This window comes from Staurois parvus, unplaced genomic scaffold (genome assembly GCF_062004578.1).
Source record: "Staurois parvus isolate SC_StPar_1 unplaced genomic scaffold, SC_StPar_1.0 ptg001861l, whole genome shotgun sequence".
NCBI lineage: Eukaryota > Metazoa > Chordata > Amphibia > Anura > Ranidae > Staurois > Staurois parvus.
Window position 1 is genome coordinate 152384 of NW_028319657.1, and position 144179 is coordinate 296562.

At 45.7% G+C, this 144179-nt stretch overlaps 1 protein-coding gene and 1 pseudogene across 4 annotated transcripts; both read right to left on the reverse strand.

Moving 5' to 3' along the window:
* Nucleotides 1–25346: 25346 nt before the first annotated feature.
* On the reverse strand, nt 25347–83735 carry LOC149434012 (alanine aminotransferase 2-like). 4 transcript variants are annotated; one of them, XM_089664228.1, is made up of 12 exons: nt 83614–83735; nt 63636–63763; nt 61845–61934; nt 58275–58383; nt 54771–54904; nt 50462–50705; nt 46296–46375; nt 40491–40627; nt 34255–34426; nt 32405–32560; nt 27976–28088; nt 25347–25574 (listed from the first exon to the last, which is right to left on the reverse strand). In XM_089664228.1, the coding sequence occupies exons 1-12, from the start codon at nt 83702–83704 to the stop codon at nt 25484–25486; spliced, it is 1545 nt and encodes a 514-aa protein (XP_089520354.1). In that variant the 5' UTR covers nt 83705–83735; the 3' UTR covers nt 25347–25483. The 4 variants fall into 4 exon arrangements, with proteins under 4 accessions (XP_089520354.1, XP_089520355.1, XP_089520356.1 ...); XM_089664229.1 differs by lacking the exon at nt 83614–83735 and adding an exon at nt 65907–65999; XM_089664230.1 differs by lacking the exon at nt 83614–83735 and adding an exon at nt 65839–65918.
* Nucleotides 50059–50268, reverse strand: LOC149434013 (U2 spliceosomal RNA; annotated as a pseudogene).
* Nucleotides 83736–144179: the final 60444 nt, after the last annotated feature.

The window sequence follows — 144179 nt, forward strand, 5'->3', positions numbered from 1 at the left end:
TTAACAAGTGGGAGGCACATATGCAAACTGTTGTAATTCCTACACCGTTCACCTGATATGGATGCAAATACCCTCAAATTAAAGCTGACAGTCTGCAGTTAAAGCACATCTTGTTCGTTTCATTTCAAATCCATTGTGGTGGTGTATAGAGCCAAAAATGTTAGAATTGTGTCCATGTCCCAATATTTATGGACCTGACTGTATATAGTGTGTATATATATATATATATATATATATATATATATATATATATATATTTTATTTATTTTTTTTAAATATATTCTTCAGATTTTTTTTAACATATAAAATAGTCATTGTAACATATATTTTTACATATACAGTGGGGAAAAAAAGTATTTAGTCCTCCACCAATTGTGCAAGTTCTCCCACTTACAAAGATGAGAGAGGCCTGTAATTGGCATCATAGGGAGACCTCAACTATGAGAGACAAAATGAGAAAAAAAATCCAGACAATCACATTGGCTGTTTTGGAAAGAATACATTTGCAAATTATGGTGGAAAATAAGTATTTGGTGAATATGAAAAGTTCATGTCAATACTTTGTTATATATCCTTTGTTGGCAATGACAGGTCAGACGTTTCCTGGAAGTCTTCACAAGGTTGGCACACGCTGTTGCTGGTATGTTGGCCCATCCTCCATGCAGATCTCCTCTAGAGCAGTGATGTTTTGGGGCTGTCGCTGGGCAACACGGACTTTCAACTCCCTCCAAAGGTTTTCTATGGGGTTGAGATCTGGAGACTGGCTAGGCCACTCCATGACCTTGAAATGCTTCTTATGAAGCCACTCCTTCGTTGCCCGGGCGGTATGTTTGGGATCATTGTCATGTTGGAAGACCCAGCCACGTTTCATCTTCAATGCCCTTGCTGATGGAAGGAGGTTTGCACTCAAAATCTCACGATATGTGGCCCCATTCATTCTGTCCTGTACATGGATCAGTCCTCCTGGTCCCTTTGTGGAGAAACAGCCCCAAAGCATGATGTTGCCACCCCCATGCTTCACAGTAGGTATGGTGTTCTTTGAATGCAACTCAGCATTCTCTCTCCTCCAAACACGACGAGTTGTGTTTCTACCAAACAGTTCTATTTTGGTTTCATCTGACCATATGACATTCTCCCAATCCTCTTCTGGATCATCCAAATGCTCTCTAGCAAACTTCAGACGGGCCCCGGACATGTACTGGCTTAAGCAGGGGGACACGTCTGGCACCGCAGGATCTGAGTCCCTGGCGGCGTAGTGTGTTACTGATGGTAGCCTTTGTTACGTTGGTCCCAGCTCTCTGCAGGTCATTCACTAGGTCCCCCCGTGTGGTCCTGGGATTTTTGCTCACCGTTCTTGTGATCATTTTGACCTCATGGGGTGAGATCTTGCGTGGAGCCCCAGATCGAGGGAGATTATCAGTGGTCTTGTATGTCTTCCATTTTCTAATTATTGCTCCCACAGTTGATTTGTTCACACCAAGCTGCTTGCCTATTGCAGATTCAGTCTTCCCAGCCTGGTGCAGGTCTACAATTTTGTTTCTGGTGTCCATTGACAGCTCTTTGGTCTTCACCATAGTGGAGTTTGGAGTGTGACTGTTTGAGGTTGTGGACAGGTGTCTTTTATACTGATAACAAGTTCAAACAGGTGCCATTGATACAGGTAATGAGTGCAGGACAGAGGAGCCTCTTAAAGAAGAAGGTCCAGGTCTGTGAGAGCCAGAAATCTTGCTTGTTTGTAGGTGACCAAATACTTATTTTCCACCATAATTTGCAAATAAATTCTTTCCAGATTGTCTGGATTTGTTTTCTCATTTTGTCTCTCATAGTTGAGGTCTACCTATGATGCCAATTACAGGCCTCTCTCTTCTTTGTAAGTGGGAGAACTTGCACAATTGGTGGCTGACTAAATACTTTTTTGCCCCACTGTATTTGTAAATGCATTCCAAAAACGTAGATTTGTATTGTTAAAGACATACAGTATATTTGTAATGTATTTTTAAAAATATTTTTCATATCTTTTGTAATAAAAACAAGTTTCAACATGCAGTATATATATATATATATATATTTATTTATTTATTTATTGCAATATATTGAATATGGCCAAAATTGTAGCATTTCAAATGTATGTCAATATACATGGAAAGAATATTTTTAAAATACATTTCAAATATATTTTTCCTCATAATGGGAAAGGAGGGTACTCACATATTTAAAAATCAAAGACAGGCATATAAAGAAAGCCGCACCGCTCTGAGACAAGCGGATGTGAAGATGTCACCTCTAGCTCCGACCTACGCGTTTTGTCACAGTGGAAATCTTCAAGGACCTCCCAAATGTCAACTTTGCAATACGAACATTGATACATAAGTTGGCGATGTGTTCAGTGTGAATGCCCAATTCTCTACTAGAAAACTGTCCCTGTTGGGTTTTGAGTGAGAACACAGGTCCACCTTAGTTACTAACATTCACTTTGCAAAGTGTACATACACCACCTTCACCTCTGGAATATGGGAGATCGTGTAACTACTTCCCCGGTGCGCAGACCCTGAGATGAAATATTCCGCATGTACACACTCTGCTGCTTAGATAGGCTGGAATGTGAACACCTTTCCAGGCTCGGTTACTGAGTAGAGGATGACCCCTCCCGAAGTTCCTTCTATCGCCCCATGTTTATTACACAGTTTGTCAAATGTTACTTAGTTAATATTTACTTAAAAATACATATTCAGAGGATGAGAATAATAACAGAGAAGATAAAATTTACAGTATAGCCGGCTTGTCTTGGATATCTATGACAATCCTGGAAGTCAGGTGCAAAAGCACAATTCTTGGGGCAAAATGTAGATGAGGTACACCCAGCAATGTCACACCATGATCCTGGTCATCCGAGATCCCACAGAATCTCCCCAATGGGGCCCCTTTCCACCCTCAGGCCCCATAGCAGTCACCTTGGCTGCTATGGCTTTAGATATGCCATAACTGGAAGTGAAGGGATCCCTGGGGATAGGTCTCCCCTGAAGTTGAGTCTTGACATCTGGGGATCTGTGGTGTACAATATCTCTACTGATTGGAAGATCCAGAGGATCAGACTGATCACTGGAAGCAGCTGCACTCACCCCTCTTTTCCTTTGGATGACCTCACAGTTGGGCACCCAACTGGCTTCCCATATGGAAGAGAAATATATTTTCAATATATTTAGAAAAAAAAATTATACATGCGACATATATTTCCAATATATTGGCCTACATGAATATATTTTAACATGTATTTCAAAAATGTAAATTAAAATATATTTTCCAAAGGCATGTATTTAAAAATATGTTTTTCAAAATATATTTTCCAGATATTTTTGAACATCTAAAAAAAATGCATTTAAACATGGATTTTTAAATATACTTGTAAATGCATTCCAAATTACACTTTGATATACAGTGGGGCAAACAAGTATTTAGTCCGCCACCAATTGTGCAAGTTCTCCCACTTACAAAGATGAGAGAGGCCTGTAATTGGCATCATAGGGAGACCTCAACTATGAGAGACAAAATGAGAAAACAAATCCAGACAATCACATTGGCTGATCTGGAAAGAATTTATTTGCAAATTATGGTGGAAAATAAGTATTTGGTCACCTACAAGCAAGCAAGATTTCTGGCTCTCACAGACCTGGACCTTCTTCTTTAAGAGGCTCCTCTGTCCTGCACTCATTACCTGTATCAATGGCACCTGTTTGAACTTGTTATCAGTATAAAAGACACCTGTCCACAACCTCAAACAGTCACACTCCAAACTCCACTATGGTGAAGACCAAAGAGCTGTCGAAGGACACCAGAAACAAAATTGTAGACCTGCACCAGGCTGGGAAGACTGAATCTGCAATAGGCAAGCAGCTTGGTGTGAACACATCAACTGTGGGAGCAATAATTAGAAAATGGAAGACGTACAAGACCACTGATAATCTCCCTCGATCTGGGGCTCCACGCAAGATCTCACCCCGTGGAGTCAAAATGATCACAAGAACGGTGAGCAAAAATCCCAGGACCACACGGGGGGACCTAGTGAATGACCTGCAGAGAGCTGGGACCAACGTAACAAAGGCTACCATCAGTAACACACTACGCCGCCAGGGACTCAGATCCTGCAGTGCCAGACGTGTCCCCCTGCTTAAGCCAGTACATGTCTGGGCCCGTCTGAAGTTTGCTAGAGAGCATTTGGATGATCCAGAAGAGGATTGGGAGAATGTCATATGGTCAGATGAAACCAAAATAGAACTGTTTGGTAGAAACACAACTCGTCGTGTTTGGAGGAGAGAGAATGCTGAGTTGCATTCAAAGAACACCATACCTACTGTGAAGCATGGGGGTGGCAACATCATGCTTTGGGGCTGTTTCTCCACAAAGGGACCAGGAGGACTGATCCATGTACAGGACAGAATGAATGGGGCCACATATCGTGAGATTTTGAGTGCAAACCTCCTTCCATCAGCAAGGGCATTGAAGATGAAACGTGGCTGGGTCTTCCAACATGACAATGATCCTAAACATACCGCCCGGGCAATGAAGGAGTGGCTTCGTAAGAAGCATTTCAAGGTCCTGGAGTGGCCTAGCCAGTCTCCAGATCTCAACCCCATAGAAAACCTTTGGAGGGAGTTGAAAGTCCGTGTTGCCCAGCGACAGCCCCAAAACATCACTGCTCTAGAGGAGATCTGCATGGAGGATGGGCCAACATACCAGCAACAGTGTGTGCCAACCTTGTGAGGACTTCCAGGAAACGTCTGACCTCTGTCATTGCCAACAAAGGATATATAACAAAGTATTGAGATGAACTTTTCATATTGACCAAATACTTATTTTCCACCATAATTTGGAAATAAATTCTTTCCAAATCAGCCAATGTGATTGTCTGGATTTGTTTTCTCATTTTGTCTCTCATAGTTGAGGTCTCCCTATGATGCCAATTACAGGCCTCTCTCATCTTTGTAAGTGGGAGAACTTGCACAATTGGTGGCGGACTAAATACTTTTTTGCCCCACTGTATACTGCAGCGTATGTTCTGAATATATTTTTAATAATATATTCACAAAGATATTGAATCTTGGGTGAGAACCTTCTTCCCTCGGCCAGGGCATTGAAAATGGGTCGTGGATGGGTGTTCCAGCATGACAATGACCCAAAACACACGGCCAAGGCAACAAAGGAGTGGTTCCAGAAGAAGCACATTAAGGTCCTGGAGTGGCCTAGCCAGTCTCCAGCCCTTCATCCGATTGAAAATCTGTGGAGGAGCTAAAAGTTCGAGTTGCCAAACGTCAGCCACCAAACCTTAATGACTTGGAGAGGATCTGCCAAGAAGAGTGGGCCAAAATCCCTCCTGAGATGTGTGCAAACGCGGTTTCCCATAGGAATGCATTGCAAACCAATTAATCCATTCCAGAGGTCAGAAAAATGTCGAAAAAAAGTCTTTTATCTGTTCAAAACTCTTTATAAATTGCACTTTAAAGGAGTAAATACTGTACAGGGACATGATTAAAAATGAATTCGTAAATGCATTGAAAACCAATGAATTAGTTCTGGAGGTCAGATAAAAGTTAAAAAAAGTACACGGACATGATTAAAAAAAATATTTGTAAATGCATTGAAAACCAATTAATCCATTCCAGAGGCCAGAAAAAAGTTAAAAAAAAGTCTTATCTGTTCAAAACTCTTTATAAAGTGCACTTTAAAGGCATAAATACTGTACAGGGACATGATTAAAAAAAAATTCGTAAATGCATTGAAAACCAATTAGTCTGTTCGTATTGCAAAAAAAATTAGTAAACCGAGGCATTATTTTCAATGGATTTTCATTCGTAAACCGAAAATTACGTTAACCGAGGCATTCGTAAACCGAGGTACGCCTGTACTGTATGGAGACAGATTTGGGGCCCATCAGTGGTATGGGGACCTCGGTACATTCCGGTTAACATGGAGTTAACTCGGAATAGGTAAAATGGTGGTCACTGCGGATAAGTAGGGTTATCACAGAGCTTGTGTGTTGCGGCTGGGGATAAGTAGGATTGTCCCCAAGCCGGTGGGTTGCGGCTGGGGATAAGTAGGATTGTCCCCGAGCTGGTGGGTTGTGTCTGGGGATAAGTAGGATTGTCCCCGAGCCGGTGGGTTGCCGCTGGGAATAGATAGGATTGTCCCAGAGACGGTGCTTTGCGACTGGGGATAAGTAGGATTGTCCCTGAGCTGGTGGGTTGCGACTGGGGATAAGTTGGATTGTCCCCGAGCTGGTGGGTTGCGACTGGGGATAAGTAGAATTGTCCCCGAGTCGGTGGATTGCCACTGGGAATAGATAGGATTGTCCCTGAGCCGGTGGGTTGGTGCTCGGAATAAGTCATATTGTCCCGAGATGGTGGGTTGCGTCTGTGGATAAGTAGGGTTATCCCCGAGCTGGTGTGTTGCGGCTGAGGATAAATAGGACCTCAGGAAGTCCAGTGGGGAAAGTTGGAAGAAGAAGAGTTTCCTACCCTCCCTCTCCTTTGTGCTTTGGATTGGAGTAGGACCTCAGGAAGTCCAGTGGGGAAAGTTGGAAGAAGAAGAAGCTTCCTGCCCTCCCTCTCCTTCGTACTTTGGATTGGGTTGTCACTGCAGCCTTGGCGATGGTTGGTCTTTGGAGGAGGAAAGAATTCTGTATGGAGACAGATTCGGGACCCATCAGTGGTATAGGGACCTCGGTACATTCCGGTTAACAAGGGGTCTGTCAGGGATCCCCTCGATCCCCGCCGCGATGGTCCCGGCGCAGGCGCACTGCACCGCCCTGTGTGGGGACACGGGCACTAGTTCCGGGCCGGCCGCGGCGTTCGAGTTCGCGCATGCGCAGTAGAAGCCGCGGCCGCCCGCTGGGCACCAATGACAGCGCAGGGCGGGATATTTAAATGTCCCTGTGCTGTCATTTCAGTGCCTTCTGGTCCTACCTGTATCCTGCGAATCTGAACCTGTGCCTTGTAAGTTATTTGACCCGGATTGTTCTTGACCTGCTGATTTCTCCTGCCCAGACCCTTGCTTTGCCTGACCTCTCTTCCTGAATGCCCCTCATTAGATCTGACCTACTGTTGCTGACCTGGCGTGTGACCCGACAATTCTCTGCCTGCTCCCTTGTACCTTACCGCCCTCTACGTTACCAACTCGGCCTGTCTGACTTCGCACTTGCTCAGCCATCCATCCATCCCATCGGGGTCACCCGACCTCCTTACATTTGGCTCTCCCTGGTTGGAGCCCCTGGCGAACACCCCTACCACTGACAGGTGTGCTCAGTAGTGGCGACCTGGTCCCGGGGTACTACAAGTCCATCCCCACCATCAGGGGCCCTGGTGAACAAGTACCCTGGGGCTTAGACTCCGCGCTCTGGGCGCGCCTGACCAGTGGAGTGCTAGTGGTGCCGTCCGGCGGTCCCTCACAGGGTAAACTTGGAATATGTAAAATGGTGGTCACTGTGGATAAGTAGGGTTGTTCCCGAGCCAGTGGTTTGCGGCAGGGGATAAGTAGGATTGTCCCCGAGCCGGTGGGTTTCAGCTGGAGATAATAAGGGTTGTCCCCGAGCCGGTGTGTTGCTCTGCGGATAAGTAGGATTGTCCCCAAGCTGGTGGGTTGCAGCTGGGGATAAGTAGGATTGTCCCCGAGTCGGTGGGTTGGGGCTGGGGGCCTAAGTTGAAGGAATGTTTTCCGCAAAAGTGAACTTGGGTTTATGGCCCTCAAATGACCACCACATTTTTCCTCTGTTTCTAATTTAACAAAAGGCTGCTATGGCCATTTTGACTCCAAAAACTTGGTTTGTGTACAGTGGAGGGTATGGCCTGGCAGGCTTGGTTAGTTTGGAAGGTGCATATTCTACCCTTGTCAAGAAGAATCCAAACAAAATAGCCTTTTACTTAATGTTGCATCCCATGTAAAGGGATGTGAGTAGTCCTACTAGGCCTGTACCCAGGGGTGTATTTAACACAAGGCAAAGAAGGCGCTTGCCTAGGGCGACATTTATCAGGGGGGCAGCACCTCCCCCCAGAAGAAGGGATGAAAGAAGGGACATGCGCGCCATGAGAACCAGATGGGATCTGAGAGAGGCTGTGGGCTGCTTGATGGTGTATGTAGAGCCTGACTCTTGTTCCAGGTGATGTCCGGAGCTGTGAAGATGAGTGTCCTTCTCTCTGTCGCTGGGGGGGTAGTGGAAGGCTCTCCCAGGTTGGGGGCAGGGGTGTTGGTCGGTGTCCATTGAGGCAGACGATTTTTGTGTTGCCTAGGGCAACACAAAACCTAAATACACCACTGCCTGTACCTCTCCTCCCTGCTGCTCCCCTAAGGGGAAGATCCCAGAGCTAGAGCCTTCAAGATTCCATCTTTCCTCTGGCCTACTAAAGGAATGACAGAATGGAATGCCCATAGACTTTCACAGGGCGGTGGAATGCCCATAGACTATAATGTAACAGAATGGAATGTCCATAGACTTTCACAGGGCGGTGGATTGCCCATAGACTATAATGTAACAGAACGGAATGTCCATAGACTTTCACAGGGCGGTGGAATGCCCATAGACTATAATGTAACAGAATGGAATGTCCATAGACTTTCACAGGGCGGTGGATTGCCCATAGACTATAATGTAACAGAATGGAATGTCCATAGGGAAAAATGAAAACCAAATATTTCAGTTAGCGACAGGACCATTAGACGTATCAAATACATCTTCAGCCAACATACTCTCCGACATCAGTGGCATTGTTCAATATTGGGATTAGGTGGGATTATCATTTTTTTTCAATGGAATGACGAGTGTGAATGACGGAAGGGAATGCCCATAGAACATTATAAAAAGCAAAATGTAAACTCACTTGCAGGCAAATCTGAGAAACTTAACACTTTACCATTTCCCACAGGTGATCCCCAAATTGAAGTAGCAAATTGTAAAATTGAGATTATTTGGGATTATGGTTGTTTTCTCTGTTTCCTTAACCCCTTCACGCCTCAGGGTAGTACAAATCTTAATGCCTAAGCACAATTTGGCAACTTTGACATGTGTTAGTAAAACCGTCCGTATCATCGCACCTACTTTGTGCATCCAGGTGGATTATGTTTTTTCAGGACAAATTGGGTTTTCATTTGGTGGTAAATGGTAATGGATATCTCCTGATATTTTTTTATTATCAAAGGAAAACTGGCCCAAAATATTAAAAAAAAATATTTTTTTTTATTTAGCTCTGTGTTTCTTGTTACTACCATAACCTTCCACCGAAGAACAACCCAAAATCAATTTTCCAGCTCTTGACCATCACAGCGATACCATATATGTGTGTGTTATTTGTTGTCTGTACCCGGAGTACAGCCCAGAAACAATAGTCCGCATTTTGCTTTTGTCTTTTTTTTTACCTAAAACACACTGACACTGATACCAATTTTGTTTTTTTAAATCTTGACCTTTGACCCTGATCTTTTCACCTTGACCTTTGACCCTGACCTTGACCCAAACACTTACCCTGCAACTGAACTAGATCAAACCTTTATCTGGGTATTTTCTCTTTATTTTTTATTTTCTTTATCTTTTTTTTTTACAAAAATGTTTTTCTCTATGCCAGGAGTTAGAGAGATACAATGTATAATAGGATGTATATAATGATACAATGTATAATAGGATGTATATAATGATACAATGTATATTGGGATGTATATAATGATACAATGTATAATAGGATGTATATAATGATACAATGTATAATAGAATGTATATAACGATACAATGTATAACAGGATGTATATAATGATACAATGTATAACAGGATGTATATAATGATACAATGTATAATGGAATGTATATAATGATACAATGTATAATGGAATGTATATAATGATACAATGTATAATAGGATGTATATAATGATACAATGTATAATGGAATGTATATAATGATACAATGTATAATAGGATGTATATAATGATACAATGTATAATGGGATGTATGTAATGATACAATGTATAATGGAATGTATATAATGATACAGTGTATAATGGGATGTATATAATGATACAATGTATAATAGGATGTATATAATGATACAATGTATAATAGGATGTATATAATGATACAATGTATAATGGGATGTATGTAATGATACAATGTATAATGGAATGTATATAATGATACAGTGTATAATGGGATGTATATAATGATACAATGTATAATAGGATGTATATAATGATACAATGTATAATAGGATGTATATAATGATACAATGTATAATAGGATGTATATAATGATACAATGTTTAATATAATGTATATATAGATACAATGTATCTATCTCCTCCATTCATCGATAAAAAATAAACAAGGGGGGCGGGCTAAACAGTGACTGATCACTGTGATAGCCAATCAGAGGCTATCACAGTGGTCATGTGACCCAGAATCAGGAGTCTTGGGTCCCGATAGTTAGAATGGGACCCTGGGCTCTCAGTGACACCCCAGTCTTTGTGCTGGGAGTGCGCAGTGTGGCGCGATCCCAGCACATAGACAGGTACGCAAACATGTGGCCCCACGTAAAAAAGCCCAGTTCTGTGAGGCTGCGTATTTGTGTGACGCTGGCATGAAGGGGTTTAATGACAGGTGAATGACACAAAATAACGCCTTCAAGGTACAATAGGAGGCAAGATGTGACTTAATATCAGAACCATTCAACATACCAAATAATATTTAGAAGCAGCGACGTCGTTATGGGGGTGTGGGGGGGTGCGGACCGCTGCACCTGGGTGACACCCTGGGCCGACCCCAGCATAAGATGGCAGGGTGCTAGGCCAGGGGGGGATCCCTGTCTGTTCCCTAACGCTGCGAACTCTTCCCTACCGCAGCGTGAAACATGGGGGGGGTGGCGGTCTCCCTGTCCAGCATGTGGCTGTCCTGGGATGAAGAGTGGAGGGTACACAGGGGGATTCCTTCTGGCAGGATGTGTGCTGAGGTAGGGGTGAGGGCTGTATGTAGGGAGGGGGTCTGATTGAACAGTTGGTTTCTCTGGATGGGATGGGGAGGACGAGAGCGTCAGGAAAGTTTGCTGTGAAGGAGGAAAGATGGCACAGGACAGAAATTAAACTCCTCTGGACACTACAGGGGAAGATGGCAAATGAGGAAGTTACGCAAAAACGTGTTGGAAAAAAATAAATCTTCCATGGAATCAATATTCCTCTCAGCTGATAGCTTAAGGTGTCTAATTTCCAAAAATGGGTAATTTGGGGGTATGTGGTGCTATCCTGGCATTTCAGAGCCTCCAAAACTGTGATAGGAAGTCAGGAAGTGAAATGAGGAAGTTCCGCACCTTCAGGCTTTCAAAGTGGTCATTGGATTTCAGGCTCCTGTACGTGGCTAGGCTCCCAAAAAGTCTCACACATTTGGTATCCTCATACTCGGTAGAAGTAGCAGAATGTATTTTGGGGTGTAATTCCACATATACCCATGGCTTGTGTGAGAAATATATCATTTAAATGACAACTTTGTGTAAAAGATATAAAAAATGTTTTTGTCATTTTCCAAAAACTTGTGAAAAAAAATAAATCTTCCATGGACTCAATATTCCTCTCAGCAGATAGCTTAGGGTGTCTACATTCCAAAAAGGGGTCATTGGGGGGGTGCTATCCTGATATTTCAGAGCCTCCAAAACTGTGATAGGTAGTCAGGAAGTGAAATGAGGAAGTTACGCACCTTCAGGCTTTCAAAGTGGTCACTGGATTTTAATCTCCTGTATGTGGCTAGGCTCCCAAAAAGTCTCCCACATGTGGTATCCCCATACTCGGTAGAAGTAGCAGAATGTATTTTGGAGTGTAATTCCACATATACCCATGGCTTGTGTGAGAAATAAATCATTTAAATGTCAACTTCGTGTAAAAAAAATTAAAACAATGTTTTTTGTAATTTCCAAAACGTTGTGGAAAAAAATAAATCTTCCATGGACTCAATATGCCTCTCAGCAGATATCTTAGTGTGTCTACTTTCTGAAAAGCGATCATTTGGGGTTGCTTCTTCTGTCCAGGTATCTTAGCATCTCAAGAAATGTGATGGGCAGTCAGAAAGTAAAAGCTGTGTAAATTGCAGTATCTATACCATAGTTTGTAGACGCTATAACTTTCACACAAAGCAATAAATATACACTTATTGGGATTATTTTTACCAAAAACATGCAGCAGAATACATTTTGGCCTAAATTTATGACGAAATTTTAGTTTTTTTGGATATTTTTTATGACAGAAATGAGAAAATATTGTTTTTTTCACAAAAAATGTTTTTCTCAAAATTTTTTCGGTATTTTTTTGTTTATAGCGCCAAAAATAAAAAGTGCACAAGTAATCAAATACCACCAAAAAAACCTCTATTTGTGTGAAAAAAAAGACATAAATTTCATTTATGTACCATATTGCATGACGCGCAATTGTCAGTTAAACTAGCGCAGCGCTGTATAGCAAAAAAATGCCGTAAATTGCAGTATCTATACCATAGTTTGTAAATGGTATAACTTTCACACAAAGCAATCAATATACATTTTTTTTTACGAAAAACATGTAGCAGAATACATTTTGACCTACATTTATGCCTAAATATGAGTTTTTTGGATTTTTTTATTAGATGAGAAAATATTGTTTACCCAGTCTTAGTCCATATGGTTTTTAAAATTTTTTTATTTTTTTTTAATTTTTGTTTATAGTGCCAAAAATAAAAGCACACAAGTGATCAAATACCACCAAAAGAAAGCTCTATTTGTGTGAAAAAAGGCCGTAAATTTCATTAATGTACCGTATTGCATGACCGCGCAAATGAGAAAATATCTGGATTTTTTCAAAAAAAATTTTTTTCAAAAATTTTTGTTTATAGCGTCAAAAATAAATGTAGCAGAATACATTTTGGCCTAAATTTATGCTGAAATTTTAGTTTTTTAGATATTTTTTTTATGACAGAAATGAGAAAATATCTTTTCTTTTTCAAAATTCTTTTTCCAAATTTTTTTTTTTCAAAAATTTTTGTTTATAGTGCCAAAAATAAATGTAGATTTTAATAGATTTTGCACCTTTCTAAGTCAGCCAAGTATGTTTTGTGTGCCAAATTTTGCCCAAAGAATAAAGTGTTCTGTGATCCTTCAAGAAGGCCGGGCGGTGAGAGCCGCTTGGCTTTGGCCCCCTGGAAAGGTTGAGGTCTGTCTTCGGGGGTAGAGCACGTAGGTTGTAAACATTTTATTAAGCCAATATATTGTAGATCTTGATCATTAATAGTATTATGTGGAGGTTGGGCTTCTGCCGCTTATAGATGGTACTTCACTGGGAAATTCTAAGCCATGGAGGAGATCCTCGATACGGTTACTATGTGCCTACAATATTTTATCTCAAGGACTGATGGTCACATGTCCACCATGTAACCTCCCATGGATTATGCAGATGTCACCTTCATTTTATGCACGGATGGCTCCTACTTCAAATCTTAGTTTCAAGTGGTGTGTGTGCGTCTCCACCCATATACCCTGATCAAGTGCCATTCCCAGAAGACGGTTCCCCTGAGTGGAGAGATGCTCTCTGTATCACGCTGCTGAAACTGTAAATTTCACTGGATGCTGCTGCTATGCAAACTACAATGAACTGAAATCTCCACTCCACACCATCACTGGCGGATGCCATCTTTTTAAAGGGCATTATTTATAAGCTTCGCCAGCCTACCAGATCCATAGCTGCCCTCCTTATATTGCCTTATTGTAAGGTGACCCCATGGTATGGTGACCCCCTGGGGGGGCAGGTGAGGTTTTCAGTCGACCCCTGCTTTTAAGCTCCTTAAATCTTAAGGGTCATTTTTATGTAAAGTCCAGTTTGATGAGAGAGATTTACAAATATGTGAAAAGGGCTCGTATAACGGTGTCTTAAATTTAACCAATAAAGATTGTATTAAAGTTTAAAGACTGGTTATCTTTCATGGTCTGATGTTACAATATACACTCGATTATATCATAAATATATATATATCCTGGTGATGTTGATATCACACCCAGGGGTGGACTGGCAACTCATGGGGCTCCCGGGCAATAGGAAATCATGAGGCCCCTGTGTCCTTGCCCACACTCAAACCACACCCAAAAGAAGCCTATGAAAGGTACCAGGGACATCTCATGGGGCCCCCTACTGACCCCGGGCAGTGCCCGAGTGGCTAAATGGTCAGTCCCCTCCTTATCGCACCTACTCAAAAATTCAATTTGTAGGGACATGACTATTTGAAGGCCTTTGGTAGTCCACTCGGTCCCTGAATTCTGTCTGGACTCTGACATCATTTTGAGAACATCCCATGAAATATTATTATTATTATACAGTATTTATATAGCGCCAAAGGGTTTGCTCAGCGCTGTACAGTAGCAAGGGGACAGAACATGAGACAAGACAGTAACAGTACAATACACGAGGGGTTCGAGGGCCCTGCTCTTTCAAGCTTACAATCTAGGAGGGAGGGGAGGGTGGCACAGGAGGAGATGGCTGTGGGGGATGGAATGGTGGGTGGAATGAAGGAGGTTGGTTGTGAGGTGAGGTCGGGTGTTAGGAGAGGTTGGTGTAGGCTTCCCTGAAGAGGAGGGTTTTCAGGGTGCGCCTGAAGGTGGTGAGGGTAGGTGACATTCTGATGGATTGGGGTAGGAAGTTCCAGAGGATGGGGGAAGTCCTAGAGAAGTCCTGCAATCAGGCGTGGGAGGAGGAGACCAGGGAGCTAGAGAGCAGGAGGTCCTGTGAGGAGCGGAGGGCACGGGTAGGGTAGTATTTGGGTATCAGGTCAGTTATGTAGTTCGGGGCGGCATTGTGAATGGCTTTGTAGGTCAGGGTTAGCAGCTTGAACTTGATGCGTTGGGCAATTGGGAGCCAGTGAAGGGAGTGGCAGAGGGGGGATAAATACTTGATGTTATGGGGGGGCATGTGTGTGTATTTATAAAATCAACCGCCATTTTGCAGCAGTTGTAAAATGCACAGCGGCAACAAATGGTATCGGCCAACCTTGTTTTTGGCCTGCTGCCATCTAATATGGTACAAAGCATGGTTTCATGGTAAAACTTTGAAAATGTTCAAAATATTTATAACGAACACCCACCTATATGAGCTGCTGAATTTTTAACCACTTCAAGTACGGAAACTTTCACCCCCTTCCAGTCCAGGCCAATTTTCAGCTTTCAGTGCTATCACACTTTGAATGACAATTGCAACTTTGTACCCATATGAATTTTTTAGCATTTTTTTTGAGACAGATAAAACTTTATTTTGGTGGTATTTATTTACCGCTGGGATTTTTTTATGCTATATAAATGAAAGTCCACAAATTTTGGAAAAAAGTGTTTTTCTTTTAAAATTTTGCAAATAGATAATCTTTCTTCATACATCTTGGCCAAAATGTATTCAGCTATCTTTTTAGTTAAAAAAAAATAACCTAAATTAGTTGATAACCAAAAATTTTATAATTTTTCAAAATTTCTTTACAGTTTTATTTTTTTATTCATGGGTTTTTGTTTTTTTCATACTGTCACCCTAGCAGTACAGTGTCACCATAGTGACGCTGTACTACTTGTGGGGGGGGGGGGGGGGGGTGATGATTTTTTTTTCTTTCACTGATTGCTTTTACACCCATAAAGGCTGTAAAAGCAATAATTTCTCCTCTCTGGCTGCATTCCTGCAGCCATTGAGAAATACTGTGTGAGCTGTGATTTGGTCACAGCTTGTCACATGGTACAAGGCTGTTGTGAATGGCCCTGTACCATGTGATCTCTGTGATCATTCACAGATTTCACACGTAGTAAGCAATGATGTCAGGAAGTCACATCTTGTTTACTATGCATGTGATCACTGATTGGCCAACCAGTACTCACATGATCGGGACCTCACACAGAGGTCCCGTACAACGACTGGTGTTCCACTGTGTCCAGAGGACACAGAGGGCACCTGATCGCTGTGCTGCGTACTCCCAGGGAGCACGCACAAACAGGGAGCGGGGAGGCCGTTTATAAACGGCCACTTGCCTCTACATTGCTCCCGTCGGGCCGTTTTATATACATGGGCCGGACGGAAAGTGGTGGATTCTCCTTCCTTCCTAAAGATGACCTGCCCTGTAGCTGCACCCAGACACTCACCAGAAAAAAAAAAGGCATGAAAAATCCCCTCCGCACAGAAGTCTTCTAAGGGAACTATTTAGGGCAAGATGGGCTACTTTCTTCCAGTACATTTTGCCCTCTGCCATAGCTTAGCTGTAGGATTCTTTATGCCTTTTGCCAGAGGATAGAGAAGATTCTGTAGGCCCAGGTAGGTGGCTACCTTTCAGTTTCATTGGCCTCTGTCACAAGCTAGTATAGATTCTATAGGCCCAGGTAGATGGCTATAGTGTCAAAACCACTCCTTCTCAGTTATCTAAATCCCAATGACTCGGTGTAACGCCTTCCACCCCAGAAAGGCAAGTATAAACCGTGATAATGAGCCACATAAATATTAATTTAAAAAATAAGTAAATTATGCGTGCAAAAACCCAAATTGTGATCTGAAAATTAAACTTCTAAATAAATCCAAAAGGTCACTAAAAATCATCCAGTGTCCAAAAAATATTTTTCTTATGTAGTGAACTGAAGATATGCAGATGGTACCTTCTTCGACCTTTGGCCCTACAGAATCTACACAAACCGGTAGCAGAGGCCAAAGAAACTGAAAGGTAGCCACTTGTCTGCCCTCTGCTACAGGTTTGTGTAGATTCTAGACAAATGGCTACCTTTCAGTTTCTTTGGCCTCTGCTACGGGTTTGTCTAGATTCTGTAGGCCCAGACAGGTGGCTACCTTTCAGTTTCTTTGGCCTCTGCTACAGGTTTGTGTCGATACTGTAGACCCAAAGAAACTGAAAGGTAGCCCACCTGTCTGCTACAGGTTTGTGTAGATTCTGTAGGCCCAGACAGGTGGTTACCTTTTTAGTTTCTTCGGCCTCTGGGCCTACAGAATCTACACAAACTCGTAGCAGAGGCCTAAGAAACTAAAAAGGTAGCCACCTGTCTGCTACAGGTTTGTGTAGATTCTGTAGGCCCAGACAGGTGGTTACCTTTTTAGTTTCTTCGGCCTCTGGGCCTACAGAATCTACACAAACTCATAGCAGAGGCCTAAGAAACTAAAAAGGTAGCCACCTGTCTGCTACAGGTTTGTGTAGATTCTGTAGGCCCAGACAGGTGGCTACCTTTCAGTTTCTTTGGGTCTACAGTATCTACACAAACCTGTAGCAGAGGCCAAAGAAACTGAAAGGTAGCCACCTGTCTGGGCCTACAGAATCTAGACAAACCTGTAGCAGAGGCCAAAGAAACTGAAAGGTAGCCACCTGTCTGCTACGAGTTAGTGTAGGTTCTGTAGGCCCAGACAGGTGGCTACCTTTCAGTTTCTTCAACCTCTGGGCCTACAGAATCTACACAAACCCGTAGCAGAGGTTGAAGAAACTGAAAAGGTAGCCACCTGTCTGCTACAGGTTGGTGTAGATTCTATAGGCCCAGAGTGCAAAGAAACTGAAAGGTAGCCACCTGTCTGCTACGGGTTTGTTTAGATTCTGTAGGCCCAGACAGGTGACTACCTTTCAGTTTCTTTGGCCTCTGCTACGGGTTTGTCTAGGTTCTGTAGGCCCAGACAGGTGGCTACCTTTCAGTTTCTTTGCCCTCTTCTACAGGTTTGTGTAGATACTGTAGACCCAAAGAAACTGAAAGGTAGCCCACCTGTCTGCTACAGGTTTGTGCAGATTCTGTAGGCCCAGACAGGTGGCTACCTTTTTAGTTTCTTTGGCTTCTGCTACGAGTTTGTGTAGATTCTGTAGGCCCAGGCAGGTGCCGACCTTTCAGTTTCTTCAACATCTGGGCCTACAGAATCTACACAAACCCGTAGCAGAGGTTGAAGAAACTGAAAGGTAGCCACCTGTCTGCCCTCTGCTACAGATTTGTGTAGATTCTATAGGCCCAGACAGGTGGCTACCTTTCAGTTTCTTCAACCTCTGCTACGGGTTTGTGTAGATTCTGTAGGCCAAGAGGTTGAAGAAACTGAAAGGTAGCCACCTGTCTGGGCCTATAGAATCTACACAAACCTGTAGCAGAGGCCAAAGAAACTGAAAAAGGTAGCCACCTGTCTGCTATGGGTTTGTTTAGATTCTGTAGGCCCAGACAGGTGGCTACCTTTCAGTTTCTTTGACCTCTGGGCCTACAGAATCTACACAAACCTGTAGCAGACAGGTGCCTACCTTTTTCAGTTTCTTTGGCCTCTGCTACGGGTTTGTGTAGATTCTATAGGCCCAGACAGGTGACTACCTTTTCAGTTTCTTTGGCCTCTGCTACAGGTTTGTGTAGATTCTATAGGCCCAGACAGGTGGCTACCTTTCAGTTTCTTCGACCTCTAGGTCCAGATGGGCAGCTTGAAAAACACCCTTGATTTTAGCTTCCTCCAGGCAAAGGGCCTGGGAAACAATGACCCCCTCAGATAGCACCCTGGTGGAAGGGACCTTCTACCTTGATATCCTCCCTAAGCAAAGCTGAGGAGAAAAAGACCCTTCTAGAAGGTATCTCAAAATATTTATTTATCCTCTTTCCTAGTCCATATCACTGACATAAACCCCTCAGTGATTGGCAAAAGAAGATGAAATATTCATAACCCAATACGTTGTACGAGGGTTGATCAAGTCAAACCGGGACTTTTGAGTTTGTATAATAAAAGAACAAATTTCAAAGAGTGGAAACTGCATTTATTTTTCAACATCCCAGCGTTTAACTAATGCCTGGAACGCTTTGGCATACAAAGATTTGTCAGTACGCCTGAACCATCCTAGGACAGCCGGCTTCACTTCGTCATGTGTTTACCGTTTCCACAGAAAGATCCGTGTCTTGTGCAATTTCATGACAGGGTATGTGTCGATTATCCAGGATTAGGCGGTCCACGCGCTGAATGTTCACAGGAATTACAAAAATGAACAGCATGGTAAGATGTCCCACCGGTTTTAAACTGTTTTTTTGCCAACATCCCAATTTTTGTAGACCAAAGAAGACTAGAAATGTTCCCTTGGGACTTTGTATGACAAAAAACAATCCATATACAGTGAAGGAAATGCGTATTTGCTCCCCGGCTGATTTTGAATGTTTACCCCCTCACAAAGAAATGATCGGTCTAAAAATCGAATGTTCGGTGTATTGTAACACTGAGAGACAGAATAGCAACAAAAAATTCAGCAGAAATGCATCTAACAAATGATGACTGATCTGCATGTTCATGAGGGAAAGAAGGATTTGATCCCCTTCACAAAACGACTTAGTACTTGGTGGCAAATCCCTTGTTGGCAATCACAGAGGTCAGACGTTTCCTGTAGTTGGCCCCCAGGTTTGCACACATCTCAGGAGGGATTTTGGCCCACTCCTCTTGGCAGATCCTCTCCAAGTCATTACGGTTTGGTGGCTGACGTTTGGCAACTCGAACTTTCAGCTCCCTCCACAGAATTTCAATCGGATGAAGGTGTGGAGACTGGCTAGGCCACTCCAGGACCTTAATGTGCTTCTTCTTGAACCACTCCTTTGTTGCCTTGGTCATTGTCATGCTAGTTGATGCCAGTTGATGTAATACAGATGTCCATCAACTGGAAAGTCGGTTCAAAGCCCAAAAGGGTTTGTACAGTGCTGTTCAGACAAGCCAACGCGTTTTGGAATTCTTATTTCCTTCTTCAGGGACTAAATATGTCGGGTCTAAAACATAACCTCATATTGGGTGAGTAAACAATGTAGGATATAATATTTTTAAGGGAAACCTATATGCAACAGAGCTAATTACTCCAACACTTCCAGGTTCCACCACAATGAATGATCGATAACAGATAATATTGGAAAATTAACCAAGGATGTTCCAAATGACACATCAGGGAGAGGCCAATCATGGGAAGCCTCCCACCAGCAAGGACCACCTTGCAGCAACCACTGAGGAGATCTGACAAATGCAATAGAAGCCAAAGGTAACAGGAGTATAGAAAAATATATAGTATTTATTATGGCACATAGGAGAGTGTGTGGCTAAAAAGAGCTGGTTGTCCATATCGAGGTAAAAAACATATGTTAATATATAATAAAGTAGCAAAACAGGTACAACCCAAGAAAAAATAACACCAAATACATATACTGTATGGTCCCATCTAAGGACAAACCAGGTTCCCCATACAAGAGGAGGGCGTAAAGAAACATTAATAAAAAAAGCTGGGACCATGAAGATATCCCAAATGACATCACACCCCTCCCCCGTGCTAGTTTTATCTAACTGTATGTAGCCATTCTACAACCCTAAAAAAAAAAAAAAAAAAAAAAAGCGTAGACGTGAAAAATTATAAAATTAATTTATTTTCAGTTTATTTAAATAGGTTTTTTTTCGTAAATTTGTTTTTCGTTTTTGAATTCGATTTGATTCCATTTGAATTCAATTCAACCAAATTTGGAAAAATCAAATCGGCATTCGAAATAGATTTGATTCTATTCTATTCTAATTCTATTTTATTCTATTTCATTTTTTTAATATTCTCTTGTTTTCAATTTTTTTCTAATCTATTCAAATTGGAATGTATTATATTAGAATATAACCATCTTCCGAAATTCAAATAGAATCAATTTAAATAGAATAGAAAAAAATACAATAGCATAGAACTCAATAGAACAGAATAAAATAGAATATAACCATCTTCCGAAATTCATTCTATTTTATTCTGTTCTATTAAGTTCTATGCTATTGGTTTTTTTTTCTATTCTATTCAAATTTATTCTATTTGAAATTTGATTTTGGAAGACTGTTATACTCTTTCTATTTTATTCTATTCTAATCTATTCTTTTCTATTGTATTCAAATTCATGCTATTCGAAATGCAAATTTTGGAAGACGTTATATTCTTTCTATTCTGTATTCAGTTTTCTATTTTAATCTATTCTATTCATTTCTTTTCTATTCTTTTGTGTTCTATTCCATTTTTTTCGTAGTAGAATTTGATTCAATTGCGACTGAAATCGCATTTCGGCCACATTTCATTTTTTCTAATTCGTTACTATTGTAATTCTGAAATTCAGAGACACACGAATGTCTGAATAATGAAAAATTTGTCCAAATTTGAATTTGGAACGAAACAAACCGTACATATCTACTATAGTGCTCACCGACCTCTAATAACCGACTGTGCACGCAGAAATGATATGCATGACCAGGCCACTGAGCTGGTCTAAAACAGGAAAAGATGGTTTCCATGAGGCAGTGGGGTCTTTCCAGGGGTGGACTGACAACTCATGGGGCCCCTGGGCAATAGGGGATCATGGGGCCCCTGTGTCCTTTCCCAAACTCAAAAAAGCCTATGAAAAAGGTACCAGGGGCATCTCATGGGGCCCCCTACTGACCCCGGGCCCTCGGGCAGTGCCCGAGTTTCCAAATGGTCAGTCCGCCCCTGGGTCTTTCTATACCCTGGTCCTGAAGCACCTTCAGCACATAATATGCAAGGGTGTCTGGTGTCTACTATCCTTAGCAGCTCCTCTCCTCCTAAAACAATAAAGGACTTAGAAGGTTCCAAATGATGATTTAAGCATCTTCTTGCGTTCTATTAATGGGCTGATTTCCGGTTTGGGTGGGTTCCTCCTTTCAGTCCATGATTTGGATGTTTTATGCCCAGGCTGTGTCATTGTATAACCTTGTGAAAAGAACAGCAATATTCACTTTGCATGATTATGTTGGAAGTATAATTACCTATGATCTGTATTTATATTACAGCAGATCTGTACCCATCATCTTTATATCAGTCTCCTCCTCCACTTCCTTCGGAATTGGCGAAATAACCTTTTTTGGGAACTCCTCCTCACATCTCCTTATTTCTGGTCTAGGCCAGAATGATATGTACTGTGCCTGCTGCTTCCTGGGATGTCCATGTCATGGGTCCCAGGAGGCCATAGGGTACTCTATGGCACATGCGGTAAGCTGCGTCACTGGAGGGGCTGGTTCATGCTTTTTGTAGCCACTCCTCTGATGACACACATGCCATCATAGGGCCACATGTACTACCTGGAACACACAGCTGGCACCCCCTGCTATTGTCAGAAGAAGATGGCAGTGTGAGACTGGGTGTGCTTACATACACAGGTATATATCAAGGGAAGACAGCTGGATCACCAGGTGAGTATGCATTTTTCTTTTTTTGCCCCACCAAGAGCAGAGGGGAAAGAAGTATAGTTGAGGGGATTAAGTTCCTCCTTAACTTCTCAGATACCACAAATCAGGCTGACAATGAGAAAGCCAATATGTACAAAGAGCTATCATCCTACCACGTATCAGGATCAGAGATGGACCTTCAACTCCAACTTGACAAACTCTCCACCCAAATACGATACTGAGTTATAGGTGGAGTCTGGTGGCCTAAAGATCCTTATATCTTTTGGAGACATCAATGGTAAGGCCTCTAGTTCTTCTTGTTCTATTATTTATAACAAATGAAATATTAGGGATGGTGGGAGGTCCACCATCTTTGGAGTCTCTGTATGTAACTGCAAACATTCAACTGACACAAGCACACCAGAAATTCCTACCTTCCTTTAAATACTTTCATAGCAGCAGTGAGCTCTGCCCTGGCACAAGTCACATGATGTCTGAGAACCTTCCTCGTTGGAGTTGGAAGATGGTCATTGTGGTCGGCCACTCTCTCTGGATGGCATTGTGGGGGTCACCAACATAAGAGAGTGGCCATTGTCACTGACCATCTTATAATTACGAAAAAGGCCCATGCTGCAGGAGGGTGCATGAAAGGGGTTTGGAATTCACAAGTCACGTGATGTCTGAGAACCTTCTTCGTTGGAATTAGAAGATGGTCATTGTGGTCGGCCACTCTCTCTGGATGGCATTGTGGGGGTCACCAACATAAGAGAGTGGCCATTGTCACTGACCATCTTATAATTACGAAAAAGGCCCATGCTGCAGGAGGGTGCATCAAGGGGTTTGGAATTCACAAGTCACGTGATGTCTGAGAACCTTCTTCGTTGGAGTTAGAAGATGGTCATTGTGGTCGGCCACTCTCTGTGGATGGCATTGTGGGGTCACCAACATAAGAGAGTGGCCAATGTCACTGACCATCTTAGAAAATACGAAAAAGGCCCATGCTGCAGGAGGGTGCGTCAAAGTGGTTTGGAATTCAGAATCGGGAGGAGGGTGAATATGGTACCACCAGACTGCATGGAGGATAAACCGAGAAGATTTTGTGTTGGATCAATAGTAAACTCGGTTTGAAGGGAATATGAGGCTAACTCCATAATGAAAATGCAACCTGCTCCATGGTCTTCAATACTTTGAGTCACTGACCTGGAACAAATACACAGGTCAAAGAAAGAACTCCTTACCTGCCTCTTTGTTCCAGGCCAGTGACTTTGTTCCAGGCCAGTGACTTGGTATGGAAGTCGAAGGTTCAGCATGACATCTGGCTAGTGGCTTGTTTTAGGACAGCAATGGGCAAACTACGGCCCGGCGGACCTTTTAATCCGGCCCGTGGAGCATGATACTGTCAGGATGGCTGTCAGGATGTGTGTAGGCGGGGCAGCATGACGAACGTGAGGGGAGATAGGCTCCTCTCACAGTCCGCCCTGAAGACCGGAACGGAGCGGGAACAAAGCGAGAGGAACGCGCGGAGCAAAGGTAAGTAAATTGACACAGGGGGGACTTGGGGACTTAATATGGGGGATGAATTACTATAGGGGGGGTGAATTACTATAGGGGGGATGAATTACTATATGGGGGATGAATTACTATATGGGGGATGAACTACTATATGGGGGATGAATTACTATATGGGGGATTAATTACTATGGGGGATGAATTACTATGGGGGATGAATTACTATAGGGGGGATGAATTACTATGGGGGATGAATTACTATGGGGGATGAATTACTATATGGGGGATTAATTAATATGGGGGATGAATTACTATATGGGGGATTAATTACTATGGGGGATGAATTACTATATGGTGGATGAATTACTATATGGGGAATGAATTACTATATGGGGGATGAACTACTATATGGGGGATGAATTACTATATGGGGGATTAATTACTATGGGGGATGAATTACAATATGGGGGATGAATTACTATAGGGGGGATGAATTACTATGGGGGATTAATTACTATATGGGGGATTAATTACTATGGGGGATGAATTACTATATGGGGGATGAATTACTATAGGGGGGATGAATTACTATGGGGGATTAATTACTATATGGGGGATGAATTACTATGGGGGATTAATTACTATATGGGGGATTAATTACTATATGGGGGATTAATTACTATGGGGGATGAATTACTATATGGGGGATGAATTACTATGGGGGATGAATTACTATGGGGGATGAATTACTATGGGGGATGAATTACTATATGGGGGATTAATTACTATATGGGGGATGAATTACTATTGGGGATGAATTACTATGGGGGATGAATTACTATATGGGGGATGAATTACTATAATGGGGGATGAATTACTATAGGGGGGATGAATTACTATATGGGGGATGAATTACTATGGGGGATGAATTACTATATGGGGGATTAATTACTATATGGGGGATTAATTACTATATGGGGGATGAATTACTATATGGGGGATTAATTACTATATGGGGGATGAATTACTATATGGGGGATTAATTACTATGCTTACTATGGGGGAATATTACTATACTTACTATGGATGACACATACACATCATTCATCTACTCTTGGTCCGGCCCCCGGGTCCAATATATGAACCCATTGCGACCCTCAAGTCAAAAAGTTTGCCCACCCCTGTTTTAGGAGGACAGCCAATCATATCAGATTTCCTTTGAGTTTAGTAGTTATCTACAGTTTATGGACTATCCACATAGGTGAGGTGCTGCAACCCAATGTACTCTCTCCCGGGCTGTGGTATGGTACTTCACGGTGTCCATCTGTTTCCCAATAGATACTTATGAACAAAAGTCGGCAACAAAATGAAAAGCGAATTGGCTTGGCTATGAATAAAGCCTTTTCTGGACTGAAACGTGTTAGCGTGGGTCTTGCTATGGAATATTTCACTCCTCGTTTTCAATAAAGATTTTTTTTTTTTTCATTTTTGCCTTGTTGCCAACATTTGTTCACAAATTCCGTTGGACATTTTGCAAAACCTAATGATAGTTCTTTAATTTCCGGAAGCTTCCACTCTGGTTCAGTTTTGGGTGGACAGACCATTTTCCTAGTTCTCACCACCTCATTTTTCTGTATGATAGCATTGTACATAAGAGTGGTATACAACACATTGTAGAAGATATGCCATAATTTCCATTTATTGTGGAGTGCACACTGATTTGTGGGTGGAGTGCAGGTAAAGTGTCATCATTTAGTACTGGGACTTTCCATGTGATGTGATTCTGGGGGGGGGGGGGGGAGAGCGACTCAGGAATATTCCCGGAGAAATCGTCCATGGAATTCTACAATCTTTTCCAGGATGGATTTCAGTTCCTCCATAGGGTGGAGCAGAGATATCCTGAAATACACAACGAATGTGAGATGGACGACACCAAATACCAAACTGTCAAATACAGTATTTCACCCTATTTATTTATCCTAGGACACCCACACACTATAATGCTGGGAAAGGAGGATGGGGTGCAGATGGGGAGGCTCCTAGGGGGCCTCTGTGACATGTAGAACACCATCATCTCCAGGCTATATTGCCCTCTGGGGGCGGGGTCTCTATAACATCTAGAACACAGTGACTACCCCCATTTCCAGCCAATATTACTCGGGTGACCTACAGAACACAGTGACATCCCACATCACCAATTTATATTACCCCAGGAGGAAAGAGGGGGGGCTCTCTCCCATACAGAACACAATGAAACCCCCCATCCTTAGCCTATATATCCTAGGAGGGGGGCTGTATTTTATATAGGACACAGTGACACACCCATCTCCAACCTAAATTACATCAGGGGGTACTTACATATTGAACACAGTGACACCCCCAACCCTCAGCAGAAGGTAGGTTTTGCCGCATATAGAATACAGTGACACCCCATTTTCAACCTTTATTACCCCAGGGACTCTGTCACATATAAAACATAGTGAACCCACCCCCCACCCCCCATCCGTAGGCTATATTACTGACTGGGTGGTTCTGTCAGTTATAGAACACAGTGACATCCCCCATCCCCAGGTTATATCACCCAGGGTGGGAGGGGGGTTCTGTCACATATAGAACACAGTGACATCCCCCATCCCCAGGCTATATCACCCAGGGTGGGAGGGGGGTTCTGTCACATATAGAACACAGTGATACCCCCCATCCCCAGGCTATATCACCCTGGGTGGGAGGGGGGTTCTGTCACATATAGAACACAGTGACACCCCCATCCCCAGGCTATATTACCCTGGGTGGGAGGGGGGTTCTGTCACATATAGAGCACAGTGACACCCCCATCCCCAGGCTCTATCACCCCAGGTGGGAGAGGGGTTCTGTAACATATAGAACACAGTGACACCCCCCATTCCCAGACTATATCACCCAGGGTGGGAGGGGGGTTCTGTCACAAATAGAACACAGTGACAACCCCATCCCCAGGCTCTATCACCCTGGGTGGGAGGTGCATTCTGTTTCTAATAGAACACAGTGACACCCCCCATCCCCAGACTATATCACCCGGGGTGGGAGGGGGGTTCTGTCACATATAGAACACAGTGACACTCCCCATCCCCATGCTATATCACCCAGGGTGGGAGGGGGGTTCTGTCACATATAGAACACAGTGACACCCCCCATCCCTAGACTATATCACCCCGGGTGGGAAGGTGGTTCTGTCAGTTATAGAACACAGTGACACCCCCCATCCCTAGACTATATCACCCCGGGTGGGAGGGGGGTTCTGTAACATATAGAACACAGTGACACCCCCCATCCCTAGACTATATCACCCCGGGTGGGAGGGGGGTTCTGTAACATATAGAACACAGTGACACCCCCCATCCCCAGGCTATATTACCCCGGGTGGGAGGGGGGTTCTGTCACATATCGAACACAGTGACACCCCCCATCCCCAGGCTATATCACCCCGGGTGGGAGGGGGGTTCTGCCACATATAGAACACAGTGACACCCCCCATCCCCAGGCTATATCTCCCTGGGTGGGAGGGGGCATTCTGTCACATATAGAACACAGTGACACCCCCCATCCCCAGGCTATATCACCCTGGGTGGGAGGGGGCATTCTGTCACATATAGAACACAGTGACACCCCCCATCCCCAGGCTATATCACCCCGGGTGGGAGGGGGGTTCTGTAACATATAGAACACAGTGACACCCCCTATCCCCAGACTATATCACCCCGGGTGGGAGGGGGGTTCTGTAACATATAGGGCATAGTGACACCCCCATCCCCAGACTATATCACCCCGGGTGGGAGGGGGGTTCTGTCACATATCGAACACAGTGATACCCCCATCTCTAGCCTCTATTACCCCGAAGGGTAGAGGTGGGAAGGAAGCCCCACAGAGACAGTCTCAGTGCTTCTGAAAACAATAACAATTGGGATCTATTTGGTCCCCTGACAGTATTTATTGCAGGCTGTTGTACTCTGTTCTGTAGACTTTGGATTGTCACAAGACCTGAACTAAAAAGAACGCACAGGGAGACTGTCCTCTAACATCAAGGGGCACCTCCACCAATGTATATAGGGTTTCACTTGGTTTTTTTCATTTTGTTGTCATCCACAGATAAATGGAGGAGGTCAACCTTTTGTTCTGCTCTTGCTGAGAGTGTGATCTCGGATTTTCCATGTGTTCAGGTTCAATGACCAATTGGCAGCAAACGATTACATTGTATCCGATATACTGCATATTATTTATTCATATTTATTTTTATCACATTTTATAGGAAGTAAACACTCACCTAAAGTGGTATGTCCCCTTTGCTTGGCCAAAACCGGTCCCGTCCACCAAGACAATGCCGGTCTCCTCCAGGAGAAGATGACAGAAGAATTCGTCCGGTGCCTGTCCCCGTTCCTGGGAATGAACACAGCCGTCACCAGGAGCAGACTGACAACTCATGGGGCCCCTAAGCAATAGGAAATCATGAGGCCCCTGTGTCCACGCCCACACTCAAACCACACCCAAAAAGCCTATGAAAGGTACCAAGGGCATCTCATGGGGCCCCCTACTGACCCTGGGCCCTTGGGCAGTGCCCGAGTGACTAATGGTCAGTCCGCCCCTGGCCCTCACTCGTACTGCCCTGATCATGTCACTAAATCTGCTGTACCGATAATGAGACGATAGACACACCAGGTCATCCAGAGAGGCAAATTTTCAGGATAAAAGATGCCCACCTACATAAAAACGACTACTTTAAAAACCTGTGTATTATCTGCACTTGGCATAGAGTCCGATCTGCTCATCAGGCCCCTTGTCGGCAATAAAATTAAAAGGAAAAATATTTTTAAAAATTGGAAATAAAAAAATTAAAAAGAAAAACAAAAAAGTTTAAAAGCCCCCCACCCCCGTTTACACGCACATACAAACTCAACCATATGTTAGAACAGTATGCGCATAAAAACAATGGCTGCACTTTTTTTTTATCAGGTATCACCGTGCGCACAGAGAGCAATCATTCTAGGACACTGATGATCTGTAGAGGGCCACCTATAGACCATTCTGGGTAACATTTTTTTGCCATTTCATGAGCACATGCAATTTTCAGGCGTGACATGGTTACATAGTTAGTCTGGCTGAAAAAAGACAAAAGTCCATCCAGTTCAACCATTAAAAAATAAGATATCCTACACCCACAGTTGATCCAGAGGAAGGCAAAAAAACCCAGCAAAGCATGATACAGTTTGCACCTGCAGGGAAAAAATTCCTTCCTGATCCCCCGAGAGGCAATCGGATACCCACAGGTAATCTGAGAGATTCCTGAGGGGTTCATGACAGTCTTGGGGGGGTTCTAGGAGTGCTCTGAGGGTTTCAGGAGAGCCCTTTAGGATTCCAGGAGAGTCCTGGGGGGGGGGGGGGGGAAACAGTCCCTTTGGATTCCATTAGAATCCTGGGAGTTCCAGAAGAGTTTTGAAGTAATCCAGGAGACTCCCAGGGGATTCTAAAATAGATGGATTACAGGAGGGTTCTAAGGGGTTAGATGAGAGTCCCTGGGATTCCGGGCAAATTCTAGGGGGTCCCAGGAAAATTTTGAGGGATTCAGGAGAGTCCCTGGGACTCCAGGAGTTTCCTGTGGGTTTCAGGACAGTTCTAAGAGATTCAGGATATTCCTGGGAGATTCTAGGAAAGTTCTGAGGGATTTCAGGAGAGTCTTGGGGATGACAAGAGAGTTCTGTGGCATTCCAGGGTAGACCTGGGGGATTCCAGAAGATACATGAGGATTGTAAGAGAGCTCTGAGGGATTTAGGAGAATCCTGGGAGGTTTCAGGAAAGTTCTAAGGGATTTAGGAGATTCCTGGGGGATTCTAGGAGAATCCTCGGGGTTCCAAGAGTTACATAGTTGCATAGTTAGTCTGGCTGAAAAAAAGACAAAAGTCCATCCAGTTCAACCATACAAAAAAAAAAACACGTTATAATCCTACACCCACAGTTGATCCAGAGGAAGGCAAAAAAAAAAAACCCAGCAAAGCACGATCCAATTTGCTCCTGCAGGGAAAAAAATTCCTTCCTGATCCCCCGAGAGGCAATCGGATACCCACAGTTGATCTGAGAGATTCTTGAGGGGTTCATGACAGTCTTGGGGGGGTTCTAGGAGTGTTCTGAGGGTTTCAGGAGAGCCCTTTGGGATTCCAGGAGAGTCCTGGGGGGGGGTCCAAAACAGTCCCTTTGGATTCCAGGAGAATCCTGGGAGTTCCAGAAGAGTTTTGAAGTAATCCAGGAGACTCCCAGGGGATTCTAAAATAGATGGATTACAGGAGAGTTCTAAGGGGTTAGATGAGCGTCCCTGGGATTCCGGGCAAGTTCTAGGGGGTCCCAGGAGAATTTTGAGGGATTCAGGAGAGTCCCTGGGACTCCAGGAGTTTCCTGTGGGTTTCAGGAAAGTTCTAGGAGATTCAGGATATTCCTGGGAGATTCTAGGAAAGTTCTGAGGGATTTCAGGAGAGTCTTAGGGATGACAAGAGAGTTCTGTGGCATTCCAGGGTAGTTCTGGGGGATTCCAGAAGATACATGAGGATTGTAAGAGAGCTCTGAGGGATTTAGGAGAATTCTGGGGGGTGTCAGGAAAGTTCTAAGGGATTTAGGAGATTCCTGGGAGATTCTAGGAGAATCCTCGGGGTTCCAGGAGTTACATAGTTGCATAGTTAATCTGGCTGAAAAAAGACAAAAGTCCATCCAGTTCAACCATACAAAAAAAAGTTATGATCCTACACCCACAGTTGATCCAGAGGAAGGCAAAAAAAAACCCAGCAAAGCACGATCCAACTTGCTCCTGCAGGGAAAAAAATTCCTTCCTGATCCCCCGAGAGGCAATCGGATACCCACAGTTGATCTGAGAGATTCTTGAGGGGTTCATGACAGTCTTGGGGGGTTCTAGGAGTGTTCTGAGGGTTTCAGGAGATCCCTTTGGGATTCCAGGAGAGTCCTGGGGGGGGGGTCCAAAACAGTCCCTTTGGATTCCAGGAGAATCCTGGCAGTTCCAGAAAATTTTTTAAGTAATCCAGGAGACTCCCAGGGGATTCTAAAATAGATGGATTACAGGAGAGTTCTAAGGGGTTAGATGAGAGTCCCTGGGATTCCGGGCAAGTTCTAGGGGGTCCCAGGAGAATTTGGAGGGATTCAGGAGAGTCCCTGGGACTCCAGGAGGTTCCTGGGGGTTTCAGGAAAGTTCTGAGAGATTCAGGATATTCCTGGGAGATTCTAGGAAAGTTCTGAGTGATTTCAGGAGAGTCTTAGGGATGACAAGAGAGTTCTGTGGCATTCCAGGGTAGTTCTGGGGGATTCCAGAAGATACATGAGGATTGTAAGAGAGCTCTGAAGGATTTAGGAGAATCCTGGGGGTTTCAGGAAAGTTCTAAGGGATTTAGGAGATTCCTGGGGGATTCTAGGAGAATCCTCGGGGTTCCAAGAGTTACATAGTTGCATAGTTAGTTTGGCTGAAAAAAGACAAAAGTCCATCCAGTTCAACCATACAAAAAAAAAGTTATAATCCTACACCCACAGTTGATCCAGAGGAAGGCAAAAAAAAACCCAGCAAAGCACGATCCAATTTGCTCCTGCAGGGGAAAAAATTCCTTCCTGACCCCCCTGAGAGGCAATCGGATATTCCCTGGATCAACTTTCCCTATAAATGTTATATCCAGTTATATTCTGTGTATCCAAGAAAGAATCCAGGACTTTTTTTTAAAGGTATCTACTTATGGGATCTTTTATATTTTACCAGAAATCTGGGATTTTGCATGCGCTAAGATTAATTTAGGTGCTTTATTGCTTAAAATTTTGAATTGGGAGTGCAACTTTATGAATAAATATAAAAAAATTTAATTGGCGTCATTCTATTTTCTGCTTTCAGAAAATATATAGGGGTGTATTACTCATGAAACCTCACATAGGTGTTTGTCTATTGACACTGCGCATAAATTAATTCATCTGAATTTGGGTAAAATCGAGTGTTCTCAGGTTATAGTGTCTGCAGATCAAATGTCTTATTAAAAAAAAAAAAATTTAAATGGTGAAAATACCACATTATCGCCCCTAGATGGAGCTGAGGAGCATATTTATTTCCCATGATACTTAGTGCCATCTAGTGGTTGTAATGTGACATTTTCCCCCTTCACACTGTTTCTTTTTTTCAGTTTTTAACATTTGATTAGCAGAATCTCAATAGGACATTTGATTTTATTTTTTCTATATGCAGTTTCAAAGGATGAACAGCTAAGTGATTTTTTATTTATTTATTTCAGGTACTTATATAGCGCCGTCAATTTACCTATATATTGTACATTCACATCAGTCCCTAACCCTGAAGGGGCGTACAATCTTTTTTATAAATGCATCCCATAATGCTTTGGGTTTTTAGGTGCATTTTCATGGGGAAAAAAAAGCACATTTTAGTATGAGTTCTCAAAATGTAGGGGGATTTTCCCAATGTGAACACAAAAAACAAAAATAATCAGAGAATTGAACAATTCTTGACTCCATCCAATGACTTGTTTGGGCGAGGGCTCCACCCTTCACGTATCACATGACTCAGCAGATCCCCAGCGTGGAGTGCATATACTCGATAAGGAGAGGTTCTCCTTGCTGGGACTAATATTCGACCCTGGGGTGATTTTTTTTTTGGGGGGGGGGGTTGGTTAGGTTACGGACTGCCAATGTATATCACTGTGTGGTACCTTTGCCAGGCTGATGGCTCTCTCCGGGATCTCAATACGGGGAAAGGCATACAGGGCCCCCTGGATGGGGTTACAGTGGATTCCTGGGGCCCTGTTTAGTATTTCTCCTGTCAGTTGGGCCTTCTCCAGCTGAGTGCTCAGCAGATTCTGTGTCTCCTGCAGAATAAGATGGAGAAGGGAGGTAAGTAGCCTAATACGCAGCTCCCACTCACCTTCAGATCAGCTGACTTTCATGCTTTTCCCATCATTCTAGTGACCTCATTTATAAAGACTGATGAAATCTTTTGTTTTGATATATTTTATCCTATTGGCCATGTCCAATACCAACACCTAGAGGCCCTTCTTCACCTTCCCCCCATAGAAAGTGATGGATTACACCCAATTTAGGGTGGTGTTCATTATTACTGACATCACAAGGAGCCCGTTCTCCACCTTTCCTCCACAGTAAGTGATGGATTACACCCAATTTAGGGTGGTGTTCATTATCACTGACATCACCTGGAGCCTCTTCTCCAGCTTCCTCCCAAAGAAAGTGTCAGGCTCCACCCAACGGGATCTCTAGTGGTCCACGGCACGGGGTTTCCCAGGGCGCGGAGTCTAAGTCCCAGTCTGCCTTTTCACCAGGGCCCCTGATGGTGGGGATGGACTTGGTGCAAGACTGAAACCAGGTCGCGTTCCTGGGCACCCCCGGCGGCGGCAGAGGGGTCCCGCTGGGGATATGTGCCCGGGTTGAGCCTGCTGTGAAGGGGATGACAGATCCTGATCTGAGCGGGATGGATGGGATGACAGATCCCGATCCGAGCGGGATGGATGGGCAACTGTCAGGAGTGGACGAGGTCAGACTAGCCGGGTCGGAATTGTGCGGGCAGCGTGGTACAGGGGGAGTAAGCGGAGAATAGTCGGGGTCACAAGCCAGGTTCAACAGGTAGCGGGCAACGAGGTACCGAGGGTCAGGCAGGAGGATGGTCAGGGACGAGCCGGGGTCAGAGCAGGAGAAGGTAAGCATAAGTCAGAACAGGCAGAGTTTGGCAACTAGGAAGCGTACTTACAGGACTGGAACAAGACCTTGCGGCAACTTGGAGATGCACAGGCAGCTTTAAATAGGGCGCCCTGCTCTCCCATTGGTGCGGCCGCGATCGCTACTGCGCATGTGCGGCCGCCGCGATCGCCGAGGATTCTGCGCTCGCCGGCTGGGACGGATCGGCGGTCTGCGCATGCGCGCGCCGCCGAGGACCCGGGATCCCTGACAGAAAGTGATGGATTACACCCAATTTAGGTGCTGTCCATTATCACTGACATCACCTGGAGCCCATTCTCCACCTTCCCCCATAGAAAGTGATGGATTACACCCAATTTAGGGTGGTGTTCATTATCACTGACATCACTTGGAGCCTCTTCTCCACCTTCCCCCATAGAAAGTGATGGATTACACCCAATTTAGGGTGGTGTGCATTATCACTGAAGGAAGATGGTTGGACATCCATTTTTCTGGATTCTGTTTCCCAAAATGAACAACAGCAGCTCTACAAGACTTCCAGAATGGATGGAATAAATTTTTGACATGAAAATAGAAATCCCTATCATGGCCTTCATAAGTCACGTGACACATTTTCCCGACACATTTTAGAAGTTTGTTACATTAGTGCCACCTTTCAGCTACTGTAAATGCTCATTTGCAGACCCATCATTTCAGAAGTGCGGGGGCGGATGGCAGAGTCAAGCACCGCCCACTAGGAGCCTTCTGTCTTGGTGCAGTAGTGTGATCAAGGTCTCCTCTATTCCCTATACTGAGGATGTCAGCCACCAAATATTCTATATTTTATATTACATGTCCTGCTTGTGACACTCACCGCTTGGAAATTCTCATAGGAGGGGTCTCCAGGTCGCGGGGGGTCCACTAGAACCTCCAGGGAAAGCACAGCAATGACAGAAGGGATATCAAAGGATTTCAGGATATCGAAGTACCTAAACACGGCCCGCTCCACATTAACAAACTCAATGTAGCCGGTTCGGAGGCCGCACCTCGGGGGAGAGGAGAATAAGCACATATCTCAGTTGATTTGATATCAGGAACACTATATAAACATCTAATAATAACTGTCACTAGCTGTATATAAACATCTAATTATAACTGTCACTATTTGTATATAAACATCTAATAATAACTGTCACTAGCTGTATATAAACATCTAAAAATAACTGTCACTATCTGTATATAAACATCTAAGAATAACTGTCACTATCTGTATATAAACATCTAATAATAACTGTCACTATCTGTATATAAACATCTAATAATAACTGTCACTATTTGTATATAAACATCTAAAAATAACTGTCACTATCTGTATATAAACATCTAATAATAACTGTCACTATTTGTATATAAACATCTAATAATAACCGTCACTATCTGTATATAAACATCTAAGAATAACTGTCACTATCTGTATATAAACATAGAATAATAACTGTCACTATCTGTATATATACATCTAATAATAACTGTCACTATCTGCTAATAATTTTGATGCTAAAATATTAATAATAATATTTCTGATGAAAAACAGGTTTAATTCACAGAAATTCAGCAAAAAAGATATAGAGCTTTATATCAGGCAGTTCAATGTCATTGTCAAACCTCATTGGAGCAGAGCATGGGTCATTTCAAGTCACATCTGTTTTTAAAAATTATTTATTCATTTGTATGATTTGCCCCAAAGAAAATTCTTACTCCAGCACTTTCAATGCTGCTGGCTCCTGCTTATTCAGTGCTGCTTCCCTGAATGTCTGGGCTTCACAGGAAAGGGTTAACAGTCGACAGTGTAGTCTCCAGTCAGTCTGGTAGCTTGGAGAAGGGAGGGGGGGAGGAGCAGCAGGGGAGTGTCCTGCCACCCTAAGCTATATGGGGCTGTGTGTTTCTATTGATGCCTGTAGTGTAGGGAGAAACAACTGAAGTCCCAGCATGCAAAGGGTGGCTCCATAGGACACTACAAGAAAAAGGAGCCTTCCTGAAATAGGAAACCTCGGGCAGCAGCTCAATACTGAGGGTTTAATATCGCTTTATTGATCATTTTTGTAGTGTTTCTGGTCCCTCAAACACACATACAACTTGCTTTTATTGGATATATATATGTGTGTGTGTGTATGTGTGTGTGTGTGTGTATATATATATATATATATATATATACACACACACACACACTGTATGTTGAAATTATTTTTTATTAAAAATACAGGTGAAACTCAAAAAATGAGAATATGGTGCAAAAGTTCATTTATTTCAGTGCAGCAACTTGAAAGGTGAAACTAATATATGAGACTCATTACATGCAAAGCAAGATAGTTCAAGCCGTGATTTGTCATCATTGTGATGATTATGGCTTACAGCTCATGAAAACCCCAAATCCACAATCTCAGAAAATGAGAATATTGTGAAAAGGTGGAATAATCTCGGCTCAAAGTGTCCCACTCTAATCAGATCATTCAGCCATAACACCTGCAAAGGGTTCCTGAGCCTTTAAATGGTCTCTCAGTCTGGTTCAGTAGGAATCACAATCATGGGAAAGACTGCTGACCTGACACCATCACTGACACCCTCAATAAGGAGGGAAAGCCTCAAAAGGTAATTGCAAAAGAAGTTGGATGTTCCCAAAGTGCTGTATCAAAGCACATTAATAGAAAGTTATGTGGAAGGGAAAAGTGTGGAAGAAAAAGGTGCACAAGCAGCAGGGATGACCGCAGCCTGGAGAGGATTGTCAGGAAAAGGCCATTCAGAAGTGTTGGGGACTTTCACAAGGAGTGGACTGAGGCTGGAGTCAGTGCATCAAGAGCCACCACACACAGACGAATCCTGGACATGGGCTTAAAATGTCATATTCCTCTTGTCAAGAAGCTCCTGAACAACAAACAATGTCAGATGCATCTTACCTGGGCTAAAGAAAAACAGACCTGGTCTGTTGCTCAGTGGTCCAAAGTCCTCTTTTCTGATGAGAGCAACTTTTGCATCTCATTTGGAAACCAAGTACCCCGAGTATGGAGGAAGAATGGAGAGGCCCAAGGACTCCATGTATGGAGGAAGAATGGAGAGACCCAAGGACCCCGAGTATGGAGGAAGAATGGAGAGGCCCAAGGACCCCAAGTATGGAGGGAGAATGGAGAGGCCCAAGGACCCCAAGTATGGCGGAAGAATGAAGAGGCCCAAGGACCCCGAGTATGAAGGAAGAATGGAGAGGCCCAAGGACCCCGAGTATGGAGGAAGAATGAAGAGGCCCAAGGACCCCGAGTATGGAGGAAGAATGGAGAGGCCCAAGGACCCCGAGTATGGAGGAAGAATGGAGAGGCCCAAGGACCCCGAGTATGGAGGAAGAATGGAGAGGCCCAAGGACCCAGAGTATGGAGGAAGAATGGAGAGGCCCAAGGACCCCGAGTATGGCGGAAGAATGGAGAGGCCCAAGGACCCCGAGTATGGAGGAAGAATGGAGAGGCCCAAGGACCCCGAGTATGGAGGAAGAATGGAGAGGCCCAAGGACCCCGAGTATGGAGGAAGAATGGAGAGGCCCAAGGACCCCGAGTATGGAGGAAGAATGGAGAGGCCCAAGGGCCCCGAGTATGGAGGAAGAATGGAGAGGCACAAAGACCCCGAGTATGGAGGAAGAATGGAGAGGCCCAAGGACCCCGAGTATGGAGGAAGAATGGAGAGGCACACACTGCAAGATGCTTGAAGTCCAGTGTGAAGTTTCCACAGTCTGTGTTGATTTGGGGAGCCATGTCATCTGCTGGTGTTGGTCCACTGTGCTTCATTAAGTCCAGGGTCACCGCAGCCGTCTACCAGGAGATTTTGGAGCACTTCATGCTTCCTTCCGCAGACGAGCTTTATGGGGATACTGACTTAATTTTCCAGCAGGACTTGGCTCCGCCCACACTGCCAAAAGCACCAAAACCTGGTTCAATGACCGTGGGATTACTGTGCTTGATTGGCCAGCAAACTAGCCTGACCTGAACCCCATAGAGAATCTATGGGGCATTGCCAAGAGAAAGATGAGACATGAGACCGAACAATGCAGAAGAGCTGAAGGCCGCTATTGAAGCATCCTGGTCTTCCATAACACCTCAGCAGTGCCACAGGCTGATAGCTTCCATGCCACGCCGCATTGAGGCAGTAATTGCTGCAAAAGGGGCCCAAACCAAGTACTGAGTACATATGCAGCTTCTACTTTTCAGAGGTCCGATATTGTTCTGTACAATCCGTGTTTTATTGATTGCATGGAATATTCTCATTTTCTGAGATTGTGGATTTGGGGTTTTCATGAGCTGTAAGCCATAATCATCACAATGATGACAAATCACGGCTTGAACTATCTTGCTTTGCATGTAATGAGTCTCATATATTAGTTTCACCTTTTAAGTTGCTGCACTGAAATAAATGAACTTTTGCACCATATTCTAATTTTTCGAGTTTCTCCTGTATATGAAAAATATTTTTAAAAATAAATTTTCAAATATACTGTATGTCTTTAAAAATACAAATCTACATTTTTGGAATGCACTTACAAATGTATGTAAAAATATATGTTAAAAATACTTTTTTATATGTTAAAAAAAACTGAAGAACATATTTTAAAAAAATATGTATTTGTAAAAATATTTTTCATATATTTTGTAATATATAAAAAAATGCATTTCAACATGCAGTGTGTATGTTACTGAAATATATTTTGAGATATATTGAATATGGCCAAAATTGTAGTATTTCAAATATATGTCAATATGGGAATGTTTGTTTGGCTGCCAATCGGGGAATTTCCTTTGTGTTATACCTGAAGATTTATAGTGGAATTTAAAATGAATTAATAACAGAAATTTCATCAATGAAGATGATTGTCTTTATTGATTGTCTTCAACTACCACCTCTATGCCGACGACACACAAATCTATCTCTCTACCCCCCACCTCACCCCCTCAGTCTCCGCCCGAATCACACACCTACTGAGCGACATATCAGATTGGATGTCGCTCCACTTCCTTAAACTGAACCTCTCCAAAACCGAGTTTCTTGTCTTCCCCCCAGCCCGGACACCACCCCCTACTGACTTCTCCATCACATCCAACAGCGCCACCATCAAATCCGCCCCGCAGGCCAGAGTACTTGGTGTCATTCTGGATTCCAACCGATCCTTCCAGCCCCAAGTCCAATCTTTAACTAACTCGTGCAGACTCCACCTCCACAACATGCAGACTCCACCTCCGCAACATCGCCAAAATCCGCACGTTCCTAACCCCAGAAACCACTAAACAGCTCATCCTCTCTCTCATCATATCACGACTCGACTACTGCAACTCCCTCCTCACTGGCCTGCCTCGCTGCTGGCTATCCCCACTTCAGTCCATCCTGAATACGGCTGCCAGACTCATTCACCTTTCCAACCGCTCCATCTCCACCACCCCCCTCTGCCAATCCCTCCACTGGCCTCCATTCAGTGTCCTCCACCCCCCTCTGCCAATCCCTCCACTGGCCTCCACTCAGTGTCCTCCACCCCCCACTGCCAATCCCTCCACTGGTCTCCACTCAGTGTCCTCCACCCCCCTCTGCCAATCCCTCCACTGGCCTCCACTCAGTGTCCTCCACCCCCCACTGCCAATCCCTCCACTGGCCTCCACTCAGTGTCCCCCACCCCTCTCTGCCAATCCTTCCACTGGCCTCCACTCAATGTCCTCCACCCCCCTCTGCCAATCCCTCCACTGGCCTCCACTCAGTGTCCTCCACCCCTCTCTGCCAATCCCTCCACTGGCTTCCGATTGCGCAACGGATCAAATTCAAAATGCTAACACTGACGTACAAAGCTGTCCACCATACTACCCCGAACTACATCACTGATCTGATATCCAAGTACCGCCCAACACATACTCTTTGCTCCTCACAAGACCTCCTACTCTCCAGTTCCCTGGTCTCCTCCTCCCATGCCCGCCACCAGGACTTCTCCAGGGCATCGCCCATCCTCTGGAACTCCCTACCCCAATCCATCAGACTATCACCTACTCTCCTCTCCTTTAGGCGCACCCTGAAAACCCATCTCTTCAGGGAAGCCTACCCCGCCCTCTTCTAATTGCCAATCTCCTCCGCTCTTCCTACCACCCCATCCCCCACAGCTATCTCCTCCTGTGCCACCATCCCCTCCCTCCTAGATTGTAAGCTCCAAGGAGCAGGGCCCTCGAACCCCTCGTGTATTGCATTGTATTGTTATTGTACTGTCCCATGTATTGTCTCCCATTGTAATGTACAGCGCTGAGCCAACTATTGGCGCTTTATAAATACTGTATAATAATAATAATAATGCCAAAGCGTTTCTCTACAGAATATAAAATTATATGAAAAATATTTTTAAAAATACATTTTCAAACATACTGTTTTTTAAAAATACAAATCTATATTTTTGGAATGCATTGACAAATATTTGTAAAAATATATGTTTTTTTTGTAATATATAAAACATGCATTTCAACATGCAGTATATATATATATATATATATATATATATATTTATTTATTTACTGAAATATTTTAAAAAAATTTATTGAATACGACCCAAATTGGAGCATTTCAAATATATATATCAATATATTTGGGAAGAATATTGTAAAAATATATTTCAAATATATTTTTCCTCCATTTGGGAATGTTTGTTTAGCCACCAATAGGGGAATTTCCTTATACCTGAAGATTTATAGTGGAATTTAAAATGAATTAATAGCAGAAATGTTATCAATGAAGATGATTGTGACAAAAAGTTTCTCTACAGAATATAACATTAGAGGGGTTTCTTCGCTTACATTTGATTGCTAAACTTATAGAGTATTATAGGAATTTTCTAATCTAAGGTCCTCTTTTTTGGGGGGGTTCAGGAGGAATCCCCCCTACCAATCCTCAGTAAGTGACAATTGACCATAGTTGCCCCAGGGAAGAGCTTCTTTGTTGCACTGGACCAAGTTCTGCACTAATCCCCCTTCTGGAGGGATGTATGGGGAACCCCATGCCAATCTTTTTTTTAAAATGCTATAGAATCCCCCCGAAATCCATGACACTCACTCTCCGCTGATCCCCTTGGAAATGGAGTAAACGGACACCAGCTGAACCCGCTCAGAATACTCCGGACCCATTTCAAATAGAACTTTCTTAAGGGAATGAAAAGCGGCTTCCGGGGCGAAGACATTCTCCTGATATACCTGGGGGAGAGGACAGAGACAGGAGGGTGACCTACGAAAGAGAGAGAACAGCAATAAAATGCTCCAAATTAAATCCATTTATAGGTGCGCTGTCCCTTTAAGAATAATCACAGCTAGACATCCATAAATGAATATAAAAGTGATAAAGACTCCAATTCGTCCACAATTCACATAAACGCATAACAATTCCTAATGAGCAATTCATAAGAAATCAATGCAAAAATTAAAATATAAATAAAACATAAATTAAATAAAACATAAATAAAGTGAAAAGTTCAATTCATCATAAAAAAATACAGGCGTACCTCGGTTTACAAATTTAATGCGTTCTCCGGGACCTTTTGTATTGCAAAAAATTCGGAAACCAAAACGCGGTTTCCCATAGGAATGCGTTGAAAACCAATTAATCCGTTCCGTAGATCAGAAAAAAAGTTACAAAAAAGTCTTTTATCTGTTCAAAACTCTTTATAAAGTGCACTTTAAAGGCATAAATACTGTACAGGGACGTGATTAAAAAACAATTCATAAATGCATTGAAAACCAATTAATCCGTTCTGGAGGTCAGAAAAAAGTCAAAAAAAGTATTTTATCTTTTCAAAACTCTTTATAAAGTGCACTTTAACCAATTCAATACCGGGCAATTTTCTCCCTTCCTGCCCCCAGGCCATTTTTCACGTTTCAGCGCTCTCACACTTTGAATGACAATTGCGCGGTCATACAACATTGTACCCAAACTAAAATTTTATAATTTTCTTCACACAACTAGAGCTTTCTTTTGGTGGTATTTAATCACCGCTGGGGTTTTTATTTTTTGCTAAATTAACAAAAAAAGACCAAAATTTTGAAAAAAAACACGTTTTTCTTTGTTTCTGTCATAAAAGTTTACAAATAAATAATTGTTCTTCATAAATTTAGGCCGAGATGTATTCTGCTCCATGTCTTTGGTGAAAATAACCCAAATTAGGATGTATTATTTAGTTTGTAGGAAAGTTATAGAGTTCACAAACTATGGTATAGATCTGAATATTGATCAATCCTGAAGTACTGACAGCCAATCTAATTTCTTGAGGTCCAAGAATGTCAGAACAGTACAGATATCCCCCAAATGTCAGGACGGTACAGATATCCCCCAAATGTCAGGACGGTACAGATATCCCCCAAATGTCAGGACGGTACAGATACCCCCCAAACATCAGGACGGTACAGATATCCCCCAAACGTCAGGACAGTACAGATATCCCCCAAATGTCAGGACAGTACAGATATCCCCCAAATGTCAGGACAGTACAGATATCCCCCAAATAACCCCTTTTTGCAGAGTAGACAGTCCAACGTACTTCATAAGAGGCATGGCGAGTTTTTTGAAGTTGTATTTTTTTTGTCATAATTTTTCGGAAAGTTAAAAAATTAAAAAAATTATTTTCACTATTTTTTTTTTTACATACTGTCACCAGTGCAGTACAGCGTCATCATATTACTGGCATGGCGGTGAACAGGGACACTGACTGGTGACAGTATGAAAAAAATATATATATATATTTTTTTTTATTATTTTAAATTTTTTATTACATTTTTTTTTAAGATTGTTTTTTCATATTTTATTATGACCAAAGTAGTACAATGTTACCATAGTAACATTGTACTACTTTGGGGAAGTGATCAGTATTTTTTTTTTTTTTTACACAATTTGCTTATAGCAAAGAATTATTTTGCTATAAGCAAGCATTTACCTGAATGAAATCGATTCATTCAGGTTTTTTTTTTTTTTTTTTTTTGTGCTTAGCTATGATTTGGTCACAGCTAATCACATGACATGTGCATGTGACCTGCTGTGACCATTCACAGCTAGGCACTAGTATACAATGGATGGCATGAATGAAGCCATCCATTGTATACAACTGTCATGTGACCTGCTGTGATTGGTCACAGCAGGTCACATGGTACCAGCAACGGGGGTCGGTACTCAGATCTGTCATCGGCTGTGTCCGAGGTACACGGCCGGTGACAGATCACACCGCTGCGCGGCTCTCTCTGCAAATGGCGTGCACCTGGAATGCCAAAGCACTTTTAAAGCCGCCAAACGGCCATTGGCCGGGAGGCTAATGGTTAAAGGCATAAATACTGTACAGGGACATGATGAAAAAATAATTTGTAAATGCATTGAAAACCAATTAATCCGTTCCGGAGGTCAGAAAAAATCAAAAAAAGTATTTTATCTGTTCAAAACTCTTTATAAAGTGCACTTTAAAGGCATAAATACTGTACAGGGACATTAAAAAAAAAAATTGGAAATGCATTGAAAACCAATTAATCCGTTCATATTGCGAAAAAAATTTGTAAACCGAGGCGCTATTTTCAATGGATTTTCATTCGTAAACCGAAATTTACGTTAACCGAGGTACGCCTGTAGATAAAAATCCACAATTCCTAAATGAATCTCCAATACGTGTAAAGATCACCTTAGTGACGCAATGAGGAGAGGGCCTTTTCATGCAACTTTTAGGACAACTTTGAAAATACACAAATTCCTCAAATGCCTCAAAGCTATAAGTGGCATTATGGACCAGGGGTGGACTGACCATTTGGAAACACGGGCACTGCCCGAGGGCCAGGGGTCAGTAGGGGGCCCCATGAGATGCCCCTGGTACCTTTTTCATAGGCTTTTTTGAGTTTGGGCAAGGACAAAGGGGCCCCATGATCCCCTATTGCCCGGGGGCCCCATGAGTTGTCGGTCCGCCCCTGTTATGGAACAATTTTCATGGACAGCCTGAGACAGCGAACTCTTGTTCTCGTACAGAAGGCTAGACGTACATTCAGCAGCAACACCTCGTTATGATTTATTTCAGTTTAGAAAAATAATTATTGCAGGTAGTTTTTAGCGGTGAAACTTCCATTTTTCATCGTGTTGCTTGGCCCAGTTTGGCCGGCAGTTGTATCAACTAAAACAGGTTACAGCCATAGCAGGTACAGTATAGCTTGCTAAAAATTGTTCAGCAGCCAGTTTCATGGTATTTTTTTTTCTGGGCTTTGAATTGTTCTTAAGTTCTTGTGATACAATAGCAAAGTTTTGTGGCCAAACATTTGCAAATTGTGAACCCAGGGGACTTGCCTCAAACCATGGTAGCAACCAGGGGCGGACTGACAACTCATGGGGCCCCCGGGCAATAGGGGATCATGGGGCCCCTGTGTCCTCACCCACACTCAAACCACACCCAAAACAGCCTATGAAAGGTACCAGGGACATCTCACGGGGCCCCCTACTGACCCAGGGCCCTCGGGCAGTGCCCGAGTTCCCCAATGGTCAGTCCGCCCCTGGTAGCAACAAACCCAAACCTAATTTCTAGTGAGGGCAAAACATCTTACATTGCACAGCAGAGCTGCAGCATACCAGGTGAGTCATGGGGATCCCAGGAGAGTTTTGGGGGTCCAGAAGATTCCCTGGGATTCTGGTCGAGTCCTGGGGGGTTTAGGAGAATCCACAAGGATTTCGGTAGAGTTCTGTGGGGTTTGAGGAGGCTCCCTGGCAGGGGCGGACTGACAACTCATGGGGCCCCCAGACAATAAGGGATCATGGGGCCCCCGTGTCCTTGCCCAAACTTAAAAAAGCCTATGAAAAAGGTACCAGGGGCATCTCATGGGGCCCCCTACTGACCCCGGGCCCTCGGGCAGTGCCAGAGTTTCTAAATGGTTAGTCCGCCCCTGAGTCCGACATATTTTTATGCAGAGTTTACATTCACCATTCTATGTGAACACTCTCTGTTCTTTTAGGTAAATATTCCCCATGGCACCTTATTTACAGACCTGACACAGCAGAACGATATCACATGTGAAGGAGTCAGGGTGGCCATACCCGGAATTTATGATGTTTCCTGATATCATGAGACAATCTTCCTGACTCCGCAGGGACTATGAACAAATCCTGGAGATTTCCAGGGAAGTACTAAGGGATTCCAGGAGAGTCCTAGGGGATTCTGAGGGATTCCCGAGGGGTTCATGACAGTCTTGGGGGGGTTCTATGAGTGTTCTGAGGGTTTCAGGAGAGCCCTTTGGGATTCCAGGAGAGTCCTGGGGGGTCCAGAAGAGTTTTGAAGTATTCTGGGAGACTCCAAGGGGATTCTAAAATGGATGGATTCCAGGAGAGTTCTAAGGGGTTAGAGGAGAGTCCCTGGGATTCCAGGCAAGTTCTAAGGGGTCCCAGGAGAATTTTGAGGGGTTCAGGAGAGTCCCTGGGACTCCAGGAGTTTCCTGTGGGTTTCAGGAAAGTTCTGAGAGATTCAGGATATTCCTGGGAGATTATAGGAAAGTTCTGAGAGATTTCAGGAGAGTCTTGGGGATGACAAGAGAGTTCTGAGAAATTCCATTGTAGTTCTGGGGGATTCCAGGAGAGACACGGGGATTGCAAGAGAGTTCTGAGGGATTTAGGAGAGTCCAGGGGGGTTTCACGAAAGTTCTAAGGGATTTAGGAGATTCCTGGGGGATTCTAGGAGAATCCTAGGGGTTCCAGGAGTTACATAGTTAGTCTGGCTGAAAAAAGACAAAAGTCCATCCAGTTCAACCATACAAAAAAAAAAAGTTCTAATCCTACACCCACAGTTGATCCAGAGAAAGGCAAAAAAAACTCAGCAAAGCACGATCCAATTTGCTCCTGCAGGGAAAAAAATTCCTTCCTGATCCCCCGAGAGGCAATCTGATATTCCCTGGATCAACTTCACCTATAAATGTTTAAGGAAAGTTCTAAGGGATTTAGGAGATTCTTGGGGGATTCTAGGAGAATACTAGGGGTTCCAGGAGAGTCAAGGTGATTGCAGGAAAGGTCTGAGGGTTTCCTGCAGAATCCTAAGGGGTTGGAGGAGAGCCCCTGAGATTCCAGGCAAGTTCTAGGCGGTTCCAGGAGAATTCTGAGGGATTCAGGAGAGTCTCTGGAATTCCAGGAGTTTCCTGATGTTTTCAGAAAAGTTCTGAGGGATTCAGAAGATTCCTGTGGGATTCTAGGGAAGTCCTTGGGGGGTTCCGGGAGAGTCATGGGGATTATATGAAAGTTCTGAGGGATTCCAGGAGAGTCCTGGGGGATTCCAGGAGTGTCACGGGGATCGCAGGAGAGTTCTGAGGGATTTAGGAGAGTCTCTGGGGATTTCAGGAGAATCAAGGCGATGACAACATAGTCCTGAAGGATTCCAGGAGAGCCCAGGGAGGTTTCAGGAGCCAGTAATCCTCTTCCTCAATAACAATATAAAGACAACTTGACAAATTGCCTCTTCCAGCAGATATTTGAAGCCGAACTCCAGTTGGTTTTGGATGTAGTGGGAGGAAAGGTTACATGTTCTGTTAGATTTTTTATTGCTCTCTCTGTGTTCTTATCTCATCATTGCTTGTCTATGTGTCACAAGAATTAAAGAGAGCAAGGGGACATTATGAGGGACTCCGCTGATCCCTGCTGGATTTGCATTTGTTTTATATTATGTGAAGAGGAACAGGTAGGAACACATAGAGGTTGGTGGGGACACATACATCTTCAATTTGGGTGGGAAAAGTGACAATAACCACAGCAATAACGGCACTAGGTGACGCTAATCTTCTCCTATAACTGAAATGTTACTTTTAGGTGGAAAGTCTCTTTAATAATATCAATAATATTTGAATTTTTTTTTTGTATTATTAATCACATTACCTCATCTGCGAAAAGCAGCAGATTCTCTTCAGCGGCCAGTCTTATGATCTCTTCAATGTTGCCTCTGCTCAATACATGTCCTGTGAACAGATGGGAGAAAGGACATTTGTCATACAAGAGATATCTTCTCATTGGCACAGGGAGGTGATCCTGTCCTGATATCAGCCTACTGTCATCCCTGCCCTGAAACACTTAGAGGAGGAGGAGCCAAGCTCTTACTTTCTGCGGTACTGTTGGCCAAACATGTGAAAGAAGAGGAGCACCGGGATGACCTTGTTAGTGTGTTTCTGCTCAATCAGTAATTAAGGGGTGTGTCCTTGACCAAGCTATGTTGCTTGACCTCAATGGGTAAAAGTGAGGTCCACGATCTGGCTGCACAGAATCACAAATTCTTTGGCTGAGTTATGGAGTGTATCAGCCTGAAGTAAACCTTCACAGTGGAGATGTTCTCTTTGAATCGGTTGGCTGGATAGTCAATGAAGCTAGCGTCGGAGGATGATTTTTTTCTCCCTTCATTTTTAAACCCGCAGTGTGGTGCACAAAAACTAACACCAAAGTGAACCTAAAAAGGGCATGCTAACACAAAAAAAGTGCACAAGGGTTATATGGTTTCCTCCCAAAGAGGATGGACCTTTTCCTGGGCGCAAGACACCTCATGGGGGCAAGGCTCTCTGGTCCACCTAGCTAGCAGCCAAAGTTGTCCACCGAGTACCAGGTTAAGGGATCTCCTGAATAGAGACCCCCCAAGGCAGGGGAGGAACCTAAGGGCCACATGACCTCTCCCTAGACTTTTCAGTAGGCCCAAAGACTCACACCCTACCATCCTTGTGGAGTAAAAAAAAAATAGTGCAGTGACAAGCATGAAAGAAAAATAAAACGTGCTTGACAGTGGCTAGACTTTGCAGTCTGGTAACAAAAATTGCCACAGTCTCAGCCAAAACGACTAGCCCATGAGGTGAGGTTCAACAAAAAGAGGGTGGTGTCGAGGCCTAGTGCTCACAGTAGGGTCTCAAACCCATTGTGATATTCAGAACACCTGGGTTGCCACTTCCAGGAAGCACTTGATGCCAGGGGCTCGCTGCCTTCCCCACCCTCATCCAGACCAGGTAGCACCGCTCAAATCAGGAGGCAGTGGACCTCTCAGTATCAGGGGTGGACTGACAACTCATGGGGCCCCCGGGCAATAGTAGATCATGGGGCCCCTGTGTCCTTGCCCAAACTCAAGAAAGACTATGAAAAAGGTACCAGGGGCATCTCATGGGGCCCCCTACTGACCCTGGGTGCTCAGGCAGTATCCGTGTTTCCAAATGGACAGTCCACCCCTGCTCAGAATCTTTCACACTAGGGCCATACTCCTGACCTCCACCTCACCCAGTTGGGTCTTAATTCAGTTTATTCAGGACCCCCATCAAAACAGAAGATATACTCACTGGCCACTTTATTAGGTCCACCTTGCTAGTAATGGGTTGGACAACCCTTTGCCTTCAGAACTGCCTTCATTCTTGGTGGCATAGATTCAACAAGGTGTTGGAAAGATTCCTCAGAGATTTTGCTCCACATTGACCTGATAGCATCATGCAGTTGCTGCAGATTTGTTGGCCGCACATCCATGAACCGGGGATACAAGGCAGGATGGATCCTTCCTTTCATGTTGTTTATGCCAAATTCTGACCCTACCATCTGAATGTCGCAGCTGAAATTGAGACTCATCAGACCAGGCAACGTTCTTCCAATCTTCTATTGTCCAATTTTGGTGAGCCTGTGCGAATTGTAGCCTCCGTCTCCTGTTCTTAGCTGACAGGAGTGGCACCCAGTGTGGTCTTGAGCTGCTGTAGCCCATCTGCTTCAAGGGTCGACGTGTTGTTTCAGAGATGGTATTCTGCATACCTTGGTTACAGGGGTGTATCTATGTTTCGTGCTGCCCTAGGCAACACAAAAATTGTCCCCCTCCCCACGGAGAGACCATGACACCGACCAACACCCCCCTCCCCCACGAAGAGAGTCTGACATTGACCAACAACACCCCAGCCCCCACCCGAGAGAGCCTTCCACTACCACCTCCCCCCATACACTGGCAACCCCCGCCCTCCACCACCACTCACCTTCACAGGCTCTGCAAACCCCATCAAGCAGCCCGTAGGCTCTCTCAGATCCCACCTGGTCACCATGCTCCGTGTGTCTTCTTTCATCCTAAAAAATGCCACTGTCCCCCTGACAAAATGCCGCCCTAGGCAAATGCCTTGTTTGCCTTGTGGTAAATACTCCCCTGCTTGGTTGCAGGGCTGCTATTAGAAACCACGGGGTCCATACAGACAACCTGAAAGGGCCCGTCAGGAAAGGCCTGCCCCTAGCACAAATATGCCTATGCGCAGAACTATGACACACCGGGCAGATGTGCGGGTGCTCGGGCATAGGTTTGCGTGCGCATGCGCACTCACACATCAAGGCGCGCGCCTGTCACTACAGCCAGTTTAAATAGCCCGTTTGGTGCCAGCATTAGTGACAGACGCGCGACTGGATGCGCAAGTGCACATGCGTACGCGCCTATGCCCAACCACCCGCACATCTGCCCGCTTCGCCATAGTTCTGTGCATCCGCATATTTGTGCGCTGCGGATCTTCGCCTGCACTAAGGGCAGGCCTTTCCTGACAAGGCCCCCCCAAAAACACACAGTTTACAATGCTTCTGTTATGAATTAACACAGTGAGTGATCGGTAACAATCACTTGTATTCATTCAGGAAAGGAAGAGGCTGCTAAATGTGACATATTTACTGGACCCTTCCTCCACTCTCCATCCTAAAGGAGCCTATTGAATGCTTCCAGAGCAAGTCGGAAGCACTGTGGGAGTGGGGTCACACTGGGGGAAAACATGGTGCACAGGAGGCAATTTCTGGAACCCATTCCCTGTATGGCGTTCCCTGCAGCAGCTGGAAGCTGGTGGGAGGGAGAGAAGAAGCCAGCTTTCAGCTGCCGCAGAGAGCCACACAGAGGATCGGTTCTAGTAATTGCCCAGCCACCATGCCGATCAACCCCCCATGCCCACATCCGATTCATCGAGCTGCCAGGGCCCCCCTGCTGACCTGGGCCCCGTACAGGAGGACCGGTGGTACCTCCTATTTACTGGACCCTTCCTCCACTCTCCATCCTAAAGGATCCTATTGAATGCTTCCAGAGGAAGCTGGAAGCACTGTGGGAGTGGGGTCACACTGGGGGAAAATATGGTGCACAGGAGGCAATTTCTGGAACCCATTCCCTGTATGGCGTTCCCTGCAGCAGCTGAAAGCCGGTGGGAGGGAGAGAAGAAGCCAGCTTTCAGCTGCCGCAGAGAGCCACACAGGGGATTGGTTCTAGTAATTGCCCAGCCACCATGCCGATCACCCCCCCATGCCCACATCCAATTCACCCAGCTTCCAGGGCCCCCCTGCTGACCTGGGCCCCGTACAGGAGGACCTCCTTGTCCACAGCCCTACTTGGTTGTAACGAGTGGTTATCTGAGTTGCCTTTCTATCATCTGGAACCAGTCTGCCCATTTTCCTCTGGCATCAACAAGGGATTTTCCTCCATACAACTGCCACTCACTGGATATTTTCGGACCATTCTATGTAAACTCTAGAGATGGTTGTGCATGAAAATCTCAGTAAATCAGCAGTTTTTGAAATACTCAGACCAGCCCGTCAGGCGCCAATAACCACGCCACGTTCAAAGTCACTTAAATCCCCTTTCTGATGCTCGGCTTGAACTTCAGCAAGTCGTCTTCGCTACGTCTAGATGCCTAACTGCATTGAATTGCTGCCATGTGATTGGCTGATTAGCAATTTGTGTTACCAAGCAATTGAACAAGTGGACCTAATAAAGTGGCCGGCCAGTGTCTATAGCCGGCCATCAAGGCCAGAATGGCGGTGGAGCGCCCCTACTGGACACTGTTAAGAATAGATACTACACTTGATCTTAGCCAAAAGGCTGAGAAGTCATCGGAGGACGAATGTGGCATTCAAATGATTGCTACCATTCTACCTACAACAGTTTAGGTGGTCAGTGGTCACCTACAGAGCCGCCCCATATCTGTCAGACTTGCTAGAGGAGCTTTGGGCGGAACAGTCGGCATGTGCACTGGAAAGGGGACTGCCAAGACTGGCAAATCACTACAGTCCTGGTGGGTCTGTACCGGTGGGATTCCCAGGATTGAGGACAAACAAGACTTTTGGGTCGCAGTGTTTCCGGGCAGTGCTGAGCGATTCCCGAATATGGTCCACATTCACCGCCCATCCATGCTCTTCATCTAGAATGTACTCCACCTTCGTGGCACCAAACAGCGCAATGGCATCTGAATAGAGCGGATAGTGTGGCATGGGGACCACGATGCCCGTCTTCAGTGGCTCCTCTTCATTCACCACCAGTGCCAGCACATTCTGCGGAGAAAACAGAAGATGAGTGACATCAAAAGCCCTTCCGGAATAGAATCCTATAAAAATGACCATATAAAATGACCTGCATGCTGGAAAATGCATCTATTAACAGCCTGTGGCCAATTGTATTGTTCATGAAAATACTGTAGAAAGGCTTGCCTGGATTTTGTGAATCCTGCAAGTGATGGGAATCCTCTGATTGGCTGATCATATGACTATTCAGCCAATAGCGAACAGGGCATTCTGACACTTGGGGGGGACTGACTTGGTGTCACTGATATCCCCAGTGACACCAATACAGTGATCAGTGCTAAAAAAAAAAAAAAAGCACTGACACTGTACTAATGGCACTGGGCAGGAAGGGGTTAACATGAGGGGCGATGGAAGGGTTAACTATGTTCAGGGAGTGTTTTATTGGGAGGTGGAGGGGGTGTTGGTGCTTCACTGTAAGCACACTGCTCTGGATGGCTGTGCTCAGGGCTGCTATTAGAAACCACGGGGCCCCATACAGCCAACCTGAGCCCCCCTCCCCCAAAAAAAAGTTTACTATGCTTCAGTTATGAATGAACACAGTGAGTGTTCGGTACCCATCACTCATTGTGTTCGTTCAGGAAAGGAAGGGGCTGGTAAATGTGATATATTTAGAGGACGCTTTCCCAACTCTCCACCCTGAAGGATCGTATTGTGTGCTTGCAGCTGTTTTTGGGAAGGAGAGGGGGGAAGCTGGCAGCACTGCGGGGGCACACTAGGGGGCCAGGGCAGCAGGGGGAAATGTATCGAGCACAGGGAAGATGATGGGTTCAGCAGGAAGCAAATTCTGGAACCAATCCCCTGTATGGCTCTCTCTGCAGCAGCTGAAAGCCAGTGGGAGGGAGAGGAGAAGAAGCTGGCTTTCAGCTGCTGCAGAGAGAGTACTACAGGGGATCGGTTCCAGTATTAGACCCCCCCCCCCCCGAGCCGGGCCGATCATCCTCTCTGCCCACATCCCCAGCTGCCTGGACCTACAGGAGGACAGGTGGAACCCCCCCTGTGTATGCACCTTACCCTCGTTTAGAGATCTGTAAAATATCCATCACCCAAATATAATGAAACGTATCTGCATAGACCGTCAGTAATCTGCTCCAATCCAGGTTTCAGTTGGGGTGCTACTAAGAATTAATAGCACACGCATGCATCTGCAAGTGACAGCAGATTTTTGTGCGGTACAGGAAAACACACAAAAATGCCAGCAGTCCCGCACCACACCTGGAGTGAACACGCCCTTAGTATCTACCCACATGGAAGAAAAATATATTTGAAATATATTTTAAAAATATTCTTCCCTAATATATTGACATATAATTGAAGTTTTGGCCGTATTCAATATATTTCAATAAAAAAAAAAAAAAAAAAAAATATATATATATATATATATATATATATATATATATATATATATTGCATGTTGAAATGCGTTTTTTTATTACAAAATATATGAAAAATATTTTTAAAAATACATTTCAAATATACTGTATGTCCTTAAAGCGGAGTTCCACTCGACCTATCAAAAAATAAAAGTCAGCAGCTACAAAAACTGTAGCTGCTGACTTTTAAAAAACAGCCACTTACCTGTCCCTCGGTCCCGTGGTGTGTCCCCCGCAGCCCGTTTCACCGGCCGTCCTGGATTCCAGGAGGCCGGCATCTTCAGTGTGGGCACCCGACTGTGATAGCTTGCGGCTTCACAGCCGGGTGTCTACTGCACATGCGCGAGAAGCGCTGCGCTTCGTGAATGGTCCTGTAGTTTTCTGGGACCTGTCACGTGTCCCAAAAGACTACAGAGAGGGAGGACACGTTCCGTTTACGATCGCCTAGGGGGAATTCGGTACCCGCTCCCCCCCCCCCCGCTTCCCAAAGGTGCCAATCCTTAATGGGGAGCGGGGGAGCAGTCCTTAAAGCGGAACTTCCCCTTTTGGGTGGAGCTCCGCTTTAAAAATACAAATCTACATTTTTGGAATGCATTTATAAATATATGTTAAAAAAAATTGGAAGAATATATTTAAAAAAATATATATTTTTAAAAATATACATTTTTTAAATATATTCTTCAGATTTTTTTCAACATATTCAAAAAGTCATTTTAACATATATTTGTAAATGCATTCCAAAAATGTAGATTTGTATTTTTAAAGATATACAGTATATTTGAAATGTATTTTTAAAATATTTTTCATATATTTTGTAATAAAAACGCATTTCAACATGCAGTGTATGAGTGTGTGTACAGTTGCAAGAAAAAGTGTGTGAACCCCTTGGGATTACGGGGAGTTTTGCATGAATTGGGCATAAAATGTGCTCTGAACGTCATCTAAGTCACAACAATAGAAGAACACAGTCTGCTGAACATAATACTACACAAACATTAGATGTTGCCATGGTTTAATTGCACATAACATGTAAACATTCACAGTGCAGGGAGGAAAAAGTATGTGAACCTTTGGACTTAATAACTGGTTGACCCTCCTTTGGCAGCAATAACCTCAACCAAACGTTTCCTGTAGTTGCAGATCAGACCTGCACAACGATCTGGAGTCATTTTGGACCACTCCTCTTCACAAAACTGTTTCAGTGTAGCAATATTCTTGGGATGTCTGGTGTGAATCGCTCTCTTAAGGTCATGCCACAGCATTTCAATGGGGTTGAGGTCAGGACTCTGGCTGGGCCACTCCAGAAGGCGTATTCTGTGCTGTTGCAGCCATTGTTTTGTTGAATGACTTGTATACTTTGGGTCATTGTCCTGTTGCATCACCCATCCTCTGCGGAGCTTCAGTTGGTGGACAGATGGTCGTACGTTTTCCTGCAAAATGTCTTGATAAACTCTGGAATTCATTTTCCCATCAATGACAACAATCTGTCCAGGCCCTGAGGCAGCAAAGCAGCCCCAAACCATGATGCTCCCTCCTCCATGTTTCACAGTGGGGATGAGGTTTTGATGTTGGTGTGCTGTGCCTTTTTTTCTCCACACACAGTGTTGTGTGTTCTTCCCAAACAACTCAATCTTGGTTTCATCTGTCCACAGTATATTTTGCCAGTAGTGCTGTGGAACATCCAGGTGCTCTTTTGCAAACTTCAAACGTGCTGCAATCTTCTTTTTGTACAGCAATGGCTTCCTCCGTGGTGTCCTCCCATGTACTCCATTCTTGTTTAATGTTTTCCTTATTGTAGATGTGTCAACAAAAATGTTAGCATGTGCCAGAGATTTCTGTAGGTCTTTAGCTGACACTCTGGGATTCTTCTTTACCTCATGCAGCATTCTGCGCTGTGCTCTTGCAGTCATTTTTACAGGACGACCACGCCTAGGGAGAGTAGCAACAGTGCTAAACTTTCTCCATTTGTAGACAGTCTGTCTTACCGTGGACACATGAACATCAAGGCTTTTGGAGATACTTTTGTAACCCTTTCCAGCTTCATGCAAGTCAACAATTCTTGATCGTAGGTCTTCTGAGAGCTCTTTTCTGCGAGGCATGGTTCACATCAGACAGTGCTTCTGGAAACCAGTAAACCCAAAACAGGTGTGTGTTTTTTAAGGGCAGGACAGCTGTCAGCAACACATCCAATATCATCACACTGATTGGAGTCAAGGTTGGCTCACTCCTGGCTCCAATTAGCTCTGGGAGAAGTCATTAAGCTAGGGCCTCACATACTTTTTCCTCCCTGCACTGTGAATGTTTACATGTTATGTGCAATTAAACCATGGCAACATCTAATGTTTGTGTAGTATTATGTTCAGCAGACTGTGTTCTTCTATTGTTGTGACTTAGATGACGTTCAGAGCACATTTTATGCCCAATTCATGCAAAACTCCATGTAATCCCAAGGGGTTCACATACTTTTTCTTGCAACTGTATATGTATGTATATGTATGTGTATATATATATATATATATATATTTTTTTTTTTTTTTAAGTATATTGAATATGGTTAAATGTTTTCAAATATATTTTCAAATATATTTTTCTTCCATGTGGGTAGTGCCACCAATGGAGTTCATAGGTCAGCAGTGACTCCATCTTATCCCACTCTCAGACGCACCAGAATGGCCTTTGATATACCACCAGTCACAACAATATCCCTGGGGTCACTGGGGACTCCGCCGTCTCTCTGTTCGATGAATTTGGCGATCTTGGGGGGCATAACCCGAGCGATGTAAACTGGATTGTAGCTGCCTGTGAAAACACAAAAATAACTTTTAGGCTTCAACTTTCAACCAATACTGCATGTCACTGTGGATATTTTGTATTTTTATTTTCAGCCAGCAGGTGGAGTTCTTGCCTCTTTTTTCATGCTCTTCTTATCTGCTTTGCTAAAAAAGAAAAAAACCCCAGCTGTTTACAGAGCCCAATTGCTCAAGCTGGAATTTATACACACTCAGCAGTGAGCACCCCTTCCCTCCTTTCCCTTTCCAGCCATTCCTGTTCAGGAAGCTGAGTTAGAAAATAATCAGCTCCTTCCCTGCTTCTTTTTAGCTGACTCGTAGGGGTTGATTTACTAGATTGTGCACTTTGCAAGTGCAGTTGCTCCAGAGATTAGCAAATCAGGTAAAGTTTCACTTTGCAAAGAATAGCCAATCACGTGCAAGGAGAATTAAAAAATGGCATTTTTGCTTGCATGTGATTGGATGATGGAAGCCAGCAGAGGTTCCCCTCATTTACTGAGCTCTGGAGCAACTGTACTTGCAAAGTGCACAGAACATTTGCTTTAGTAAATCAACCCCATAGTGCTCTAGCAATTCTTTATCATTATAATAATCATTGCACAGCATCCACTGGGGTATCAAGTAATCTGCTTTTCTTGATGCCAAAAAAACTTCAGTATATTTTAAATTAGAACTATAGGGAAAACTTTTTTTTTTTCATTTTCGATAGGCCATCTGTGTTCCACAGGAAGTGAAAGGAATTTCCTGCGATTTAAAGGGAATTCCTTGGGGACCCCCATGTCCCCAGAACTAGTGTCCCCATTGGAAGAATTCCTTCTACTACTGTTCTGGGGGAAAAAAAACTGGATTTTATTTTACTTTCACTCTCAGTGATAATGGTGTACAGGAGAAAGAGAGATTGTGGATTTCCTTAATGGGGGCACAGACCACAATAAAAACATGGCAGGGGTTCTAACCCTCGATCCTTTCTGTCCTTTTTGTTACACTTTAAACAAATAGCAAATTAAACTGCTACCCTATGTGAACTTATAGGTTTAATGAAATAAGATTGGGTATAAGGAAGTGTTATTTGTGTGCTGTCACTTTAAATGTTTGGTTTTACTTTGTCCGCCATCTGTTTTTTTTTCTGTTCTCAAAAAACAACAACAAAATAAATAAATATATATATAGAGAGAGAGTGAGAGAGAGTGTGGAGAGATGGGTGGGGGGAGGGCAGAGGAGAGAGTGAGTAGAGAGAAGAGTGAGAGGTTGGGGAGAGAGGGAGAGAGAGAGGGAGAGGGGGGGGGGGGAGAAGAGATAGGAGAGAGAATGAGGAGAGGGGAGAGAAAAAAAGGGAGAAAGGAGGAGAGAGGGTGGGGGTGTGAGGAAGTAGAGAGAGAGAGAGGAGAGAGGAGAGGGGGGGGGGAGAGGAGAGAGGGGGGAGAGAGAGAGAAAAGGGGGGAGTGAGAGAGGAGGGGGGAGAGAGAGGAGAGGGGAGTGAGAGAGAAGAGGGGGGGAGAGGGGAGAGAAGGGGGGAAGGGAGAGAGAGGTGAGAGAAAGGGGGGAGGGGAAAGAGAAAGAGGGGGGGAGAGGGGAGAGGGGAGAGAAAGAAGGGAGGGGAAAGAGAAAGAGAGAGAGGGGGGAGAGGGGGGAGAGGAGGGGGGAGAGAAAGAGAGAGCGAGAGAGAGAGAGATGGGGGTGGAGAGAGAGAGGGGGAGAGGGGGAGAGAGAAAGGAGAGGGGGGGGAGACAAAGAGGGAGGAGGACAGAGAGAGGGTAGGGGGGAGAGAAAGAGAGAAGAGGGGGAGAGAGTGAGGAGAGAGAAGAGAGGAGAGAGAGGAGAGGGGGGGAGAAAGAGAGAGAAAGGAGGGGAGTGGGGAGAAAGAAAGGGGGGAGAGGAGAGAGAGAGGAGGGGAGGGAGAGAAAGGGGGAGAGAAAGGGGGGAGGTGAGAGAGAGGGGGGAGAGAGAGGGGGGAAAAGAGAGAGAGAGAGATGGATTGCTCCACATAAAAGAGCTTTGAATGTTGAAAAATCACCATACAAAAGAGTGATCAAAAATGGACAAAGCCGTATATAATAGTGTTCAACTTATATTATATATTAACTATATGAAGAAGCGTTGCTGAACACTATTATATACGGCTTTGTCCATTTTTGATCACTCTTTTGTATGGTGATTTTTCAACATTAAAAGCTCTTTTATGTCTTGTATACACATACTGTACAGTATTATAGATAGATGGATAGATAGATAGATAGATAGATAGATAGATAGATAGATAGATAGATAGATAGATAATAGATAGATAGATAGATAGATATATAGATAATAGATAGATAGATAATAGATAGATAGATAGATAGATAGATAGATAGATAGATAGATAGATAGATAGATAGATAGATAGATAGATAATAGATAGATAATAGATAGATAGATAATAGATAGATAGATAATAGATAGATAGATAGATAGATATATAGATAATAGATAGATAGATAATAGATAGATAGATAGATAGATAGATAGATAGATAGATAGATAGATAATAGATAGATAGATAGATAGATAGATAGATAGATAGATAGATAGATAATAGATAGATAGATAATAGATAGATAGATAGATAGATAGATAGATAGATAGATAATAGATAGATAGATAGATAGATAGATAGATAGATAGATAGATAGATATGAGATAGATAGATAATAGATAGATAGATAGATAGATAGATAGATAGATAGATAGATAGATACATAGATAGATAGATAGATAGATAGATAGATAGATAATAGATAGATAGATAATAGATAGATAGATAGATAGATAGATAATAGATAGATAGATAGATAGATAGATAGATAATAGATAATAGATAGATAGATAATAGATAATAGATAGATAGATAGATAGAGAGATAGATGATAGATAAAGGAAATAACAACCACAAGTAAAATTAGAGAGAATTTACAGTACTTATTTTATCTTCTTTATTTTGTTATTTGATGGTGAAAAAGTAAAATAAAACTTGATAGGAATTCCGGACTGTTACTTGTAATTGTTTTAAACTAAAAATTTTTAATTCTAATGCATATAATTTTTTGTCTGCTGTCTTTTTGCTTCAGGTGTAAAACATAATTTATACAGTAAAAAGTTATATGAATTACAATTAAAAAAGTAAATATTTTCAGAACTGATTTTCCCGTTCCCACTGACTCCAGTGCAATATGTATAATGCAGAAAGGTAACACAAAGTGCAGTGCGCACAGCAACATAGAATTTGAATAACTTCACCATGCACTATGTTTAATCGGGTTTAAATGCTGCATCAACGCATCTAAAAAGTGCCCGTGTAGTTGACGCCTTTCTGGCATTTTTCACAGAGGCTCCAGACTCACCCACTGAGTCGTTAGCTAATGTCTTCAAGATCTCCCGGGCCCGACGCTTAGCATCCTCTGCAAAGTGATCGGTGTCCAGCAGGTCAGGGTAGGTACACAGAGCGGCCACCTACAGAGAGAGAGAAGTGACACCGCTCTAAGCAGGTAGTGACATGATAAGTACTATAAATACATAAAAGTAATTTTCAAAACTAATCACAAAATTAAATGTCTTGCATGCTGGGGGGGGGGGGGTGGCCTGCTTAGCTGCCATGTGCCAACATGTGAAAGTAAGAGGAATGCCTTGGAAGGATCAAGAGAACACATGGGCGCATGGCGTTTAATAAAGTGGGTAGTGTGGGAGTAAAACAAGCACAACCACTTGTGTCAATGGCTACAAAGATCCCCCATTCATTGGTGGTAGTGGTATTAATGTGGCACCCCCTAGGTAATCTAGATAGGCTTTATTGATTTTTTTTAGACAGAGGCTGGGTAGCAGCCTGGTATGAGTCAGCCTGGCAGTGAGGTAGAAAGTTCACCTCAGGACAGGCTTGGAGGCTCTACAGGTCAGGACTTCTGGAGCCTTGCCACCCTTCCAGAAACGTAATGAACTTTTTATAAGAGGAGCGGAGGAGGTGGGGAGGCCCAGATCTGCATGGTTAGGGGCCTTGGCCAATCCCAGGCAGGAGGCCAGGCATGATGACCAAGGACAACCCCTAAATGTGGAAGAGCCAATGCAGCAGGGAGAGTTTCTAGAGTCGGGTGGAAGATGGACTGAAGGAAGGTGCTGGAGTGTGGAGCCTGGGAGAGGACCCCAGTAAGGGGAACCTACTTACAGGCTGGTTGCTGGACAGGAGGATCTTCACTGTTCCACTCTCTTGGGGAGGACATCTTGAACAGCAGGGAAGGAGCCAGCCCAGCGAAAGGCCTGAAAGCAGCTACCAGCCCACCTCGCTGACAGGACAGGATAGTGTGAGTACTTCTACATCCCCTGGGCCAGATAAAGGGAGAGGGCGGTCAGGTGCAAGACCTAACTAGTTCTAATCCAAGAATACTTCACTATTGGATTTTGGAATCCCTTGCCCAGGGATACCCTCAGTGCAGCTGGGTGAAGAGATGAATTCATCTGGAGTCTGAGGAAGTACCCCAAGAGGACTTCAGTGCTCCTTAACAGAGACAGTTGCTATTTTTGATCCACAAAAAAACAGCTCAAGGACTGTTTACTGACTCTGAATGTGCAAGTGTGGAAAATGCATGTTGCCTGGCTGTGCAGAGCTTAAGGGGACCCAAAACAAGTCCAATGGCCCTTGAGAAGATAGCGCTACATTAACATTAAACCCCCAGTATTGGTGGTCATTGGTAGACTTGAGGCTGTAGTAATAACTCTCTTCTCCAACACTGTTGGTCAGTGGTATGCTTGGGCAACAATAGAAAGACCCTCCCCCCAGCAATGATGGTCATTGGCAGGCTTAGACTGTAATAAGAAACACCCACCCCCCCAACATCAGTGGTCAGTGGTAGGCTTAGGTTGTGTTAGGAACCCTCTTTCCCAGCACTGATGGTCATAGATAGACTTAGGCTGTAATGAGAACCCTCTTCTCCAGCACTGGTGGTCAGCAGTAGGCTTGGGCAACAATAAAAAGACCCTCCAACCAACAATGATGGTCGTTCGTAGGCTTAGACTATAATAGGAAACACCTCCCCCCCCAACATCAGTGGTCATAGGTAGACATAGGCTGTGTTAGGAACCCTCTTCCCCAGCACTGGTGGTCATAGGTAGGCTTAGACTGTAATGAGAACCCTCTTCTCCAGCACTGGTGGTCATAGGTAGGCTTAGACTGTAATAGGAACCCTGTTTCCCAGCACTGGTGGTCAGTGGTAGGCTTGCAGCAATAGAAAGGTCCTTCCCCAAACAATGATGGTTGTTGGTAGGTTTAGCCTGCAATAAGAACCCTCTCCCCCAGCACTGGTGGTCAGTGGTAGGCTTAGGCTGTGAAAAGAACCCTCTCCCCCCTGCACTGGTGGTCAGTGGTAGGCTTAGGCTGTGAAAAGAACCCTCTCCCCCCTGCACTGATGGTTTGTGGCAGGCCCAGGCTGTAAAAATTGGTGATGGACTGAGAGCGTTGCAAAGGTGTCCCCTACCCAGGGAATTTGTGAGGAATGAGCCATCTACAGTGCATAGATCAATAATGGACCCGCGTTGGGGCAGGTTGGCGATAAAAGGTGTCCCCACCCTGAAAACTAAGGCAGAATAAGCCATATTTAATGTTGGACTGGGAGTTTAGCAAGTTGGTGATAAAAGGTGTCCCTCACCCCTCAGAAAGTTGGTAGCAATGAGCCATGTACAGTGTATTAATCAGACCGGGAGCTTGGTGGGTTAATGATAAAAGGTGTCCCCCACCATGTGAAGATGGAGAGAATGAATTATGCTTAGCGCGTTAATTGGTGTTGAAGCGGGAGATAGCTGCTTGCAAATAAAAGGTGTCCCTCACCCTGGAAATTCAGCAGGAATGAGCTGTGTCCATTGCATTGATCAGTGATGGGTCAGAGAGTGACAGAATGGAGATAAAAATTGTCTCTCACCCCTGGAAAGTTGGAAGGAATGAGCTGTGTACAGTGCATTGACCAGTGATGGACCAGGAGTTGGGCAGGTTGGTGAATGTCTTCTCTGCTCTTCCCAAGACCTGCTCCTCTCTGGCTTCCTTGTCTCCTCCTCTCGTGCTCGTCTCCAGGACTTCCCCAGAGCCTCTCCCATCCTCTGGAACTCCCTACCCCAAACTGTCCGACTATTGCCTGCTCTGTCCACTTTCAGGTATTCCCTGAAAACCTATCTCTTCAGGGAAGCCTATCCTGCCTTCAGCTAATAACCTAATCTTCTCTTTCTCCCATCAGTTCATCCCCAACATTACCTTTTGTTCCAACAGCCCCTCCCTGTTAGATTGTCAGCTCCTAAGAGCAGGGCCCTCCTAACCCTTTTGTATTGAACTGTATTGTTGCTGTATTGTCTCCCGTTATATTGTAAAGCGCTGAGCAAACTGTTGGCGCTATATAAATGAGCTGTGTACAGGGCAGTGATCAGTGATGGACTGGGAATTTGGCAGGTTGGTGCTTAAAGTTGTCCCTCACCCTGGGAAGATGGGAAAAAAGCCACATGCAGTGAGGAGCAGTGAGGAGCAAGGAATTTGGCAGGATGGTGGTGTCCCCCACTCTGGGAATTTGGGAGGAATGACCATGTACAAATAATTAAAGGTGTCCCATATCCCAGGAAATCAGGAGAAATGAGCTGTCTACAGGACAGTGATCAGTGATGGACTGGGAATTTGGCAGGTTGGTGCTTAAAGGTGTCCCTCACCCTGGGAAGATGAGAAAAAAGAGCCACATGCAGTGAGGAGCAGTGAGGAGCAAGGAATTTGGCAGGATGGTGGTGTCCCCCACTCTGGGAATTTGGGAGGAATGACCATGTACATTACATTGATTGGTGACAGACCAAAAACATGGCAAAATTGATGACAAAAGATGTTCCTCATGCCCCGCGAATTGATCTGCGACATCATTGGCAGATGTTGATGAGTTCCAGCGCCAACCCCTCACCTGTCTCAGGAAGGTGCGTGGTTTGTGTCCCATGGCCTGCAGGTCTCCAAAATGGCATTTTATGACCTTACCAAATGGCTTGATAATCCCCTGAGGAAGAAAAAAGAATATTTAGACATGACAGAAACTCTTCTCCTGAATGATCTCCATGTACATTCCCTGGGAAGGGTCCTCCACTTCCACTCAGACACACTGTCCTCACTTCTCCATTATGTTTGAAGGAATGGACAGTAGTGGGGTAATGGGTGTTGTGTGCGCTCACATTTTCTGATGCTGACACCAGCCAGGGGGTGTCCTTTTCACTGCTACATGATGTAGGGTCAGTCCACCCAAAAGTAATATGTCAGCTTTAGATCGAACCTGGGAGGTATGTGTGACCTGATTATTTTTTGGTGATTCCTTTAGGGAAATCTCCCTGCCATAATTCCTGGCTCGGTTTTTGTCCATCTGACGTTTTTGCTGTTCCTGTCAACCTATCTGGCACATCAGGTGTGTAAAACCAGAAACGTAATACAGGGATGGTGGGAATCCCTCATAATCAGTACAACAGACTCGAGAAGTCAGTGCTGGGTTGGTGGAGTTCCTTGGCACATTAGGTGTGCAGGGATGGTGAGAACCCCTCCTAATGGGTACAGCAGATGTGCAGAACCGATAACCCAGTGCTGGGATGGTGGGAAGCCCTCAAAAGTGGTGCAGCAGATTTACAGACCTGGGTACTCAGAGTGGGGATGGTGGGAACGTGCATTTGAGTGCTTTGGCCTGTTTGATCACCTTTAAAATTGAAAGATGGTGGAAAGTGGCTGAAATTACTAGAACATTGCCCCATGTCTGGCCAGCTATAGCATACATACCAACTGTACTGGGTATACAGGATAAACACTCATAGGAGGAGCGTTTATGATGGGTCGAACCAGGGGCAGACTGACCATTTGGAAACTCGGGCACTGCCTGAGGGCCCAGGGTCAGTAGGAGGCCCCATGAGATGCCCCTGGTACCTTTTTCATAGGCTTTTTTGAGTTTGGGCAAGGACACTAGGGCCCCATGATCCCTTATTGCCCAGGGGGCCCCATGAGTTGTCAGTCCGCCCCTGGGTGGAACCATTACAAAGAATGTACAGAATAAATTCTCATAGGTGGAGCTGTTACCGAACCTATGCAGGATAAATCCTCAGAGGAGGAGCCTTAATGTTAGGTTGAACCAATACTAAACCTGTACAGACTAACTTGTCATAGGAGGAACCTTAATGTTGGGTGAAGCCATTACTGAGCCTGTAAAGGATAAGTCCTCATAGGAAGAACCTTTTTTGTTGGCTGGAGCTATTACTCAACCTGTGCACAATAAATCCTCATAGGAGGCGTCTTTATGTTGAATGGAGCCTCCATTGAGCCTTTACAGGGTAAATCCCCATATGAGGAACCATTACTGAGCCTGTGCAGGATACATTCTTATATGAGGAGCCTTTATGTTGGTTGGGGCCTTTACTGAGACTGTACAGGATAATTCCTCATGGGAGAACCATTATGTAGGGGAGATCCATTACTATTACAGTATAATTCCTCATGGGAGGAGCCTCTATGTTGGGTTAAGCCATTACTGAACCTGTACATGAGTGCTCTATACTATTTACGTTTCCCAGAATATCTGGACACATTGGGCATTCAGCACAGAATAAGAAACGTTTGCAGTGAGTAAATCTTTCCCTGGCACCTCCTGGGTGTGTCCAGAAATGCAGCAATTCAATGCATTTTCCACCCGTACCCCAGCCAATAGCTCACCCTCCCGTTCTCACACCTGATTGATCTCCTGCTGCATCTTCACTGCTCGGGCTGACACTGACCCCAGAATTGGGACTCTCACATCCCGGACCGCTTGGTTCATGGTCTCCAGGTTAAGAAGTCGCTTCCTGGACCCCATCTTCCCTGTGGTCAAAAAAAAAAATGGAGATGAGACATGAGAAAGTATTAATGTACAAAGAGGAACCCTTTGGTGTGTCGGGGCCCCTCACACAGGATGTTCATAGATGGGCAGATACAACATCTGCTGATCTTTTGTGTGCCAGCTGCCCAGCATACTGAAGCAGCACATGAGCTGCAGGGAAGAGTTGTACTCATCATAGAGAGACCTTCCAGTTGAACCCCATCCTGGTGTGATATTCCCCAACCACCGTTTGAAGCCCGGCAGCCAGAAGTAAGAGAATAGGTGCAGTCTGAGGATCTATCCACTGTGTGGTGTCTCCTTCTTTCCATCCTTCCTCAACCTCCATCCTTCCTTCCTTCCTTCCTTCCTTCATCTCCTTCCTTCCATCTTCCTCAATCTCTCTCCATCCTTCATCTCCTTCCTTCATATTCTTCCTTCAATTCTTCTTCAATCTCCTTCCTTCCATCCTTTCTTCATATCCTTCCTTCCATCCTTCATTCCATCCTTCCTTCATCTCCTTCCTTCCTTCTTCAATCTCCTTTCTTCCATCCTCCCTTCATCTCCTTCCTTTCTTCCATCATTCCTTCATCTTCTGCCTTCCTTTCTTCCATCATTCCTTCATCTCCTTCCTTCATCTTCTTACTCCCTTCCATCCTTCCTTCATCTCCTTCCTTTCTTCCATCCGTCCTTCATCTTCTTCCTTCCTTCCATCCTTCCATCATCTCCTTCCTTCATCTTCTTCCTTCCTTCCATCCATCCTTCCTTCATCTCCTTCAATGACCTTCCTCTCCCTTCATTTCACTCTTTTTATGACTGTACATGTAGTTCAGCAGTCACCCCGCTATGACTGTACATGTAGTTCAGTCGTCGGTCCCGTATGATCTCACCTGTAGGTCAGCAGTCACCCCGCTTTGACTGTACATGTAGTTCAGCAGTCGGTCCGGTATAATCTCACCTGTAGTTCAGCCGTCACCCTGCTATGACTGTACATGTAGTTCAGTTGTCGGTCCGGTATGATCTCACCTGTAGTTCAGCAGTCACCTTGCTATGACTGTACATGTAGTTCAGCAGTCAGTCCAGTATAATCTCACCTGTAGTTCAGCAGTCACCCCGCTATGGCTTTACATGTAGTTCAGCAATCAGTCCGGTATGATCTCACCTGTAGTTCAGCCGTCACTCCTCAATGACTGTACATGTAGTTCAGCCGTCGGCCCTGTGTGATCTCACCTGTAGTTCAGCCGTCACCCTTCTATGACTGTACATGTAGTTCAGCAGTCAGTCCGGTATGATCTCACCTGTAGTTCAGCCGTCACCCCTCTGAGACTGTACATGTAGTTCAGCCGTTGGCCCCGTGTGATCAAACCTGTAGTTCAGCAGTCACCCCTCTATGACTGTACATGTAGTTCAGCAGTCGGTCCGGTATGATCTCACCTGTAGTTCAGCAGTCACCCTGCTATGACTGTACATGTAGTTCAGCAGTCAGTCCGGTATGATATCACCTGTAGTTCAGCAGTCACCCCGCTATGACTGTACATGTAGTTCAGCAGTCAGTCCGGTATGATCTCACCTGTAGTTCAGCCGTCACCCCGCTATGACTGTACATGTAGTTCAGCAGTCACCCCGCTATGACTGTACATGTAGTTCAGCCGTCGGCCCCGTGTGATCTCACCCGTAGTTCAGCAGTCACCCCGCTATGACTGTACATGTAGTTCAGCTGTCGGCCCCGTGTGATCTCACCTGTAGTTCAGCCGTCACCCCTCTATGACTGTACATGTAGTTCAGTTGTCGGTCCTGTATGATCTCACCTGTAGTTCAGCAGTCACCCTTCTATGACTGTACATGTAGTTCAGCAGTCAGTCCGGTATAATCTCACCTGTAGTTCAGCAGTCACCCCGCTATGACTGTACATGTAGTTCAGCAGTCAGCCAGGTATGATCTCACCTGTAGTTCAGCAGTCACCCTGCTATGACTGTACATGTAGTTCAGCAGTCGGTCCGGTATGATCTCACCTGTAGTTCAGCCGTCACCCTGCTATGACTGTACATGTAGTTCAGCAGTCGGTCCGGTATGATCTCACCTGTAGTTCAGCCGTCACCCCGCTATGACTGTACATGTAGTTCAGCCGTCGGCCCCGTGTGATCTCACCTGTAGTTCAGCCGTCACCTTGCTATGACTCTACATACAGTTTGGTATTGCAGATTCAGTGAAATATTAAATGAAATAATGGGTCTGTCTGTGTCTGGCGGGTTATTGTATAATCTGCGGACAGAACATTTATTAACTGCGCAGTCAGGAAGATTGTCTCACGATATCAGGAAACATCATAAATTCCAGGTATGGCCACCCTGACTCCTTCACATGTGATATCGTTCTGCTGTGTCAGGTCTGTAAATCAGGTGCCATGGGGAGTATTTACTAAAAGAACAGAGCGTGTTCACATAGAATGGTGAATGTGAACTCTCCCTTTCATTCAATTGATAAAAAAATCAAACAAAAAGATTCATCCAAATACATGAAAAACAAGTGAATACATAAGCGCAAAAACGCAAAGTCTATTCTTTTAAAAATTCTCCACTCTCTAAATATTCTATATGGTAGAGAAGATGTGAGTCCAATAAAGTTCACGGTATACCAATCCGCAGATCCGATCCATCCTGCGGGGATCGTCGGCTTTCATTACAACTTACCTTTTCATGGAGCGGGTCCGGTGTCACCCCGTATAGGTTGCATGCCAATGGCAGATTGAGCATAATGGATCGGAGTCCAATCCATTATGCTCCCCAATCTGCAGATCCGATCCATCCTGCAGAGATTGTCGGTTCTCTTTACAACTTACCTTTTAATGGAGCGGGTCCGATGTCACCCCGTATAGGTTGTATGCCGACGATTCCCGCAGGATGGATCGAATCTGCGGATTGAGCATAATGTATCTGAGTCCGATCCATTATGCTCCCCAATCCGCAGATCCGATCCATCCTGCGGGGATCGTCGGCTGGCTTTAGAACTTACCTTTTTACATGGAGCGGGTCTTGTGTCACCCCGTGTGGTAGGTGTCACCCAGGACCCCACTGCCTGGTGGCAAGGAGCGATCTCTCCAACCCAGTGGAGATATACTCAATGGTATCCAGCACATAAAGAATAGAGAAGGAACTCCATACTGTAACCAGTAAGTTACCACATCCATTGAAGGAACTCACATGGAAGAAAAATATGTTTGAAATATATTTTTAAAATATTCTTCCCAAATATATTGACATATATTTGAAATGCTACAATTTTGGCCATACTGAATATATTTCAATAAATTATATATATATACATATATATATATATACACACACACACATATATATATACATACATTATATATATACATACATATATATATACACATATACATATATATATATTTTTTATATATAAAAAACACATTTCAACATGCAGTATATATGTGTGTGTATATATATATATATATATATATATATATATATATACACACACACATATATATATATATATACATATATACTGCATGGTGAAATGCATTTTTTATATATTACAAAATATTTGTAAAAATATATGTTTTTTAAATATATTCTTCAGATTTTTTTAACATATAAAAAAGTCATTTTCACATATATTTTTACATATATTTGTAAATGCATTCCAAAAATGTAGATTTGTATTTCTAAAGACATACAGTATATTAGAAATGTATTTTTAAAAATATTTTTTATATATTTTGTAATAAAAACGCATTTCAACATGCAGTATGTATATATATTTATATATGCATATGGGCGACACAGTGGCTTGGCAGTCCTAGGGTCGTTGGTTCGAATCCCAACCACAGCACCACCTGCCTGGAGTTTGCATGTTCTCCCTGTGCCTGTGTGGGTTTACTCCTGTTTCCTCCCACACTCCAAAGACTTGCAGGTAGGTTAATTGGATCCTGTCTAAATTGTCTATAGTATATGTATGAATGTGAGTTAGGGACCTTAGATTGTACACCCCTTGAGGGTTAGGGCTGATATGAATGTACAATATATATATATGTATAGCACTGCGTACCATAAATAAATATGTGTGTATATATATAAAAATTTATTTATTGCAATATATTTTTAAATATATTGAATATGGCCAACATTGTAGCATTTCAAATATATTTCAATATATCTGGAAATAATTTTTTTAAAATACATTTAAAATATATTTTTCTTCCATATGGGAAAGGAGGGTACTCACATAATTAAAAATCAAAGACAGGCATGTAAAAAAAGCCGCACCGCTCTGAGACAAGCAGATGTGAAGATGTCAACTCTAGCTCCGACCTACGCGTTTTGTCAGAGGGGGATCTTCAAGGACCTCCCAAATGTCAACTTTGCAATACGAACATTGATACATAAGGTGGCGATGTGTTCAGTGTGAATGCCCAATTCTCTACTAGAAAACTGTCCTGTTGAATTTTGAGTGAGAACACAGGTCCACCTTAGTTACTAACATTCACTTTGCAAAGTGTACATACACCATCTTCACCTCTGGAATATGGGAGATCGTGTAACTACTTCCCCGGTGCGCAGACCCTGAGATGAAATATTCCGCATGTACACACTCTGCTGCTTAGATAGGCTGGAATGTGAACACCTTTCCAGGCTCGGTTACTGAGTAGAGGATGACCCCTCCTGAAGTTCCCTCTATCGCCCCATGTTTATTACACAGTTTGTCAAATGTTACTTAGTTAATATTTACTTAAAAATCCATATTCAGAGGGTGAGAATAATATCAGAGCAGATAAAATTTACAGAATAGCCGGCTGGTCTTGGATGTCTATGACAATCCTGGAAGTCTGGTGCAAAAGCACAATTCTTGGGGCAAAATGTGGATGAGGTACACCCAGCAATGTCACACCATGATCTTGGTCATCCGAGATGTCAGAGAATCTCCCCAATGGGTCCCCTTTCCACCCTCAGGCCCCATTGCAGTCACCTTGGCTGCTATGGCTTTAGATATGCCATAACTGGAAGTGAAGGGATCCCTGGGGATAGGTCTCCCCTGAAGTTGAGTCTTGACATCTGGGGATCCATGTTGTACAATATCTCTACTGATTGGAAGATCCAGAGGATCAGACTGTTGACTGGAAGCAGCTGCACTCACCCCTCTTTTCCTTTGGATGACCTCACAGTTGGGCACCCAACTGGCTTCCCATATGGAAGAGAAATATATTTTCAATATATTTAGAAAAAAAAATTATACATGCGACATATATTTCCAATATATTGTCCTACATGAATATATTTTAACATGTATTCCGAAAAATGTAAATTAAATTATATTTTCCAAAGGCATATATTTAAAAATATATTTTTCAAAATATATTTTCCAGATATTTTTGAACATCTAAAAAAAATGCATTTAAACATGGATTTTTAAATATACTTGTAAATGCATTCCAAATTACACTTTGATATATACTGCAGCGTATGTTCTGAATATATTTTTAATAATATATTCACAAAGATATTGAATCTTGGGTGAGGACCTTCTTACCTCAGCCAGGGCATTGCAAATGGGTCGTGGATGGGTGTTCCAGCATGACAATGACCCAAAACACACAGCCAAGGCAACAAAGGAGCGGCTAAAGAAGAAGCACATTAAGGTCCTGGAGTGGCCTAGCCAGTCTCCAGACCTTCATCCGATTGAAAATCTGTGGAGGGAGCTGAAAGTTCGAGTTGCCAAACGTCAGCCACCAAACCTTAATGACTTGGAGAGGATCTGCCAAGAAGAGTGGGCCAAAATCCCTCCTGAGATGTGTGCGAACGCGGTTTCCCATAGGAATGCATTGCAAACCAATTAATCCATTCCAGAGGTCAGAAAAATGTCAAAAAAAGTATTTTATCTGTTCAAAACTCTTTATAAAGTGCACTTTAAAGGAGTAAATACTGTACAGGGACATGATTAACAATGAATTTGTAAATGCATTGAAAACCAATGAATTAGTTCTGGAGCTCAGAAAAAAGTTAAAAAAAGTACAGGGACATGATTAAAAAAAATATTTGTAAATGCATTGAAAACCAATTAATCCGTTCCGGAGGTCAGAAAAAAGTAAAAAAAAAAGTCTTATCTGTTCAAAACTCTTTATAAAGTGCACTTTAAAGGCATAAATACTGTACATGAACATGATTAAAAAAAATTTGTAAATGCATTGAAAACCAATTAGTCTGTTCGTATTGCAAAAAAAATTAGTAAACCGAGGCCTTATTTTCAATGGATTTTCATTTGTAAACCGAAAATTACGTTAACCGAGGCGTTCGTAAACCGAGGTACGCGTGTACTGTATGGAGACAGATTCGGGGCCCATCAGTGGTATGGGGACCTCGGTACATTCCGGTTAACAAGGAGTTAACTCGGAATAGGTAAAATGGTGGTCACTGCGGATAAGTAGGGTTAACCCAGAGCTTGTGGGTTGCGGCTGGGGATAAGTAGGATTGTCCCCGAGCTGGTGGGTTGCGGCTGGGGATAAGTAGGATTGTTCCCGAGCCGGTGGGTTGCGGCTGCGGATAAGTAGGATTGTCCCCGAGCCGGTGGGTTGCAGCTGGGGATAAGTAGGATTGTCCCCGAGATGGTGGGTTGCGTCTGCGGATAAGTAGGATTGTCCCCGAGCCGGTGGGTTGCGTCTGGGGATAAGTAGGATTGTCCCCAAGCCGGTGGTTTGTGGCTGGGGATAAGTAGGTTTGTCCCCGAGATGGTGGGTTGAGGCTGGGGATAAGTAGGGTTATCCCCGAGCCGGTGTGTTGCGGCTGGGGATAAGTGGGATTGTTCCCGAGTCGGTGGGTTGCAGCTGGGGATAAGTAGGATTGTTCCCGAGCCGGTGGGTTGCGGCTGGGGATAAGTAGGATTGTCCCCGAGTCGGTGGGTTGCAGCTGGGGATAAGTAGGATTGTCCCCGGGATGGTGGGTTGCGTCTGCGGATAAGTAGGATTGTCCCCGAGCCGGTGGGTTGCGTCTGGGGATAAGTAGGATTGTCCCCAAGCCGGTGGTTTGTGGCTGGGGATAAGTAGGTTTGTCCCCGAGCTGGTGAGTTGTAGCTAGGGATAAATAGGGTTGTCCCTGAGCCGGTGGGTTCGGCTGGGGATAAGTAGGATCTTAGGAAGTCCAGTGGGGAAAGTTGGAAGAAGAATAAGCTTCCTACCCTCCCTCTCCTTCGTGCTTTGGATTGGAGTAGGACCTCGGGAAGTCCAGTGGGGAAAGTTGGAAGAAGAAGAAGTAGACTCCCACCCTCCCTCTCCTTCGTGCTTTGGATTGGATTGTCACGGAAGCCTTGGCGGTGTTTGACCTTTGGAGGAGTAAAGAATTCTGTATGGAGACAGATTCAGGATCCATCAGTGGTATGGGGACCTTGGTACATTCCGGTTAACAAGGGGTCAACTCGGAATAGGTAAAATGGTGGTCACTGTGGATAAGTAGGGTTGTCTCCGAGCCTATGTGTTATGGCTGGGGATAAGTAGGATTGTCCCTGAGCCGGTGAGTTGTAGCTAGGGATAAATAGGGTTGTCCCCAAACCAGTGGGTTGCGGCTGGGGATAAGTAGGACCTCAGAAAGTCCAGTGGGGAAAGTTGGAAGAAGAAGAAGCTTCCTACCCTCCCTCTCCTTCGTGCTTTGGATTGGAGTAGGACCTCAGGAAGTCCAGTGGGGAAAGTTGGAAGAAGAAGAGTTTCCTACCCTCCCTCTCCTTCGTGCTTTGGCTTGGATTATCACGGCAGCCTTGGTGGTGGTTGGTCTTTGGAGGAGGAAAGAATTCTGTATGGAGACATATTTGGGGCCCATCAGTGGTATGGGGACATCGGTACTTTCTGGTTAACAAGGGGTCAACTTGGAATAGGTAAAAAGGTGGTCACTGTGGATAAGTAGGGTTGTCCCCGAGCCGGTGGGTTGCGGCTGGGGAAAAGTAGGATTGTCCCCGAGCCGGTGGGTTGCGCTGCGGATAAGTAGGATTGTCCCCGAGCTGATGGGTTGCGGCTGGGGAAAAGTAGGATTGTCCCCGAGCCGGTGGGTTGCGCTGCGGATAAGTAGGATTGTCCCCGAGCTGATGGGTTGCGGCTGGGGATAAGTAAGATTGTCGCCAAGCCAGTGGGTTGGGGCTGGGGGCCTAAGTTGAAAGAATGTTTTCCGCAAAAGTGAAGTTGGGTTTATGGCACTCAAATGACCACCACATTTTTCCTCTGTTTCTAATTTTTGGAATGTTATGTTATTTAACTTGAAATAATTTATTGGTTAACAAAAGGCTGCTATGGCCATTTTGACTCCAAAAACTTGGTTTGTGTACAGTGGAGGGTATGGCCTGGCAGGCTTGGTTAGTTTGGAAGGTGCATATTCTACCCTTGTCAAGAAGAATCCAAACAAATTAGCCTTTTACTTTAATGTTGGAAACGAAAAAACCTTTTTAGGGGCATTGCCAGAGTCCTGCATCCCATGTAAAGGGATGTGAGTAGTCCTATTAGGCCTGTACCCAGGGGTGTATTTACCACAAGGAAAAGAAGGCACTTGCCTAGGGCGAAATTTATCAGGGGGGCAGCACCTCCCCCCAGAAGAACGGATGAAAGAAGGGACACGCGTGCCATGAGAACCAGATGGGATCTGAGAGAGGCTGTGGGCTGCTTGATGGTGTATGTAGAGCCTAACTCTTGTTCCCAGTGATGTCTGGAGCTGTGAAGATGAGTGTCCTCTCTATCGCCGGGGGGGGTAGTGGAAGGCTCTCCCAGGTTGGGGGCAGGGGTGTTGGTCGGTGTCCATGGAGGCAGACAATTTTTGTGTTACCTAGGGCAGCACAAAACCTAAATACACCACTGCCTGTACCTTTCCTCCCTGCTGCTCCCCTAAGGGGAAGATTCCGGAGCTAGAGCCTTCAAGATCACATCTTTCCTCTGGCCTACTAAAAGGAATGACAGAATGGAATGCCCATAGACTTTCACAGGGCGGTGGATTACCCATAGACTATAATGTAACAGAATGGAATGTCCATAGACTTTCACAGGGCGGTGGATTGCCCATAGACTATAATGTAACAGAATGGAATGTCCATAGACTTTCACAGGGCGGTGGATTGCCCATAGACTATAATGTAACAGAATGGAATGTCCATAGACTTTCACAGGGCGGTGGATTGCCCATAGACTACAATGTAACAGAATGGAAAGTCCATAGACTTTCACAGGGCGGTGGATTGCCCATAGACTACAATGTAACAGAATGGAATGTCCATAGACTTTCACAGGGCGGTGGATTGCCCATAGACTACAATGTAACAGAATGGAATGTCCATAGACTTTCACAGGGCGGTGGATTGCCCATAGACTATAATGTAACAGAATGGAATGTCCATAGACTTTCACAGGGCGGTGGATTGCCCATAGACTACAATGTAACAGAATGGAATGTCCATAGACTTTCACAGGGCGGTGGATTGCCCATAGACTACAATGTAACAGAATGGAATGTCCATAGACTTTCACAGGGCGGTGGATTGCCCATAGACTACAATGTAACAGAATGGAATGTCCATAGACTTTCACAGGGCGGTGGATTGCCCATAGACTATAATGTAACAGAATGGAATGTCCATAGACTTTCACAGGGCGGTGGATTGCCCATAGACTATAATGTAACAGAATGGAATGTCCATAGACTTTCACAGGGCGGTGGAATGCCCATAGACTATAATGTAACAGAATGGAATGTCCATAGACTTTCACAGGGCGGTGGATTGCCCATAGACTATAATGTAACAGAATGGAATGTCCATAGACTTTCACAGGGCAGTGGATTGCCCATAGACTACAATGTAACAGAATGGAATGTCCATAGACTTTCACAGGGCGGTGGATTGCCCATAGACTATAATGTAACAGAATGGAATGTCCATAGACTTTCACAGGGCGGTGGATTGCCCATAGACTATAATGTAACAGAATGGAATGTCCATAGACTTTCACAGGGCGGTGGATTGCCCATAGACTATAATGTAACAGAATGGAATGTCCATAGACTTTCACAGGGCGGTGGATTGCCCATAGACTATAATGTAACAGAATGGAATGTCCATAGACTTTCACAGGGCGGTGGATTGCCCATAGACTATAATGTAACAGAATGGAATGTCCATAGGGAAAAATGAAAACCAAATATTTCAGTTAGCGACAGGACCATTAGACGTATCAAATACATCTTCAGCCAACATACTCTCCGCCATCAGTGGCATTGTTCAATATTGGGATTAGGTGGGATTATCATTTTTTTTCTACGGAATGACGAGTGTGAATGACGGAAGGGAATGCCCATAGAACATTATAAAAAGCAAAATGTAAACTCACTTGCAGGCAAATCTGAAAAACTTAACACTTTACCATTTCCCACAGGTGATCCCCAAATTGAAGTAGCAAATTGTAAAATTGAGATTATTTGGGATTATGGTTGTTTTCTCTGTTTCCTTAACCCCTTGACGCCTCAGGGTAGTACAAATCTTAATGCCTAAGCACAATTTGGCAACTTTGACATGTGTTAGTAAAACCGTCCGTATCATCGCACCTACTTTGTGCATCCAGGTGGATTATGTTTTTTCAGGATAAATTGGGTTTTCATTTGGTGGTAAATGGTAATGGATATCTCCTGATTTGTTTTTATTATCAAAGGAAAACTGGCCCCAAATAGTAAAAAAAAAATTTTTTTTTTTATTTAGCTCTGTGTTTCTTGTTACTACCATAACCTACCACCGAAGAACAACCCAAAATACATTTTCCAGCTCTTGACCATCGCAGCGATACCATATATGTGTATGTGATTTGTGGTTTGTACCCAGAGTACAGCCCAGAAACAATAGTGCGCATTTTGTTTTTGTCTTTTTTTTAACCTAAAACACACTGATACCAATTTTATTTTTTTAAATCCTGACCTTTTCACCTTGACCTTTGACCCTGACCTTGACCCATACACTTACCCTGCAACTGAACTAGATCAAACCTTTATCTAGGTATTTTTTCTTTATTTTTTATTTTATTTATTTATCTTTTTTTTTTTACAAAAATGTTTTTCTCTATGCCAGGAGTTAGAGAGATACAATGTATAATATGATGTATATAATAATACAATGTATAATAGGATGTATATAATGATACAATGTATAATAGGATGTATGTAATGATACAATGTATAATAGGATGTATATAATGATACAATGTATAATAGGATGTATGTAATGATACAATGTATAATATGATGTATATAATAATACAATGTATAATAGGATGTATGTAATGATACAATGTATAATAGGATGTATGTAATGATACAATGTATAATGGGATGTATATAATGATACAATGTATAATAGGATGTATGTAATGATACAATGTATAATGGGATGTATATAATGATACAATGTATAATAGGATGTATATAATGATACAATGTATAATGGGATGTATATAATGATACAATGTATAATAGGATGTATATAATGATACAATGTATAATGGGATGTATGTAATGATACAATGTATAATAGGATGTATGTAATGATACAATGTATAATGGGATGTATATAATGATACAATGTATAATAGGATGTATATAATGATACAATGTATAATGGGATGTATATAATGATACAATGTATAATGGGATGTATATAATGATACAATGTATAATAGGATGTATGTAATGATACAATGTATAATGGGATGTATATAATGATACAATGTATAATAGGATGTATATAATGATACAATGTATAATAGGATGTATGTAATGATACAATGTATAATGGGATGTATATAATGATACAATGTATAATAGGATGTATGTAATGATACAATGTATAATAGGATGTATATAATGATACAATGTTTAATATGATGTATATATAGATACAATGTATCTATCTCCTCCATTCATCGAGAAAAAATAAACAAGGGGGGGCAGGCTAAACAGTGACTGATCACTGTGATAGCCAATCAGAGGCTATCACAGTGGTCATGTGACCCAGAATCAGGAGTCTTGGGTCCCGAGGGTTAGAATGGGACCCTGGGATCTCAGTGACACCCCGGTCTTTGTGCTGGGAGTGCGCTGTGCGGTGCGCTCCCAGTGCATAGACAGGTACGCAAATATGCGGCCCCATGGGAAAAAGCCCAGTTCTGTGAGGCCGCGTATTTGTGTGAAGCTGGCATGAAGGGGTTTAATGACAGATGAATGACACAAAATAACGCCTTCAAGGTACAATAGGAGGCAAGATGTGACTTGACGTCAGAACCATTCAACATACCAAATAATCTTTAGAAGCAGTGATGTCGTTATGGGGGTGTGGGGGGGGGTGAGGACCGCCGCACCTGGGTGACACCCAGGGCCGACCCCAGCATAAGGTGGCAGGGAGCCAAGCCAGGGGGGAATCCCTGTCTGTTCCCTAACGCTGCGAACTCTTCCCTGCCGCAACGTGAAACATGGGCGGAGCTTGAGGGCTGGCGGTCTCCCTGTCCAGCATGTGGCTGTCCTGGGATGAAGAGTGGAGGGTACACAGGTGGATTTCTTCTGGTGGGATGTGTGCTGAGGTAGGGGTGAGGGCTGTATGTAGGGAGGGGGTTTGATTGAACGGTTGGTTTCTCTGGATGGGATGGGGAGGACGTGAGCGGCAGAAAAGTTTGCTGTGAAGGAGGAAAGATAGCACAGGACAGAAACTAAACTCCTCTGGACACTACAGGGGAAGATGGCAAATGAGGAAGTTACGCAAAAACTCGTGGGAAAAAAATAAATCTTCCATGGAATCAATATTCCTCTCAGCTGATAGCTTAAGGTGTCAAATTTCCAAAAAGGGGTCATTTGGGGATGTGTGGTGCTATCCTGGCATTTCAGAGCCTCCAAAACTGTGATAGGAAGTCAGGAAGTGAAATGAGGAAGTTCCGCACCTTCAGGCTTTCAAAGTGGTCATTGGATTTCAGGCTCCTGTACGTGGCTAGGCTCCCAAAAAGTCTCACACTTGTGGTATCCCCATGCTCCGTAGAAGTAGCAGAATGTATTTTGGGGTGTACTTCTACATATACCCATGGCAGGTGCAAGAAATATTTCACTAAATGACAACTTTGTGCAAAAAAAAATTTTTTTTTGTCATTTTCCAAAAACTTGTGGGAAAAAAACAAATCTTCCATGGACTCAATATTCCTCTCAGCAGATAGCTTAGGGTGTCTACTTTCCAAAAAGGGGTCATTTGGGGGGGGTGCTATCCTGGCATTTCAGAGCCTCCCAAACTGTGATAGATAGTGAGGAAGTGAAATGAGGAAGTTACGCAACTTCAGGCTTTCAAAGTGGTGATTGGATTTCAATCTCCTGTATGTGGCTAGGCTCCCAAAAAGTCTCACAGATGTGGTATCCCCATACTCGGTAGAAGTAGCAGAATGTATTTTGGGGTGTAATTCCACATATACCCATGGCTTGTGTGAGAAATATATAATTTAAATGACAACTTTGTGTAAAAGATAAAAAAAAGTTTTTGTAATTTTCAAAAACTTGTGGGAAAAAAATAAATCTTACACGGACTCAATATGCCTCACAGCAGATAGCTTAGGGTGTCTACTTTCCGAAAAGCAGTCATTTAGGGGTGTTTGTACTATCCTGGTATCTTAGCATCTCAAGAAATGTGATGGGCAGTCAGAAAGTAAAAGCTGTGTAAATTCCATTATCTATGCCATAGTTTGTAGACGCTATAACTTTCACACAAAGCAATAAATATACACTTATTGGGATTTTTTTTTACCAAAAGCATGTAGCAGAATACATTTTGGCCTAAATTTATGACGAAATTATAGTTTTTTTGGATATTTTTTATGACAAAAATGAGAAAATATTGTTTTTTTCACAAAAAATGTTTTTCTCAAACTTTTTTCAGTATTTTTTTGTTTATAACGCCAAAAATAAAAAGTGCACAGGTGATCAAATACCACCAAAAAAACCTCTATGTGTGTGAAAAAAAGGACATAAATTTCATTTATATACCGTATTGAATGACGTGCAATTGTCAGTTAAACTAGCGCAGCGCTGTACAGCAAAAAAATGGCCTAAATTGCAGTATCTATCCCATAGTTTGTAGACACTATAACTTTCACACAAAGCGATCAATATACACTTTTTGGCATTATTTTTTACCAAAAACATAGAGCAGAATACATTTGAAGTACATTTATGCCGAAATATGAGTTTTTTGGATATTTTTTATGACAGAGATGAGAAAATATCGTTTACCCAGTCTTAGTCCATATGGTTTTTAAAATGTTTTTTTTTTTTTTAATATTTGTTTATAGTGCCAAAAATAAAAGCATGTAAATTTCATTAATGTACCGTATTGCATGACCGCGCAAATGAGAAAATATTGGGGGTTTTTTTTGTTTTTTTTTCCAAAAATGTTTGTTTATAGAGCCAAAAATAAATGTAGCAGAATACATTTTGGCCTAAATTTATGCTGAAATTTTAGTTTTTTGGATATTTTTTTTATGACAGAAATGAGAAAATATATTTTCTTTTTCAAAATTCTTTTTCCAAATTTTTTTTTTTTTAAATTTTTGTTTATAGTGCCAAAAATAAATGTAGCAAAATACATTTTGGGCTACATTTATGACAAAATTTGAGTTTTCTATATATTTTTTTATAGCCGAAAAATATTGTTTTTCTTAAAATTTTGGGGGGGTTTTTGTATATAGCGCGAACAATAAAAAGCGCACAAATTTGAGTTTTTTGGATTTTTTTTGACAGAAATTAATATCATTATTATTATACAGTATTTATATAGTGCTGAAAGGTTTGCTCAGTGCTGTACATTATAGTGGGGAATGAGAAATGAGAAAATATTTTTTTTTTTCAAAATTTTTTCCCAATTTTTTTTTTTCAAAATTTTTTGTTTATAGTGCCAAAACTAAATGTAGCAGAATACATTTTGGGCTACATTTATGACAAAATTTGAGTTTTCTATATATTTTTTTTTATACCCGAAAAATATTGTTTTTCTTAAAAATGTTCGGGGTATATAGCGAGAAAAATAAAAAGCGCATACATTTGAGCTTTGAGAAAATATCTTTTTTTTTTCAAAATTCTTTTCCCAAATTTTTTCAACAATTTTTGTTTATAGTGCCAAAAATAAATGTAGCAGAATACATTTTGGGCTACATTTATGACAAAAGTTGAGTTTTCTATATATTTTTTATAGCTGAAAAAGATTGTTTTTCTTAAAACTTTTTGGGGTTTTTTCGTATATAGCGTGAAAAATAAAAAGCGCACAAATTTGAGTTTTTTGAATATTATTATGACAGAAATTAGAAAATATTGGTTTTTTTTTAAAAAAAATTTTCTTAATTTTTGTTTATAGCGCCAAAAAGAAAAAGCGCACAAGTGATCAAATACCACCGAAAGAAAGCTCTATTGGCGTGAAGAAAAGCGGGAAAGTTTTATTTGGGTGCCGCGTTGCATGACCACGCAATTATCAGTTGAAAAAAAAAAAAAAGAGGCCTGGTCATTGTGGGATAAATCCTCGGGAGGGCAAGTGGTTGATATAGGAGGGGGGGGGGGATAGCTACTGATTTATGGTGATTATTGCAGCAAAAGTTATTTTCTTTTGGAATTATTTTTTTGTTTTACTGACAAATTAAAACATTTTTCATTTTTAGTCCTGAATATGATGTTGTTGTTCCCTTTAAGAGGAAATTCCGTATTAATGTGCATTCGTAGCCTTTTCCAGTACATCCTATGACTCTGCAATTGTTTATTACGTGGATTTGGTCCTGTTTTGTCCAGTTTTAAGCTGTGCTGGCCCAGCCGTGTCTATTCAGCATTTTGTTTATTTTTTTTGGAATCATGCAGCATTGTGGGGGTGCTGGTGCAGCGTCTGTCCTTTAGGTGGCAGTAACACCCTTCATAAAGGAGACCCCCGAGCTCCCTGGCCGTGCCTTCAGGCTGTTTGGAATAAATTCCAGGAAACCATAAAATGTGGATCCAGACCTCGGAACACAAAACACATCCTGATCACAAAGGTCGGGCCTTGGCCGGGAGCCCTGAAATACCAATCAGACAAAGAGCCGCACTGTCGGAACACCACCCCGGAGATGAGCTCCGAAGTCTTTTCAGAAAGTTCCAACAAGCTGGGGCCAAGTGTTCCGAAAACAGGAGAATTGCTGGAGGTGGGATGACCATTGGTGGAGATCAACGCTAGGCGGGTATTGAGACACTCAGCAATGTCATCCTATAATCAATATATATACACACACTATATTGCCCCCAGTATTGGGCCCCCTGCCTTTCCATGCACATGACCATTAATGGCCCCCCAGTCTTAGTCCGTAGGGTTCAATATTGAGTTGGCCCTGCCCATTCCACACGCATGACCTTTAATGGTCCCCCGGTCTTAGTCCGTAGGGTTCAATATTGAGTTGGCCCCATCCTTTCCACACACATGACCTTTAATGGCCCCCCCCGGTCTTAGTCCGTAGGGTTCAATATTGAGTTGGCCCCATCCTTTCCACACACATGACCTTTAATGGCCCCCCGGTCTTAGTCTGTAGGGTTCAATATTGAGTTGGCCCCATCCTTTTCACACACATGACCTTTAATGGCCCCCCGGTCTTAGTCCGTAGGGTTCAATATTGAGTTGGTCCCGCCCTTTCCACGCACATGACCTTTAACGGCCCCCCAGTCTTAGTCCGTAGGGTTCAATATTGAGTTGGCCCTGCCCTTTCCCCACACATGACCTTTAATGGCCCCCCAGTCTTATTCCGTAGGGTTCAATATTGAGTTGGCCCTGCCCTTTCCACGCACATGACCTTTAACGGCCCCCCAGTCTTAGTCCGTAGGGTTCAATATTGAGTTGGCCCCGCCCTTTGCAGCTATAACAGCTTCAACTCTTCTGGGAAGGCCGTCCACAAGGATTAGGAGGGTGTCTATGGGAAGGTTGGACCATTCTTCCAGAAGCACATTTGTCAGGTCAGGCACTGATGTCGGGGGAGGAGGCCTGGCTCGCAGTCTCCGCTCTAATTCATCCCAAAGGTGTTCTATGGGGTTGAGGTCAGGACTCTGTGCAGGACAGTCAAGTTCCTCCACCCCAAACTGGCTCCTCCATGTCTTTATGGACCTTGCTTTGTGCACTGGTGTGCAGTCATGTTGGAACAGGAAGAGGCCATCCCCAAACTCCTCCCACAAAGTTGGGGGCATGAAATTGTCCAAAATATCACCTTAAGAGTTCCCTTCCCTGGAACTAGGGGGCCAAGCCCAACCCCTGAAGAACAACCCCACACCATAATCCCCCCTCCACCAAACTACACTTGGCACAATGCAGTCAGGTAAGTACTGTTTTCCTGACAACCGCCAAACCCAGACACGTCCATTGGATTGCCAGAAAGATTGATTGGTCCCTCCGGACAACACGTCTTCTCTGCTCTAGAGTCCAGTGGCGGCGTGCTTTACACCACAACATCCGCCGCTTTGCATTGCACTTGGTGATGGAAGGCTTGGATGCAGCTGCTCGGCCATGGAAACCCATTCCATGAAGCTCTCTACGCACTGTTGTTGGCTCATCTGAAGGCCACACCAAGTTTGGAGGTCTTTAGCTATTGACTCTGCAGACAGTTGGCGACTTCTGCGCACTGTGCGCTTCAGCCTGCGCTGCACATGACATGAAAAAGTCTTGCGGTTGCAACAATGTATCTATTTGTATCCGAACAAAAACATCTGTATCTGAAATGAAAACAAATGGATACATTGTTGCAACCGCAAGACTTTTTCATGTCAAATATAATAGCGGAACTCTCTGCAGGGACAGAAGTAATTAACCACTTGCCTACCAGGCACTTATACCCCCTTCCTTACCAGGCCAATTTTCAGCTTTCAGCGCTGCCGCACTTTGATTGACAATTGCGCGGTCATGCAACATTGTACCCATATGAAATTTTGATCATTTTTTTCTCACAAATAGAGCTTTCTTTTGGTGGTATTTAATCGCCACTGGGCGCTTTACTTTTTGCGCTATAAATTAAAAAAAGTGCAAAAAATTTGAAAAAAAAAAAAAAGTTTATTTGTTTCTTTTATAAAATTTTTCAAACAGGTATTTTTTCTCCTTCACTGATTTGCGTTGATGAGGCGGCACTGATGGGCACTGATAGGCGGCACTGATGGGCACTGATAGGCAGCACTAAAGGGCACTGATAGGCAGTACTAATGAGGTGGCACGGATAGGCGGCACTGATAGACAGCACTAATTAGGGGTCACGGATAGGCGGCACTGATATGCAGCACTGATAGGCGGCACTGATAGGTGACACTGATGATGGGTACTGATAGACGGCACTGACTGGCATCACTTCTGGGCACTGACTGGCGGCACTGACTGGCACAACCCCTGGGCACTGACTGGTGGCACTGACTGGCAGCACTGGTGGGTGGCACTGGTGGGTGGCACTGGTGGACAGCACTGGTGGGTGGGCACAGGTGGGTGGCACTGGTGGGCACAGGTGGGTGGCGCTGGTGGGCACAGGTGGGTGGGCACAGGTGGGTGGCACTGCTGGGCACATGTAGGTGGCACTGCTGGGCACAGGTAGGTGGCACTGCAGAGTGGCACAGGTGGGGGCACTGCTGGGCACAGGTGGGGGCACTGCTGGGCACAGGTGGGGGCACTGCTGGGAATGGGTGGGCGGGGCTAGTGGGCGCACAGCTGATCGGAACTTGCGGGGGTCACTGCTGGGCACCGATCATCAGGGCACTGATCATCAGTGCCCTGATGATCGGTGCCGATCCCCGCTCTGACAACTGCCGGTTCTCGGCAGTACTTTCCTCACGATCTGACAGCGTGAGGAAAGTGCAGCCGAGAACCGGCACTTGCATTTTCCTGTGATCAGCGTGTCATTGGACACCGCTGATCACGTGGTAAAAGGCCGGTGGGATCGGCCTTTCACCACATCTCGTGATCAGCTGTGTCCGTAGGACACAGCGATCACGGAGATCGCCTGGTGCGCGCCCCCTGGGGCGCGCAGGAGAGCGCGTTCTGGGAGGACGTCATATGACGTCCACTCAGAACTGGCCGGCCGCGGTGAAGCCGTCATTCGGCTATGCGCGGTCGGCAAGTGGTTAAATGCCGGCCGTAGACGGGACGAAAATCGGCCGAAAAAAAAAAATCAGCTGATCTTCGCACCGTTAATGGGTTAATTGGTCGACCGTTTTTCGGGGGTTTTGGCACATTTTTGTTATTGGTGAAGTTGGAAAAAAATCGGCCGATTTTCCCGGCAATGATGGGCGAATCGGCCAATCTTTTTAAAGATAAAAAATCTGCGCCTGAGCCGTGACCTGCAAAAAGAAGAAGAAGAAAAAGAAGAAGAAAAAGAAGAAAAAGAAGAAGAATTCCATTCTGCTATTATATTTGACATGAAAAAGTCTTGCAGTTGCAACAATGTATCTATTTGTATCCGAAATGAAAACATCTGTATCCGAACTGGATACAAATGGATACATTGTTGCAACCGCAAGACTTTTTCCTGTCAAATATAATAGCGGAGCTCTCTGCAGGGACAGAAGTAATTAAATGCCGGCAGTAGACGGGACAAAAATCGGCCGATTTTTTTTTACCATTGGTGGTAACGTCGGCCTATTGAACGACCGATTTGGCCGGTTTTCGACCCGTCTATGGCCTGCATAAATCTCAGCCACTCAGGAAAAAAAAATGTTTTTCTTGTTAAGATTGAAATTTGATTCTTGTTGAGGATAACGGGGACCATTTTCCCAGCGAATAGCGCCAAAGACGATCACCACCCGCCCCTCCCCCCAGGTATTTCTGTACTTACTGTAAAATGACTGGAAAATGTGAGAATTCTGAAGAAGAGAAAAATATTTTCCCTGCGAAGGCTGAAGAGCGATGGACGGCTGATCCAGCATTTCAGATCCGCCCAAACAGCCGAATCCAAGATCCACTGCCCTCAAACAGCGGCCGAGCGGGCACCCGAGCGAGCCAAGAATGCCAGGAATTTCCCCGATCGCCCAGCTACGGTGATTCATTAATCCCGGAATGGCACTAGAGTTAGATATTATTGCAGGCGGACCGCGGTTTACCAACGCCTCGGTTGACGTAATTTTCGGTTTATGAATGAAAATCCATTGAAAATAATGCCTCGGCTTTTTTCGGATTACGGATTAATTGGTTTTCAATGCATTTACGATTTTTTTTAATCGTGTCCCTGTACAGTATTTATGGCTTTAAAGGGCACTTTATAAAGAGGTTTGAACAGATAAAACTTTTTTTTTACTTTTTTCTGACCTCCGGAACGGATTAATTGGTTTTCAATACATTTACGAATTTGTTTTTAATCATGTCCCTGTACAGTATTTATGCCTTTAACCCCTCGCCTACCGGGCACTTATACCCCCTTCCTTACCAGGCCAATTTTCAGCTTTCAGCGCTGCCGCACTTTGATTGACAATTGCGCGGTCATGCAACATTGTACCCATATGAAATTTTGATAATTTTTTTTCTCACAAATAGAGCTTTCTTTTGGTGGTATTTATTTGCCGCTGGGCGCTTTACTTTTTGCGCTATAAAAAAAAATGCAAAAAATTTGAAAAAAAAAAGTTTCTTTGTTTCTATTATAAATTTTTCAAACAGGTATTTTTTCTCCTTCACTGATGTGCGTTGATGAGGCAGCACTGATGGGCACTGATAGGCGGCACTGATGGGCACTGATAGGCAGCACTAAAGGGCACTGATAGGCAATACTAATGAGGTGGCACGGATAGGCGGCACTGATAGACAGCACTAATGGGCACTGATAGGCGGCACTGATGGGCACTGATAGGCGGCACTGATGGGCACTGATAGGCAGCACTAAAGGGCACTGAAAGGCAATACTAATGAGGTGGCACGGATAGGCACGGATAGGCGGCACTGATAGACAGCACTAATGAGGTGTCACGGATAGGCGGCACTAATATGCAGCACTGATAGGCGGCACTGATAGGTGACACTGATGATGGGTACTGATAGACGGCACTGACTGGCATCACTGCTGGGCACTGACTGGCGGCACTGACTGGCACAACCCCTGAGCACTGACTGGTGGCACTGACTGGCAGCACTGCTGGGCTGCACTGGTGGGTTGCACTGGTGGGCAGCACTGGTGGGTGGGCACAGGTGGGTGGCACTGGTGGGTACAGGTGGGTGGGCACAGGTGGGTGGCACTGCTGGGCACAGGTAGGTGGCACTTCTGGGCACAGGTGTGTGACACTGCAGAGTGGCACAGGTGGGTGCACTGCTGGGCACAGGTGGGTGCACTGCTGGGCACAGGTGGGCGGAACTTGCGGGTGGCACTGCTGGGCACCGATCATCAGGGCACTGATCATCAGTGCCCTGATGATCGGTGCCGATCCCCGCTCTGACAACTGCCGGTTCTCGGCAGTACTTTCCTCACGATCTGACACCGTGAGGAAAGTGCAGCCGAGAACCGGCACTTGCATTTCCCTGTGATCAGCGTGTCATTGGACACCGCTGACCAAGTGGTAAAAGGCCGCTGTGATTGGCCTTTTACCACATCACGTGATCAGCTGTGTCCGTAGGACACAGCGATCACGGAGATCGCCAGGTGCGCGCCCCCTGGGGCGCGCAGGAGAGCGCGTTCTGGGAGGACGTCATATGACGTCCACTCAGAACTGGCTGGCCGCAGTGCAGCCGTCATTCGGCTATCTGCGGTCGGCAGGTAGTTAACCACCTCCCGCCCGCCATATAGTCCAATGACGGGCGCAAGGCGGTTCTCTCGTTCTGGGAGGACGTCATATGACGTCCTCCCATTCCCACCGCGCATGCGTGGCTCAGGGAGCGCGGAGTGCAGCGATCGGCGGTGCGCTGTGTCCCTCGGACACAGCGGATCACCGATCACGGAAAGAGCTGAAGATGTCAGCTCGGTCATGTGATCAGCTGTGTCCAATCACAGCTGATCACATGTAAATAGGGAAATGCCGGTTACCTGCATTTCTCTCCTCTCGAGCTGTCACACTGACAGAGGAGAGGAGAGCCGGTAATCGGCTTTCTGCGGAGGGGACATGTACACTGATCATCAGGGCACTGATGATCTGTGTAGCCCCAGCAGTGCCACCTGTCAGTGTCCATCAGTGCCTTGTACCAGTGCCCATCAGTGCCACATCAATGCCACATATCAGTGCCCATCTGAGCTGCCTTTCAGTGTCACCCACCAGTGCCAGTCAGTGCCACCTATCAATGCCAATCACTGCCACCTATCAGTGCTGCCAATCACTGCCACCTATCAGTGCCAGTCAGTGCCACCTATCAGTGCCAGTCAGTGCCGCCTATCAGTGCCAGTTAGTGCTGCCTATCAGTGCCATATATCAGTGCTGCCTTTCAGTGCCCATCAGTGATGCCTGTCAATGCCCATCAGTGCCACCTACCAGTGCCTCCTCATCAGTGCCCATCAGTGCAACCTATCAGTGTCCATCAGTGCAGCCTATCAGTGCCCATCAGTGCAGCCTCTTTAGCGCACATCAGTGAAGGAGAAAAATCACTTATTTACAAAATTTTATAACAAAAACTAAGAAAAAAATGTTTTTTTTCTAAATTTTCACTGGTTTTTGGTTTGTTTACGAAAAAAAAAAAATCCCCGATGTGATTAAATACCACCAAAATAAAGCTCTATCTGTCACAAAAAAATGATAAAAATTTCATATGGGTACAGTGTTGCATGACCGCGCAATTGTCATTCAAAGTGTGACAGCACTGAAAGCTGGAAATTGGACTGGGCAGGAAGGGGGTAGAAGTGCCCTGTAGGCAGGAAGGGGGTAGAAGTGCCCTGTAGGCAGGAAGGGGGTAGAAGTGTCCTGTAGGCAGGAAGGGGGTAGAAGTGCCCTGTAGGCAGGAAGGGGGTAGAAGTGCCCTGTAGGCAGGAAGGGGGTAGAAGTGTCCTGTAGGCAGGAAGGGGGTAGAAGTGCAATCTATAAAGAGTTTTGAACAGGTAAAATACTTTTTTTTTACTTTTTTCTGACCTCTGGAATGGAATAATTGGTTTTCAATGCATTTACAATTTTTTTTTTAATCATGTCCCTTTATGCCTTTAACCACTTCCAGTCCGGACACTTTCCCCCCCTTCCAGTCCGGACACTCCCCCCCCCCCTTCCAGTCCGGACACTTTCACCCCCCTTCCAGTCCGGACACTTTCACCCCCTTTCCAGTCTGGACATTTCCCCCCCCTTCCAGTCCGGACACTTTCGCCCCCATCCAGTCCGGACACTTTCCCCCCCCTTCCAGTCCGGACACTTTCCTCCCCTTCCAATCCGGACACTTTCCCCCCCTTCCAATCTGGACACTTTCGCCCCCTTCCAGTCCGGACACTTTCCCCCCCTTCCAATCCGGACACTTTCGCCCCCTTCCAGTCCAGACACTTTCCCCCCCTTCCAGTCCGGACACTTTCCCCCCCTTCCAATCCGGACACTTTCGCCCCCCTTCCAGTCCGGACACTTTCACCCCCTTCCAGTCCGGACACTTTCACCCCCTTCCAGTCCGGACACATTCCCCCCCTTCCAGTCTGGACACTTTCACCCCCTTCCAGTCCGGACACGTCCCCCCCCTTCCAGTCCAGACACTTTCCCCCCCCTTCCAGTCTGGACACTTTCACCCCCCTTCCAGTCCGGACACTTTCACCCCCCTTCCAGTCCGGACACTTTCCCCCCCCTTCCAGTCCAGACACTTTCACCCCCCTTCCAGTCCGGACACTTTCCCCCCCTTCCAGTCTGGACACTTTCCCCCCCTTCCAGTCTGGACACTTTCCCCCCCTTCCCGTCCGGACACTTTCCCCTCCTTCCAGTCCAGACACTTTCACCCCCTTCCAGTCCGGACACGTTCCCCCCCTTCCAGTCCGGACACGTTCCCCCCCTTCCAGTCCGGACACTTTCCCCCCTTCCAGTCCGGTCACTTTCACCCCCCTTCCAGTCCGGTCACTTTCACCCCCCTTCCAGTCCAGACACTTTCCCCCCCTTCCAGTCCGGACCCTTTCCCCCCCTTCCAGTCTGGACACGTTCCCCCCCCCTTCCAGTCCGGACACGTTCCCCCCCTTCCAGTCCAGACACTTTCACCCCCCTTCCAGTCCGGACACTTTCCCCCCCTTCCAGTCTGGACACTTCCCCCCCCTTCCAGTCTGGACACGTTCCCCCCCCCCCTTCCAGTCCGGACACGTTCCCCCCCTTCCAGTCCAGGACACTTTCACCCCCCTTCCAGTCCAGGACACTTTCACCCCCTTCCAGTCCGGACACGTTCCCCCCCTTCCAGTCTGGACACTTTCCCCCCTTCCAGTCCGGTCACTTTCACTCCCTTCCAGTCCGGACACTTTCACCCCCCTTCCTATCCGGACACTTTCCCCCCTTCCAGTCCGGACACTTTCCCCCCCTGCCAGTCCAGACACTTTCCCCCCCTTCCAGTCCAGACACTTCCCCCCCCTTCCAGTCCGGACCCTTTCCCCCCCTTCCAGTCCGGACCCTTTTCCCCCCTTCCAGTCTGGACACGTTCCCCCCCCTTCCAGTCCGGACACGTTCCCCCCCTTCCAGTCCAGGACACTTTCACCCCCCTTCCAGTCCGGACACTTTCACCCCCCTTCCAGTCCGGACACTTTCCCCCCCTTCCAGTCCGGACACTTTCACCCCCCTTCCAGTCTGGACACTTTCCCCCCCTTCCAGTCCGGACACGTTCCCCCCTTCCAGTCCGGACACTTCCCCCCCCCTTCCAGTCCGGACACTTTCACCCCCTTCCAGTCCGGACACTTTCCCCCCCCTTCCAGTCCGGTCACTTTCACCCCCCTTCTAGTCCGGACACTTTCACCCCCTTCCAGTCCGGACACTTTCCCCCCTTCCAGTCCGGACACTTTCACCCCCTTCCAGTCCGGACACTTTCACCCCCCTTCCAGTCCGGACACTTTCACCCCCCCTTCCAGTCCGGACACTTTCACCCCCCTTCCAGTCCGGACACTTTCCCCCCCTTCCTGTCCAGGCCAATTTTCAGCTTTCAGCGCTATCACACTTTGAATGACAATTGCGCGGTCATGCAACACTGTACCCATATGAATTTTTAGCATTTTTTTGAGACAGATAAAGCTTTATTTTGGTGGTATTTATTCACCACTGGGATTTTTATTTTTTTCGCTATGTAATTGAAAATGTCCAAAAATTTTGAAAAAAAGTGTTTTTCTTATAAAATTTTGCAAATAAATAATATTTCATCATAAATCTTGGACAAAATTTATTCCGTCATCTTTTTAGTTAAAAAAAATAAAATAACCCAAATTAGTTTATAAATTTTACTTTATATTTTTTATATTATTATTTATGTTTTTTTTTTTACATATTGTCATCCTAGCAGTACATCGTCACCATGGTGACACTGTACTACGTGTGGGGGGTGATGAAGAATTTTTTAGTTTTTTTTTACACTGATTGCTTTTACACCCATAAAGGCTGTAAAAGTAATCATTTGTCCTTCTCTCTGGCTGCATTCTTGCAGCTATTGAGAAATACTGTGTGAGCTGTGATTGGTCACAGCTTGTCACAAGGTACAAGGCTGTTGTGAATAGCCCTGTACCATGTGATCTTTGTGATCATTCACAGATTTCACACGTAGTAAGCAATGATGTCAGAAGTGACATCTTGCTTACTACTCTGCATTTGATCACTGATTGGCCAATCAGTGATCACATGATTGGGACCTCGCACAGAGGTCCCGCCCTACGATCGGTGTTCCACTGTGTCCGGAGGACACAGTGGGCACAGGATCGCGGTGCTGCGCACTCCCAGGCAGCGCGCACAAGCAGGGTGCGGGGAGGACATTTATAAATGGCCACCCGCCCCTGAACTGCCATTGTGCACTTCATAAAGAGTTTTGAACAGATAAGATTTTTTATTTTTTTTTTCTGACCTCCTTAACGGATTAATTGATTTTCAATGCATTCCTAAGGGAAACCGTGTTTCGGTTTTATGAATTTTTCGCAATATGAAAGGTACGCCTGTATATTGAATTCCTTTTACACAGAGCTGGGGGATACAATGTATCCAATCAATGTATGCGTTTATTCTATAAGACAATGTAGATGTATTCTGATTGGTTGGGATGGTATACTTTGTCACCTCACTGAATCAGGCTGGCAGTGTGTCAGTGCTGTACTGTCGCTGTGTGTGGATATTGGAAATGTTCCTTTGCTCTGCTATTGGTTTACATCTATTCTCTGCTATAGGCACTATAGTGTTTTCCAGCCTTTTTTGTTGCTGATGATGACTGATGAAGTCACGCCTGATGAAGCCCTGCGGGCTGTGACGAAACACGTTGGGGCGGTACTAGGTGAGGCTGGGATTGAAGGATTGCAAGAGGAGGCGGGAGAGCTGTCAGATCCTATGGTTTGAACCTGTCTAAATGTCAGTGGTATTACTTGAACTTGTTGGTGTTCTAAACTACTACCCTATGGTGGCCACTTTATTAGGTCCACCTTGCTAGCACCGGGTTGGACCCCCTTTTGCCTTCAGAACGGTCTTCATTCTCCGTGGCATAGATTCAACAAGGTGTTGGAAACATTCCTTGGAAATTTTAGTCCATATTGACATGATGGCATCACGCAGTTGCTGCAGATTTGTCGGCCGCACATCCATGAACCGTGGATACAAGGCAGGATGGATCCATGCTTTCATGCTGTTGACGCCAAATTCTGACCCTACCATCTGAATGTCACAGCTGAAATCCAGACTCATCAGACCAGGCAATGTTCTTCCAATCTTCTATTGTCCAGTTTTGGTGATCCTGTGTGAATTGTAGTCTCCGTTTCCTGTTCTTAGCTGACAGGAGTGGCACCCGGTGCGGTCTTTTGCTGCTGTAGCCCATCTGCTTCAAGGTTGGACAGGCTGTGCGTTGAGATGGTATTCTGCATTCCTTGGTTGTAACGAGTGGTTATTGGAGTTACTGTTGCCTTTCTATCATCTCAGATCAGTCTGCCCATTCTCCTCTGACCTCTGACCTCAACAAGGCATTTTCCTCCACACAACTGCCGCTCACTGGATATTTTCTCTTTTTTGGACCATTCTCTGTAAACCGTAGAGATGGTTGTGTGTGAAAATCCCAGCTGATCAACAATTTTTGAAATACTCAGACCACACACAACCATGCCACATTCAAAGTCACTTAAATCCCCTTTCTTCCCCATTCTGATGCTTTGTTTGAACTTCAGCAAGTCGTCTTCACCACGTCTAGATGCCATGTGATTGGCTGATTATCAATTTGTGTAACCAAGATGGGGTCTTCGTACCACGAGTTCAGTCCTGGTCGCTTTTGGGGAACCAACTGCTAGGGAAGGAGCCAGATCACCAAGCCCCTCACTACTGAAGGACCTGCCACCCTCTCCAGGTACCACGCTTCATTACCGGCTGCTATAGTCTTCCCACCAGTCTTGGTTGCTTTTAGGGAACTGACTGCTAGGGAGGGAGCCAGATCACCAACCCCCTCACTACTGAAGGGCCTGCCACCCTCTCCAGGTACCTCACTTCATGATCGGCTGCTATAGACTTCCCACCAGTCCTGGTTGCTTTTGGGGAACCGACTGCTAGGGAGGGAGTCAGATCACCAACCCCCTCACCCTCACTACTGAAGGACCTGCCACCCTCTTCAGGTATCACACTTCATGACCAGCTGCTATAGACTTCCCACCAGTCCTGGTTGCTTTTGTGGAACCAACTGCTAGGGAGGGAGCCAGATCACAAACCCCCTCACTACTGAGGGACCTGTCACCCTCTCCAGGTACCACGCTTCATTACCGGCTGCTGTAGACTTCCCACCAGTCCTGGTTGCTTTTTGGGAACTGACTGCTAGGGAGGGAGCCAGATCACCAACCCCCTCACTATCGAAGAAGCTGCCACCCTCTCCAGGTACCATGCTTCATGACCGGCTGCTATAGACTTCCCACCAGTCCTGGTTGCTTTTGGGAAACCGACTGCTAGGGAGGGAGCCAGATCACCAACCCCCTCACTACTGAAGGACCTGTCACCCTCTCCAGGTACCTCGCTTCATGATCGGCTGCTATAGACTTCCCTCCAGTCCTGGTCGCTTTTGGGGAACCAACTGCTAGGGAGGGAGCCAGATCATCAACACCCTCACTACTGAAGGACCTGCCACCCTCTTCAGGTACCACGCTTCATGACCGGCTGCTATAGACTTCCCACCAGTCCTGGTCGCTTTTGGGGAACCTACTGCTAGGGAGGGAGCCAGATCATCAACCCCCTCAATACTGAAGGACCTGCCACCCTCTTCAGGTACCACGCTTCATGACTGGCTGCTATAGACTTCCCACCAGTTCATGGTTAGCCGTAGCAAATGCACTCCACTCCAACTCTCCTGCCGAATCTACCTTTTGTAGTGGCCTTGCTTTGTACCCCATGAGTGCTTTACAGGCCTTGTTCTTCTGGTACGCCATGTACCACCATGCACCCCTCTGAATAACTTCAGACCAGGCTTGAAGCAGTTAACAGCTTAACTAAAGACTCAGTGGCAATCCGGCCCTAACTAATGCAAGCTTCCAGGATCATAGAACCTTCTAGAAAAAACCAAGTCCATTCAGCAAGAGTCCATTGATGGTAGGCTTCTAGCCCAGGGGGAATCCCAGCAGGGTGCCCCAGGAGGGGGGCTCTGTTCTCCAGTAGGACTACATGGGGCAGCAGTACTACCTCTGCAAATCCCTTGTATTTATGTGGCTTATGCAGGACATACACGGGTTGAATTCCGTACAAATTTTCACAGCTCACGCTCATTTCTTTTTCGTTTATATTTCCCACACGATTCTGCCATCACTGATTCTATTGAAGGCCATAGATGGGTCGAAAATCGGCCGATTTTTTCGGCCCAAAAAAAAAATCGGCTGATTTTTGCACTGTTAGTGGGTTAATTGGTTGGTCGCTTTTTGGGGTTTTGGCACCTTATTATATCGGTACAGTTGGGAAAAAAATCGGCCGATTTTCCCGGCAATGATGGGCGAATTGGCCGATCGTTTTACCGATAAAAAATCTGCGCATGAGCCGTGACCTTCAAGAAGAAAAAGAAGAAAAAGAAGAGGAAGAAAAAGAAGAGGAAGAAAAAGAGGAGGAGGAAGAGGAGGAGGAGGAGGAAGAGGAGGAGGAGGAGGAGGAGGAGGAGGAGAAGAAAGAATTCCAGTCCGCTATTATATTTTTTTTATTTACAAACGGTTTTATTGTATAAAAGTAGGCTGTAAAACAACAGTACATTTTCAAATGATATTTACAGCAAAAAAAAGGCACTTTTGAAAAGTACAATACAGAAAGTATATTAATGTAAGAAAGAGAAGAAAAAGAAAAGAGTAGATTGCAAGTACATGAAATACGTAAATGAAAAGTTAGGTTGAATGATACATCTGTCAACAGTATATGCCAGACAACTTTCACTGGAAATGTTGTTAATCATGCAATAAATGTCTACAATCTCTCCATGACTCCCATTTTTTATCAAATAAGTGCATCTTACCCAGTAGGGTATAATGAATACGTTCCATGAGCATTACAGCATCAATTCTGTGTAAAACGGAGGCCAAGGGTACAGCATTGGACCTCCAATGCAAGGCAATAGACCATAAAGTGGCAATACATATAGTATGTATCAATCTCATAATGGCATCAGAGACCCCCCGGGATATGAACCCCCAATAGACAGGCCTGTATAGATAATCGTACCAGGGTACCCGCCAGTGAGGTAGCCACCTCAGATATCTTGCACCAAATCATAGATATGGTTGGGCAATCCCAAAATATATGAACCAAAGTACCTGTGAGGCCACAGCCCCGGAAACATAAAGGGGACGTTTGTGGAAACAATACATGTAGTCTTGATGGGGTGTAATACCATCTGGTTAAAACCTTAAGGGCCGTCTCACGAACAGAAAGAGATCGAGAACACTTACATATGTTATCCACCATGGAATCCCAATCCTCATCCGAAAAAGTGATACCACTATCCTCCTCCCATTTTTGTCTGTATAAAGGAGGTGTATGAAAAAGACATATCAAAGATTGGTGATAAAGATCAGAAATAAGACCCCTACCTCTGGGAGAATCACGGCTGATACGTTCAAAAAAGGAAATCGGGGAGGATGGCATAAGGCCAAAGGTGTCCGTTTATGAACCAGCAGTAAATGATCGCTGCTCAGTTCTCTGGAATTCTCGGAGAACATAGTTCTCCTGTGAATGCCGTTTATGAAGCATATGTAGATCAGTTCTCCAAACGAAGGGAGAACGGTCTACAAACGCTGGGAAACGGCTGATTTTACTATAATCTCGCGAGATTACAGTAAAAAAATCAGTTTACTAAACAGAGGTAAATTATCTCTGCTTAGTTTGTGGTCCCTCCAATTCTCCAGCTCTGGGCTGGAGAATCTGGAGGGAGAACACAGATCTCCAGTGAAGAGCTGAACAGTTCTCCTGGGTGTCATAAACTGTGAATGACCAGAGAATAGCTGTGATCCTCTGAATCGCAGCTATTCTGTGTGTCATAAATGGACACCTATGTGTGAATTAAAAAAATGTCTAATCTGTCGGTAACGATGGTACTCACGAAGAGGGATATCAAAAAACTTGCGCAGCATATCAAAGGTAATGTAAGATCCTCCTCTTTGAAAATCAGATAATCTGATAAAGGATCGATCATACCACCAACGAAACGTTTGAGGGGAAGAAAAAGCTACAACAAAAGTAGGATCACCAAAAAATGAAATACCTGGGGGAATAAGAGAGACTACATTCAATTTAAATATGTATTTGGACCAAAGTGTCAGTGAGTGGGTCACTATGGAGTTATGAAATTTAAGCGAACGAGGGGAGATTTTGGACCAAAAAATACCCGGTACGTAGAATGGGCGTATCGACTGAGATTCAAACTTGATCCAGGGGATCTGAGAGTTAATAGTTGCCCATTGTGATAGTTGCGCAAAACGAGCCGAGAGGTAATATAGCCAAAAATTGGGAAGACCGAGACCTCCCATCCGTTGTGAGCGGTACAAAATAGATGAAGCAAAACGTGGACGCTTGTGACCCCAGATAAAATTGTTAATAGTCCTCTGAAAGTGGTCCAAAAACATTTTCGAGACCGGAACTGGAAGTGCTCTAAAAAGATAAATTAGTTTAGGCAAAATATTCATTTCAACCGCCGTGACTCTACCCAGAAATGAAATAGGGTAACCATGCCAAATCTTCAATAGAGTAGAGAGACTGTCAGGGATCTCCACGATCCCCTCAGCAATGGTCCCAGCGCAGGCGCAGTGCGCCGCCCTGTGCAGGGACGCGGGCAGTAGGTCCGGGCCGGCCCCGGCGTTCGAGTTCGCGCATGCGCAGTAGAAGCCGCGGCCGCCCGCTGGGCACCAATGGCAGCGCAGGGAGCGATATTTAAATGGCCCTGAGCTGTCATTCAGTGCCTTCTGGTCTTCCCTGTATTCCTGATTCTGCGAACCTGTGCCCTGTAAGTTTTTGACCCGGATTGTACCTGACCTTGCTATATTCTCCTGTCCTGACCCTTGCTTTGTCTGACCTCTCTCCTGGATGCCCCCTATTGGATCTGACCTGCTGTTGCTGACCTGGCGTGCGACCCGACTATTCTCTGCCCGCTGCCTTGTACCTTACCGTCCTCTCTGTTACCGACCCGGCCTGTCTGACCTTGCTCAACCATCCATCCCTCGCGGTGGGGTCTGCAGACCTCCTCATATCAGACTCTTTCCCGTGGGAGCCCTCGGCGCATACCACTACCACTGACGGACATACCCAGTAGCCACGACCTGGTCTCGGGGTGCTCCAAGTCCATCCCCACCATCAGGGGCCCTGGTGAACAAGCACTCTGGGACTTAGATTCCGTGCGCTGGGGACGCCTATTCAGTGGAGTGCTAGTGGTACCGCCGGGTGGTCCCTTGCAGAGACGAGATACACACGGTGGATAATTAGCAGCAAACATATCCGAGTATCTGGGAGTGAGATTAATACCTAAATAGGAAATCCGATCTGTGACCCAACGAAATGGAAAAGAACTACGGAGAGATGCACTTAGGGAATCAGGAACATTAACAGGCACAATCACCGATTTGGTAAAATTAACAGTAAGACCTGACGCTATGGCAAAATCGTTCAATACGGCACATAAATTAGGCAATGAAGTTAACGGGTTAGTGAGAAAAAGCATGACGTCATCAGCATACATGCTCATTTTGAAATGTGAAACTAATAATGGGTACCGCTATTATATCTGACATGAAAACGTCTTGCGGTTGCAACAATGTATCTATTTGTATCCAAATAAAAACACCTGTATCTAAAATGGATACAAATAGATACATTGTTGCAACTGCAATACTTTTTCATGTCAAATATAATAGCGGAGCTCTCTGCAAGGGACAGAAATAATTAAATGCCGGCCGTAGACGAGACGAAAATCGTCCGATTTTTTTTTTGTACCATTGGTGGTAACGTCAGCCTATTGAACGACCGATTTTTTTTTTTTTTTCTTTCAGAACGGCTGGTTTTCGACCCATCTATGGCCTGCATAAATTTGTTCTTTTTAAAAAAAATGTCCAACACGCCAGATCACTCAAATTCAATGGTTACACGAAAATCGGCTGTTTCTGTGACCCACTAAAGGTGCGAAATTTGAACGAAAATTCTTAGAAAAGATTTTCGAAAGAAAAATTCTTTTGGAATTTGATCCGTGTATGGCCGGCATTACAGCAGGCTGCAGGACTCAGAAAGCCAGGGAAAGAGTCTAGACATAGTTAACCCCTTCCCATCCTAGGCAACCCGAACTAACTACAGAGTGCATTGAGTGCAACAACAGAAACGCTGTACCAGGGGCGGACTGACAACTCATGGGGTCCCCGTGCAATAGGGGATCATGGGGCCCCTGTGTCCTCGCCCACACTCAAACCACACCCAAAAAAGCCTATGAAAGGTACCAAGGACATCTCGTGGGGCCCCCTACTGACCCAGGGCCCTCGGGCAGTGCCCGAGTTCCCCAATGGTGCCCCTGTGCTGTACATTCAATGACACCCCACAAGCACCTGCTTATCCATCTGTCCTGCGTGATAATCTATATCATCTGCAGAGGTAAATTTGCCATAGTCCAGTGAAAATTTGTCGAGGTTTGGTTCTGGTTTGTGGAGCAGCTCGGGAATGAAATGGCGCAGTCCTTCCTCTCGCATTTCTGGGCATCTTCCTCCCAATTCCCTGCAAAGCTGCTGTCAGGGTGAGTCGCATGGATTACACCGACATGATCCGTCCAAGATCTGGAATAGTCTGCCATTCTCAGGAATTATGGAAAACAAGGGGAGGAACGAGGAGATTAAATATTTTTGGTACATAACCTTCGGCCCAATAAAAGCCCCCAACCTAAGTGTGCCGCAAGAAAAAATGCCTTCTACAGCCACAGTACATAAATGCACCAGCAGGTGGCAACAGAGCACCACTGTGTCTATCCTTGGGACTTCTTGGCTAAGGCTCTATATCAGGGGTGTCACACTCAATTTCATGGTGGGCCGCATCAGCGTTATGGTTGCCCTGAAAGGGCTGGTTGTATCTGTAAGACTAGATGTCCATAGCACCCCACCCTCCCTTACATCACAGCGCAACCCCCCCCTTATTGCCAGGAAAAAGCTAGAGGCAGAGCTGGGAAGCAGAAGGCGCAGGGTCTAGAGGAGGACCAAAGGAGGGCTGGAGTCAGCTGCTGAAGTCTGCAGGGGAGGGTGGAGACAAGGGGGTGCAGGATCTGTAGGAGGAGTTCTGTCCTCCTCTCTGCTGTCAATTGCTGAGACCAAGGGTGAGGAGCTGCAGAAATGAGCCTCTTTGTGGCTGCATGGAGAAGAGCAGGATCTGGCAGAAGACATCCGTCCTCTCCTCTGTTGACTGCTGAGACAAGGTGGAGACGAGGGAGTGCCATAGCTGCAGGAGAGGTCTGAGGGCCACATGAAAAGGCCTGCAGGGCCGGATTTGGCCCTCGGGCCTTGTGATTGACACCTGTGCTCTATATAGAAGGCCCCCCCTTACATTGTGCTGCTGCCAGGAAAAAGCTAGAGGCGGAGCTGGGAAGCAGAAGGCGCAGGGTCTAGAGGAGGACCAAAGGAGGGCTGGAGTCAGCTGCTGAAGTCTGCAGGAGAGGTGGAGACAAGGGGGTGCTGCGGCTGCACAGAGATGTGCAGGATCTGTAGGAGGAGTTCTGTCCTCCTCTCTTCTTTCAATTGCTGAGACCAAGGGTGGGGAATTGCAGAAATGAGCCTCTTTGTGGCTGCATAGAGAAGAGCAGGATCTGGCAGAAGACATCTGTCCTCTCCTCTGTTGATTGCTGAGGCATAGTGAAGACGAGGGAGTTCCATAGCTGCAGGAGAGGTCTGAGGGCCACATGAAATGGCCTGCAGGGCCAGATTTGGCCCTCAAACATGGTGTTTGACACCTGTGCTCTATATGGAAGGCTATACATAAATGGCCAAAACAACTGAAACCTCCTCTTTACAGCAGAGGCACATGCAGCCTTTCCTTTTCCATATGTGGAAGATATTATCAACCCTATCCCCTCACAACTCCTACAACCTCCCTCCCCCTCCATCCTATGCTCCCTCACCCACATCTTTAATCTCTCCATGTGCCTTTCCACGCACATGAACTTTAATGGCCCCCCAGTCTTAGTCCGTAGGGTTCAATATTGAGTTGGCCCCGCCCTTTCCACACACATGACCTTTAATGGCCCCCCAGTCTTAGTCCGTAGGGTTCAATATTGAGTTGGCCCCGCCCTTTGCAACTATAACTCCAACTCTTCTGGGAAGACCGTCCACAAGGTTTAGGAGGGTGTCTATGGGAAGGTTGGACCATTCTTCCAGAAGCACATTTGTCAGGTCAGGCACTGATTATTATTATTATTATTATACAGTATTTATAAAGCGCCAATAGTTCACTCAGCGCTGTACATTACAAAGGGGGACAGAACATGTGACAGAACAATACCAATACAATGCAAAACATGAGGGGATCGAGGGCCCTGCTCTTTCGAGCTTACAATCTAGAAGGGATGGGATAGTGGTACAGGAGGAGATAGCTGTGGGGGATGGAGTGGTAGGAAGAGTGGAGGAGGTCAGCAAGTTAGCAGGGGGTGGGGTAGGCTTCCCTGAAGAGATGGGTTTTCAGGGTGCGCCTAAAGGAGAGGAGAGTAGGTGATAATCTGATGGGTTGGGGCAGGGAGTTCCAGAGGATGGGTGACACCCTGGAGAAGTCCTGGAGGCGGGCATGGGAGGAGGAGACCAGGGAACTAGAGAGAAGGAGGTCTTGTGAGGAGCGGAGTGTGCGTGCTGGGCGGTACTTGGATATTAGGTCAGTGATGTAGTTCGGGGCAGTATGGTGGACAGCTTTGTACGTCAGTGTTAGGATTTTAAATTTGATCCGTTGCGCAATCGGAAGCCAGTGGAGGGATTGGCAGAGGGGGGTGGCGGAAATGGAGCGGTTGGAAAGGTGAATGAGTCTGGCAGCCGTATTCAGGATGGACTGAAGCGGGGATAGCCAGCGGCGAGGCAGGCCAGTGAGGAGGGAGTTGCAGTAGTCGAGTCGTGATATGATGAGGGAGTGGATGAGCTGTTTAGTAGTTTCTGGGGTTAGGAACGTGCGGATTTTGGCGATGTTGCGGAGGTGGAGTCTGCACGAGTTTGTTAAAGATTGGACTTGGGGCTGAAAGGATAGGTTGGAGTCCAGAATGACACCAAGTACTCTGGCCTGCAGAGCGGGTTTGATATTGGCGTTGTTGGATGTGATGTAGAAGTCAATGGGGGGTGGGGTTCGGGCTGGGGGGAAGACAAGGAGCTCGGTTTTGGAGAGATTCAGTTTAAGGAAGTGGAGCGACATCCAATCTGATATGTCGCTCAGTAGGTGTGTGATTTGGGCAGAGACCGAAGGGGTGAGGTGGGGGGTTGAGAGATAGATTTGTGTGTCGTCGGCATAGAGGTGGTAGTTGAAGCCGTGAGAGTGTATGAGTTGGCCAAGGGAGGAGGTGTAGATGGAGAAGAGAAGGGGCCCAAGGACAGAGCCTTGAGGGACCCCAACATAGAGGGGGAGTGAGGGGGAGGTGGTAGCATTATAGGTAACGCTGAAAGAGCGTTGTGACAGGTAGGATGAGAGCCAGGAGAGAGCAGAATCTCTGAGGCCGAGGGAGTGTAGTATTTTGAGGAGGAGGGGGTGGTCAACTGTGTCAAAGGCCGCAGAGAGGTCAAGGAGTAGGAGCACTGATGTCGGGGGAGGAGGCCTGGCTCGCAGTCTCCACTCTAATTCATCCCAAAGGTGTTCTATAGGGTTGAGGTCAGGACTCTGTGCAGGACAGTCAAGTTCCTCCACCCCAAACTGGCTCCTCCATGTCTTTATGGACCTTGCTTTGTGCACTGGTGGGCAGTCATGTTGGAACAGGAAGGGGCCATCCCCAAACTCTTCCCACAAAGTTGGGAGCATAAAATTGTCCAAAATGTCGCCTTAAGAGTTCCCATCACTGGAACTAGGGGGCCAAGTCCACCCCCTGAAAAACAACCCCACACCATAATCCCCCCTCCACCCAAACTTTACACTTGGCACAATGCAGTCAGGCAAGTACCGTTCTCCTGGCAAACGCCAAACCCAGACACATCCATCAGATTGCCAGATAGAGAAGCGTGATTGGTCCCTCCAGAGAACACGCCTCCCCTGCTATAGAGTCCAGTGGCGGCATGCTTTACACCACAGCATCCAACGCTTTGCATTGCACTTGGTGATGGAAGGCTTGGATGCAGCTGCTCGGCCATGGAAACCCATTCCATGAAGCTCTCTACGCACTGTTGTTGGGCTCATCTGAAGGCCACACCAAGTTTGGAGGTCTTTAGCTATTGACTCTGCAGACAGTTGGTGACTTCTGTGCACTGTGCGCTTCAGCATGCGCTGACCCCGCCCTGTCATGTGACGTGGCCTACCACTTGGTGGCTGAGTGGCTGTTGTTCCCAGTTGCTTCCACTTTGTTATAATCCCACTAACAGTTGAGCGTGGAATATTTAGTAGCCAGGAAATGTCACGGATGGACTTATTGCCCAGGTGGTCACCTATCACGGGACCACGCTTGGAGTCACTGAGCTCCTGAGAGCGACCCATTCTTTCACCAATGTTTGTAGAAGCCGTCTGCATGCCTAGGGGCTTGATTGTATACACCTGTGTCCATGGAGGGGATTGGAACACCTGAATCACATGATTGGGAGGGGATTGGAGCACCTGAATCACATGATTGGGAAGGGAATGGAACACCTGAATCACATGATATGGAGGGGATTGGAACACCTGAATCACATGATTGGGAGGGGATTGGAACACCTGAATCACATGATTGGGAGGGGATTGGAACACCTGAATCACATGATATGGAGGGGATTGGAACACCTGAATCACATGATTTGGAGGGGAATGGAACACCTGAATCACATGATATGGAGGGGATTGGAACACCTGAATCACATGATTTGGAGGGCGGGGCCAACACTTTTGGCAATATAGTGTGTGTGTATGTATATATATATATACACACACACACATATATATATAAAACACCTGATGGTTGGATTGTGGTTGCCGTGGAGATGACAGAGGATTTGATACATTGAAACATTTTTTTTTTCGTTTGCAGTAATCCACCATTATGATGAGAAAAAGAAAAAATTCAGCTTTTCTGAATTTTCTCCATAACAGAGAGATGGGGATTTGGGGTCTGAGAGGAGCAACAACCGAATGTGAGCAACACAGCAAACTCCATCCATTGCTTACACAAAAGTGTAAATGCGGACCAGCCAATCATTGGCCAATGCATTAGAATGCAAGTCAGAGAGAACCCACATCATTTCCTTGCTAGATATGGACCAGCATCATCTAGACCTTTCCTCCCCAGCTTGACTGTCTCTTTCCCACTTCTTTCATTCATTGGATTTTAGTTCTTTCAATCCTGGAAGCTCAGCATAACATGTGGGTGTTACCTAGGGCAGTCCGCATGCAAAGCGAAGCAGGGTGCTGTGCTGTTTTCTGGAAGTTATGTAAAGCGCCCTGCCAGCCCCTCCCACCAGCCATGATCTGCCTGTACTATAGAGAGAAGCACAGAGACCCAATAATGACATCACTGAGTCTAAAATAAGGTATGTAATGAAAACAGAAAGGCTGTATTTAAAAATATTGTTAGCATTTTCATGGAGGTATTTTAATGGAGGCACATAAAACTTCAACTTTCCAGGAAATCTAACTTTTTTTTTTTCAGTTTCAGTTAATGCATGATAGAGGGGTTAGAAGCCATCTTGGTTTTTTGCTGTATGTGTCCTTGCTGGGGAGAGACATCCTTTCTGTTTGTCCTGGGGAAAGAAATGCAACATTTTACAGTTGTCACTAGAACAGCAGAAGTGGGGCAATTGTTCAATGGGGACATCTGTTCATATAGGAAACTCGTTCCTCAGAGTGCAGAAGATGAAGTCTGCAATGGGGTTGATTGACTAAAGGCAAATAGGTTGTGCACTGAAAGTGCAGTTGCTCTAGATCTGAGGGGAACATGAAAGGAAAATTAGAAAAAAAAAAGTGTTTTTGCTTACACGTGATTGGATGAAAGAAATCAGCCGAGCTTCTCCTCATTTCATTTCCCTCGGATCTAAAGCGACTGGACTTGCAGTGCACAGTATATGTACCTTTAGTAAATCAACCCCATTGTGTTGAGTCCTGAGCTGAGTAGCCCACACCATAGTCCACAATGGTTATTGACGTCACACTACGACGGTGGAATGGTGGAATACAAGGACCAATATCAGAGTGTACAATGCATCACATAGAGCTGTATACAATGTACCATTGTATAGTGGCCTTTGCCATCAACAGTCATCAACTGTGGGCCAAGAAATGTCAGCTTTGGAGTGCTCCAGGGAGGGGGACACCAGGAGTGATGCGACTTCACTGCGATGGACTCATTGCAAGAAGAGACCATAAACCCACCAGATCATACATCCACCACACCTGGGCACCCACCAGCCCTGGACACCCACCAGACCTTACGTCCACCACACCTGGGCAACCACTGGACCTGGGCACTCACCAGACCATACATCCACCAGACCTGGGCACCCACCAGACCATAGACCCACCAGACCTGAGCACCCACTAGACCATACATTCACCACACCTGGAAACCCACCAGACCATACGTCCACCACACCTAGGCACCCACTAGACCATACATTCACCACACCTGGGCACCCACCAGATCTTACATCCACCACACCTGGGCACCCACCAGATCATACATCCACCACAACTGGGCACCCACCAGATCATACATCCACCACAACTGGGCACCCACCAGCCCTGGAAACCCACCAGATCATACATCCACCACAACTGGGCACCCACCAGCCCTGGAAACCCACCAGATCATACATCCACCACACCATGGCACCCACCAGCCCTGGAAACCCACCAGACCATACATCCACCACACCTTGGCACCCACCAGCCCTGGAAACCCACCAGATCATACATCCACCACACTTTGGCGCACATCAGCCCTGGAAACCCACCAGACCATACATCCACCACACCTGGGCACCCACCAGCCCTGGAAACCCACCAGACCATACGTCCACCACACCTGGGCAGCCACCAGACCTGGGCACCGCCCAGACCATAGACCCACCAGACCTGAGCACCCACCAGACCATACATCCTTCACACATAGGCCCCCATCAGGCCTGGGCACCCACCAGACCATACACCCACCAGGCCTGGGAACCTACTAGACAAAACATTCACCCAACAGACCATACATCCACCAGACCTGGGCACCCACCAAATCATACACCCAACGGACCATACATCCACCAGACCTGGGTACTCACCACACCATAGACCCACCAGACCTGGGCACCCACCAGATCATACAACCTTTACACATAGGCCCCCATCAGGCCTGGGCACCCACCAGACCATACACCCGCCAGGCCTGGGAACCTACCAGACCAAACATTCACCACACCTGGTCACCCAACAGACCTGGGCACCCACCAGACCATACATCCACCCCACCTGGCCACCCACTGGGCCTGGGCACCTACCAAACCATACACCCAACAGACCATACACCCAACAGACCATATATCCACCAGACCTGGGCACCCACAAGACCTGATTACCAACCAGACCATGTACCTACCAGACCTGGGCACCCACCACACCATACACCTACCAGATCTGGGTGTGAGATGGGGAAACAGCTCTCATCCTTTGAACACTGATTTTGTGGAAGTAAATTAATGTTTTGACTGACATTCTGCAGTTTAGCCACAAGATGTCACTGTTTTTATAACACAGCCTCAGACTGCATAGATATTTGTATATTCATGAAGAGGTGGAGTTTTCACACAGAATTGGAGTGAACAGGAAGAGGAGACTGCAGCCATGTTTTGAATGGTGCTGAATGAAGGGGCCGTGTGAGTTGAGAATCCGATGACATCCAGGTGTGGGAGCTTCCCTCGGTAACCAGAGCTGCGGCTAAGTGAAGCTGATCGTGTCCAAGACCCTGATCCTGTTCAGAGAAAGGAAGATTGCTGCCAGTAAACATGATGAGAGCAGAGGGACAACGCAGCATACACTGCAATATCGCAAGCTTGTTGGAGAGACATTTGTTCTGTTCAGAGTCACCAGCGGATGCAAAGCAGACCCGGTTCGGTAAGATCGTGCACGCACCTCATTTCAATGTTGGCGCCTATAGACTGAGTCCAGGCCTATAGTTAGTTAGTTAGGGTCTCTGTTTGTGTCAGGCCACAAGTGTTGTTACTGATCATTGGAAGGACTCCACAACTTAAAGTGACATTTCACATTGGAGAACTGATAAAATCCTACAAACTCAAGCCAGACTGGCGTTTTGCTCAGAAGGAATACTCAGGCACATGCTACAGGACCAGTTATGGGAGGGGGAATACTGTAGATTTGTGTAAGATTGTAAGCTGTTGTGCTGCACCGCAGGCTAGCCCATACCGTACACCCATACACTGATTCCTGCTCTTTTAGGGTAATAACGGGTAATGTGTGGCATTTTAGTTGTGCCCGCCAGTAGGTAAATTACTACACTTTCTACCTTCATCCATCAGGAGGCGCCGTGCTGTTGTCAGGGCTCTGGGTATGACCAGAGGTGTGTGGACTGACACAGGGAAACGCAGGCTTCAGATATGGTATAAACAATATGATTTATTAAGACTAACAATACAAAACGCAGTGCAATACTAAACATAAACACAGTGCAAACAAACCAAACCACCCACAGATAACAATACATACAATGCAAGGGTTGTCAGGCAGGCCGGGTCAGTAGCAAACGGAGTACCAGGAACAGGCGGGAGAGTGGTCGGGGTCATAAGCTGGGTTCAGTAACTCAAGGGCAGCGCGGTGCAGAGGGTCAGGCAGAGAATGGTCAGGGTCACAAGCCGGGGATCAAACAGGAGAAGTCAGCAGAGGACAGGATCAGGCAGGGTCGGCAACAAGTCAGGCAGGAACAGGAACAGGGACACAGGATACAAGATACAGGGGACCATGGAAAAACACACACCAAGGCCCTGACTGTGAGTCTGGCCATTCCTTAAATACAACCCCCGCAATCAGCTTCAGGTGTTTGTCTGACTGCAGGGGTGAGTCTCTGATTGTTGAGAGCACCCGCTGGCCAGCCCTGGTACTGCAGCCCACAAGGCAGGTGAGTCCCACCATTATTGGCAAGTCATTCCTGACAGCTGTGCAGCACAAGGGTCTCAGCCTTTGGGCTGGGTGTATGTAAATTTATTGTATGTTCCCAGCATTTGTGGTTGCGTTTATTTGCCACATCTAAGTAAAATTCTGTTGTGGCAAAAGCTGGTGTTGGGGTTGCTTTCCTTGTTCGTGACTTCACTGTATCCTGGGGAGCCCACCCCGGTACACGGCTTACATGGGCACACACCATACATCCACCAGATCTGGGCACACACCATACATCCACCAGATCTGGGCACACACCATACATCCACCAGACCTGGACAGCATGCAATGATGGCTGCATGGTCATCTTTAACACTGGGACATTACAAGATCTCGGAGGAGATCCCTAGAAGTCTGGTGGCTTTTATGATGGTCAAGTTGGTCCAAAGACGTACTGAGCAGGGATTTCTATTTTTCTTGCCACACAGCATGTAATCATTTTGAACAGTGGCCATGCGTTGCGGAGATTTCCTGGGCATGTGACTTGGCGTTCCTTTCGCTACACAAAGCATGACACATCCGCGCGTATTACAGTCGCCTCCGGGTGACTCATCACTTTCAGACTCAGAAGTTTTTCCCACTATTTTGCGCAAAATCTTAAAATAGAAATTTCCATGTGTGGAAAATGCTTTACTGAGAATGAAAATAGAGATTCTGACACAGCCAGCCACCTATAGGACTTCTACTATTATGATAGGCCTACAGAGAGGGGGATCAGCCCTGAGCAGTGATTGGTGTGGAAGGCTCTTGGGGGTGGAGCTTGACCTGTGCCACAAAAATTGGGAAGTATGAGAGCTGGTTGCCCGAGCTGTGCAGGGAGAGTTCAGCACTTCTTGTTGCAGAGTGTTTGTGTGGCTCCCCCAATGAAGCCCCATGAGACTAGATACTGGACAGAGGCACTATTCACCCCAATGGGGCTGGGTGGGCCCAGATGGTGTGTTCACTGGGTGGGCCCAGATGGTGTGTTCACTGGGAAGTGATGGGGAGGAGTTAAGTAAGGTGAGGTCCGGCTGGGTGGACACTATTCACCCCAATGGGGCTGGGTGGGCCCAGATGGTTTGTTCACTGGGAAGTGATGGGGAGGAGCTAAGTAAGGTGAGGTCTGCCTGGGTGGGCACTATTCACTCCAATGAGGCTGGGTGGGCCCTATGGTGTGTTCACTGGGAAGTGATGGGGAGGAGCTAAGTAAGGTCAGGTCCGCCTGGGTGGGCACTATTCACCCCAATGGGGCTGGGTGGGCCCAGATGGTGTGTTCACTGGGAAGTGATGGGGAGGAGCTAAGTAAGGTGATGTCTGCCTGGGTGGGCACTATTCATCCCAATGAGGTTGGGTGGGCCCTATGGCATGTTCACTGGGAAGTGATGGGGAGGAGCTAAGTAAGGTGAGGTACGCCTGGGTGGGCACTATTCACCCCAATGGGGATGGGTGGGCATAGATGGCATGTTCACTGGGAAGTGATGGGGAGGTGCTAAGTAAGGTGAGGTCTGCCTGGGTGGGCACTATTAACCCCAATGAGGCTGGGTGGGCCCTATGGCATGTTCACTGGGAAGTGATGGGGAGGAGCTAAGTAAGGTGAGGTACGCCTGGGTGGGCACTATTCACCCCAATGGGGATGGGTGGGCACAGATGGCATGTTCACTGGGAAGTGATGGGGAGGAGCTAAGTAAGGTGAGGTCTGCCTGGGTGGGCACTATTCACCCCAATGAGGCTGGGTGGGCCCTATGGTGTGTTCACTGGGAAGTGATGGGGAGGAGCTAAGTAAGGTCAGGTCCGCCTGGGTGGGCACTATTCACCCCAATGGGGCTGGGTGGGCCCAGATGGTGTGTTCACTGGGAAGTGATGGGGAGGAACTAAGTAAGGTGAGGTCTTCCTGGGTGGGCACTATTCACTCCAATGAGGTTGGGTGGGCCCTATGGCGTGTTCACTGGGAAGTGATGGGGAGGAGCTAAGTAAGGTGAGGTCCGCCTGGGTGGGCACTATTCACCCCAATGGGGATGGGTGGGCATAGATGGCATGTTCACTGGGAAGTGATGGGGAGGAGCTAAGTAAGGTGAGGTCCACCTGGCTGGTGCCATGTGGAAATAATTCCGAAGACATGGAAGGTGAAGTCTGTGCCAGTTGGTAGTCGTCCTGTGACGTAGCCTGAGTTGATAAAATTCTACCACAATGGTGCAGGTGGAGACACTGAAGCCTAGCAGGAATGTTTGGACCTTGGCTACTTGGGAGTGGGTGATGCCTAGCTGACCTCTGAGTAGACATGGCACAAAGCCATATCCAAAGGCCATTTCTTCAACTGAAGGGTTCTACCTTTGTGTTATTCACCAGTTGTTGCTGGTATCCCTGAGGTTTGTCCCCAGTGTCCCTGGAACTGGGCTTCCAGTGTCAACCAAAATTGGGCCCCCAATGTCTTCAGCACTGGTCTCCCAGTGTTCCTAGAATTAGACCTTTGGTGCTCTTGAGATTGGGCCCCTAGTGTCCCCAGCATTGGGTCCCCAGTGTCCTTAGGACTGGGTTCACTGTTTCCCTGGATTTGGGCTCCCTTTGTCCCTGTTATTGGACTCCCAGTCTCCCTGGGATTGGGCCTCAATTGTCTCAAGGATTAGGTCCCCAGTGTCCCTGGGACTGGGCTCCCAGTGTCAACCAAAATTGGACCCAATGTCTTCAGCATTGGACTCCCAGTGTTCCTAGAATTAGACCTTTGGTGCTCTTGAGATTGGGCCCCTAGTGTCCCCAGCATTGGGTCCCCAGTGTCCTTAGGACAGGGTTCCCTGGATTTGGGCTCTCTTTGTCCGTGTTACTGGACTCCCAGTCTCCCTGGGATTGGGCCCCAATTGTCTCAAGGATTAGGATCCCAGTGTACCCGGGACTGGGCCCCAAGTGTCCCAAGGATTGGGCCCTTGGTGTCCTCAGTATTGCGCCCCAGTGTCTTTAGGGTTGGGCTCCCTGTATCCCTTGAACTGAGCCTCCAATGTTCTCAGGATTAGGCCTGCAGTGTCCCAGGGACTGAGCTCTCAATATCCCCCAGGACTGAGCTTCCAGTGTCACCAAGATTTGGCTGGTGGGCCTTCCACTCAGGGCCGTGGATAAGGGGGTACCACCAGTCCTCCTGTACGGGGCCCAAACCAGTAGGGGGGCCCAGGCAGCTGGGTGAATCAGATGTGGGCAGGGAGGGTGATCAGCATGGCGGGGGGCGGGTGAGTATCTGGAACCGATCCCCTGTATGGCTCTCTCTGCAGCAGCTGAAACCTGGTTGCTTCTCATCTCCCTTCCCTGCAGAGAAAGTCATACAGGGGATCGGTTCCAGTAATTGCCCGCCCCCCCCCCCCCCACACTGCACCCATCACCCTTCATGTGTACCATACATTTCCCCCTGCTGACCAGGCCCCCCTCTATACCCCCCACCCCTGCAGTGCTTCCCTCCCCTCCTTTCCATGGGCAGCTGCAAGCCCACAATAGGATTCTCCAGGATGAAGAGTGAGGCAAAGGTCTATTAAATATGTCACATTTACCAGCCCTTTCCTGAATGAACACGATGAGTGATCGGTGCCGATCACTGACTGTGTGCATTCGTAATTTTTTTTTTTTGGTGGGGGGGCTGTGAGAGTGGCTGTATGGGGCTCCATGGTTTATAACAGCAGCCTTGCTTCCTCTGCCTTATCACCCATTGGTGTTTCCCTAGGAATAAGCTGCGTGTGTCATTGTTACCACCAGGCTTGCTGTGGCAACACTAGATTGATTGTTGCGGGGCCCTATAGTGAAACCATTACAGGGCCCAGGGCCCCTTTTAATTGCATCAGATGTCATTTCTCCAGTGATGCAGAATACTAATCACATATACACCAATCTTATGGACTTTTCTAAATAATACCGACCTTCATTTCATCCAAATGTATTACCAATTGTTCCTTCCCCCTGCATTACGACTGCAGCCAGACAATGCCGGGCCCCCATCCCTCTGGGCCCCAAAGCACTCACACAGTCTCCCATAGCTGTAGTGACACCCTTGTGCTCCGCCCATCCAGTGAAGTTGGTGCTCAGTGTTGTATGCATTATTTTCTATTCATTTCACGAAGAAAAATATATTTTAAATATATTTTAAAAATATTCTTCCCAAATATATCGACGTATATTTGAAATGCTACAATTTTGGCCGTATCCAATATATTTCAAAAATATATTTCAATATATATATCTACTGTATGATGCTGAAATGAGTTTTTTATATATGAAAGAAATATATGAAAAATATTTTTAAAAATACATTTTCAAATATATGTCTTTGAAAAATACATTGAATCTACGTTTTTGGAATGCATTTACAAATATATATTAAATAAATGTTAAAATGACTTTTATATGTTTAAATATTATATATATAAATTATATATATATATACTGTATATATACTGTATGCTGAAATGTGTTTTTTATATATATTAAAAAAAATGAAAAATATTTTTAAAAATACGTTTTCAAATATATGTCTTTGAAAAATACACTGAATCTAGATTTTTGGAATACATATTAAAATATATGTTAAAATGACTTTTTTATGCTTGTTTAAATATATTTTAAATATAATATATTTTAATATATTTTAAAAATATTCTTCCCAAATATATTGATGTATATTTGAAATGCTACAATTTTGGCCATATTCAATATATTTCAAAAATATATTTCAATATATATATCAATATATATATCTACTAACTGTATGCTGAAATGCATTTTTTATATATTAAAAAACATATGAAAAAATATTTTTAAAAATACATTTTCAAATTCCAAAAAGGTAGATTAAATATACATTTAATCTACCTTTTTGGAATGCATTTACAAATATATATTTTAAACATATGTTAAAATGACTTTTTTTATATGTTTAAATAAATCTTTTTCCCAAATATATTGACGTATATTTGAAATGCTATAATTTTGGCCATATTCAATATATTCCAAAAAAATATTTATATTATATATATATATATATATATATATATATATATATATACACACACACCTATACATACATATATATATATTTATATATTCAAAAAATATATGAAACATATTTTTAAAAATATATTTTCAAATATATGTTTTTACAAAATGCAGTTACAAATATATGTTAAAATTACATTTTTATATGTAAAAAAAATCTGAAGAATATATTTTAAAAATACAGTATATTTGTAAATATATGTCTTTAGAAAATATATTTAAATTAAAAATTTTTAGAATATATGTTAAAATATATTAGCGTAGGCCAATATATTGTAAGTATATGTCACATGTATCATTTTTTTTCTAAATATATTGGAAATATATTTCTATTCCATGTGGGTAGACAGAAGTGATGATCACAGGAAAGGAAATACTTATGTACAATGATCGTCAGATCAATCTAGTGGCCAAAATGTGGGGTTCCCCCCCCCCCAAACCACTCTGTTATTTATGAATGACGAACATTCGATCTGTAGAGGAAATTGCCTGAGACCATTCGATTTTTTCTTCATTTGCGCAGAACAAATGTGCATGTCAGTTTCACTGGAATAATAGCTATGCATTTTCTTTTTTAATAAATACATTCTAATCTGGTGCAAACTATGGACCAGGGGCGGACTGACCATTCGAGCACTCGGGCACTGCCCGAGGGCCCGGGGTCAGTAGGGGGCCCCTTGAAATGCCCCTGGTACCTTTTATAGGCTTTTTTGGAGTGTTGGCAAGGACACAGGGGCCCCATGATCCCCTATTGCCCGGGGGCCCCATGAGTTGTCAGTCCGCCCCTGCTATGGACTACTTTGAAGATCTTGCAGTCCAGTGACTGTTTGGCAGACCCGCTGGCACCGTCCTGCACCACGATTTTCGTGGTTCCTCCCCTTTTTCGGTGATCGGGCATGTTGGAAAATTCATGAAAAACGACCGATTTTGATGGTCAAATCGTACGATCGTTTTTACGAAAAGAATATGCGAATGAGCCGTGACCTGGAAGGCAAAGAAATTTCGCCTGCTATATGAAGTGAACTTTATGACTCGGTCGGCCGATTTTCAAAATCGTCGATGGCACCATCGGATTACCGAGCGAACAACGTTTTCGATTTTCGGACGAAAAATCGCTCGGAATTCGAACCATGTATGGCCTGCATTACGGTATCTCCTCCTGCAACACCGGACCCAAATAATCAATATATCATTTTTAAAACAGAATGTTTCTTTTAGTGGTGTTTGTTAACAACTTTTTTTATGTAATGACCGAACATTTTGAAAATGTTTACTTTCTTTTATTAAACATATGAAATTAAAATGTGCAAAAGCAATGACAGCGGGATTGCACGTGAGTAGTGACCAGAGCGCCGTTTTTTTCATCTCTGCTTAATTAATTAATTAATTAATTAATTTTTGATTGAATTAATTAATTACATTTTAATTTTTAATTAATTAATTATTTATTTATTTTTTTACAATATGGTGGTAATAATAACATTTATTGATAATTTATTGACAGGTTATTATTAAGCTGGTTACAATGTTTCCTGATGGAAATCATCCAATTTCACTTCACGTGCTATAACATCACACAACAAGTTCCAGAATGTTACCAGCAGGGCTGTGGATAAGGGGGTACCACCAGCCCTCCTGTATGGGGCCCAGGCCTGCAGGGGGGGCCCAGGCATCTGTGTGAATCAGATGTGGGCAGGGAGGGTGAACGGGGCAATTACTGGAACCTATCCCCTGTATGGCTCTCTCTGCAGCAGCTGAAAGCCGGCTTCTTCTCCTCTTCCCGCTTTCAGCTGCTGCAGAGAGAAACATACAGGGGATCGGTTCCAGTAATTTATCAGCCTCTTCCATTCCTGAATGAACACAATGAGTGATCATTACCGATCACTCACTGTGTTCATTCATAACTGAAGCATAGTAAACTGTGGGGGGGTTTTGTGAGCATGGGGGGGGGGCTGTTAGGTTGGCTGTATGGGGCCCTGTGGTTTGGGGGACCCTGTCAGGTTGACTGTATGGGGTCCAGTGGTTTGAGGGGCTGTCAGGTTGGCTGTATGGGGCCCAGTGGATTGGGGGGGCCCTGTCAGGTTGACTGTATGGGGCCCAGTGGTTTGGGGGGGCCTGTCAGGTTGGCTGTATGGGGCCCAGTGGTTTGGGGGGGCCCTGTCAGGTTGACTGTATGGGGCCCAGTGGTTTGGGGGGGCCCTGTCAGGTTGGCTGTGTGGGGCCCAGTGGTTTGGGGGGCCCTGTTAGGTTGGCTGTATGAGGCCCTGTGGTTTGGGGGGGCCCTGTCAGGTTGGCTGTATGGGGCCCTGTGGTTTGGGGAGCACTGTTAGGTTGGCTGTATGGGGACCTGTGGCTTGGGGGGGCCTGTCAGGTTGGCTGTATGTGGCCCAGTGGTTTGGGGGGGCCCTGTCATGCTGGCTGCATTGGGCCCAGTGGTCTGGGGCGGCCCTGTCATGTTGGCTGTATGGGGCCCAGTGGTTTGGGGGGGTCCTGTCAGGTTGGCTGTATGCGGCCCAGTGGTTTGGGGGGGCCCTGTTAGGTTGGCTGTATGGGGCCCTGTGGTTTCGGGTTGGGGCCCCTGTCTGGTTGGCTGTTTCTAACAGCAGCCCTGGTTACCAGAGATCTATTTATGCCGAGCAGCATCCTACAGCAACCAATCAAATTCACCGTACCAAAGCCAGGTCTGAGTTGGAGTCCCAGCTTCATGTCATTGGCAGGGGCGGACTGACAACTCATGGGGCCCCCGGGCAATAGGGGATCATGGGGCCCCAGTGTCCTTGCCCAAACTCAAAAAAGCCTATGAAAAAGGTACCAGGGGCATCTCATGGGGCCCCCTACTGACCCCGGGCCCTCGGGCAGTGCCTGTGTTTTCAAATGGTCAGTCCGCCCCTGGTCATTGGTCAGAATTGTTGCGCAATGCGCGGTGCGAGGGTTACTTTGTAGCGAGGTTGTTTTAGACGTGTAGATACGGCTGTATAGATAAGAGAGGCGTGATCCTACCGGGGTGTGCCTGTCCCGTGGGAGGAAACCCTGGGGTGTGATTGTTCTGTGCACGGTTGGAGGGCGAGAGTCAGGATCTGCGCAGGGACCACCGTGAGTGTGTGTTTGCGGGGGTTGGGGTTAAATAAATAAATAATAATAATGAGATATTTTTCCCAAAAAATGCAACTTTCACTCCTTTAATCCCCTTGGAGTACTACAGTGTTTTATCATTCCAGTGATGTCTCCGGTTTGCATGTTGTACCTTTTAGTGTTTGTAGTCTAGCACAGTGTGTCCCAACCAGGGGGGTGATGTTTGGGTTCCCCCTCCCCCCCGGGGTGCTGCAAGCACCTAGCACAGTCTGCCCTGAACAGGAGCCTGTGGGAGGGTCTGTGATGGGTCACTGCGTGCTCTATGATGGGGGGGCTCTGTGATGGGGGGGACTCTGATGTGATGCTGGGCTCTCATGTATAGGGGTCTCAGTATACAGGGGGACTCTGATGTGATGGGGGACTCTGATGTGATGAGGGAATCTAATTTGATGAGGAAACTCTGATATGACTGGGACCTCTGGTATGATGGTGGGCTCTCCTGTATAGGGGACTCTGAAGCTAACTGGGACCTTGATTTGAAGGGGGGACTCTGATAAGATTGGGGGGACCTTTGCTGCGATGGGGGGATTATGATGTGATGGGAAGACCTCTAATGTGTTGGGAAGATCTCTAATGCGATGGGATGAACCTCTGATGTGATGAGAGAACCTCTGATGTGAAACGGAGACCTCTGATGTGATAGGGAGACCTCTGATGTAATGGGGACCTCTGCTGTGATGGGGAAACTTCTCACGTGAAGGGGGGCTCTAATGTTATGGTGGGACTTTTGATATAATGGGGGATCTCTAATGTGATGGGAGAACCTCTAATGTGATGGGAGAACCTCTAATGTGATGGGAGGACCTCTAATGTGATGGGAGAACCTCTAATGTGATGGGAGAACCTCTAATGTGATGGGAGGACCTCTAATGTGATGGAAGAACCTCTAATGTGATGGGAGAACCTCTAATGTGATGGGAGGACCTCTAATGTGATGGGAGAACCTCTGATGTGATGGGAGAACCTCTAATGTGATGGGAGAACCTCTGATGTGATGGGAGAACCTCTGATGTGATGGGAAGACCTCTAATGTGATGGGAGAACCTCTAATGTGATGGGAGAACCTCTGATGTGATGGGAAGACCTCTGATGTGATGGGAAGACCTCTAATGTGATGGGGAGAACCTCTGATGTGATGGGAAGACCTCTGATGTGATGGGAAGACCTCTAATGTGATGGGAGGACCTCTAATGTGATGGGAGGACCTCTAATGTGATGGGGAGAACCTCTGATGTGATGGGAGAACCTCTGATGTGATGGGAAGACCTCTGATGTGATGGGAAGACCTCTAATGTGATGGGAGGACCTCTGATGTGATGGGGAGAACCTCTGATGTGATGGGAAGACCTCTAATGTGATGAGGAGAACCTCTGATGTGATGGGTGAACCTCTAATGTGATGGGTGAACCTCTGATGTGATGGGGAGAACCTCTGATGTGATGGGAAGACCTCTAATGTGATGGGGAGAACCTCTGATGTGATGGGTGAATCTCTGATGTGATGGGAGAACCTCTGATGTGATGGGAGAACCTCTGATGTGATACGGAGACCTCTGATGTGATAGGGAGACCTCTGATGTGATACGGAGACCTCTGATGTGATAGGGGAACTTCTCATGTGAAGGGGGGCTCTAATGTTATGGTGGGACTTTTAATGTAATGGGGGATCTCTGATGTGGTCGGAGGACCTTTGATGTGATGAGGGGACATCTGCTGTGATAGTGGTACCTATGATGTGATGGAGGGACTCCTGATGTGATGGGAAGACCTCTAATGTAATGGGAGAACCTCTGATATGAAGGGAACCTCTGATGTGAAGGGAACCTCTGATGTGAAGGGAACCTCTGATGTGATAGGGGGTCCTCTGATATGATAGGGAGAACTCTGATGTAATGGGGACCTCTGCTGTGATGGGGGAACTTCTCATGTGAAGGGGGGCTCTAATGTTATGGTGGGACCCTTGATGTAATGGGGGATCCCTGCTGTGGCCCGAGGACCTCTGATGTGATGAGGTGACATCTGCTGTGATGGGGAACCTATGATGTGATAGGGGGATCTCTGATGTAAAAGGAGGCCCCTGGTGGGTACTTCTAATGTGAAGGGGACCTTTGATGTTTTGGGGGACCTCTGATGTGAAGGGGGACCTCTAATGTAATGGAGGCCTCTGATGTGATTGGAAGATCTCTGATGTGAAGTTATTTTCTTAAGCCCCAGCTTACATATATGTGAATTGGATGCGTTTTGAACCACATCTGATTCTCATGACATGTCAACCGAAAGGCTTTTCTATGGAACCGGTTCAAACATGTGCAGGCCAGGAGCAGTGCGATTTCAACAAGAGTCCGGTACAGTTCTCAGCCCGGTTCAGGTGCAATTTCCAATGTCATACATTTAACAATTCTCACCTGAATCGCAGATTTGGATATTTAGACTTTTTCTTTCTTTAGTTTTATTAGGAATAAATAAACTAAAAAATTTTGAAAAAAAAAAGCATTTTCCTGTAATTTTTTTTTTTAGAACACATTTATGTAATTGGTGCACCCTTCTGTGTAACATGATAAAGTCCAAGGTGAACGTGCTCCATCTTCTGCTAGTAAATAATTAGATTTTTGAAAGTGGTACTCCCAGCAGAGAATAGAGAGAAGGTGGTACTCCCAGCAGAGAATAGGGAGAAGGTGGTACTCCCAGCAGAGAATAGGGAGAAGGTGGTACTCCCAGCAGAGAATAGGGAGAAGGTGGTACTCCCAGCAGAGAATAGGGAGAAGGTGGTACTCCCAGCAGAGAATAGAGAGAAGGTGGTACTCCCAGCAGAGAATAGAGAGAAGGTGGTACTCCCAGCAGAGAATAGGGAGAAGGTGGTACTCCCAGCAGAGAATAGAGAGAAGGTGGTACTCCCAGCAGAGAATAGGGAGAAGGTGGTACTCCCAGCAGAGAATAGGGAGAAGGTGGTACTCCCAGCAGAGAATAGAGAGAAGGTGGTACTCCCAGCAGAGAATAGAGAGAAGGTGGTACTCCCAGCAGAGAATAGAGAGAAGGTGGTACTCCCAGCAGAGAATAGAGAGAAGGTGGTACTCCCAGCAGAGAATAGAGAGAAGGTGGTATTCCCAGCAGTAGACATTGTCTGTGTGTTAGTAGTGAGAAGGTGATAGTCCCAACAGAGAATAGAGAGAAGGTGGTACTCCCAGCTGAGAATGGAGAGAAGGTGGTACTCCCAGCAGTGAATGGAGAGAAGGTGGTACTCTCAGCAGAGAATGGAGAGAAGGTGGTACTCCCAGCAGAGAATGGAGAGAAGGTGGTACTCCCAGCAGAGAATGGAGAGAAGGTGGTACTCCCAGCAGAGAATGGAGAGAAGGTGGTACTCCCAGCAGAGAATAGAGAGAAGGTGGTACTCCCAGCAGAGAATGGAGAGAAGGTGGTACTCCCAGCAGAGGACACAATCTCAGTGAAAGTGTTATTCTGGTGACACTCCCATTAACAGGCTCTGTCCCTCTACAATCACTGGGCAGCATCGGTCACATCTGGGAAGTTCTTGAGCTCCTTGCTGTTTCCTGGCAGGGGGCCCACTGGGTGTATCCTCCCCCGGCACTCCTCTTCCCCGGCAGCAGCTCGTGTACAGCTGGCACCTCTGTTCAGGATGTTCCCCCCATATGAAGGACTCCTGGGTGACCCATCCTGGCTGCGCCTCGCCTGGGTGTCTGTGCTGGTCCTGGGTACCATCCTGGTGTGGATCCTCTTCCTGTCCTGCTCCCTGCCAAGAGGCCAACCTCAGCTTCACTGGACAGGTACACCTGAGAGTGCCCTCCATGCCCAGCAAGCGCCCCTTATACCCACAGAGTGGCCCCCTATACCCAGAGAGTGGCCCCCTATACCCACAGAGTGGCCCTTATACCCAGAGAGTGGCCCCCTATACCCAGAGAGTGGTCCCTATACCCACAGAGTGGCCCCTATACCCAGAGAGTGGCCCCCTATACCCACAGAGTGGCCCCCTATACCCACAGAGTGGCCCCTATACCCACAGAGTGGCCCCTATACCCACAGAGTGGCCCCTATACCCAGAGAAGGTTACCTATATTCAGAGAGTGCATCCCATAGCCTGAAAGTTTCCCCCATACCTAGAGTGTGCCCCCTTATACTCAGAGAGCACCCAGATACCCAAATGGTACCCTTATACTCAGAGAATGCCCCTCCCCCAAAACCCTGAGAGTTCCCAATATCTTGAGATTTTCCCCCGTATTTACATAGTTATTCCTCATACCCAGAGAGTGTCCTGAATAGCCACGGAGTATCTCATACTCATAGAGTGCCCTTCCAACCCTGAGAGTGCCACCTGTACTGAAAGGGTGCCCCCCATTCACTAAGAGTGCATCCCATACCCAGAGTTCCCCCCAAACCCTGAGAGTGCCCCTATGACTTTAAAGTTCTTCCCATACCTTCAGAGTGCCCCCCCCCCCCCTTAATCACAGAGTTATCCTTCATACCCAAAAAGTGCCTTGAATAGTCAAAGACTGCCACACTACCCTGAGAGTGCACCTTAGACTGAATGGGTCCCCCCATACCTTAAGGCCCCATGTACATGGGACACTTCTGAACGATGGAAACTGACTGCTGGAAAGAGTGCCCCCATATGTTATGAGTTCTCCCTCATACCCAGAGAGTGCATTGAATAGCTAGAGGTTGCCTCCTATACCCAGAGAGTACCCCCCCATATTTGCAACACTCCCCTTCATATGCTGACAGTGCCCTCCATACCCAGATAGTGCCCTGATTCTTAGAAAGTACCCCCTATATCCACAGATTGCCCCCCATACTCTTCTGTAAACATGAGGCTCTGAGTCCTGAGAGTGCTCTCTCTACCCAAAGAATGCTCCCTATAACTAGGGAGCACCCTATATACCCAGAAAGTGCCCCCTATACACAGAGAATGCTCCCCATAACCAGGGAGCACCCTATATACCCAGAAAGTGCCCCCTATACACAGAGAATGCTCCCCATAACCAGGGAGCACCCCATATACCAGAAAGTGCCCCCTATATACAGAGAATGCTCCCCATAACCAGGGAGCACCCTATATACCCAGAAAGTGCCCCCTATACACAAAGAATGCTCCCCATAACCTGGGAGCACCCTATATACCCAGAAAGTGCCCCCTATACACAGAGAATGCTCCCCATAACCAGGGAGCACCCTATATAACCAGAACGTGCCCACTATACACAGAGAATGCTCCCCATAACCAGGGAGAATCCTATATACCCAGAAAGTGCCCCCCTATACACAGAGAATACTCCCTATAACCAGGGAGCACCCTATATACCCAGAAAGTGCCCCCTATACACAGAGAATGCTCCCCACACCTTCCTCAGCCGTACATCTCTCAAACCTCTCCATCTTCTCATCCTCTTTTTCTCCTGTGCTCACACCCGGACACATGCATGGATGGGCTTCTACCCTCTATAAGCAATGACACCACTTCCTACCCTCACTCCACATGTACAACACCCATGGGGGGGGGGGGGGGGGGACTAAATGCCATCCAGGGGATCTCAAGGGTGCACCAACCTGGACCTCCATCCTTGGTACGTTCCTGGACGAGAGTTCATACTAGGCCAAGCTTCACCAGTTCAGGGTCATGGTGGGAGTTGGAGTAGTCACCCCAGGAGGACCAAGATGATTTACCATGCTTCCCTAAGTCTGTCCTCGGCTCTACCTCCCCTGAACCTTTCCCTGCATCTTCCTTTCTTCTTGCACCTCTATCCCCCGCTCAGTGGTCATCTACTCTGCCACATTCCCTGTAGCAGTGCTCTCTCCAGATGTGGGGGGGCTTTCTCAAGTGTTCCTTTCCCTTTCTCTCTCCATCCCTCTCTCATTCTCTCTTTCCCTCATTCTCTGGTGTTAGTCTCTCTCTCCCTCTATCTCTCCCCCTCTCTCTCTCCTCTCTCTCCCCCCTCTCTCTCTCCTCCTCTCTCTCCCTCTCTCTCTCCCCCCTCTCCTCTCTCTCCTCTTCTCTCTTTCATTTGATTTTTTTCTCTCTCTCTCACTCGATCTTTCTATCTCTCTCTGGTACTGTTTTGGACTCCCTCCCTCTTTCACGCTTTCCTTCTCCCAGGCCATTTGTCTTTCCTGTTCTCTCTCTCCCTCTCACTATTTCTCTTCTCTCTCCTTTTGTCAGGCTCTTTGTGTCTCCTTCTCTCTCTGCCTCCCTCTCTTATTTTCCCTCTCGCATTCCCTGTCTCGTTCTCTTCTTCCTCCCCCCCTCTCTCTCTCCTTTCTTTTGTTCTCCAGTGCTCCCTCTTTCTCTACTTTTCTCTCTTCTTCTTCTTCTCTCCCTCTCTTCATCGGCGTTCCCTCTTTCTCTCTCTTCCTCACTCTTTCATTCTCGTCTTCTCTCTCCTTTTCCTGGGCTCTTTGTCTCTCCTTTTTCTCCAGCTTTGCTCCCTCTGTCTCCTCTCTCCCCTTCTGTTTCTCTCTCCTTTGTCTCACTCTCCAGTACTCCCTCTTTCTTTCTTTCTCTCTCCCTTCCTCCCTCTTTTTCTTTCTCTCCCTCTGTCTATCCCACCCTCTATCATTCTCTACTTCTCTCTTCCTCTCCCGAGGGGCTCCTTTTTCTCTCCAGCTACTCTCCCTCTCTGCCTTTCCTTTCCCTCACTCTCTAGTGCTCCCTCTCTCTACTTTTCTCCCTCTTTCTTCTCTATCTCTTTCTCCTTCTTCTCTTCTCTCTCCTCCCTCTCTCTCCTTCTCTCCTCTCTCTCTTTTTCTCTCCTTCTCTTCTCCCTCTCTCCTTCTCTTCTCCCTCTCCCCTTCTCTTCTCCCTCTCTCTTTTCTTATTCTCTCCCCTCTCACTCTCCAATTGTGTTCTTATATCTTCATTTACCTCCTTTCTCCTCTCTCTTTTTCTTTCATTTCCTCCTCCCTCCTTCTCTTCCTTTCTCTCCTTCCCCTCTCTCTCTCCTTCTTCTCTCCTCTCTCTGTCCTTTTTTCTCCTCACTCTCCATCTTTCTTGCTCTCTCTCTCTCTTGCCTTCTTCTCTCCTCCCTCTCATTTATCTCTCTCTCTTTCTCCCTCTCTCTCCTTATTCTCTCACTCTGCAGTTGCATCCCCTCTCTTCTTATCTCTCCACTCTCCTTCTTCTCTCCTCTCTCTCCTTCTTCTCTCCTTCTCTTTGCTTCTTTCCCTCTCTCTCCTTCTCTCTGCTTCTTTCCCTCTCTCCTTCTCTCCTCTGTATCCTTCTCTCTGCTTCTTTCCCTCTCTCTCCTTTTCCTCTCTCTCCTTTTCTCTGCTTCTTTCCCTCTCTCTCCTTTTCCTCTCTCTCCTTTTCTCTGCTTCTTTCCCTCTCTCTCCTTTTCCTCTCCTATTTCTCTCTCTTTCTCTTTTCTTCTCCTCTCTCCCTCTCCAGTTGCTTCCCCTCTCTTCTTATCTCTCATCTCTCCCTCTCCAGTTGCTTCCCTTCTCTTCTTATCTCTCCTTCTTCTCTCCTTCTCTCTACTTCTTTCCATCTCTCTCCTTTTCCTCTCCTATCTCTCTCTCTCCCTTTCTCTTTTCTTCTTCTCTTCTCCGTCCCTCTCCAGTTCCATCCGCTCTCTTCTTATCTCTCCATCTCCCTCTTTCTTCTCTCCTTCTTCTCTCCCTCTCTCTCATGTCTGGTGTTCAGCTACCGCTTGGCAGTGCCTCCAGTTGCTCCCACTGATGACGCGCTGTCTGTACAGATGCTGCTGACATCTGGATCCCATTCTACACTGGAGCTTCCCTTTCTCCATTCCATCTCTGATTTTTCTATGGGAATCCCGGAGCCTCTCACCCTGAACATTAGATCCCACACTCACCTGGTTGGGAGTGTCAGCTCTGAGCTCAGTACCTGTCTCAGAGACCCCCATATAGAGCTGGATGTATAGCACTGGGCTGCGCCTGAGCTTTATGGGCTACATGGGGATTCTGCTATAAAGAGCACCTGTCATAAGAGTGCTATGGGTTTTTTTTTTATTATTATTATTATATGGGATTTATATTGCGCCAACAGTTTGCTCACCACTTTACAAAATGAAGGTAGACATTACAGTTAAAATACAAATTGGTAAAAGAGGAAACAGAGGGCCCTGATCCTCAGAGCTTACAATCTAAGAGGATTTTTAGGTGTATGTATGACACAAGTATCAGCCATAGACATCAGGTCACTTGCTCACACACGTGTGTTTCTGGTGAGATGCGGATGAGTGTTTTCATTGTATGTGGGTTTTGCATTCTATTGTTTTGCTGTAAACTGATCAGGATGCAGCAAACAGGACTTTCTACAGGCAGATGTGGTGCCTTAACCTTCAGCCAGTCTTTATGTAAAATGAACTCCACTGTTTTCTTAAAGCCCAACACCGGCAACTAAAAAATGATCCCTTGCAGTGGATCTGCATCTGTATTGCAAGGGTTAATTACATGTTTTGTCTATGGGAGAAAGGGAAACAGTTTTTCTTACCTGATCCTCCGCAGACAGTGCTCCACCATGTTCCAGCAGTGGACTGTCCCTCTGGGTCACTGTATCTAATACAGGGCTATGGAACCTGCTTTGGCCTTGTTGACATCAGGACCCTAGACCGCTAGAGCATGGGGGACAAGAAGCTGCAGGGACTGGCCTTGCTGTGGGGAGGAGCAGAGGATCAGGTAAGTAAATCATCTTTTTTTGTTCTCCTAGATCGGTAGTCTCCAAACTGCAGCTCGGGGGCGATTGTGGCCCCTTGCTTGCTTTTACCTGGCCCTTGGGGCAATATTTTATCCACTGATACCAACAAGGAGGCATTATTCCCCCTGCTGACACCAACGAAGGGGGACAATTCCTCTCACTAACACAAAAGATAGGAAACTATTCCTCCCAATGATGCCAATGATGGAGGAAAATTCCTCTCACTGACTCCAAAGATAGGGAACTATTCCTCCCAAAGACACCAACAATGGGGCATGATTCTTCCCAAAGACACCAACAATGGGGCACAATTCCTCTCACTGACACCAGAGATAGGGAACTATTCCTCCCAAAGACACCAACAATGGGGCATGATTCGTCCCAAAGACACAAACGATGGGGCACAATGGGGCATGATTCGTCCCAAAGACACCAACGATGGGGCACAATTCCTCTCACTGACACCAAAGATAGGGAACTATTCCTCCCAAAGACACCAACAATGGGGCACAATGGGGCATGATTTGTCCCAAAGACACCAACGATGGGGCACAATTCCTCTCACTGACACCAAAGATAGGGAACTATTCCTCCCAAAGATACCAACAATGGGGCATGGATCGTCCCAAAGACACCAACGATGGGGCACAATTCCTCTCTCTGACACCAAAGACAGGGAACTATTCCTCCCAAAGACACCAACAATGGGGCATGATTCTTCCCAAAGACACCAAGGATGGGGCAAAATTCCTCTCACTGACTCCAAAGACAGGGAACTATTCCTTCCAAAGACACCAACAATGGGGCACAATTCCTCTCACTGACACCAGAGATAGGGAACTATTCCTCCCAAAGACACCAACAATGGGGCATGATTCTTCCCAAAGACACCAACAATGGGGCAAAATTCCTCTCACTGACACCAAAGATAAGGAAGTATTCCTCCCAAAGACACCAACAATGGGGCACGATTCGTCCCAAAGACACAAACGATGGGGCACAATGGGGCATGATTCGTCCCAAAGACACCAACGATGGGGCACAATTCCTCTCACTGACACCAAAGATAGGGAACTATTCCTCCCAAAGATACCAACAATGGGGCATGGATCGTCCCAAAGACACCAACGATGGAGCACAATTCCTCTCTCTGACACCAAAGACAGGGAACTATTCCTCCCAAAGACACCAACAATGGGGCATGATTCTTCCCAAAGACACCAAGGATGGGGCAAAATTCCTCTCACTGACTCCAAAGATGGGGCATTGTTTACTCCCACTGATGCCAGGACATTTTCTACTCTCAATGGCCGCAGTCCGGCCCCCCTAAAGTCTAAAGGACAATAAACTGGCCTTTTCTTTAGAAAGTTTTTATTCTCCTGCCCCTCAAAATGAGCAATTAACCCTTGCAGTGCAGATGCAGCCCAAGTAGGAAGCATTTCCCCAGTCTCCTATCCCCTAGATGGCAACATTTTAACTTCGTAGCAAGTAACAAAGTGAGTGGATTCAGCAGTGGGTTGATCTGTGTCAGACATTTGTTAACACAGCTTAGAACTGCACAGGAGCCAAGGTTTACATGATTGTGTCATCTTGGAGCCTGCTTCTCCGCCTAGGAAGTAGATGGTCACCCTGGATGATGCCCGAACAAACATGGCACCATCCTTCTGGAGAGGAAAGCATATGAATACATTGTCAGGGGGGAGTACTGCTGAAAAGAAGTAGACTCTGGCTCTGGCAATGTGAGTACTGTAGTCTGGTGCGGCAATCCTGGCATTACAGAGATTTCAGTACGTTGCAGTAATTCTTGTAGTGAGTGTACAGTGTCATACAGAGCACTCTCTGACCTCTTTTGTAGATTCCAGGGCAGGTCCAGGGGAATTGTCCCAGGTTCTCCCAGCACCAAAAGCATCGTTCATGTTGTGTAGCCACAGGAAAAGTTTGGAGAGTGTGGTAGGTCCAGGGGCGGACTGACCATTTGGAAAACGTGGAATAGACTCCCTCAAGAGTTGGTTCTGGCCATCTCCATGGATTGCTGTAGGAAAGTCCTGGATTCTTTCTTGGATACACAGAATCAGGGGCGGACGGACCATTTGAAAACTCGGACACTGCCCGAGGGCCCGGGGTCAGTAGGGGGCTCCATGAGATGCCCCTGGTACCTTTTTCATAGGCTTTTTTGAGTTTGGGCAAGGACACAGGGGCCCCATGATCCCCTATTGCCCGGGGGCCCCAAGAGTTGTCAGTCCGCCCTTGGGTGGGTAACAGGCACATCATGTACTCCTTCCTAAAAAAAAAACACCAAAAGTGCCATGCAGCCACATACACGACCCTCAGATCACAGGAGATTCTCTGGGAATGCCGGAATTATCCTTTTTTTTTTAATAGTTTTTCTATATAACATGCAGAAATCAATGAATAAATGAAAAGTTTTTGAAAAAGAAAGGTAACTTTAATCCACCCAATATAAACAGCAAGCGCACGTAACGCCATCGAAACAAAACGTTCCGGAGTACAACTAGGAACTCTGATCACACCTTTAATAAACAAAGAAATGTTATAAAAAAACGAACAAAAGCAAAAAAATAGAAACGTTTGCTGTTCTGTCTCAAATTCTGCTTTATGTATGGACACACCTCCTTAGACTCTTCTATGGGGTTTACTTACTAAAGCTGGAGATTGCGAAATCCGGCTCACTTCTGCATGGAAACCAATCAGCTTCTAACCTCAGCTTGTTCCATTAACCTCCCTGGCGGTCTAACTAATCAATATTTTTGAACGTCAAAGCGGTACATTGTTTTGCATGGAAATTTGTTGTTTTATATTGTAGGCTGTAATTCTTAGGAATAACTCACTGAAATCTGTCCGAACAAGAGTCTAGTAAACATCCCGGGAATGATAAAATTTGAAACATGAAATCATAAATTATTCTATAATATATAATTCTAAAAAATATAAATAAATAAATGTAATTCAATAATGTAATCAAACCAAAAACACTGAAATGTGAAATAGAGCGCCAAGTTCGCACATCGCTGAGCAAAGTCGCAGAATCGTTTTCAGTGTCTGATGAGGAATTTCCCCCACCAATCATTATCACTCAATTCTGCAAGTGGTTCTGATTTACTATCGCTGTTCTCTAGCCGCTCTAAAACCGCGTCTGACCTAAAGGGACGCTTTTTGGACGCCATGGACGTTTCTCAGTTTCCAGGCAGAAAGGACAGTAAAAATGCAGGCAGGGCGCCGGACAAAGCACTCGGGACAAAATGTATGTGAAATGGTTTGATACAGGAATGGAATCCTAGCAGATGACAATGTATTGTGTGTATGTCGTGTTTTTACTTTTTTGAATCTCCTGCCGGTTCCGCGCCCCTGCGTACCAACGCTTGCAGGGAACGGAACCCGGAAGACGGATACTGGCATCGGCCGGAGGACACAGTGGGAGGACATTGCAGGATCGCAGGACAAGGTAAGGATCGGGGATCACAGGACAAGGTAAGGATCGGGGGATCGCAGGACAAGGTAAGGATCGGTGGATCGCAGGGCAAGGTAAGGATCGGGGGATTGCAGGAGAAGGTAAGTATTGGGGGATCGCAGGGCAAGGTAAGGATCGGGGGATCACAGGGCAAGGTAAGGATCGGGGGATCACAGGACAAGGTAAGGATCGGGGATCGCAGGACAAGGTAAGGATCGGGGGATCGCAGGACAAGGTAAGGATCGGGGGATCGCAGGACAAGGTAAGGATCGGGGGATCGCAGGACAAGGTAAGGATCGGGGGATCGCAGTGCAAGGTAAGGATCGGGGGATCGCAGGACAAGGTAAGGATCGAGGGATCGCAGGGCAAGGTAAGGATCGGGGGATCCCAGGGCAAGGTAAGGATCGGGGGATCGCAGTGCAAGGTAAGGATCGGGGGATCGCAGGACAAGGTAAGGATCGAGGGATCGCAGGGCAAGGTAAGGATCGGGGGATCGCAGGGCAAGGTAAGGATCGGGAGATCACAGGACAAGGTAAGGATCGGGAGATCACAGGACAAGGTAAGGATAGGGGGATCGCAGGAGAAGGTAAGTATCGGGGGATCGCAGGACAAGGTAAGGATCGGGGGATCGCAGGACAAGGTAAGGATCGGGGGATCGCAGGAAAAGGTAAGGATCGGGGATCGCAGGACAAGGTAAGGATCGAGGGATCGCAGGACTAGGTAAGGATCAAGGGATCGCAGGACAAGGTAAGGATCGGAGGATCGCAGGACAAGGTAAGGATCGGGGGATCACAGGGACAAGGTAAGGATCGGGGGATCGCAGGACAAGGTAAGGATCGGGGGATCCCAGGACAAGGTAAGGATCGGGGGATCGCAGGACAAGGTAAGGATCGGGGGATCGCAGGACAAGGTAAGGATCGGGGGATCCCAGGACAAGGTAAGGATCGGGGGAACCCAGGACAAGGTAAGGATCGGGGGATCTCAGGACAAGGTAAGGATCGGGGGATCCCAGGACAAGGTAAGAATCGGGGGAACCCAGGACAAGGTAAGGATCGGGGGATCCCAGGACAAGGTAAGAATCGGGGGAACCCAGGACAAGGTAAGGATTGGGGGATCGCAGGAGAAGCACTATAGAATTATCCCGAGTCACACTCGGGATTACCGCTAGGGAGGTTAACCTTTGGCAATACAACCTGGAAGCTGATTGGTTTCTATGCAGAAGTGAGCCTGATTTTGTACTCTCCAGCTTTAGTACATAAACCCCAGTCTGTCCCAATAATATGGTCTCCTGCTGACTTAGCAACACCCACAGGCAGCTTAACTCTTCAATAAGTCACAGAAGTTGAATCCAACGCATTTTTTCATCATCTAGTTGCAGTACAGAGGATTTTTTTCAGTCTTTTGAAGTGCAAGAAGAAGAACGGTTTCCTAAGCCTTGTCTCTGTGAATGACTAACACTAACTGAGGGAACCTGGAAGAGGTGGGGATGGCAGCCCTACACAGGAGGGGAAGAAAGAGGAAGATACCAAAATCACATTAGTAATGGCGTTGCAGTGACCCAGAACCAAAACTAGATGTCAGCATACTAAAAAAATAGTAACTGCATGCAGTTTAATTCAAGACATAAAAAACACCTGAAATGGGGCAGGACAGAAAGGTTTCTTCACAGTAAGAGCTGTGAAAACGTGGAATAGACTCCCTCAAGAGTTGGTTGTGGCCAGCTCAGTGGATTGCTGTAGGAAAGTCCTGGATTCTTTCTTGGATACACAGAATATAACTGGATATAACATTTATAGGTGACGTTGATCCAGGGAATATCCGATTGCCTCTCGGGGGATCAGGAAGGAATTTTTTCCCCAGCAGGAGCAAATTGGATCGTACTTTGCTGGGTTGTTTGCCTTCCTCTGGATCAACTGTGGGTGTAGGATTATTATTTATTTTTTTTTTATGTTTGAACTGGATGGACTTTTGTCTTTTTTTCAGCCAGACTAACTATGTAACTATGTAAATAATTGCACTCACATGCTCTCTATAGTGTGAAAGTCATATCACATCCGCCCAACGCCCCATGTGCTGAAGTGCAGGGCACCTTCTCCTGTGACCTCTCGGCATCAGCTAATGGATCTGTAGCTGAAAGTGTTTCCCAATCTCCCAGCGGTGATTGGAGGGAGAGAAAGCAGACCGCCAATCCCTCTGCAGGGGAACCATTACATGCGTCGGGGAAAGAGAGTGGTGCTAGCCCTAAGGTTTCTCAACTCCAGTCCTCATGGACCCCCAACAGGTCATGTTTTCAGGATTTCCATTATTTTGCACAGGTGATTTGATCAGTTTCACTGCCTTAGTAATTACCACAGCTGTTTCATCTGAGGGAAATCCTGAAAACATGACCTGTTGGGGGTCCATGAGGACTGGAGTTGAGAAACACTGCCCTAAGGCAACGTGTACTCAGAGAGAGCCCAGAGGGAACATGCTTGTTGCCAGTACTCTACCCTCACTCACAGCCATTCCCACATGGAAGAAAAATATATTTGAAATATATTTTTAAAATATTCTTCCAAAATATATTGAAATATATTTGAAATGCTACAATTTTGGCCGTATTCAATATATTTCAAAATATATTTCAATAAATATATATATATATATATATATATATATATATATACACATACAAAGTATATACTGCATGTTGAAATGCATTTTTTATATATTACAAAATATATAAAAAATATTTTTCACAATTTTCTTCAGATTTTTTTTAACATATAAAAGAAGTAATTTTAACATATATTTTTACATATATTTGTAAATGCATTCCCAAAATGTAGATTTCTATTTTTAAAGACATACAGTATATTTGAAATGTACATTTTTAAATATTTCTCATATATTTTGTAATGAAAATGAATTTCAACATGCAGTATATATATATATATATATAGGTTTATTTGCCTTCCTCTGGATCAACTGTGGGTATAGGATAATAACTTTTTTTTTTTATGGGTGAACTGGATGGACTTTTGTCTTTTTTCAGCCAGACTAACTATGCAACTATATATATATAAATATATATATATATATACACACACACACACGTGTATATATATATATATATATATATATATACATATAATAGATTGTACACCCCTTGAGGGCTAGGGACCGATGTGAATGTGCAATATATATGTAAAGCGATGCGTAAATTGATGGGCGCCGTGTAAGTACCTGTAATAAATAAATAACAATAATAAAAAAATTAAAAAATTAAAATATTATATATATATATATATATATACACATATATATATATATATATATATATTTATTTATTTAAATATATTTGGAAATATATTGAATACAGCCAAAATTGTAGCATTTCAAATATATTTCAATATATTTGGGAAGAATATTTTAAAAATATATTTTTCTTCCATATGGGTTAGCAGTGTCCTAGGCTGGCCAGCAGGTCCACTATTGGCTGTTTCCCAGTTCTGTTCTCAGCAGCCGGAACCGGAGCTGAGATAGGAAGATGGCACTACAAGGCGGGACAGCTGGTGGAGGAAGTTACATCCTCCTGGGATGTCTGTGCACCTTATTGGTTGCTAGGACGCTAGACGGACCTAGCAACCAATAGTTATGAGCAGTGGTTGGGATTTGGGAGGGTTAACCGCCACTGGTTAGGGTACAGGGTTTGGCAGCCAGTCCAAGCCTAGTGAGAGGGCTCGGGTAAGTGTTTGGGGATGTGTGTGTGTGTGTGTGTGTGTGGGGGGGGGGGGGGGGGGGGTCATTTGTTGAAAGGTTTTTTGCCTTAATGCAGAGAATACAGTAAGGTAAAAAATCTTTTGAGTTTAGAACCACTTTAACACCTTACTGCTGACAGGATCTTGTAGGATTTTTGATGTAGATAAAGGTTGAAAACTATCACCTTGAAGGCCATCATCTCCATTGCAACGAGTCAAAACACAACATGATAGAGTTCTTATATCTGTTTCTATCCATCCCTGAGTGGTCCCATAAGGCCAGGAAGTTCTATTTTGCTTCTGTATGCAGCTCATAGTTCATACTACCAGAAGGAACAACTCCCATTTCCCCAAGTCTAATATCTTGGATTTTATAAGAGATAAAACCTCGTCCCTCTGATCTCCGGGAATGAGTAATGACCTGACTGTTTGGTGCCCCAAATTTGACTGACTATTCCCTCCTTTCTTGTTTCCAGTTGCAAAGTCTGGGAGGGTTCATTTGATGGCTTGTTGGCAGGTCCGTAACCATCACAAGTACTTGGTATTCTGTAAGGCAGCCCACTTCAATACAGGGCTGTCCAGGCGCCTAACACATCAACCAACCACCGTGCTCACAACCCTTGCAAACAGCAACCCCTGCCTCTTTGTTTGTAGATGATGGGTTGAAATTCCTCCGCAACACCCTCCCCTTGGGCCAACATGGTCAGGAGTGCTCACGTCGCAGGGTCCTGCATTTTTCTGTGCGTCCAGGTCATGGCTCCAACAGTCCAGCTGAACACCTGAGGTCCATGTCATGTGGAAGCCAAGGTCACCTGCTCCATGTTCCATAAAGAGGTCTGCTCTTCACCACGAGGGCCATGTCATGTGGAAGCCAAGGTCACCTTCCCCATGTTCCATAAAGAGGTCTGCTCTTCACCACGAGGGCCATGTCATGTGGAAGCCAAGGTCACCTTCCCCATGTTCCATAAAGAGGTCTGCTCTTCACCACGAGGGCCATGTCTTCCCCTGACCACCACCACCACTTCCAACGCCAACAGGTTTACACTGTGTACCTTGCATCCAGAACCCTGTTTGCCAACATCTGTGTAGTGAATCATGAGTTACACCCATCCAGACGCCTGGCAAATCTTGCGCTGACCCACCAGACACTTTTCCACTTGGGTGTCAGGCATTATCTTGAATACCATCACTCCAGCCAGAAGCAAATTCCAATATCTTGACTTTCAATAAACAGTGTAACTCCCAGACATTGGTAAGGTGAATAAGGCACTTCTGGTTTCAGTCCAGGCCCCATATTTCCGGTGCAGTATTAAGTCCATGTACCCTTTTTGGTCAGTGCTGGAATCTCAAGGCCTACACTTGAGGAACCCTATGCAGGGGATCCAGCATGGTTCCTTTTCACCTTCTGCTCCATTCTCCATGTCCAGTGTAGACCATAACTCTCTTCTTCCTTCTATTCTCCACACACCTTATACCGGGATCCTGCCAGAGGGACAGGGACTTCCTGGGAAAGGAGGGGCCCTTTACTAGGGAATACGTTAACCTCTTCCTACAGGCTTGTGAGATGGTAATTGATTACTTATCTATGCTATTACAGGTACTTCTATAGCGCCATCAGTTTACATACATATCAGGGGCGGACTGACAGCTCATGGGGCCCCCGGGCAATAGGGGATCATGGGGCCCCTGTGTCCTTGCCCAAACTCAAAAAAGCCTATGAAAAAGGTACCAGGGGCATCTTATTGGGCCCCCTACTGACCCCGGGCCCTTGGGCAGTGCCCGAGTTTCCAAATGGTCAGTCCGCCCCTATACATATATATTGTACATTCACATCAGTCCCTAACCCTCAAGGAGCGTACAATCTAAAGTCCCTAACCCACATTCATACATACATGTACTAGGGACAATTTAGACAGGATCCAGTTTACCTACCAGCATGTTTTTGGAGTGTGGGAGGAAACTGGATTCCCCGGAGGAAACCCACGCAAGCACAGGGAGAACATGCAAACTCCAGGCAGGTGGTGCCATGGTTGGGATTCGAACCAACAACCCGGGTACTGCCAGGTAAAAGTGCTAACCATTTAACCATTGTGCTGCTCATAGTTAGAAGCCTACAGGGTCCTGTTAGAGACTCCTCAGCAGTGATGTGTGAGATCCTCAGATTTCAAGGACCCAGATCCTCAGATCTCAAGATCCTAGATCCTCAGATTTCAAGGACCCAGATCCTCAGATTTCAAGGACTCAGATCCTCGGAGCTCAAGGACCTAGATCCTCAGATCTCAAGGACCTAGATCCTCAGATTTCAAGGACACAGATCCTCAGATCTCAAGGACCCAGATTCTCAGATCTCAAGGACCCAGATCCTCAGATTTCAAGGACTCAGATCCTCAGATTTCAAGGACTCAGATCCTCAGATTTCAAGGACTCAGGATCCTCGGAGCTCAAGGACCTAGATCCTCAGATCTCAAGGACCTAGATCCTCAGATCTCAAGGACACAGATCCTCAGATCTCAAGGACACAGATCCTCAGATTTCAAGGACCCAGAACCTAATCTCAAGGACCCCAGATTCTCAGATCTCAAGGACCCAGATCCTCAGATCTCAAGAACCCCAGATCCTCAGATCTCAGGAACCCAGATCCTCAGATCTCAGGAACCCAGATACCTATTCAGATTCAATATAATTACCATCATCATCCTACTTTCTGTATCTAATATTACACCATCCATCAGATATGATGTCACTGCCTCTCGTCCCTCTTCTCTCTGACCAGTGTTGTCCTTGTGTCACAGGTGACCGTCAGAAGGCAGTGAGGTCACAGCAGAGGTCGGAGGTAAGTGCTCCTTTCTACTTTTCTCTCAGGGATTCACTAACAATTTGTCTTCCCAATAAATGTAATATTAATTGTATATCTCTATGTGTTGTGTCCATCTTATCACCTCGTAGTAATTGTCAGAGCTATATGAATGTTCATTAATATTAGTGTGACTGTGGGGGAGGGGACATTAGAGTGTAAGCTCCCTCTGGTACAGAGACTGATGTGACCGGCTCAGTGTTCTCTGTACAGCTCTGCAGTATATGTCAGAGCTATATAAATGTATAATAATAATAGTGTGTGACTGTGGGGGAGGGGACATTAGAGTGTAAGCTCCTCTGGTACAGAGATTGATGTGACTGTGGGGGGGGGACATTAGAGTGTAAGCTCCTCTGGTACAGAGACTGATGTGCCTGGCTCAGTCTTCTCTGTACAGCACTGTGGTATATGTCAGAGCCATACAAATCAGTGGGATAGGCTGCAGTAGGTGGATGGCAGTTGATGGATGGCGACATTTGCTGTTGGATTGCTGGGAATAATTTGTATTTCCATCACTCAGAGCTGTCAGTTCTCTCCTCTTCTGGCGCTGATAGAGAAGCTCCTCGGTGTCACATTTTTGTCATTTCTTGTTCTCTCTGTTGGAATCTTCTCATCCTCTGAGATGTTTTATCTGCTGTCTAGTCTGATGTATGGAGGTTCTCAGATTTTTCATTTAATGTTCCAGATGCAAACATTTTCAATAGTCCCTTCATGACCTTAGACCGTAGAGGGGATGGGGGTCACTTTGGCAGGTAGGCTTCAAAGATTGAGGAAAGCTGCACATTTAAGGTGACACAGGCTGATTCTTCTCTCCTCGATGCTGGTGTCACACACGGGGCACGGGCGCACGTCTGCCTCCCTCTCAGCCTGGACCTGGTTGCAGGTACTGAGCATTGTAACCCTGCACTGTGTGATGTGCAATTCATAAGAGATCACATGTTCCAGCTGTTTAAAAGGGGGATTTCTCCTGACTGTGAAGAGATTTCCTCTAACAGCAGTTGGTGTCACCGGGACAGGAAGTGAAGAGAAATCCTTCCTATGGGACACGGGAAGTAAGAAAAGCCTGATGATAGTTCTAACCCTTCCCTAATGTATCTAAAACTAAAAAACTACATTTTAGAAAGATTATGGAGAAAACTGTAAGGATGAGGGGGAGGTAAGTAGTAAGCGTTGGCTCATCGTGAAGGCTAGGTTTAGATGCTGCGCTAATGTGCCTCAACTGCATGCATTGCACACAGCTGAAGGGCGTTTGCAGAGTATTTCCATTGCACGAGGTTGCAGGGGATTTGCAGTGCATTTCCATTGCATGAGGTTGCAGAGCATTTGCAGTGCGTTTCTATTGCATGAGGTTGCAGGGCATTTCAAGTGCGTTTCCATTGCATGAGTTTGCAAAGCATTTTCAGTGCGTTTTCATTGCATATGGTTGCAGGGCATTTGAAGTGCGTTTCCATTGCATGTGTTGCAGGGCATTTGCAGTGCGTTTCCATTGCATGTGGTTGCAGGGCATTTGCAGTGCGTTTCCATTGCATGTGGTCGCAGGGCATATGCAGTGCGTTTCCATTGCACAAAAGTTGCAAGGCATTTGCAGTGCGTTTCCATTGCATGTGGTTGCATTCCATTTGCAGAGCATTTCTATTACATGTGGTTGCAGAGCATTTTCAGTGCGTTTCCATTGCATTGAGGTACAGGCATTGCAGTGCATTTCCGTTGGATGAGGTTGCAGGGCGTTTGCAGTGCATTTATATTGCATGAGGTTTCAGGGCATTTGCAGTGCGTTTCCATTGCATGAGGTTGCAGGGCATTTTGTGGTGTGTTTCGATTGCACAAAGTTGCAGGGCATTTGCAGTGCGTTTCTATTGCATGAGGTTGCAGGACATCCGCAGTGCACTTCCACTTACTTTTTCCCCTGGACAAAGCAAATCATCAAGACCGCTGCATCTGAACAGCTCTGTCAAATGCCTTTGCAGCATAATCGGGATGGGGGGTGTAAAAACGCAGCTCAGTCTCCAGTTTTTAACTCCCCCCAACCACAAGTCCCAACCACAATTCCATCTTGATATCAGACGCAGAGTTGTTCTCCTCATCACACGCTAGGTGGCGCTGTACAGTAGAAGATTTGCTACTCCAACAATTTACAAAGGGAATTCAGCTTCATGGGAGTGATGGGTGTGAACAGGGGCGGACTGACCATTTGGAAACTCGGGCACTGCCCGAGGGTCCGGGGTCAGTAGGGGGCCCCATGAGATGCCCCTGGTACCATTTTCATAGGCTTTTTTGAGTTTGGCCAAGGGCACAGGGGCCCCATGATCCCCTATTGCCCGGGGGCCCCATGAGTTGTCAGTCCGCCCCTGGGTGTGAATGACTCTGATATGTAGGCAGGGAATAGGTGTAAAAAGTGCTGAGTATTTCTAGTGATGGGCCAAACACCCCCCTGTGTGGTTCGCGGTCGAACATCCGAACCTACAGAATGTTCGATGGCGAACTTCGAACATGAATAATATACTGAGCTGTATCTGACCGCATGAGAGTACGTGATGACGTGACTACAATCCGGCAGGGGTTCTATGATGAAGTCACGCGGTATTATAGTAGTCAGATATTCATTCATGTGGGATTCCCTGCTGACAGCTGAATGTAAAAATTTTTTTTTTTTAAAAACTATGTTGGGTCCCCCCTCCTATCTATACCAAGCCCTTCAGGTCTGGTATGGATTTTTAGGGGGACCCCCACGCCATTTTTTTGTTTAAATGGCGTGGGGGTCCCCCCTCCCATCCATAGCAAGCCCTTCAGGTCTGGTATGGATTTTGAGGGGGACCCCCATGCCAATTTTTTGTTCAAAATGGCGTGGGAGTCCCCCCCCAAAATCCATACTAGACCCTTATCCGAGCATGCAGGTCAGGAAAGGGGGGGGGGGAACAAACGAGTGCCTCCCCTCTTGAACCATACCAGGCCTTCAACATGGGGGGGTGCTTTGGGGCTTCCCCGCAAAGCATCTTGTGCCCCTGTTGATGGGGACAAGGGCCTCTATCCCAAAACCAAGGCCAATGGGGGTCTGCAGGCTGGGAACTTATACAAAGGGCCCCCCAGATGCTGCCCCCCCCATGTGAACGAATGGGGTACATGGTACCGCTACCCATTCACAAAAAATAAAAAGTGTAGTGTAAAAAAAGGCAGTAGACAGTCTTTGACAAAATAAAAGTAACAAAAATGTCCCCCAAAGTAGATCCAACATCAATCATGATGCCCAGCGCCGTCTGAAGAATGAAAACGCTCCGCTCGCGACGCTGGCTCCCGCACGTCTGACAGCTGCGCCGCGATGACAGTTCTTAAAGCGGAGTTCCACCTGAAAAAAAAAAAAGTCAGCAGCTACAAAAACTGTATCTGCTGACTTTTAAAATACAGCCACTTACCTGTCCCTCGGTCCAGCGGTGTCCTCACCACGGCTGGTTTCACCGGCCGTCTTCTCTCCCCGGTGCCGACATCTTCAGTGTGGGCACCCAGCTGTGACAGCTTGCGGCTTCACAGGTGTCCACTGAGCATGTGCGAAAAGTGTTGAGCTTTGTGAATGGCCCCGTAGTCTTCTGGGACCTGTCATGTGTCCCAGAAGACTACAGGGAGGAGGACAACTTCCGCTTCCAATCATCTAGGCCAGCGTTTTTCAACCACTGTGCCGCGGCACACTAGTGTGCCGTGAGATATTGTCTGGTGTGCCGTGGGAAAAATTCCAATTTCATCTGTAACATGTGGCTTCGGCTCACAAATAGACCAATCATTAGAATCTAATGATTCAGTGGTCGGCAAGCCGCGGCTCGCGAGCCACATGCGGCTCTTTACCCAGTCTAATGCGGCTCTTCTGTGTGCCGGGCGCCTGCTCCCCTCCCTCCTCTCGGTCGGCCGCTCCCCTGCCTCCTCTCGGTTGGCAGCCCCAAAAGTCCGCGCGGACCTTTTAATCCGGCTTGCGGATGTGGCTGTCAGGATGTGTGTAGGCGGGGCAGCGTGCCGAACGTGAGGGGAGGGGAGCTAGGCTCCTCTCACAGTCCGCCCTGAAGACCCGAACGGCGCGGGAAGACAGCGAGAGGAACGCAAAAGGTAAGTGAATTGACACGGGGGACTTGGCTTACTAGAAGGGGGGGGGGGGAATAGTACTGTGGGGGATGAAATACTATATGAGGGATGAATTACTTTATGAGGGATGAAATACTATATGGGGGGATGAAATACTATATGGGGGATGAATTACTATATCAGGGATGAATTACTATATGAGGGATGAAATACTATATGGGGGGATGAAATACTATATGGGGGATGAAATACTATATGGGGGGATGAATTATAGTCAATATAGGCACAGAGGTAAATTTTTTTAACAATTTTCTAATGGTGGTGTGCCTCGTGATTTTTTTCATGAAAAAAGTGTGCCTTTGCACAAAAAAGGTTGAAAAACACTGATCTAGGCGATCACAGCGAAAGTGGGAGCAGGTACCTGTCAAATTCGGGGTACCCCCTCCCCCAAAGGTGCCAATCCTTAATGGGGAGCTGGGGACAAAGGCTTAAAGTGTAACTTCCCCTTTTGGGTGGAGCTCCGCTTTAAATACTGTCATGACATCACAAGGAGGTGGGGTGAACCCCGCCCCCTTGTGACATCATCCTATGCTGTGATTGGCCAAGCACTGCACCTGACCCATGATCAGGTGCATTGCTTTGACCAATCACAATGCACTGTCAGGGCGCAGTGCATTGTGGGGTGCGGCGGGCAAACAGCTCGCCGAACGCCCGTACCGCTCGAGTATTCGCCCAACACACAAACATCCCGATGTTCGAGTCAAACTTATAAAAAAGTAATTTTAACATATATTTGTAAATGCATTCTAAAAATGCAGATTTGTATTTTAACCACTTCCAGTCCGGACACTTTCCCCCCTTCCAGTCCGGACACTTTCACCCCCTTCCAGTCCGGACACTTTCACCCCTTCCAGTCCGGACACTTTCCCCCCCTTCCAGTCCGGACACTTTCACCCCCTTCCAGTCCGGACACTTTCCCCCCCTTCCAGTCCGGACACTTTCACCCCCCTTCCAGTCCGGACACTTTCCCCCCTTCCCAGTCCGGACACTTTCACCCCCTTCCAGTCCGGACACTTTCACCCCCCTTCCAGTCCGGACACTTTCCCCCCTTCCAGTCCGGACACTTTCCCCCCTTCCAGTCCGGACACTTTCCCCCCTTCCAGTCCGGACACTTTCCCCCCCTTTCAGTCCGGACACTTTCCCCCCTTCCTGTCCGGACACTTTCCCCCCCCTTCTAGTCCGGACACTTTCCCCCCTTCCAGTCCGGACACTTTCACCCCCTTCCAGTCCGGACACTTTCCCCCCTTCCAGCCCGGACACTTTCCCCCCCCCCTTCCAGTCCGGACATTTTCCCCCCTTCCAGTCCGGACACTTTCCCCCCTTCCAGTCCGGACACTTTCCCCCCCTTCCAGCCCGGACACTTTCCCCCCCCTTCCAGTCCGGACGCTTTCCCCCCTTCCAGTCCGGACGCTTTCACCCCCTTCCAGTCCGGACGCTTTCCCCCCCTTCCAGTCCGGACGCTTTCCCCCCCCTTCCAGTCCGGACGCTTCCCCCCCCTTCCAATCCGGACACTTTCCCCCCCTTCCAGTCCAGACACTTTCTCCCCCTTCCAGTCCGGACGCTTTCCCCCCCTTCCAGTCCGGACGCTTTCACCCCCTTCCAGTCCGGATGCTTTCCCCCCCTTCCAGTCCGGACCCTTTCACCCCCTTCCAGTCCGGACACTTTCCCCCCCTTCCAGTCCGGACGCTTTCCCCCCCTTCCAGTCCGGACGCTTTCCCCCCCTTCCAGTCCGGACACTTTCCCCCCCTTCCAGTCCGGACGCTTTCACCCCCTTCCAGTCCGGACGCTTTCCCCCCCTTCCAGTCCGGACGCTTTCCCCCCCTTCCAGTCCGGACACTTTCCCCCCCTTCCAGTCCAGGCCAATTTTCAGCGCTATCACACTTTGAATGACAATTGCGCGGTCATGCAACACTGTACCCATATGAATTTTTTAGCATTTTTTTGAGACCGATAAAGCTTTATTTTGGTGGTATTTATTCACCGCTGGGATTTTTATTTTTTTTTTGCTTTATAAATGAAAATGTCCAGAAATTTTTAAAAAACATTTTTCTTATAAAATGTTGCAAATAAATAATCTTTCTTCATAAATCTTGGCCAAAATGTATTCATCTATATTTTTAGTAAAAAAAAACAAAACAAATTAGTTGATAACCAAAAATTATAATTTAAAAAAACATTTTTTTACATTTTTATTTTATTTTTTTATATTATTTATGTTTTTTTTTTTTACATACTGTCACCCTAGCAGTACAGTGTTACCATGGTGACACTACTACTTGTGGGGGGTGATGAAGATTTTTTTTTGTACACTAATTGCTTTTACACGCATAAGGGGTGTAAAAGCAATCATTTCTCCTTCTCTCTGTCTGCATTCTTGCAGCCATTGAGAAGTACTGAGTGAACTGTGATTGGTCACAGCTTGTCACATGGTACAAGCCTGTTGTGAATAGCCCTGTACCATGTGATGTCTGTGATCATTCACAGATTTCACACGTAGTAAGCAATGATGTCAGAAGTGACATCATTGCTTACTACTCTTCATGTGATCAATTGGCCAATCAGTGATCACATGATCGGGATCTCACACAGAGGTCCCGTACGACGATCGGTGTTCCACTGTGTCCGGATCGCGGTGCTGCACGCTCCCAGAGAGCGCTCACAAGCAGGGAAGCAGGGAAACCGCCCCTGAACTGCTCACGTCCGGCCGTTCATATACATGGGGCGGACGGCAAGTGGTTAAAGACATACAGTATATTCGAAGTGTATTTAAAAAATATTTTTTATATATTTTGTAATAAAAATTAATTTCAAGATGCGGTATATATATATTTATTTATTGAAATATATTTTGAAATTAATTGAATACGCCCAAAATTGTAGCATTCCAAATATATGTCAATATATTTGGGAAGAATATTTAAAAAATATATTTCAAATATATTTTTCTTATAATATATATTTAAATAAAAAATATATTTTTTATATATACACATATGTTTTCTGATCCATGTGGGTCGGGTCACCTTGCATGGATTTGTCCAAAGATACCGGCTCCGGGCCACCACCATCCATAACCTCTGATCCACCTGGAGGAGGATAAAACTACACAACCTCCATGACCTCGAAGTTCATCCTTCCACCATCCCCAGGAACTGGGAAGAGCACTGGTACTCCATGCATCCCAAACAGTCCTGGACTCCTTGGGACTGTCCAAGGATTTTGACAAAATCCTGAAATTCCAAATCAGAAATGTGTCCCCCTCATTCCCGACTTCAGCTCCTTCAGATGGAATGATCACCTGCCCAACATGAGCTCTATAGTTCCAGCAGAGGGTGACACGGGACCCAGAGCGTGACATGGGACCCAGAGCGTGGATAGGTCCACTTAACATCAGGGACCTTCACTGGCACCAATGCCCCCAACCCAGGGGCGGACTGACCATTTGGAAACATGGGCACTGCCCGAGGGCAGTGCCCATGTCATGAGTCATGGGGAGGCCCCATGAGATGCCCCTGGTACCTTTTTCATAGGCTTTTTTGCGTTTGGGCAAGGGCACAGGGGCCCCATGATTCCTATTACCCGGGGGCCCCATGAGTTGTCAGTCCGCCCCCGCCCCAACCCTATCCTCGCCAACCACGAGTCCCCCCCATTCAAACTGTGATGTACGGTAGTCCTACAAAAGAATAGAACCGCAGAACCATCATGGCTGCCTCCCCCATCACCCCCTCCCTGGGACCATGAACATGGTGTTGGTGGGACGTTGAACTTTGGGTTGGCAGTCGGCCCTCCAGCCTGAAGAGTGAGAGAACAAAGCTGGGAACATGCTGCTTCTTGTAGGCCTGTGTATTGGCGGGGAATGATTGGGCACTTGTGTGCCGGGTGCTCAGTGTCCCCTCCGGGCAGAAGATGAAGGGATGGAGAGGACAATGGTGGCTGTGTGTTCCCGAGAGGCTGGAGATCATTACTGAGCGCAAAACTCCAACCGCCGTCCATTCTACCCTCTCTACTATTAACCCCCCCGGAGTCCATTCTACCCTCTCTACTATTAACCCCCCCGGAGTCCATTCTACCCTCTCTACTATTAACCCCCCCGGAGTCCATTCTACCCTCTCTACTATTAACCCCCCCGGAGTCCATTCTACCCTCTCTACTATTAACCCCCCCGGAGTCCATTCTACCCTCTCTACTATTACCCCCCGGAGTCCATTCTACCCTCTCTACTATTAACCCCCCCGGAGTCCATTCTACCCTCTCTACTATTAACCCCCCCGGAGTCCATTCTACCCTCTCTACTATTAACCCCCCGGAGTCCATTCTACCCTCTCTACTATTAACCCCCCCGGAGTCCATTCTACCCTCTCTACTATTAACCCCCCCGGAGTCCATTCTACCCTCTCTACTATTAACCCCCGGAGTCCATTCTACCCTCTCTACTATTAACCCCCCCCGGAGTCCATTCTACCCTCTCTACTATTAACCCCCCCGGAGTCCATTCTACCCTCTCTACTATTAACCCCCCCGGAGTCCATTCTACCCTCTCTACTATTAACCCCCCGGAGTCCATTCTACCCTCTCTACTATTAACCCCCCCGGAGTCCATTCTACCCTCTCTACTATTAACCCCCCCGGAGTCCATTCTACCCTCTCTACTATTAACCCCCCGGAGTCCATTCTACCCTCTCTACTATTAACCCCCCCGGAGTCCATTCTACCCTCTCTACTATTAACCCCCCCGGAGTCCATTCTACCCTCTCTACTATTAACCCCCCCGGAGTCCATTCTACCCTCTCTACTATTAACCCCCCCCGGAGTCCATTCTACCCTCTCTACTATTAAGCCCCCCCGGAGTCCATTCTACCCTCTCTACTATTAACCCCCCCGGAGTCCATTCTACCCTCTCTACTATTAACCCCCCCGGAGTCCATTCTACCCTCTCTACTATTAACCCCCCCCGGAGTCCATTCTACCCTCTCTACTATTAACCCCCCGGAGTCCATTCTACCCTCTCTACTATTAACCCCCCCGGAGTCCATTCTACCCTCTCTACTATTAACCCCCCCGGAGTCCATTCTACCCTCTCTACTATTAACCCCCCGGAGTCCATTCTACCCTCTCTACTATTAACCCCCCCGGAGTCCATTCTACCCTCTCTACTATTAACCCCCCCGGAGTCCATTCTACCCTCTCTACTATTAACCCCCCGGAGTCCATTCTACCCTCTCTACTATTAGCCCCCCGGAGTCCATTCTACCCTCTTTATTATTAACCCCCCCAGAGTCCATTCTACCCTCTCTACTATTAACCCCCCCGGAGTCCATTCTACCCTCTCTACTATTAACCCCCCCGGAGTCCATTCTACCCTCTCTTTTATTAACCCCCCGGAGTCCATTTCTACCCTCTCTTTTATTAACCCCCCGGAGTCCATTCTACCCTCTCTACTATTAACCCCCCAGAGTCCATTCTACCCTCTCTATTATTAACCCCCCGGGGTCCATTCCTACCCTCTCTACTATTAACCCCCCGGAGTCAATTCTACCCTCTCCATTATTAACCCCCCCCCCGGAGTTTATTCTACCCTCTCTACTATTAACCCCCCCCCAGAGTCCATTCTACCCTCTCTACTATTAACCCCCGGAGTCCATTCTACCCTCTCTATTATTAACCCCCCCCCCCGGAGTCCATTCTACCCTCTCTACTATTAACCCCCCCGAAGTCATTCTACCCTCTCTACTATTAACCCCCCGGAGTCCATTCTACCCTCTCTACTATTAACCCCCCCGGAGTCCATTCTACCCTCTCTACTATTAACCCCCCAGAGTCCATTCTACACTCTCTATTATTAACCCCCCAGAGTTCCATTCAACCCTCTCTATTATTAACCCCCCCGGGACCATTCTACCCTCTCTGTTATTAACCCCCCGGAGTCCATTCTACCTTCTCTATTATTAACCCCCCAGAGTCCATTCTACCCTCTCTACTATTAACCCCCGGAGTCCATTCTACCCTCTCCATTATTAACCCCCCCCGGAGTTTATTCTACCCTCTCTATTATTAACCCCCCGGAGTCCATTCTACCCTCTCTACTATTAACCCCCCCGGAGTCCATTCTACCCTCTCTACTATTAACCCCCCCGGAGTCCATTCTACCCTCTCTTTTATTAACCCCCCGGAGTCCATTCTACCCTCTCTTTTATTAACCCCCCGAGTCCATTCTACCCTCTCTACTATTAACCCCCCAGAGTCCATTCTACCCTCTCTATTATTATACCCCCCCGGGGTCCATTCTACCCTCTCTACTATTAACCCCCCGGAGTCAATTCTACCCTCTCCATTATTAACCCCCCCCCCGGAGTTTATTCTACCCTCTCTACTATTAACCCCCCCGAAGTCCATTCTACCCTCTCTACTATTAACCCCCCGGAGTCCATTCTACCCTCTCTACTATTAACCCCCCGGAGTCCATTCTACCCTCTCTACTATTAACCCCCCAGAGTCCATTCTACCCTCTCTATTATTAACCCCCCAGAGTCCATTCAACCCTCTCTATTATTAACCCCCCCGGACCATTCTACCCTCTCTGTTATTAACCCCCCGGAGTCCATTCTACCTTCTCTATTATTAACCCCCCAGAGTCCATTCTACCCTCTCTACTATTAACCCCCCGGAGTCCATTCTACCCTCTCCATTATTAACCCCCCGGAGTCCATTCTACCCTCTCCATTATTAACCCCCCCGGAGTTTATTCTACCCTCTCTATTATTAACCCCCCCCCCCCCGGAGTCCATTCTACCCTCTCCATTATTAACCCCCCCCGGAGTTTATTCTACCCTCTCTACTATTAACCCCCCCGAAGTCCATTCTACCCTCTCTACTATTAACCCCCCGGAGTCCATTCTACCCTCTCCATTATTAACCCCCCGGAGTCCATTCTACCCTCTCCATTATTAACCCCCCGGAGTCCATTCTACCCTCTCCATTATTAACCCCCCGGAGTCCATTCTACCCTCTCTACTATTAACCCCCCGGAGTCCATTCTACCCTCTCTACTATTAACCCCCAGAGTCCATTCTACCCTCTCTATTATTAACCCCCCAGAGTCCATTCAACCCTCTCTATTATTAACCCCCCCGGGACCATTCTACCCTCTCTGTTATTAACCCCCCGGAGTCCATTCTACCTTCTCTATTATTAACCCCCCAGAGTCCATTCTACCCTCTCTACTATTAACCCCCGGAGTCCATTCTACCCTCTCTACTATTAACCCCCCGGAGTCCATTCTACCCTCTCTACTATTAACCCCCCGGAGTCCATTCTACCCTCTCTACTATTAACCCCCCAGAGTCCATTCTACCCTCTCTATTATTAACCCCCCAGAGTCCATTCTACCCTCTCTATTATTAACCCCCCCGGGACCATTCTACCCTCTCTGTTATTAACCCCCCGGAGTCCATTCTACCTTCTCTATTATTAACCCCCCAGAGTCCATTCTACCCTCTCTACTATTAACCCCCCGGAGTCCATTCTACCCTCTCTACTATTAACCCCCCGGAGTCCATTCTACCCTCTCTGTTA

What these genes read in the sequence shown, in the direction of transcription:
- LOC149434012 (XM_089664228.1), bottom strand. Translation starts at nt 83,704, where the DNA reads ATGCTGGATCAGCCGTCCATCGCTCTTCAGCCTTCGCAGGGAAAATAT. An exon ending in TGCAGCAGGAGATCAATCAG is followed by an intron (nt 61,935 to 63,635) that starts GTGTGAGAACGG and finishes TTTCTTCCTCAG; the next exon opens with GGGATTATCAAGCCATTTGG. An exon ending in TGCTGCTTTTCGCAGATGAG is followed by an intron (nt 40,628 to 46,295) that starts GTAATGTGATTA and finishes CCTCTCCCCCAG; the next exon opens with GTATATCAGGAGAATGTCTT.